Consider the following 144179-nt stretch of genomic DNA (forward strand, 5'->3'; position numbering starts at 1 on the left):
CAAGCCATTTTAAGTGGTACCTAGATAGTGGATGCTCCAGGCATATGACAGGCGACAAGGCTTTATTCACCGATCTCAAAGACATGACTGACAGTTCAGTCACATTTAGAGATGACAGCAACTGCAAGATTATGGGCTAAGGTACGGTTCAACTCTATAACCTTCCTTTGATTAAAAATGTGTTGTATGTTGAAGGACTGAAACATAATCTTCTAAGCATATCTCAAATTTGTGATAATAACCATAGTGTACGGTTTTCTAATCAAAGCTGTGAGATTCTAAACAACAAGGGTTCAGTAATACTAACTGGACGTAGAACGTCTGAAAACTGCTATATTGTTAGTGAATCCAGCTCATCTAATCAATCATGTTACATGGTCCAAACAGACGAGACTGATTTGTGGCACAAACGTCTTGGACATGTACACTACCGAAATTTACATAGATTGAGCAAATGGAAACTTATAAGAGGTCTACCCAAACTACAAAAATTAGATAAAATATGTGGTGAATGCCAGATTGGCAAACAAATAAGGAACTCACACAAAAAGGTGAATTCCAATACCACATCAAGACCACTCGAGCTTCTCCATATGGATCTAATAGGACCTACCAGGACGGAAAGTCGAGGTGGCAAAATATATATTTTGATAATAGTAAATGACTTTACCAGATATACATGGGTTGTCTTCTTAAGGGAGAAATCAGAAACCCTTGAAGAAGTAAAAAAAGTTCTCAAAAGGATTCAAACTGAAAAAGGTTCTCAAGTCAGTAAGATTCGTAGTAATCATGGATCTGAATTTGAGAATAGCGGTTTTGAGAAGTTCTGTAGCGACCAGAGAATATTACATGAATTCTCAGCGCCCAAAACTCCACAACAAAATGGTATAGTTGAAAGGAAAAATAGAGTGCTTCAAGAAATGACTAATATCATGTTGAATAGTATGAAGCTCTCTAAGAATCTTTGGGTTGAAGCAGTCAATACAGCTTGCTATATTATTAACCGGGTTTACACTAGTAAAGGTAATAATAAAACGGCTTACGAAATGTGGTTCTATAAAAAGCCTAATGTCAAATACTTTCGAGTTTTTGGCAGCAAGTGCTATATTTTACGAGATCGTGAACATCTGGGAAAGTTTGATACGAAGAGTGATGAAGGGATCTTTTTAGGATACTCTTTAAACAGTCGAGCTTATAGGGTTCTGAACAAAAGGACCAGTATGATTCAAGAATCCATCAATGTGGTCATTGATGATCACTTAAACACACCAGTCTCAAATTTAGATAATGATGAAGTACTAGTAATTGATAAATCTGATATTTCATCTAATCAGACTGATTTCTGAACTATGGATTGTTAAAGATCTTCCAACCACACAGATTCTTGGAAACCCTCTCACTGATGTTCGTACCCGTAGACAACTTGAGGATATATGCAATTACGTATGTTTTACATCCCAGATAGAACCATCTAATGTAAAAGAAGCTCTTGCTGATGAAAACTGGATTGTTGTGATGCAAGAAGAACTTAACCAATTTGTGAGAAATGATGTTTGGTATCTCGTACCTAGACCTAAAAATAAACACATCATTGGAACCAAATGGATTTTTAAAAATAAGTCTGACGAACTTGGCAATATATAGAAACAAGGCTAGACTAGTGGTACAAGGTTACACTCAAATTGAAGGTATTGACTATGATGAAACCTTTGCACCAGTAGCACGTCTTGAATCAATCAGACTCTTTATATCCATTGCGTGTTTTAAAAAGTTTAAGATTTACCAAATGGATGTGAAAAGTGCATTTTTAAATGGCGATCTGCATGAGGAAGTTTATGTTGAACAACCAATGGGTTTTGAAGACCCCAAAAATGCTGATCATGTGTATCGTCTTAAAAAAGCACTTTACGGTTTAAAACAAGCTTCTAGGGCATGGTATGAGAAACTAACAAAGTTTCTATTAAGCCATAAATTTCAAATGAGATGTGTTGATAAAACTCTATTTATTAAAAAATATAAGGATCACATCTTATTAGTACAAATCTATGTTGTTGATATCATTTATGGATCTACCTGTACTAACATGACTATTAAGTTTGCAGATTTGATGTAATCTCAGTTTGAAATGAGCTTGGTTGGGGAATTGAATTATTTCCTTGGGTTACAAGTAAAACAAAAACCTGATAGAATGTTCATTTCTCAATCTAAATATGCTATGAACTTGATTAAGATATTTGGATTTGAGAATGGTAAGAACTTTGATACTCCTATGGTACAACCTTGAAACTCTCAAAAGATTCTACAGGTAAAAATCTGGATCCGAAATTATATCGAAGTATGATTGGTAGTCTATTGTATTTAACTGCTAGTAGACCCAATATCACTCTAAGTGTTGGTATTTGCGTTAGATATCAGTCTGAACCTAAAGAGTTGCACTTGACTGCTGTCAAGCGGATTATTCGATATGTCACAAGTACTGTTAATCTCAGTCTCTGGTATCCTCATGAGACTAGTGTTCAATTAACTGGGTACTCGGATACTGACTGGGCTGGTAATCTTGATGATCGAAAATCAACTAGTGGTGATTGTTTTTATATCGGAAACTGTTTAATTTCTTGGTTTAGCAAGAAACAAAGTTCTATATCATTTTCAACAGCTGAAGTTGAATATATCGCAGCTGGTAATGCGTGTACACAGCTTGTTTGGATGAAACGTATGCTAAGTGATTATGAAATTAAACAGAATTCTATGTTATTATATTGTGATAATTTCGGTGCCATAAATATTTTGAAAAATCCAATTCAGCATTCTCGTACTAAGCACATTGATATTAAATTTCATTATATTTGGGAATTAGTTGAAGAAAAGGTTATATCTTTGGAATACATCCCTACCGAGAATCAACGTGCTGATATTTTCACTAAACTGCTCGACAAAAGCAGGTTTAACAAAATAAAATTTGATCTCGGCATGTGCACTTTAAAATGATTAATTATGCCTATTTGTATTATAGTGTATATATTTGCTAGTTTAGTTTTCAAATCTTGAAAAATATGCAAAAATCAAATTTTTTTGGCCCGTATCGACCAGTTGTGAATCGCGTGGATTTACTTAAATTTTGAGGGAAATCATCTTCTTCTTCATTTCAACTTCACTCTCCAACGAGCCGACACACGACTAGTCGAACCCATCTTCCAAAATCTTCAAGGTTAGTGCTCCATTTGCATTTTGCTTATAGATTTGTGTCTAGATTGCTTCTATTTCTCTCTTAGAGTTGTCCATTTTGAATTTAGTTGAGATTTGGGGTTTTTCTTTTGAAAAATCTGATTTGAGAAAACCCTTTTCTCAATCCTTTGCAACTCTTCATATTCTTTAAATCCTTGTTGCATATGGCTTCTAAAGGAAGAAAATCAACGTCCCATGGTCCGTCTTCTTCTTCCAGATCGGCCCCTATTACTAAGCGTCATCTTAAGGCTCCTAAGGACGATCCATCTTATGTTCGGGACATCAGATTACGTAATGTTATTGTTGAGCATCCAGTTAATATTAATCATGTTGCTCCTTTTGATATTTTTCTTATGCTCCAATCTGTAGGTTGGAATAATTTATTGCTTTGGGGTGGGCCAGCATACCGGTCCATTGCCCAATCCATATTTGCATGCATATGTGCTTTCTCACTGAAAAATTTAACTTTTATATCTCCACAAGAGAAGGGCCGTTTGAAGTTGATCGTCATTTGGTTTCAGTCCTTATGGATATTCCAGTAAATGATGAGGATATTCACATCCATACTTTATCTGATAAACCCTCTGTCGCTGAAAACGGTATGCTGACTAAGGACTTATGCAATTTGGATGTACAATGGACGCAGAAAGGGAATGTGTTTCCCTCAAGGTATTTGTTACCCAAATATAGAGTTCTTTACAAAATCTTTGTGTCTAATTTGTATTATTGGTCGGGTAATAAATCTGAATTGACGTCCTTCATGGTTCGTATTCTTCATTCTGTTGTCAGAGGTGTTAACATTTGTTTACCATCCTTGATTTGTCACTTCATCATTCAGTTTCGACTCCATCCTGGTCACAATGACATTCCTTTTGGATATTTGATGACTGTGTTGACTACACATATGTCAGTCGACATGCCGGTTAGAGATGCCCCTATCCATCATCTGATATTTAACAATTCCAATATCAATAAGATGAAGCTGGATTTCCTTCTTGACCAAGGTGATGGTGTTGGCAGTGCTGAAACTGAACATGAGGAAGAAGCTGGTGATCTTCCTCCTGATGATATTAACATGGATGATATTTTTGAAGAACTTGAGTCCGATTCTACAAATGATCCAGATTACGAGCCTTCTTCATTTGATGCACGTCTGAGTGCATTGGAAGATAAAGTTGAGAATCTAAATGTTAAGATGGAAAACATGTCTGTTGCCCATGATTTACAGTTCAAAAATATGCACAAATATCTTAGGCGCTTGAACAAAGGCATGCATCAACTTGTTCCTTCCATTCCTACTCCTTCATCTGGGTCAGATTAGTATTTTTAAGATTACTGGTTTGTAATAACTTTGGTACTCTTAACTAGCTTTGAGTTTGTCACTCTCTTTAACTTAGCTCAGTTTATGAATTATGTGTGTTGCTTATGCTATGTTCTCATATCTTGACTAGTTACCTCTCATATTTCTCATTAATTATTTCTCCTCAGCCATCGGCTCTGTGCTTCCTTTGTCCTATTGTGACAAAAAGGGGGAGTATGGATATGTTATGGATATTATGGATATGGATGTTGTCATGAAGAGGGAGTAGCATTGGATTGTATGGTGTTTTATGAGTATGTTACTCAGGGGGAGTATGTGCAGAGGTGTGAGCAAAGGTGTGCAGAGGTGGACTGTATGTTGAATAATATTGATTTATAAGTCTCCAGGATGCCGGTTGATAACAACTAGTGCATGATTCTTTAATCAGATATTCTGTGTTATGTAACATATCTTGAAAGTGTGTTTTGTCACTAATTTGACAAAGGGGGAGATTATAAGTGCCATAGTTTATAGCCCTTTGTGTTGTCAAATTTGTGGTGCCAAAAACACTGTTATGAAGCTTGCATCTGTGAAGAACAATACTCTACTCAAGATCAACTTACGTTGACAAGCACTGTTCACAAGTCAAGAATCTCAAGAAGCTTTCAAGTTCAACCTCAAGATCTCAAGAAGCTTTCAAGTTCAATCTCAAGATCTCAAAAAGCTCTTAAGTTTAAATGACATCAAGACTTCAAACTCCATTACTTTCAAAGGTCACTTGTTTCTAAAGTTTCAATGTCATTACTTCACTATTGAGGTATGACTGACCTTAGGTTGACCTTTAGAGTAGGCCATTTTGAATACATAATTCATATGTTTTATATAAGTGAGTTTGGTCTGTTCTAAGACTAGTCCTGGACTTTGTTCGACTAGTCCTAGCACTACTTCGACCTGTCTAAACATTTCCTGGATCAGTTGTAAGTTTGTTACAAAAATTGAAAATTTTCTGTTAGGCTTCGACTAGTCCTGGGGACTGTTCGACCAGTCGTGGGAACAGTGTCGACTGCATCTTCGACCAGTCGTAGACCTACGACTCAAAGAACAGCATTGAAATTCAGCTACCTATGACCAGTCGAAGGGATCCTACGACCAGTCGAAGGGATCCTACGACCAGTCGAAGGAGACCTACGACCAGTTGAAACTGTCAAATCTTATCGCGCCCGAATTTTCAAATATCTGTTGGTTCTATGACCAGTCGTAAAGGTCCTTAGACCAGTTAAAGGCGTGATTTGCTCACCTATAAATAGAGCACGAATCTCAGAATTATACATGAAAATTAAAAGAATTTCAAGCTAAATTAATTCAGCCTTTGAGAGATAAGTCGGTGCTCCATATAAGCTAAGTGTGCATATTTAATATTCTCTTTCTTTAGCTTTCTTAATTGATTTTTTTTTCTTGTATTCCAATCTAATCTGAAAAGAGGAATTGTTGTTTTCCTTTTTCTATAATCAAAATCAATTAGAGCTAGCCCTTTTGTTTTAATTTAAAATCTATTAAAATCTAGAACCGTTATAAAGTGAGTATTGGACATTGAACTTTGACATTCAAATCTCTACTCCGACTTGGTTCTTCTAGGCTGCTACAACGAAGGAGAAAATTAGGTATTTTACAATTTGGGTAATTTACATTGTTTGGTTTTATGAGGTTAAGCCAGAAAAATCTCAAAGCTGTTGGTTATCTGAGGAGAGACAGAAAACTCAGAAGTGAGGGTTTTTGAATTGTGTAAGCCCTTTGAAAAAGATACAATTGTGAAGGTTTTGGGTGAACCTGTGAAAACCTAATTGATAGTGAACGCTAATATCCCCTGTGTGAGGATATTATGAGTGGAGTAGCATTCTGTGTGGCTGTTGTTTAACAGTTGGTGAACACACAGGCGAACCACTATAATTCTTTATGTTGTGGATGTGTGATTTATATTTCCTATCTTTTATCATTTAGAATTGTGGAATGTATGTGTGGATGTGAATGTTGTAAATTTTACATTTCAAGCACAGTGGGGAATATTGTAATAATTTAGATTTACATTTCAACATTATATTTTGCTATCTCTTTATTACTTTGAGCTTCAGTTTCTCTATTTGTTCTAGTAAGGTTGCCCTGCCATTTTTATGGTGCATGGTTGTCCGTAAAATTATCAATATTTTGAGCTAGCATTCAGCAATGTGAATTGATTTATTTATTCAGTTCTATCTTTTTATATTTCCACTTTATTTATCTTAAAATTTGGCATAGTCCTATTCACCCCCCCCTCTAAGACATATATCTTAGCCATTTCAGATAGTAAATGAAATTACACTGAATATTAAACCAAGAACCCATCTGCCCACATTCTGAGAAACAGTAAAGCACAATAGATGAGAGTAACCATACCAGAGATGTATAACAAATCCTAGAGATGATACCAGTGAACTTTAAGTCAATGAGACCGTGCTGCGAGTAACCAACAGAATTCCACGAAAAGAATCTGACTTTAGGTTAAACAGAAAAAATATATTCCTTGCTTAAAGAAGGAATCCAACTGCATATATCTAGATTGAATCCAAAGGATACCATCGAAACCACATAAGACAACAATTTTCATATATGTTGACAAAAAAGAAAACAAATCTTCCTGTAAATCCATTTGAGATCACTGGTAACAGGAAGAACAGACTGAACTTGAAGTCCAACTTATTCGACACATGAGATTCAATCAAAGTAACTCTCTAAGGAAATTAACAGCAATACATGAAGAACAATTCATATCAATTTCAGAGAAATTAGTAGAGTATAAGACAAATTTCCATTTTATTCAATTCAAAGAAAACCTATATGACAAAATATTCAAAGATATATATTCAAATGAGTCGAACTGGATATTAAATGAAATTCCACACAATATCAAAGTAAGAATTCATATGCCCACATTTTGAGAAACAGTAAAGAGAAAAAAAAAAGAAAAAAAGGACAAGTGTGAAAAATAGGATACTTGATAACAGACGACAAAATATACAAAGATATTCTGAGAAAATCCACAGCCTAAACTGAATGTGAAAAACAGGAAAATTTATGGGCATACATTCCACGAAAAAAAGATTTCGTCTCATTTGAATTAAAAGAAAATACACATAAACAGGGATCAGCAAATGAAGATAGCATTGATCAAACAATGATTAATATACGTACTTTTAAAAAAAAATCATAACTCGATTCCAAGGAAAACCAACAACAGTAAGTCCATCTAAGATCTACCAATCTAACACTCTAATTAAGTAAATAGAGATTCTCAGAAGAACAATCTATAGCAAATAGTTCATAAATTAGTAGATTATATAACATATGAGATCTATGAAACTGAAGAAATCCCAAATAATCAAATTCCGCAAATATATTCAGAGAACCCAAAACCCCCTGGATCATGTTGTTGCAGAGACTTTTATAATTAAAATCCATAAGGCTTAAACCTAAGAATCGATATAGAAGAAAACCACACAGTCATACTCCCACGACATCACCACCATTCGAGTTAACAGAACTTGAAGACAATGGAACGATGCAGTGAAATACATCAGATTTTTGTACGAAAGGTAAGAGCAATAGGAATAAAAAACAGTATATGTAACCTATGGACAGTGCAGAAGGGCGTTTCATGCTTAGTGGGCGAGGAAGAAGACCTACCTCAGCTCGACCACACCGTCAGCTCGCGATGGTAGCGCCTGGTCAATGAAAACGGTCATCGCGACGTGATGGTGGTTCCTATTACCCGATTTTGCGCCAAAACAAAACCCTCCCTCTACCATCTCTCCCGCCAAATCACCACCCTGTGAAAACTCATCCCGCAGTTCGTACGATGGAGTGCGGACGGGCATGGGATAGGATTGAGAAGGGATACAAATCCAGCGATTTCACCTCTGCAGGATTTCGCAATCCAGTAGAAAGTCTCCCGAAGCTAGCAAAATTTGTCATCCGTCTTCAATCTGTTACTGCCCAAATAGACCTGCATACGGACGGGATGTGATTTGAGAACCCTATCCTACTTACTCCACACTACTCCAGCATTAGACGCCTGTCCAAACACGCCCTTATGACATCGGCCCATGACTAAAGCATACCCAAAGCTCAGGGGACGACATCACACGAAACGGTGGGAATAATGACGTCCACCACCGTTGATACCTTCCTAGGCCCACGGTGATATTTATCTGTCATCCAGCCTGATCATAAGGTCACAAGGACATGGATGAAAAAGCACAAATATCATCTTGGTACGAAACTTCCGTGGCCCCTACGAAATTTCCAACTGTAGGCATTCATGTCACACTGCTTCATGCGGTGTGGTCCACTTGAGATTTGAATATATTTCAATTTTGGGTTTGTAACCTAAAACGAGCTTTTAAAACGGATGGATGGCGTGGATGAGACATATACATCATGGTGGGGGCCATGGAGTTTACTCAGTACGCAATTCAGCTTCCGTAGCACGAAACTCGTGTACGAAAAATACCAACGTAAAGTACATCATGGTGGGGCCCATAGAGTTACTCTGTACGCAATTCAGCTCCCGTAGCACGAAACTCGTGTACGAAAAATACCAACGTAAATTAATGGAAATGCAGGTCGATGAGGAGAGGGAGCTGGTAGGGTTTCAATCCAATTCTCATCCCACGCAATCACAGGTAATAATCCTTGCAAATACAATCTCTCCATTTCGATTCGAATTTCAATCTGAATATCGAAATTTCGTCTCTAGATTCAATTTCTCCCTGTTTTCCCCATTCCAAGATGTTGTTTTTGTTGTCGGATTTGTATTTTTCAGACTGTTAGCTCAACATTCGTCCTCTCTTTCGTCGATTCAACTCGAGAATGGATCCAATCTTGCCTTTTTAGGGTTTCTCTAGCTTGATTTTGCGCCAGCAGTATCAGTCATCGCATTCGGGTTTAGGTTTCTCGGGTAATTAGGGTTTAGGGTTTTAGGAGTTGCTAGGGTCTCCATCCGATTCCTAGATAAGGCCTAACATCTCTCGCTCAGGTCAGAAGCTCCCCTTCCGTCTCTTCCTCTTTCATATGTTTTTCCGCTTTTCACCTTCATAGATAGAGAGAAATACAATGCTGTTTAAGAGCGGCGAATGGCCTTAAAGCTTCCACCTTTCCTTATTTCCAAGCAACTTCACAAATGGGTCTCTCTAAATTCATTCTTTTCTTCGATTTCATGTGCCGCCCACACACAAAATGTCCCAGAAGCCGATCAAAACCCCCCAGTTTCCGCCGAATTCGAAGCCACCATCCGTTTCCTGAAGAAAAATGTCCATCCGGATCGGCTTATCACCGTTTTGGATTCCACAAATGATTTGGACTCGGCTGTTAAGATCTTCAAATGGGCTTCTGTACAAAACAGGTTTTGTCAGACCGCCGATGCATACTCCCGCATGATTTTGAAGCTGGGTCTTGCTGGGAATCTCCAGGAAATGGAGCTTTTTGTGCACAAGATGATGAAGGCCGCTTGCCTGGGTACAGATGAATCTTGCGTCTTGTTGATCGAATCTTTTTGCCAGAATGGTAAAGTTCAAGAAGCTTTGCTGGTGTTTGAGATTATGAGTTTGGCAAAATACAGGCCTTCAATCTCGACTTGCAATGTTCTATTGAGTACACTTGTCAAAGAAAGGGGTGATTTTCAGTCTGTTGTGTTTGTTTACAAGGAGATGGTGAAAGCGGGTATTTTTCCTAGTGTAGATACCTTGAACTTTCTAATAGAAGCCTTGTGTGGGACTGGTCGGATTGATGCTGCATTGGAGCAGTTCCGTAGAATGAAGAAAAAGGGCTGTAGTCCTAACAGCAGGACCTTTGAGCTAGTCATCGGCGGTATTTGCATGCAGAATAGAGTAGATATATTGACTAAGATATTGGATGAGATGTTTGAGGCCGGATGTACACTGGATCATGATTTTTGTAATAATTTCATACCTTTGTTTTGTAGAGTTAATAGATTGGATGAGGGACTCAGATTGTTTAGAATGATGAGAGGTTCGGATCTTTTGCCTGACTTGTCTGTGTACAGTGCTTTGATTGGGTGTTTTTGCGAAAATCTATGGTTGGATGACGGAGTTAATCTTCTTTCCGAGATGATAGATACTGGTCTAATGCCATCGGCTAATATGTATGTGGATATCGTGAATGGGTTTTGTAAGTTGGGGAAATTCAGTGAAGCTATGATGTTTTTGGATGAGAAGTCTGTTTTCGAGACTGCCGCATACAATAGCTTGCTTGAAGGTTACTGTGCTGCAGGGAGATTTTTTGAGGCAAATGGATTTCTCTGGAAGATGGTTGAGATGGGTATGTGTGATAATCTTTCCTGGAATATCCTGATTAGAAGACTTGGTGAAGAGGGGCATATTGGTAAATGTTTTGAAGTTCTCAATAGGATGATTGTTTGTTCTTATATGCCTGATGATGCCACCCATTCTGCTCTTATCATTGGCCACTGTAAAATCTGCAAACATGCGAACGCTGTTGATCTCTTTCGTCTGGTTCGTCTCAAAGAATGGTGTTTGGATTCAGCAACTTATGCGGAACTGATTGATGGTCTTTGCCACACGGAGAAGATTCAAGAGGCTGCCGAGGTCTTTCAGTATATGTCTGGTAAAGGATGCAGTCTCAGTACTTTGTCATTCAATCTACTGATTGAGTGGATTTGTTTGATGGGAAAGGTGGATGAAGCTATCAAGCTACGATCTTTTGCATTTAGTAGCAGGACTTCCTCAAATCCAGTAACATACACTACGATTATGCTTGCTCTGTGCAAGTTGAACAGATCCAAGGACATATTAGTGCTGCTGTCCCAAATGTTGGTAGAGGGGTGTACTTTAGATGCAACAGTGTACTCCATCCTAATACATGGATTGTGTGCACAGAACAGGATAAAAGATGCTGCCCTCTTGTTTGATCAAATGGTCAGTGACGGTTTTGTTCTTGATTCGGAAACACTAAGCAAGCTACTGTCTTCTTTGGCAAACCATTCTCAAGTGCACATGGTGACGGATAGTTTAAACAAAATTCCATCTGAAGTTCTTAGTCCCTCAATCTACAACTTGGTTGTCAATGGCCTTTGGAAAGAGGGCCATAAAAGTGAGGCTTGTAAGTTCTTGGACTGTATGCTGGAAAAAGGGTGGGTCCCAGATACCATTACTCATGGTTTGCTGATTGGAAATGCTGACAGAGAAGGAATGGATGGGTTACCATTTGAGGATGCTGGTTTGCATGATAAAGTTAGCAACATATTGGCTGAGGGACTGGATGAACTGAGTTAATTTATGCTTGAAGAATAGCATAAAGCTATGCCAATTTATTGTTCCTGTATTTGCGCCATTCCTTCTGATGGCCTAGAGTCTGCTACTACGTTTCAATTTCAGAAGGGAATTTGGCTCTTCTTTTGATAACATATCTATTCTTAAATCAAGGCCGGATAGACAGCAGAGAGACGATTGCTTAAATGTAGTGGTGTTCAAGGCTTTCCAGTGGCATTGATCATCCCCTTATTCCACTCTGCCTAAACTGTGGTTGTAATTTCACGAATTTCCCTGTGACATTATTTTTGCCCAGATAATTGGCAGTTTGGAGGACTGTTGAACATGTACCATGAACCACTTATCTTTACCAAGCTTGACCGCATGGCAAATGTAATTACGTTCCAGGAGATTGAGATGCCCATATGTAAACAGGCTGTGTATTCTCGTGAAGCTGTATAAGCAGCAGTGGAACCTAATTAATTCGGCGACCTACCTTTCTGGAGCAAAAGCATTCTTTCGGATCCTGGAGCCTGTCAAGCAAACTTGATTCTTCTCATCGAAAATCCATATTCAGGTCTTCTTCTTTTTTTTTGCGCACACACTATAAATTCATAATCTATCGAGATTAGGAACTGCTTGTACTTCTATCCTATTATTCTTGTTTACATTTTGAACTTGATAAACTATACTGCATTTGTACTTCTTTTTGGAGGGTTTGTTGAATGACAGAGATAAAGAAATAACAATATACTGACTGCATTTGTACTTGTTTGTCATATATCTCACCATGATTTTTTCTTAAACCCATTTTGCTCCTGTTCTAAATCTGCAACACTAAGCACTGGGATTGTGTCTTTTTGAAAAAAAGAATGAATTATTTCATTCGCTCTTTGGGAATTGATATCTACACCACCTTGATTGATTTTCTTAGAACTACTTTCCATTTTGGGAATTGAAATTGTACATTGTACATCCAATTCACATAATGGAAAATAAGTATTAGCAAATCAATCAGGGTCATGGGTGTACGTTGTCTTACTCCTCTTTCTAATAATACTGTATGTGTACACATGCATGTCGCTGTTCTCTCTCTAGTACTAATGTACTACTACTAGTGTGTGCATGTGCTTGCATAAGCTAAGGACAATGGAAGAAATGAAAGAAACACTTGTTATTTCGGGAAGGTGACGACACAACAAGAGAAGAAATGGTTATGTACTGCTCATGGTTTCAATATAGAGAACTGGATGTCTGTAAATGTGATGACCTTGCACTTTGTGGGGGTTGTGAAGGGAAAATGGTAGATTGTGAAAGCACCGTGCCATTGCTCCATGCGTAGCAGTAATGGCTGGTAGCCCTTTGAAAAATTGGTAGTAAGGAGTTGCTCACTGAATTGATCTGATTGCCTGATCCACATTGGAGGAGCAAATAGAAATGCCTTGGCAAGGATGTTACTCGTGAAGAATGATATTGTATTTGACTGTCCTGTTCTAGAAAGAAGGAAGAGGAGAGTATTGCAACCTTAATTTCCTTTTGGGAGCAAAAAGATGATGAGAAGGATTGAAGTCCTTACTTTATTTATCAGTAATTAGTATTGATATTTCTTTTACCTTTGGTAAGTTGCTAGTATTAACATTGAAGTAAAAGATTATAGGATAAATCTCAACAATATCGATCACATTTCTTTCCATGCACTTCTCCGTACCAAATACATTGTTTCTGCCAAGCTATTCAAGAAGGTATCTGATTTTGGGAGGATACTTGGTGTGGTGAGTCTCCTTTCAGTGAAGTTTTCCCATCTCTTGTGGCTAATTTGTGATTTGGAAACATTTTACAACCCCCTCCCTCTGCATGTAGCCCGTAGCCTCTCTCCTCCACTCTCTTAGCCTGCTCCAACCCAGTGTTCGAAATATCGGTATTGCAGTACGTATCGCATTCTTGGGATGCGGATACGTATCGGTTATCGCATGAGATATATCAGTTGTATCGTGTAATGTATCGCTGTTGTTGGAAACATGGGGAAACATTAGGAAATTGGTTGAATTTTTCAACATAACTTTGGTGATTATTAAAAAAGACATCAATACACACTTATAAATCAAAATATTACAAAAAACAAGTACATATAATAGGTTTTCTTTGTATGGGATCCTAATCTATGCATTGTCTAACTGAATTGACGCAAGTATATTCAATGTCTATTCATATTATTTATAAATGTAAGAAGACGAGTGGAAACACAAGCAATACATTCAAAAGCAAAAGAAGAATCACTAGATTAGGTTACAAACATGTTTGATGTGATGTTTGAACACAAAGATTGCAAACGATTTGCGAGAAATTGGGAAATTTTGATTTTTTTTTTCAATTTTTCGCAACTCGGCCCATCTCCTCCAAATCTCGAAATCGAAGGTCCCGATCCATGATTTTTCATGCAGAACATGAAAAATCATGAATTTGTAACAATCTGACACTAATTTAACATGATTTATAGAAAATAAGAGCATCAAAATTCAAAAATGCTCACTAGATCGAACGTGTGGGATATATCGCACTGCTTGTGTGTTTCATATCACACTGGTGGGATACAAGATATATCATGGGGTATATCGGCCGATATCATCGATATTTAAAACAGTGCTCCAACCCTCTCACTTCTTGTGAGTAGCCCGCACTCTCTACATGTAACCCTCACCCTCTCTTCTCTCATCCCCCTCTCCCTCTCTCTCTCCTCGTGTGTCGCATGTGCCATACTCCCTTGCATTAATAATAGTATATATGTGTATGTATGTGTTTTAAATAGAGTTATGTTCACCTACAACCTAAAGCTACCATGCATACCACCTCGAGAAAGAGGGATACTTTGGTAAGTCCATGTTTCAGGAGTGAATATGGTATGGCAATGGTGATAGTTCTAGGACTGGTGTACTTGTAAATACCAAGTGATAGGGTATGGTTGGCTGTTGGCGTACGTTCCTCTATGTGCAACAAATCCTATGGGGTTTAATTACTATGTGACATCTACTTGGTACATTTATTGCATAGCCTCATGTTAGGATGTCAGCCCAAAAGTTAGTTGGATTGGGCAGGTTGAGTGGGCCACAACAAGGGAAACCGTGAGAATAAGTTGCCCACTGATATCTTCTTCATACATTGATTGCATAGCCTTAGGTTAGGATGTCAGCTCAAAAATTAAATGGATTGCGCAGTTAAGGGGCCACAACAAGAGAAACAGTGAGAATGAGTTGCCTGCTATCCATTCCCCTTCCCCCTCTCAATGCACTTGTGTAACCCCCATCTTTCCTTCTGCCTCTCATTTTCCTCCTCCCCTCCAGGCCCTTTTCTTTCTCTATCCCCTCCTTGCTCAATGTGCATCACAGGTGCGATACCTCTAGTGTAGATAGAGAGATCAACAGGTTGGGGACTTTCACGAATGCTACAAATCATGATAGTGCATTATTGTAACAGGACTGAATGACAAATCATCATGATAATGCATTATTGTAACAGGACAGAATGACATGGGAGGATCTTAATCACCACAAGCAACAGAAGCATGCTTGGAAAATCCATCTTTTGTTTGCTAAGTTGCAATTTGTGTAAGATAGAGATGTGAAACTAATCACCTCACCAAACCTGTGTAAGATCTCTTGCAATTTATCCTCTTTCTTGTGATTGGCAAGAGTGATTCACCAGTCATGCAAAAGAGCTCCGGCATCAACGCAAGTATGGACACGCCTCTTGCTACTTTCACATGCTTGTTGCTTATCTCTGCTATATATATAACGTCAGGAGCAAAAGGTTTTTTCCCATCCAAATTAGTTTTATGGAAGAGTCCCGTGGTAGCAAATTCTTCTCTCTGTTCGATTCCACCATTTTTCCTCCATTGCAAATTCTTCTTTTGTTATTTCTAGTTTATTATTTTGGATTTTCTACTCTCTCTCTATTTTAGAACCAACACAGCAAGCAATCAACCTGGATTTTACCCACTTCTCTCCATTCCTTTCCCACATTGGACATCCTTTCCCACCCTTTTTCTGTCCCTTCCTCTCTCCACCTGCGGTGCACACACTACAAGAAAATAGGCCTTTAGCCACAATTTTTTAGCCTCAGTTGAAAAAATGGAGGCTAAATGTGTTTTTTAGCTTCAGTTGCTAAGGAACTGAGGCTAAAAGTTCATTTTTCGCCTCAGTTGCTAAGGAACTGAGGCCAAAAGTCTACTTTTTAGCCTCAGTTGCATAGGAACCGAGGCGAAAAGTCTACTTTTTAGCCTCAGTTGCATAGGAACCGAGGCTAAAAGTCTACTTTTTAGCCTCAGTTGCATAGGAACCGAGGCAAAAAGTCTACCTTTTAGCCTCGGTTGCAAAGGAACTGAGGCTAAAAGTTTATTATTTTGCCTCAGTTGGTGAGAAATTGAGGCCAAAAGTCTGCCCTTTTGCCTCGGTTGGTGAGAAACTAAGTCCAAAAGTCTGCCCTTTTGCCTCGGTTGGTGAGAAACTAAGGCCAAAAGTCTGCCCTTTTGCCTCGGTTGGTGGGGAACTGAGGCCAAAAGTCTTCCCTTTTGCCTCATTTGGTGAGAAACTGAGGCCAAAAGTCTGCCCTTTTCCCTCAGTTGGTGAGAAACTGAGGCAAAAAGTCTGCCCTTTTACCTCAGTTGGTGGAGAACTGAGGCCAAAAGTTTGCCCTTTTGCCTCAGTTAGGGGGAACCGAGGATAGAAGTCTGCCCTTTTGCCTCAGTTGGTGAGAAACCGAGGCTAGAAGTCTGCCCTTTTGCTTCGGTTGGTGGGGAACCGAGGCCGAAAGTCTTCCCTTTTGCCTCGGTTGGTGGGGAACTGAGGCCAAAAGTCTTCCCTTTTGCCTCGGTTGGTGGGGAATTGAGGCCAAAAGTCTGCCCTTTTGCCTCAGTTGGTGGGGAAATGAGGCCAAAAGTTTGCCCTTTTGCCTCAGTTGGTGGGAACCGAGGCTAAAAGTCTGCCCTTTTGCCTTGGTTGGTGAGAAACTGAGGCCAAAAGTCTGCCTTTTTGCCTCAGTTGGTGAGAAACTGAGGCCAAAAGTCTGCGCTGTAGATGCCCCACTTCCCTAAAAATTCCTCAAAATGTAAAATACTGTCCAATTGTTTCTTCAGCCATTTTTATTAAAATCTAACCCGTTGGCTGTAGTAGCAATTTTCTTTTTTAACCATTCATATTGTTATATATAATTTCAATGAGAATAATTTTTATAATAAATTTTTTAGATTAAGTGATTAATCCATATCAGTTCACACAGCACCAATGCTGTGGATCATTCAAAATGGGCCCCTGTTGGATGAACTAAAGATCCCGAGCAAACTGTAAATATCCTCGGGCTGTGCATTGTGTAAAACCCCTCACAACATACTGTAGTCTAGCCCTCTATTGCACTATTGTAATGCTCCGATGTGAGAGAGAGAGAGAGGAGGGCAGTGAATTAAAAGAAAAACCCTAAAAAGCTCTTCCGATTCATCTGCTGTGGAGAGATTAGAGGAGAAGCTTGGAGAACTGTTGGATTTCCATCTCCAATCCTCAAAGTTCGAAGAAAAACCCTTTTTTGCAGTCCATCTGCTCCTTCGGATCGTCAAGAAAACGGTATGTTTCTGGAAAATCCAAGCCCCCTTTTTTTGGAGGGAAGATCCCCTCTGTTCATTCAATCTCAAAACCCCACCAAAATCCTATCTGAGAATGCCTTCCAAGTGTTCGAGCAAATGCCCCTACCAGATGTCGCCTCTTATATAGCTGGTGTGTGGTACACCAGCCAATCCGCTTCTGATCAGCTCTCCATCTTCTCTTCTTCGAGATTTGCATCTCCAAAGGAAATGCCTCTCCATCTCTTCCATGAGCTTTCGATCTCTAGAGGAAGCCTGCAAAATCCACGTCTGGCTCTACCATATCCTCCGAACCCTTGAAATCGCCAGATCATTAGATCCACGGTCTCTCTCTCTCTCTCTCTCTCTCTCTCTCTCTCTCTCTCTCTCTCTCTCTCTCTCTCTCCAATCATTAGATCCTTAAAAGACTGAGCTTTTTTCTAATTTTTTCCACTTAGGGTTTATTTTATTTTATTATTTTTCTCAATTTTTGGTGCTTGATCTATTTTAATTTGAATCCAGCTCATCTCTCGATTTTGATAGATTTCATTGGATTTTGATCCGATTCTTGTTGATGGATCTGTTTTGCTTTCGGATCCAATTGTCTGAAGCTTTGCTTTTTGATTTTTGTTTTGAGATGATGATACATGGCGCCTTCCTTTTTGATTTTTTCTCAATTTGGTTATTCGTTTGAAGCAGGTACTCTGATTTGCAGTTTGCATTATTTGAGGACAGAGGAAGGGTTTTAACTTTCAATCAGGTGAGCTTCCCCTCCTTTTCTCCAATTTTTATTTTATTTTTTGTGGTTACATTGTTCTTTGGTCATTTTTATTTCATGTTTCTGACCAATTGAGGACTGTAATTTGGAGAATGGTTCTTGCCCCTACTGGCTTTTTCTAATGCATACATATAGTGCTGTTTTATCAAGGTAAGCCTTTGAAAATATGATGCAAGTTTATGGAAGACAATACTCAAAAGAACATTAGTGTGACAAAAATGTTTTGTTGCAGAAAGATAGTGATGCCGTCAAAGAGACACTTAATCAGCTGAGCCAAGTTGGTTGGGCTAAAAAATGGAGTTCTCAACCATATGTATCACGCTGTATGGTCAGTCCTGCATTACAGTGTGAAGTTTTGGGCAAGTACTGCTCAAACAGTAACTACATTCACAAACTCGCATATACATAAACAAATCACATCTATCTGTTTAGTATTCAAAACTCATTTCTTCAGTTTAATATCTGGCTGGAATAAATATTTAATGTTATTTGGGATCATGGTTCTAGTATCACTATCAGATCACTTATCATCTGGCTTCCAAACCGTTACATATCGGCCAACAAGAGCTACATGTAACCTGTCTCAGTGTGAATTTTGATTGATTTAATTGTGGATTGGAGATCCATTTAAAAAAATGCATCATGAATTATGACTGATTTAATCATGGAATGGGTCTGTTATATATATATATATAATGCATCATGCCAGTTTTAAAATATGATGCGTCAGCTTATATTTTGAACCATGATTTGGATATCTTGTGCATTGTTTTAGAATATTTACTTCTTCCAGTTACATTTCTGCTCACAACATATATGCCTTGCTGTGATAATTGAAGTTGTAGCATCATAGCATCAGTTGTATGTCTAAGTCTTCATTAGATGAGGCACCTGGTCTGTGTGCTCCACTCCTCCACAGGGGTTGTTTTTAAACTACCATCCATAAATTTGATATCTTTCAGTGATGCAGGTAGCTTTTCTTTTCACAGTCGTGGGCACCACCAGTTTTCTTGGTGTGTTGGCTGGCCAGCTTCCTGGGGTAACCATCATGATATTCTTTCATTCATTATACAACTTTCATCTATTAGTACTTTGTAAGAAGTGTGTTGGACTGCAAATTTGTTCTGTATGTTAATAGAATATTGCGTTTTCTTTCCTATATAGAGCTGCTGATTTTCCATTACTCATGCAGTGTTCTTCTTTAGTTCATCTCACTTAATCATTGTATTGTGTTGTGGGTAATGCTGTAGGGTTTGCCCCATTTTGATTGCTTATGGCTGCGTAAAATGAAAGCTGTCCCATTTTGCTGACTCCATGAACTGGTGTTATTTTTTCTCGTCATTTCTCTTTTATAACGGCTTTGATGTGTGTTTGGATGCCATGTAGGATGCCCTATCACAATTGGGACAGTTCATTCAATAGTACCATTGGGAGCAAGTCATGATTCAAGAATCATGTTGATCAGTAGATCTTCACCCTTTGAATGGGACCAATTTGTTACCACCATCCACTGTTTACTAGCAATGGATCACATGGTTAGAACAACCAAACCAAAGTGCTACTTTGGAATTATAAGCAATACAAATTGGGATCTATCTAATAGATGTTTCAAAATGATGATTAGACCTTTTTTTGTTTCTCTGCTCAGTCTTGACTGTCCATTTTCCATGCTATTATTCAGATGCTTAGGATCATTTTCCTTGTTTTTCAGATCCTTTCCTCATTTGGACCCCATGTTGGGATTACATGTGACTAGGTAATCTCATTTGGACCTCATTTTCTAAGGGTGCATGACTTGGTCATCTGGAGTTGACTTGAGTTGGTTCAAGGTTGTTTGAAAGACAATAAAATAAAAAATAAAAAGAGGAGGAAAAATTACACTCAAGTTAATAGAGAATTTCCTTTGTGGCATCTTTTGCCTATGATCTAAGCATGTGTTGCTAGATCCCTCATTCATTAACTTTTCTTTTTCTCTTCCATTCAATCGTTTTTATATCTTCTTGCAACTCTGGAATTTTGAGAGTTTGTTATTCCAAAATAGTTTCAATGCTCCCAACTATGGAATCTATTCTCAGAAGTCCAAGTAGTAGAAATCTGGCATTCTGGTTGCACAACATGGGTTCACTCATGCAAAATTGAGGATCATATATGTGTATTTGGCATGGTCACTTTTATATGTTGTGTTTTTTTTTTTTTTTTTTCACATGTATTTACTGTATGGTTTATATATGTATATTTTGATGGTATCCTCATTGTTGCATGTTTGATGGGCACATAATCTGAAATTGCTTTGATAGGACTGACCATCATGGGCTGGTTGTGATCCTAAATTTGACAGTCTTACTCCACAAAATCCACCAAAGCCAGTCTGATTTTGGGATCATGTCCATCAACAACCAGATTTTGGGATCATTTCATGTGTTTGCCTTGAAATCTTTACTCTCTGAAGTAATTCTTAAGGTTTAGAATAGCCCAGTATAGATGCATTTATTGTTGGATGGGGACCCATGTTGTTGCATGTTCAATGATCTAGATGATGCATTACCTGAAGTCACATTGACAAGACATCTTTGGAAAAACCATCTAAAATTGAAAAAGATTCGGTAAAGATGGTTTTATTTCCAAAACCACTAGTTTATGGTTGGAATACATATACAATGATTGCATAAAGAATCATGCACTTGATCAATTGTTTGAATGCCTTTGTATATTTTAAAGTAAATTTATAATTTCTGTTGAAATTTGAAAGAAAACGTCAGTGAGATTTTTTTCAGTTGACCTTATATATATATATATATATATAAAGAAGTTTGCCTCATTTTTGGGCTAATGCGTTGAAATGGCCTATCAAAATGGATGGACGGTATGGATAAAGCACGTGCAGTCTAAGTGCATCCAAGTGCAGTCTAAGTACACTGAAACTCAAACACATTAAGATGCACTTTGTATAATATCTTAATATAGAAAGCTTTGATTGGTACTTTGTATGGAACTTCATTTCTCACAACCTCCCCCGGCCCCTTTTTTTTTCCTTCTTAATAATTTGCATAATTTGCTGGGGATGTTACGACTTGACCTTCATAGAAGATTTCCAGGCAGATACAGCCATTTAAAAGTCTCTTCCTTATATAATAAGAGTAGAAATTCTACTATTTTTTGAGGATTTTGAGAAATGATAGTTGTTGAAAATTCTTCAGATGCTTTTGTAGTTAGGGTTGTTTAATAGTTCGGCACTAAGTTCCCACAAATACATAAATAAACTGGTTAACAGATATTGTATTCATGCAAGTGCGTTGTGCTTCTCTGTTGGAATATAATTCACTAACTAAACCGATTCTTCTCTTGCCATGAATCTTTTGTCTGTCATTTTATTGTTACTGTGTTCAAGGGAAGCTACAAGAATTCAGCAGTGCATAAGATGGGTTTTTTGCCCCGCAGGATGAACCACAGGTTGCACGTGTTTGGTTGCCCAATAATGATTCTGGTTGGTTGCAAGAAAAAAGGTGTTATTTGTTGTTTGCGTTGGTGTTTGGATGGCATGTTGTTTGATGTTTGCTCTGGCAGTTGGAATGCTGAAGTTTAAAGAATCAGCAGAGGCTTCTATTGTGGTCGAAGAGCATCAAAGCATGCATGCCTTATCGCCGGCTGGTCTCATCTTCTGTTTTATGGCTGTGATTTGCTGAGGAGATGCTGCAGCTACTTTCAGTCCCAGCTGATGTACGGTTTTGCCTGTTTGGCAATATAAGGCTATGTGGCTGCGTGGAAGGTTGTATTGCTATAAACATTTGTAGCATGGAAAACGGCATTCATGTGCATTTGCAGTCTGTTTTGAAAACATTAAATAGACCATTAACTATTTCATTGGTATTGTGCTGATTATTTTGTCTTGATGAATGTTAAATGGGTGAAGCATGCACAGGTTTAATCATTGATTGATTATGATATCATTAGAGGCAAAAAACTAAATTTAGCCTCGGTTATTAAGAACTAAGGTTAAAAATTGGATTTAGCCTCAGTTGATGCCAATAGAGGCTAAATCCATATTTAGCTTCAGTTTTGCCTCAATTACTCAAATTGAGGCTGCAACCCCACGCCAAAGGCTTTAGCCTTACTTGTTTAGAGCCGAGGTTAAAAATATATTTAGCTTTGGTTGGAGGCAACTGAGGCTAAAAACATGATTTAGTCTCATTTCAAGGCAACCCTTTTAGCTTCACTTGAAGAACCGAGGCTATAGAAGTCTTTTTAGCCTCACTTGCTAAAATTGAGGCTAAAGCCTTTAGCCACGGCGTTTCCAACCTTAGTTTGAATAATTGAGGCAAAACTCAGGCTAAAGGCTTTAGCCTCAGTTTTTAACCATTTTAGCCATTGTTTTGAACTGAGGCAAAAGCCATTTTTTCTTGTAGTGCATGTCACTTTCCATGTCAGAAAAGATTGGAGGGGACCCTCATCGGTTATTATCCAGCCGTTTGCTGAAGGTGGGGTCTTTGGGGAGGATATTCCCAACGAGCCAAGGTTATCTAGATCATGGGTTGCTCCGGCATGTGGTACAGGAATGGGTTCAGACTATAGTATTTCCTCTACTACATGCTCTGCCTGGGGTGGGATCCAACAATGGTAGATAATTAACAGTCAAAACTAGCAATCATTTGGACCAGACGATCTTAGTGGTGGGGCACACCTATTTTGCTTCTATACATTGCAAACGAGACATGCTGGCACATATGGATTCACAGTGGGGTCTGATTTAAAGTATTCAAGATGGGCCCACATTCTGCATGGCTTGGATGTTTTACGAACAGGAGGAGCTCGTGCAGCTTGTGGGTGAGAATTTGACCATAGGGACCACCCTGATGTGTTTATTGTATATCCATGCCGTCCATGTATTTTTACAGCTTATTTTAGTATATGGTCCCAAAAATGAAGCAAATACAGTCTTTAAGCCATGTACCAGCACATATGAGCAAAGGTCCCAATCCAGACACAGCCCATCGGGTTTGGGACTCGTTTGAGTAGAGTCGAGTTAGACATACTTTCAATGCTGAATTGTGGGGCTAAATTGATGAACCCGATCAGAATCGACGGAGTTCGAGTTGACTCGGATGAGTTGTATTCAACTCGAGTTGTATTCAACTCGCTCAAGCTCGTGGGTAGAGCTGGTAATCGAGTTGAGTCAGACCGAGTTAGGCCTAACCCAACTCGATCCGGTCTTTGAAATAGGCCTGGCCCGAACTCGACCCAACTCGGTACTGAGTTCAGCATGCCTGGCCCAATCTGAGATTGGGTCTGGCCCGGACTAATCTAGACCGAGTTTGACCTGGTCAAAAGTACCAAGTTGGGTCGAGTTGGCACCGAATTGGATCGAGAGATGAGGGAGGGAGGGAGGAAGTGGAGAGGAGAGAGAGAGAGAGAGAGAGAGAGAGAGAGAGAGAGAGAGGAAGGTGGTGATGGTGGTGGGTGGCTGTCGGGCTTGGAAGAGGAGAGAGAGAGAGAGAGAGAGAGAGAGAGGGTGGTGATGGTGGTAGGTTGCTACCGAGCTTGGAAGAGGTAGGGAGAGAGGAAGAGAGTTTGAAATCAGGTCGGGGTCGGGTTTGAGATACTTAGAAATTATAATTTATTTTTTTTATTTATATACTCAGTATGAGTTGAGTTAGGTTTCGGATCAAGTCGAGTCTGACCGGAACAAGTTTGGGTTGAGTTACTGGGTAACTTGGACTCAACTCGGTTTGAGTTTGGATTGGGCGAAGTCTGCTTGGTTCGGACCGACTCACCCATTCGGCTCGAATTGAGTCAGGTCTAAACGAGTGAGTCCGAACGAGGCAGTCAAGCTAGTCGAGATGTCCCTTGCCCAGCTCTACTCGCGGGATCCCATACGCGACCAGTGTTCAACCCTATGAGCCTTAGTTTCAACCGAAAGGCAAGCCATTGGATGCACTTGGAATCCATTATATCAATGGTCCAGATGATTGGACCATGACCCTATCAGTAAAAAATTTCAATCCTCACCAAATCCACGATTTGCCACTGTTTGCTTCATTGTGGCCCACAAGAAGAGATGGTCCGATTATCTGAATCATCCATGTTCCATGGACAACCCCAGATGTGCCCTAACAAGAATCCTATTCTAAAAAAATATTCTGATAGTCCATATTTATAGCCGTTATATGGACCATTAAAAAGAAAAACGTTCAGTGGCTCACGTTCATCTCCACAAATCATTGGTCAGGATCATCCTTTTACCGTTCCTATTAGAGCACATTCCACTGAAAATAGCAACGGGAGGATGGACGGTTTGGATCAATGGACCAGTCAAAAATGCCACTATGCGATTTTACCTATTTAGACCTGCATATCTCCACAATTACACCATGTCATCCACCCAACTTCATGGAACTTTTTGTCCACGTTTTCCACGTGGACCCAATATTGTTGGGTGTAAAAGCATGACATTGTATTATATCACGTGCATATCTATTATTTACATTGGTTCCACATGGTGGGTCCCGCACATATGTAGGGGAGAGAAAGATCTTCCGGTATCATTCGGTCCGATGGTGAGGCCCAATATGATGTTTGTAAGAAACCCTCTCAACCGTTTTCCATATTATATTAAGGATATGGGCTGAAAAATGACGCAAATTCAAAACTCAAGTATGCTATATGACATAAGTATTGGACACCCACTTTTAAAACATTTGTGGGGCTGCATAAGTTTTGAATCAAACATTTACTATTAAAACATTTATTATTTTCAGCTTACGAATGATTTGGATGGCATATAAACACCGCGGTGGATCCAAAGTTTTCAACCTTAGTCATTTACTTACCAATATTTTCCTATTGCGTGGCTCACTTGAGTTTTGAATTTACGTCATTTTTTAATCTATGTCCTAACATGACATGGAAGAAAGAAAGTTCCTAATCCACGTCTGTCTTGACCTGTTGACAGCTTCAGGGAAATCAGGAAACACGACAATATGTTACTCCATTCATTAGATGTACATGTGGGACATATATGAAGATCCGAACCATTAATTTGCCTGTGACCAAAATATGCCTCGACAGGACCGGATTGCGTCCTACCCCCTCCGTCTGCAGGGCTCCGTGGGGTCCACCTTGATGTAAGTGTTTTATCCACGCCGTTCATTGTTTTTCTCGGAAAAAATGAGGCAGGTATAGGGCTTAAGTGAACCACAGAGTGCGGATTTAACGTCCACCATTAAAAACTTCTTGGGAGCAGGAGAAGTTTCGGATCAAGCTGATATTTGTTTTTTCATTCCATCCACGTCTACGTGACCTTATGAATAGGTTGGATGGTAAAAGAACATCACGGTGGCCCTTAGAAAGGTTTCAACGGCGGGTGTCATTATCACTGCAGCTTCCTTTGCTGTGGGCCACTGGAGCTGTGGACCTGCTTCATTTTTAGAATCATATATTAAAATGACCTGAGAAAAGCGATGAACAGCGTGGATAAAACACTTACATCACAGTGGGCCCCACAGATCCCTGCCCGGGTAGGATGCAATCTACCATGCAAACTGTGTGGGATACAGTCTGCATAGATCGTGTTTTAAATCATACTGATATAGCAATCCTAACCATCTTAGTAATAGCTTTCAAATGGATGGTTTATTTTTATTTTTTATTAATCTGGTGATGCGAGGCATAACCATAATAGCTTTCAAATGGATGGTTAAAAATACAACAGTGAGTGGTTAATTCAAGGGCAAAATCAAATGATTAATACAGTTAAATGCAACTTATGATTATGCCTCGCATCACCAGAGATTCAGCTTGATTTGGTTGGTCAAAATTTTCGTGCAACTATGCCACGTGTACGGTTGAAAAGTCACCGCCACATGGTAAACGTACGTAGCCAACCATCACATGAGTCTTGTCTCAAAATTTCCACTTCATCAAGCGAATCATTAATCCCATGTGGGCTATCTATTCCCCAGCTTAGTAGGTGACAACTGGGAAACCATTTCCTAGTCGATTGGGAGAGCGGATCGGCTACTCCCCCTGCCACTAGCCAATGGCTAGTGGTCGGTGCTATGTGGGCTCCACCATGATGTATGCGTTTCATCCATGCCGTCCATCTATTTTCCTAAATTATTTTGTGGTAATAGCCCAAAAACGAGATATATCCCAATCTCAAGTGGACCACATTACATGAAACAATGTTGATTGAATGTCGATCATTGAAAACTTTTTGGGGGCCATAAAAGTTTTGGATCAATCTGTTCTTTGTTTTTTCCCTTCATCTAGGCCTGTATGACCTAATTAACAGACTGAATGTCAAATAAATAGTACAGTGGGCTTTAGGAGGATTTTAATGGTGGATATTCAATCACTATTGTTTTCCTGTGACGTGGTCCACCTGAGATTTATATCCCTCTCGTTTTTGGGATGAAACTCTAAAATGATCTTTGAAAGTGGATGAACGACATGGATAAAAGTCACACCTTATAGTGGGGCCTGTAGAACGCAGACCACTAGCAGGGAGTAGCCGATCCATTTCCGCCTATCGGTCGGGCGTGGATTGGGTACAGGGGCCTAGCTGACCGTCCAATCAGAGGGTGTTTGGAGCATGGGATTAGATAGGTTTAAGTGGAATGAAATTATCAAAATATAATAATTACACTGTGTTAGTGATTGTCATCTAATCTCATGGTTTTGAGGCCATCCCACCTCATGCTTGGGAAAAAGATTGGCTACTCATCTTGCCATTACTGGTTGGTGCTCTGTGAGCCCTATCATAATGTATGTGTTTCATCCATGCCATTCACCCATTCTTCTATGTTATTTTATGGTATGAGCCCAAAAATGAGTTTGATCCAAATCTCTAGTGGACCACACGGTTGGCCCTAGGAGGTTTTTAATGGTGTAATTCAATCACTACTGCTTTCCCATGGTGTGGTCCACTTGAGATTTATATCTAGCTCAATTTTGGGATTAAGCCCTAAAATTATATTTCAAAATGGATGGACAACAAGGATAAAACACATACATCATAGTGGGGTCCACATGACACCGACTACTAGCCACACGAAACCCAAAGTAAGATAGAAGAAGCCCTTGCTCCGGCACTAATTCCAAGAAAGGGATTCACAACCCATACCTTACTTGAGTCTCAAACTAGACATCGCAATCATCCATGGGATCTTAAAAACCCACTCCCACCTAATTTCATTTAAACCCATGTGCCAAACACCCGCTCAGGGATCTATGGTGCCCACCTTAATCTATATGTATTATTCATACCGTCCATTGATTTTTATTGATCATTTTAAGGAGTTAATTAAAGGCTCTAGTGGACCAAACTATAGAAAGCAGTGGGGATTGAATTTCTATTATTGAAAACTTTTTCAAGCCCATGATGATGTTTGTTTTCCATATTGCTTCCTTTGGTGTAATTTACTTAGCCCTCAATCCACATTCTCTACAAGCCGTGGCTTAAAATGATTTGTCAAGATGAATGGACAGCGTGGATAATACATTTAGTATTTGTGGTCCTAAGAGTTTTATAACTTTATCAACAAGTTGGATAGCGTGTAAATATTCTAGTGGCCCCCCAAAAGCTTTAAATGCCAAGTATTCAATTACCATTGTTTCCTATGCTATGGTCCACTCTAAGATTTGGATCAAACAACATTGATGGATAACATGGATATAAAACACATATGATCGTCGTGGGGGCAAGGGAACCACTAAAGCCGTCTCATATTTGAAACCAGCCCAACCAAATCCAATCACATCAGGGCTTGATTGACCAGCCTCACCGAATCTGCTCCCTCACAGTGGGCCCATAAAATAAACAGTTGGTGGAGTCACACGTGGGCAATGACAAGCAAGGTTAGCATCAGCAACCTCTCACAAAAATGGGTGCGGATTCGATCCTCGTATACAGAGGCCGGTGAGTTGCTGATTGTGGGCCCAACCTTGATGCACGTCTTGTATATGCATGCCGTCCTTCTATTCTTAAAAAAATTATTTTAAAGTATGACTCAAAAAATAAAGCACATCTAAATCTCAAGTGGATCACATTATAAGAAACAGTGGTGATTAAATGTGCAACATTAAAAACTTCACAGGGTTCACCTTAATGTTATTTGCCATCCAACCAGTCACACATGATCCAATTAAGGAAAAATTAAAATATGAGCTTGATTGGAATCTTTTGCAGCCGTAAGAAATTTTTAATGATCAATCGCTACTATTTCCTTTAATGTAGTCTACTGAGATTTGATTGTACCTCATTTTTGGGGCTCATACCCTACAAAGCTGGTAAAATGGATGGACAGTGTTGATATACAATACACACATCAAAGTGGCCCCACTGAAAAAATGCACCAAAATTACTCTTAATCAGCACACGACATTGGTAAGCAGACTCCATGGGGCCCACCTTAACGTATTTAATGTATATCTACATGTTATTAGATCATTTATGCCTTAGCACAAAAATGAAATAGATTCAAATCTCAGGTCAACCATACCTTAAAAAACAATGCCGATTCAACACTCACCATTAAAAACTTTCTAAGGTGACCTTTAGGCCACTATAACGCTTATTTCCCATCCAACCTATTGGTAAGGTTAAATAGACTTGGATTAAGAGAATAAGTAAATTTCAGCTTAGATTCAAAATTGTCATGGCTATGATAAATTTTAATGTTCAATCACGACTGGTTCGCGTGGTATTGTCTACTTGATATCTAAATATGCTTCAAATTTGAGCACCGACCACTGTTTCGGGCTTATGGAGCACCGACCACCGACCAGGCTGGTGGCATGATGTTTCGTGCCATTCGCAATTCAGCTAAGGGTCCGTTTGGCCGGGTGGAATGGAAGGGATTGAATGGTATTAGGGTGGATGGCATGGATTAATGATGGTGTTGTTAGTGGATTATCTTAAGATCCATAGGATTGCTATATCCTGGATTGCTATATTGAGTCTGTTTGGCACGCCCAGCCAATCCCGGGATTAAACCTTCCCATCCCTTCCAATCCTTTGAACCAAACACGTCCAGGCAAATTTGAACGGAATAGGGTGGATTCAATGGGATTTAAAGGTAATGATGGTGTTGTCAGTGGATTGTCTTAAGATTTCTGGGATCGCTATATCTTGGGATCAGATCACCCAGTCTGTTTGGCACGCCCGGCCAATCCCAGGATTTAACTTCCAATCCCTTCCAATACCATCCAATCCCTTCCAATCCGGCAGGCCAAACGGGCCCTACGTAAGCTAGATGTATGTTACCGGTACACGAGCTAAATGCGTACTTGCCCAGTTGGCTGATGCCAAGATTTTCTGGCCCCACCATAATATATGTGTCTTATCCACACCGTTCATCAATTTTTTCAGCTTAATTTATTGAATGAAATAAAAAAGTTGAGAGAGATCAAAATCACACGTGCACCACACCACAGGAAAACAGTATTGATTGATAGTCAAGTATTAAAAACCTCTTAGGACCCACTGTAATGTTTATTTGCCATCCAAAGTATTAATAGGATTACACATACGTGGGTCATGGGAAAACACAAATATAAGCTTGATTCAAAACTTATGTAGTCTCTGAATGTTTTTAACGGCAAGCGTTCAATTCCTGCTATTTCCTATGATGTGTCCACCTGATATTTGTATCTACATCAATTATAAAATAAAACTCTTAAAATTAGTTGGAAAAATTAATGGACGGTGTGGATAAAACACATACATCGTGTTTGGGCCCACAGTGCTTTGACACCAGCTAGCTGGCTAGCTAGTGTTCGGGTCACTAGCCAAACCGCGTCGATATCCGACACGGTTCTGTACTGGCACGTGTGGGCTGGCGCGAGATCCCATAAGCGGGCCCTACATCCCTGGGGTCGTTTGTTTTTCCTTGACGCAGGAGACTCGGAACACTACCTCTTCCTCTCTCTCAACCGCAGAAGTTCTTTCATCCCATCGTTTAGACCGCCTCCCAACATCTCTCTCTCTCCCTCCCCCAATCGTCCATCCTCCTCGTTAGAGATGTCCTCCGGCCCACCACCAGCAGCCGTCCCCACCGGCCCCCAGCCCTACTTCTGCCATCACTGCAATCGCCCTGTCTCCATAACTCCATTACCTTCCTCCGATCTTGTCTGCCCTATTTGCAACGGTGGCTTCCTCGAAGAATACGAACCCCCCACAAACCCTAACCCTAATGTCTTCCTCTCCTCCTCCTCCTCAGACAATCTTCCCCCCTTCCCTTCTCCATTTCCTTTCCTGTTTTCCTCCTCCAACCCCGCCCTCGATCTTCAATCCCAGTCCGATCTATCCGTCCTCTTAGGTGGCCCCCACCACCAATCTCCGTCCTCTTCGGCCACTGCCATCGATCCCGAAGTCTTCAACCCTTTCCTCTTCCTCCAGAACTACCTCCAGAACCTCATGTCTGGCGGTGCCAACATCCAATTCGTTCTCGAGAATTCAAGTGGTGATTCCCCGTTCCGACTCCCTGCCAACCTCGGCGACTACTTCATCGGGCCTGGCTTAGAGCAGCTCATCCAGCATCTTGCTGAGAACGATCCCAACCGTTACGGCACCCCGCCTGCATCAAAGTCTTCCATCCAGTCGCTCCCTGATATCAAAGTCTCAGACGACCTGCTGGCGTCCGACTCATCGCAGTGTGCCGTCTGCAAGGACACGTTTGAGCTCGGTTCGGTGGCAAAGCAGATGCCGTGTAAGCACAACTACCATTCGGACTGCATCCTCCCGTGGCTTGCTCTGCACAATTCTTGCCCTGTATGCCGGTATGAGCTCCCGACGGATGATCTGGACTATGAGCAGCAGATTCAAGGGACGCAGGCCCCAGTGAATCCAGCAGCGGCAGATTCTGGTGGGGCTGGCGAGTCACAGGGGAATTCTCCGGCTGCTCAGACTGCGGAGCGGAGATTTAGGATCTCATTGCCATGGCCCTTCAGGGCTTTTGGATCGCCAGCAGAGACAAGCAACAGTGGGAATGGTAACAATAATGAAGGGGAGACGAATCCGAATTCAGGTGATCGAAGGAATCGGGATTTGGGGTCGGAGACAAGGCAAGAAGATTTGGATTGAGGATCAGAGGTACACTTCTTTGGCCCAGAGGGTTTCCTTTTTTCCTTTTTTAAGAACCTCTGTTTCTACCTCTGCATAATTTTGTTATCTTCTTCATTTTGAGTGTCTTTGGCCAATCAAACGCTTGTATAGGGAATCCAATGTGGAAATCTTTGGGAATTTAGTGAGAGTTTGAGGTTGCTTTTATTTCAATTGGTGTTTGCTTAGAAAGTAAATATTTGTTCATGTTAATGGAAAGACACAATAAGTGTGATTTAATCATTTGCTTGCATTACAATGATAGAGATTGAAGGAAACGGCAGCAGAGAATGGTTTTGTAGCTAAATGAAGTTGTTAACTGTGCCAAATGCCAATTTATACTAAAAGGTTGTTTGGATGGTGGTAAATGGGGCAAGTAGTAAATGATTTACTAGAAAATCATTTACTACTTGTGTTTGGATGCTCTAATTTGCTAGTAAATCATTTACTACTTGTAAATGATTTACTAGCAAAGCCCCCTTCTCATTTACCAGCAAAAAGGTGAGTTTTCATTTACTAGTAAATTAGGAGATGGCAACGGCTCTATTTTTTTGAATGAAAGCCTATAAAACAGATTTCATTTACCAGTTACAGGCTATCCAAACACTGTAAATGATTTACTAGTAAATCATTTACAACTTAAAGCCAAACAGACAGGCTGTAAATCATTTACAGCCTTTTAGTGATTTACTAGTAAATCATTTACAACGTAAACCATTTACCACCATCCAAATGACCCCTAAGATTTTAGTGAATTTTTTGCTAGCAAATCATTTTAAAAAAAAGAAAAAGAAAATCTAAGTAGACTAATTCACATATCACTATCAAATATAGAATCATAAATATGATGGTGTGGAACTATGATTAGTAGAAATTACATGTGCTTGAGTTCCATTGATTCTATGAAGTAAAGTTGAATAACAAGATGGACTGCATGCATAGTTAAATATGTGTCAAGTTTGTAGAGGGTGGATGATGGGACTACCCTTCTCGATCTCGAGGGTCTGCTTATGTCGTGCGGTGTGCATGGGGTTTGAGTCATCGATGACAATATTATGGCAAGATGGAGTAATATGTTGAAAAGCAAAAAAAAAAAAAAAACACTTTAATTCAGTTTGCAAACCACCCCCCCCCCCCCAAATGAAATCTATGGAGTTCAAATAGAACTTTTGCTAACTTAGAGTTGGAGTGCACATGAACGAAGATTTTAGTCTGACCTTCTTTCTTTCCTAGCTGCATTTGCCTTTCTCCCACATTACCTATCAATTTAGAGCAGCCAACCCTTAATGAAAGGGGTAGCGTATCCCCTAAGGGAAATGCCTACCCACACGCTAGACACCTCTACCATGTGGCATCTAACTATTTGCCTGCTATCTCAGTGTAGATACACATGCTTTGTCTCTTTCTCATTTCCGTTTCCCTCTTGCTTAGATCCCTGGTATAACTGATTTTACCATGTTCATTTTCTTTTCACAATCTTGTTGCTTTGTTTGGAATATATGCAAGAGCATGTAGTGGTTTCTTTGTCAACCATAAGAAAAAAGATCGCTAGTTTATTAGGGTTAGTGCCAACTCCTATTATTATTTTATGCCTTTATAGTTTCACTATCACCATGCATGCTGCAACTATATGTTTGTGAAGCATAGCTTTTGATAGAACAGCATCATCTTGCCGTGATCACATTATTGTAGCTTTGTCTCAACTATTTGGGGCTGGCTTTAACAATCATGTTAGGCCTATTACTATTATCAAAGCTCCTATCTTTGGTAAGTGAATGAGCCTTCATTGAAGGCATGTATGAGCCTATGAGGGTGCTATTATAATTGTGAGATCGGGCTTGTGGTGAGATTGATAAGTTTGCAATAACAGCGGGTCTTCATTAGGGGTTGGCATTAATGCCTTTACCTTCTTGAACTTGTTATAGATGAATTAGCGAGCATTGTGCCTTGGCATATGTGGTTTGCGGATGACTTGTAGCGAGGATATTGTTTGACCGAACAGTTTTAAGAAAATTATTTTAGCAATTATGTGGTTTTACAAACAATATAAACAATAGGATCCTGAATTGATGCATTTAACAAAAATCAAATGTTGCAGATTAGAGGGCGTGCCTTGCACCATTGAACTAGATGATGAAGCTTGATGGTGGTGAGCCATTGCTTTAATGATTATCGTCTAGATCTTCGCCATGCAACACCCCTAGCCTAATCAACAATTGAGATAAAACGTGTTTAATCTTCTCTCTTCTCAACTCACTATGATGCGTGAATGAAGACGGTTGTATTTCACTGCAATGTTAGTTTGAGAGAGGGACCGAGAGCCTTGGAATATATAGATGATTTAGTTCCAACCCATCAAAGGAACCTATTAATTACGTGTCTCTTTGTTTCCCCTAATTAATTAGAAAATTCAATGTAATTGCAAAATTCCAGGAGTTTTTCTACCAAAAAGGGTATACCCTTGGAATGAGAAAATTCATGAAATGGGAAAAGACATCCTTGGAATGTGAAAGGACATCCATGGAACATGAAGAGCCATCCTCATCCTTGAAACGTGAGGAGTCGTCCGTGGAATGTAAGGTGTCATTTTTAGAATAAAAAGAGTGTGGCAATGTGGGCCACTTATATAAATTCCAACAAATTCATTTCCAGTAGACATGCATGGGAAAATTCAAGGAGATGCTTGTTCTCTCTCAACTACACTGTTATGATAGGTTGTATGTGGATGTCTGGTTTGAGATATGATGCCATTTTCCAACAAGTATGAATGCAAAATGGTAGAACTATACGCCATACCATTGTATGAATGTAAAATTTTGATTTTTGCATCAAATTGATTGGATACCATCTTATGAAAGATTTGAAAGATGAACAAAAACTTTATCCTTAGATTTCATAAGTAGATCCAAGTTGTTTGAGTAAAATTATCAATAAAGGACCCAAAGTACTTGTAACCAAACAAATAGGTAATAGGACTCTATGCATCTGGATGGATCAAAATCAAAAGGAACATCATCACATTGTCCATTAAGGCTATAGTGATAAAAGGTCCTACAATGCTTCCGCTAACTGATATTTTGTACATAAAAAATACGCGCTTCACTAGACTGGAACAAAAGAAGGAAGTGACAGTCTCAGACTAGTAGCACGAATGCAACCAAGTTGATGAGGCTGATACATAATATGTAACGCCCCGTGTTTTCAAGACCCGAGTATTTGACTCGTATCCCAAAAACCCGAGTCTTAACCTTAAAGGATGGTCAAATTCAAGTATGCGTGTGTGTGTGTGTGTGTGTGTGTGTGTGTGTGTGTGTGTGTGTGTGTGTGTATTCTTTATCAGAGTAAGCAGATGAGCGTAGAATGGACAAATCAACTGAAAAAGAAATTTGCATTTATATTTAGAATGTTCAAGAGGTCGCCCATAATGATTTATACAAACTAATGTCTCAACGTTAACAATTACAAGATTTACATACATGAAAGATATAAAGAAAATATATATAAACGAAAGCCGCAAGGTCCCGCAGCTTCCTTGACGAGTACAACCACGTATCCTTGACCATCATAACGGCTCCTCATCAGTTTGAACCTGCATATTACTTGATCCACCTATACTACCTGTATGGTTGTATATTTGATAGATGAGTGGCCAACTCAGTGTGAATTCCCCTCAAGATTACACACCGCCGCATTAGGTAAGCATAGTTATAAAAAAACATACAGGGCATACAAAACAATACATGATGCAGTCTTATTAAATGCATGGATGTATGAGTGCACATCAATTGGGGATGCTCATCCAGTTGACTTTTGGGCAAAACCCATTTAATGTGGCCGATCACCATCGAAAGTACATAGTACATGCGTAGTGTCAAACTCACCAAAAGTGGGTCGATAGTCGATGGTCTGGGAGCTAGCGAAATGATACCCCAACTAAATCCTATTGGGCACCCGCTACAGTATCCAGAATTAGCCACCCGTTATTGCCTGAGTGCTATGTATGCATGATTAACCCAACTGTTATTAATCCATTTACAACTAGCAGGTTTAATAAGCTCAAAGTTCACTACGGGGAGCTTAGAGCCCAGCGTAGGTCGACAGCTCAGGCATAGTGTCCCATTCCACCATCCCTGGCTCATGAGGCTACCACCTTAGGATGTTTAATGGAACCCAATCGACTAATGCCCAATCATATTCAGTATATGAGACTTACCATCGCATGATTGCACAAAATGAAACATCAAATCCATATAGGGAAAATACCAAACAAAGCCATGTAGGGCCAATATCAAAACAAATCACATAAGGCAAATATCAAAATAAGCCACATAGGGTGAGTATCAAAACCGTGCGATAAAAGATCATCCTTGAAAACCACTTAGACACAACAACCGTGGATGGTAGGCCCACATCAAGGATCTATCTAGACCACCATATGGGCGACCTCTTGAATATTCTAAATATAAATGCAAATTTCTCTTTCAGTTGATTTGTCCATTCTACGCTCATCTGCTTATTCTGATAAAGAAAAAAAAATATATATATACTTGAATTTGACCATCCTTTAAGGTTAACACTCGGATTTTTGGGATACGAGTCATATACTCGGGTCTTGAAAACACAGGGCGTTACAGTCGGTATCAGAGCATAGTTTGGACAAACTTGTCCTTGGGAAATGATCTTATACAAGCCTTAAATGTCTCAAGTTAGAATGTTTGAAATTAGAAACTTAAACTTAGGGGAATTTTCCTTAAATTCAGGAAAATGGTTGAGAATGTAGAAGCCTAGACCTAGGTTCCCTCAGGAATTATTAAGATAATTATTTGAATTGATATGGAATCCCCTTAGAAGTAGGAGAGATTGAGAATATAGACCCAAAATTTTAGGTCCCTTAGAAATCTATTTGGATAATCGTAGGACTTAGAAATGAACTTAGGATCCTTTGAAATTTTTAGGTTCATCATTTGAACTTGGTGTAATTCCCTTGGAATGAGAAAAAGTTGGAAACATAGAAATTTAAGGCTCTAGATACCCTTGGAAGTTTTAAGTTAGGCCCTTGTACTTTAAACTTATGTAGAAATTCCTTAGAAAAGATTAGGATAGTCATTTGAAATTAAGTGCATTTCCCTTAAAATTTAGGAAAGTTGGAAATATAAGCATCCAACATTTTAAGTCCCTTGAAAAGTTTTTGGTTTGGTCATTGAAAATTAGAACAAAAACTTTAGTTCCCATGAAAACCACCAAACTATTGTTTGAACTTAGAAACTAAACTTAGGAATCGTGGAAGTACAAATGCCCACTATGATGTATAAAAAGGACTAAACCGGAACATTTTTATACTTGACTTCCAAACAAATTTTTTTTTTTTTTTTCTAGAAATTCAGAAAATGAAAAATTTCCAAGCTTTCATAGTTAAGAATAACGCTATCATCAAATAGATTGAACTTAGACATTCTAGGAAATTCTTTACCCATTATATCGTACACTAGATTAAATTTAAGTGTTCCCCTACACTTAAGAAAACTTATTAAAAGTTATAACTTGAATTCCTTGATACATATTGTTAATTGGAAAATGATGATTCTCATAAATTTCAACATTTAGGGTCAACTAAATGTGAAGTTATAGAATTTTGGGTAAAATTTTAATCTTAGACTAGGCATGCGAGAACTAGATTCGGGAAGTCAAATAAAACTTAGCAAATTTAAACTTAGGTTTCATACAGAATTCCTGGACCTAAAACTTCCAAGTAGTGCTTAGATAGACAAAGTGCGCAGTGAAAGCGTAAAGGGCCACATAGACTTGTCCTTTATGAAAATACAAGATTTCAGGACATTCAGGGGTCCAGAATAATCGGGATCACGAGTTGATGGAACCATATTTAAACGAAGTTTACATGGTTTGACTCGAATTCTAAGTCCTAGCAAATCTCAATGACTCCAATGCTCTGATCAAGTAAAGGATCGAGATTTAACAGGATTATGAATGGATACCAAAATCCTCTGTCCTGCGCAGACAGATGATCGATGTATCGGGCTCAAACCTACTACGACCATTTATTCGTGTTAGCCTGAACATTGAAAATTTGAAATCTTTAAGGGGGGTAGGTTGCAATGACTCTTGTTCTAGTGGTGAGTTATGAGCACTATACAAATAACCTTAATGCAGAAAACCAACGGATGCATACGGACACCGTAAGATAGATTGTGCTGAATCTCAAGGACGAGATTCTCTTTAAGGGGGGTAGATTGTAATACCCCGAACTTTTCAATACCCGAGTATTAAAAGTTCTCGAGCGTTACCAAGAATTTAACGTAATATGTACATGTGTGCGATACAAACCTAACTATCATAACCTTATCTCTATACCCTGATGCAAATCTAACCATTGAAAATGATTTCCATTCAGTAAATCAAGTCATTTAACCGTTAATTTGAAAACAAGATCATCCATCACGCGATTTGACGCAAGTACTTTCCATTGAATGACATGACGAATAACACCCTATCCAAAATGATCTAGATATATGTTCTTTTGTAAGAATTGTTTAGAAACGTGCCTATAACTATGTGGAGCCATTAGATTTCCTAAAACTCACAGATCAACAATAATTACGAAAATGCCATTAACATAGACCTCTGAACACTAGATCACATGGTTCCCACAATCCGTTTTATGTGAAATTTTATACTATGCCTAATTATTAAAAATTAACCGTACACGTCGAATTTCAGCCCTTAGATCATAGTAAAGTAGCTACTTTATTTCTACATCCGTTCGTACACTTAGCAGATCAAGATTCTAATCCGTTCATCTTGTTCACCCCCTATGAATATGCTTAATCCACCATTAGAACTGCAATCTGAGGAATTTACACATGTGAACAAGTCACTCAAATCTAACGGTGAACATGTTCTACCCCTAATTACTCCAGAAACCCACCTTATGCCCATCGATCTTTGAAACTGGCCGTATATCCACCTACATACATGGTTAAAGTGCTAACCGTCAAGTTATCTTATTTTTAGCAAGTCATTTGACCATCTATCACGTTTGGATCCGCCAAATGGGTCATCCAAACATTAGAATAAACTATTCAATTTGAAGATCTTAAGGCAAATGTCCAAACTACCGGACAATGTTTTAATTAGATATATATAAACATCGCATTAAACTTCAGATTAGTATAGTCCATTAAAATGGTATCTTGGCCATTTGTAAGTGATCAAGACTCAAACTTAGGCGTTAGAAAGAGCATGAAAAATAACAAATATTGATGAAATTTTGTCCTATTTGTGCGGTGCAGTTAGGAGATACGGATGGCAAAAGTTGTAACAAAGGAAAAGTGCGAGATTGTAACTATAAGATTAGAGCTTATATACACAGCAACATAGTTTCATCGGAGGTTTTTAACGGTGGGTTTCACCCGCAAGCTTTTGCAACATATGGCCCACCTAAAGCTCAAATCGCCTTCAAATTTGGTTTCGTGCATCAACACGACCTAACTCAACTAATGAACGGGATGTATTTTCACAATAACATTAGGGTGGGACCCACCTGATTTTTCCCCAGCCGTTCATGAAAATCAAGAATTTACTTGAAATCAATGCACGTAAATGACTTCCTTGGTTCAACGTGAATACAGTCCCACGTTGATTAAAGTGTGGCTCACCTAGGTCATGAATGTGTTCCATATTTTGGCCTCTAGCCTAACATCACCTTTCAAAACTGATGGAAGGAATGAATTTTCTGAAAACCATACTAGTGGACCCCACTGATTTCATACAACCGAACCAAATGTGTAACTTTCAAGAAATTCCGTTACTTAAGAAGTCGTTTACAGTAATTGTCACCATAGGTTGTTGCATCGTGTGGCCCACCTGGAAATCGAATCTGACTTAAAACTTGGGGGCATCATGGACGGAGTGGATTTCCCACGAGCATCATGATGGACCCCACATTAGTGCACACATATAGCATGGGCAGTGCACCTGTGGTGCACTAGACGACCCAGCCCATCAAACGGCATTTGACCTGTGCCTTCTCGCAAATGGGAAGAACTCCCTCTCTCTTTGTTTTCACCAACCGACAGACAGCGTCCGTTTGGGACGCACTATGGCCCATCATCTGAAATCTGATGGGTGATCTGATCCACCCATCGTGTGCACGACTAAAGGCTGACGAAAACCCCAGCTATTTCACATAGGGATATGCTTGTGTGTGGCCACAAATCCGATCGCATATGGACTGCGAAAAACCTTGTTTCTAAAAAAGGAAACTGTCTCTGCGGCTGCCAGCTTGACAATCTAATGCAGGGGCATTTTCACACTGGGCTCGAGTGGGGTCGCTTGTGGGATGCAGGGGCACACTAGGGGTGGGTGCGGCCCACGGAGGTGGTCTCGTGTTCGAGACTCCTCACCAGGAGTGATTAATGGGCATTTCACACCGGGCTCCAGTGGAGTAGCCCGTGGGATGCGGGGACACACTCGGGGTGGGCAGTCCATGTGATTTGGGGCCCACGAAGGAGGTTCGGCCGAGGTCCTAAAACCCATGAGATGTGGGGCCTGGGCTATGAGATAAAGGGATTAATTCACCATACTTTAACAGTTCGAGCTTTTAGAGCAAGTGGTTAATTGTCTTGCATCAGAAGGCCACCCTAGCTTCATTCTATTTCAAAAGTTGATTAATGCAGGGTCATTTTCACACTGGGCTCGAGTGGGGTCGCTTGTGGGATGCAGTGGCACACTCGGGGTGGGTGCGGCCCACGGAGGTGGTCTCGTGTTCGAGACTCCTCACCAGGGGTAATTAATGCGCATTTCACACCGGGCTCCAGTGGAGTAGCCCGTGGGATGCGGGGACACACTCGGGGTGGGCGGTCCATGTGATTTGGGGCCCACGAAGGAGGTTCGGCCGAGGTCCTAAAACCCATGAGATGTGGGGCCTGGGCTATGAGATAAAGGGATTAATTCACCATACTTTAACAGTTCGAGCTTTTAGAGCAAGTGGTTAATTGTCCTGCATCACAATCCGCATGAGAGGAGAGATCCTCCATTCCCAGCCTTCCATGTAGGTGAGATCTCGGCCGTCCGATTGTTTAGGGCATTCCAAACGAAACCAGGGTCGGTTTCGGTTCCTACCAACAGTTTTGAGAGCCGGTTTTCACTAGATTTAATCTGGGACGCTCGTTGAAGATTCAACGGCCTAGGGAAGTTAGGTTTTCTTACAAGAAGAGGAGAAAACATCTCTTCTCAGCAAACACACCTTATCTCCTCTTCCCACAGCTGCTCGAGAAGCAAAATGGCTGAAACTTTCAAACTCCGAACCCACTGCCTAAACCTCATTGGAGCTTCGTTCTCCAGCCTCCACAAGCTCTCGTGGACCAATACGAAGTGTCTAGTAGAAGCGAAATGGAGAGAAACTCGCTGAGTGGAGATCCGCCATTAGAGCCAACTTTCTCCTCCATCGTTCTTCCACACCAAGTGGGACCGAGTCGTGCTTTTAAAGTAGTGGCCTACCATCAAAGGGAATAATAAGATTAATCAAATAAATTGGTTATTAATTTACGAATGTTAACCATGGCTACTATCATATCAAATTACCTAACAACAGCCCACTACGAATAATAATACTAGTAATTCCAAAATAATTAATATTTGCTAATGTGACACTAATAATCATTTGATGAGAATTAAATAGTGTGCTCTACTATTAGTGATAATATGAGAAATAAAGCGCTTATATTTAATAATTGAGGTTTTGTCTGTAATAACTAAATTTAGTATATATGAAATTTACTAATGGTTAATTATATCTAACTTTAATAATCCAAAAAGTGGTAATAACAGTAACAATGATAATTGAAATAATTTAAATTTGGGAAGCAAATGTGGGCTCACCTAGCCGACTTGGTTCGAGTCGAGTTGACTCGGCTAAGCACCCATCTACTCTCTCTCTCTCTCTCTCTCTCTCTCTCTCTCCCTTCTTCTTCTCCTCCTTTCATCCTCTCATATTTCCTTTTCTTCTTTCTTTCTGCTGGAGTGTCCAGCCGTACCTAGACTGGACCTAAGCCCAGCTGGACCTAGACTAGGCCCATGGTTGACTCGACCCGGCTGACTCAGCGAGTCAGCCCATAACTCAAGTCAAAAACTCTCACTTCCTCTCTCTCTCTCTCTCTCTCTCTCTCTCTCTTTCACATTTCCTTCTTTCTCTCATTCTCACTCTTCTTCCTTTCATCTGCCAAGGCCAGCAATATCACCGGACGATCAGACTCGCCCTGGCCTGAGTCGAACTCGGCAGCGAGTCAGGTTGACTCGGTTCAAGCTAGTGCAATCGTGCACCCTTTCTTTCTCCTCCTCCTTCTTTTCTGCTTCTGGGAAGTCCAGAGGTGGTTGGATTCATCCCAGGGGCGTCCTAACTCAGCGGACTTGGCCTGAGTTTGTGTGGTAATGCGGTAGCGATCCGCTCTCTTCTTCTCTTTCTCTTCTTCTTCTCTCCTCCTTCGTATTCTCCTTCTCTTTCTTTTTTTTTTAAAAATTTTATTTTTAAGTTTCTCCTTTGATGCAATGTAGGAGTCTGGACTCAGCCTTGACCACTGCTTTGAAGCACGACTCGGTCCCACTTGGTGTGGAAGAACAATGGAGGAGAAGGTTAGCTCTAATGGTGGATCTCTACTCAGCGAGTTTCTCTCCATTTCGCTTCTACTAGACATTCCGTATTGGTCCACAGGAGCTTGTGGAGGCTGGAGAACGAAGCTCCAATGAGGTTTGGGCAGTGGGTTCGGAGTTTGAAAGTTTCAGCCGTTTTGCTTCTCGATCAGCTGTGGGAAGAGGAGATAAGCTGTGTTTGATGAGAAGAGATGTTTTCTCCTCTTCTTGTAGGAAAACCTAACTTCCCTAGGCCGTTGGATCTTCAACGAGCGTCCCAGATTAAATCTGGTGGAAACCGGCTCTCAAAACCGTTGGTAGGAACCGAAACCGGCCCTGGTTTCGTTTGGAATGCCCTAAACAATCGGACGGCCGAGATCTCACCTACATGGAAGGCTGGGATTGGAGGATCTCTCCTCTCACGCGGATTGTCAGGCTGGCAGCCGCGGAGACAGTTTTCCTTTTTAGAAACAAGGTTTTTCGCAGTCCATATGTGATCGGATTTGTGGCCACACACGAGCATATCCCTATGTGAAATAGCTGGGGTTTTCGTCAGCCTTTAGTCGTGCACATGATGGGCGAATCAGATCACCCATCAGATTTCGGATGGTGGGCCATAGTGCGTCCCAAATAGACGCTGTCTGTCGGTTGGTGAAAACGAAGAGAGGAGTTCTTCCCATTTGCGGGAAGGTGGGCTGGGTCGTCCAATGCACCGCAGGTGCACTGCCCATGCTGTATGCGTGCACTAATGTGGGGTCCATCATGATGCTCGTGGGAAATCCACTCCGTTCATGATGCCCCAAGTTTTGAGTCAGATTCGATTTCTAGGTGGGCCACACGATGCAACAACCTATGGTGACAATTACCGTAAGCGACTTCTTAAGTAACAGAATTTCTTGAAAGTTACCCCTTTGGTTCGGTTGTATGAAATTAGTGGGGTCCACTAGTATGGTTTCCAGAAAATCCATTCCTTCCATCAGTTTTGTAAGGTGATGTTAGGCTAGGGGCCAAAATATGGAACACATTCATGTCCTAGGTGGGCCACACTTTAATCAATGTGGGACTGTATTCACGTTGAACCAGGGAAGTCATTTACGTGCATTGATTTCACGTAAATTCTTGATTTTCATGAACGGCTGGGGAAAAATCAGGTGGGTCCCACCTCGATGTTATTGTGAAAATCCATCCCATTCATTAGTTGAGTTGGGTCGTGTTGACGCACGAGACCAAATTTGAAGGCGATCTGAGCTTTAGGTGGGCCATATGTTGCAAAAGCTTGCGGGTGAAACCCACCGTTAAAAACCTCCGATGAAACTATGTTGCTGTGTATATAAGCTATAATCTTATAGTTACAATCTCACATTTTTCCTTTGTTACAACTTCTGTTGTCCGTATCTCCTAACTGCACCGCACAAATGGGGCAAAATTTCACCAATATTTGTTAATTTTCATGCTCTTTCTGACACCTAAGTTTGAGTCTTGATCGCTTACAAATGGCCAAGATACCATTTTAATGGACTATACTAATATGAGGTTTAATGCGATGTTTATATACATCTAATCGAAACATTGTCCGGTAGTTTGGACACGTGCCTTAAGATCTTCGAATTGAATAGTTTATTCTGATGTTTGGATGACCCGTTTGGCGGATCCAAACATGATGGATGATCAAATGACTTGCTAAAAATAAGAGAACTTGATGGTTAGCACTTTGACCATGTATGTAGGTGGATGTACGGCCAGTTTCATAGATCGATGGGCATAAGGCGGGTTTCTGGAGTAATTAGGGATAGAACATGTACACTGTTAGATTTGAGTGACTTGTTCACTTGTGTAAATTCCTCAGATTGCAGTTCTAATGGTGGATTAAGCATATTCATATGGGCTAAACAAGATGAACGAATTAGAATCTTGATCTGATAAGCGTACGAACAGATGTAGAAATAAAGTAGCTACTTTACTATGATCTAAGGGTTGAAATTCGACGTGTACGGTTAATTTTTAATAATTAGGCATGGTATAAAATTTCACATAAAACGGATTGTGAGAACCATGTGATCTAGTGTTCAGAGGTCTAGGTTAATGACATTTTCGTAATTATTGCTGATCCGTGAGTTTTAGTAAATCTAATGGCTCCACATGGTTATAGGCACATTTCTAAACAATTCTTATAAAAGAACATATATCTAGATCATTTTGGATAGGGAGTTATTCGTCATGTCATTCAATGGAAAGTACTTGCGTCAAATCACGTGATGAATGATCTCGTCTTGAAATTAACGGTTAAATGACTTGATTTACTGAATGGAGATAATTTTCAATGGTTAGATTCGCATCAGGGTATAGAGGTAAGGTTATGATAGTTAGGTTTGTATCGCACACATGTACATATTACGTTAAATTCTTGGTAACGCTCGAGAACTTTCAATGCTCGGGTATTGAAAAGTTCGGGGTCTTACATAATATGCTCCCGATTGAACTAATCTCCACAAGAAATTTGGAAGGCAGATCTGACATTGCTTGAAGGATGAAACAGAAAAAGTCCATTATTCTCACAACCACCCCCAATCATTTGTCCAGTCACTGGATCCTGAGAAAAACAGTGAGATGAAAAGAATGTCACATTGCAATTAACAGATTTGGTGTTAACTGCTAGATAAGGTAAGACTACTCACATATAATAACTGCTTGATAAATTTTGTTATGTAACACAAAGGATAAAGACAAGAGGGAGAAATGCTAATAGTTCCTCTACCCTCAACGCTTCATTGATTTTTTTTTATTCGGTTTGATTTGATGAGTCTTTCTCCTCAAATCTATGGAAGTTGGGGAAAAAATTGTGTTTCAATTTATGACCCATAAGTTGTTTGTGGGGTTTCTTGAGTCAATGTGTGGTATCAATCTGAGGGTTATGACAGTTTCCAGCATGTCACAAGTTTTTTTTTTCTAATCAATCCATTGAGATTTGAGGAGCGTGTGTGATTTTTTTATGGAATAGACTTGTCACCCAGCCCTCTTTTGTGGTTTTTCTCTTGTGGTTTTGTTTTGATCCATTCTTCAAGTATTTGAGGCTACCTGATTATTTGGGAAGGTTTTGGGACATATATATATATATATATATATATATATATATATATATATATATATATATATATATATATATATATATATATATATATAATGGGTGGTTTTGGGATCTGATTTAATAATATATTTGAAGCCTTGGTGTTGTCTCTTTTGACAGCTCATAAGCGGTTGTCATTTCGAAGAGAAGTAGCATCCATTTGGCTAATCTTCCCGACAGCATCGGCCTCTTCATTAAGTATTTTATCGGATCCGCTTGTGAGATCAGAGTTATCTCATGGGAGAGACAATAATGTCACAACTTTTGTAATGCGAATACAAGGGCCAGGCATATTTTTTCAATGGGCGAGTATTTGCATTCTGCGCCTATCGGAGTCCTGCTTAGATAACAAAGGGTGCTCTCCTTTCCTTGTTTGTTGCATTGAGCCAGCAAGGCCCCTAAAGAATATTCATATGCGGTGATATATAAGATCTCATATTTGTGTTTGTAGTTGTGACCAATAATTGCAATGGAAGGGGAAAAAGGGAGGAGATTCCATTGAAGGTTTATCATCAATTTCGAGTGATTTCTCCATGAACATGTTGACTTCAGGGGGCGAGTCGAATAACTGAGGTTGGAGATCACCCAGGTTGGCAGGTTACTACTGTTAAATTTGATGGAGAAAATTACTTGGAGTGGTCCAAGTTGACCAAAATGTTTGGTAGAAGAAGGACGCTGGGTTATCTTGATGGTGAAGGTTGTCGAACCACCGTCTAATCATCCCTCACATGCTGATTCGCAGGCTGATCAGATGACGATTATGTCATTGTTATGCCACTCTATGAAGCCTGAGATAAGTAAAAGGTTCATGAACTGAGAGAAAGCCAAGTAGATCTGGAAATCTATTGCAACATTGTAACCTCAGAGGAAACATGTGGTCATGTTCCAGCTGATTTAGGAGTTGCCACTTTCAACAATGTGAAAAGTTGTTGGGGTATTGTTACACTGCTTCAAGGGATGTGGCTTGAGTCACCAAAGGCATACATAGTCATTATGTGATAATGAATACAAGGATGAGATTGAAGAACACTGTATATTCAACCTACTTGTTGATCCCAATCATTGTAGCCTAGACACGTGGCATGGGCGCCAAGTGCAAAAGTGCTTGGCACGGCAAACTTAAAAAATTTAGGCATGGGGCACTTCCATACAAATAAATAGTAAGTAAATAAAACAATGGAAACGTAAAATACAAAATTAGAAAGAATATTCATGTTGTTCCAATAGAAACAAATTACTAGTAGTTTAATCTAACACATAATTAATTAACAAAACATAAAAAGTCACAGATAATCATCTCAGGAAATATTAGTTCTTATGAACATCACTTGTTCTATTAAAATATTATAACCCAAACAAAAGAACAAAATGAACAACAAAATGTTTACCTGTTTGTTATATTGGTCATGGCAACTGTAATGGAAAATGAACTGGATTCTAGAGAGAGAGTCTGTACAGGTAATCTTCAAGAACTAGAGGATGGTGGCAAACTCAAGGGCTAAGAGAGATTTTTGGCTTGACGAAATAAATGTACATAAAAAATCAAGGTGAAACAAAACCGTTGTGCAGAAAAATGTGTGGTCACCTCATGTAAACTGTCCAAGACCTGGCACTTTTTGATGACATCACTAGGACACTTTTTGTCCATAGAAATTTTGAAGTGTCATGTTGTGACTAGGAGTGTCCAAGCGTTCCAAGTGTTGGCATGGCAAAGTCCTGGAAAGTAGAAGTGTCCAGGTAATACTGGTCCCATTCCTGAGTATGAGACAATTGCTACTTGGATTCTTAGCAGGGTACTACTTCCACCTCTAAAGATTTCTTATTATTGTATATAACAGCAAGAAGAAAGTTGCTGAAAGCCTATTTAAATGCTGTCTGTGAGTAATAGCACACCTAAGGATGGCTTTTGCTAGTTCATTTCATGGTGGGCGTGGAGTTCAAAGCAGATGTGATGGCGGTCGAATTCAGGGATGACCTAATCATGGTGGTAGACTATGTGGATACAGCCATGGTCGCAATGGTTTCGTGGCCAGTCAGGGCCATGGTAATGTCAAGTAATGAAAAGGACAAACTTTATTGTAGCGTGGGAGAACTCGCCACACGAGAGGGACATGTTGGAACTTAGTTGAATGGCCTTTAAAGAAAGCCAATTGTGTCACAGCTAAAGTTGATAAGGTTACTCATGGCATGCCTTGTGGTTTATCTCCGTTGGGTGGCAACAAATCCTGAGCTAAGGAAATTGTTGAACTTAATCATTGCGTGGATACTCTTAGAAAGACTCATTAAACTAGCCCAAATCAGTCAAGTACATTTGCTTCTGCTCTTTTTTTTTTTTTCCCCATCTTCTACAAGTCCATCCAAGATCACAGATAGTAGCATTTCAGATCACATGGTGGGTTTGTACTCTCTATTCTCTTCCTACTCATTGTCTAAGTCTCACGGTCAAGTTAAGATTGTTGATGGGTTTTATACTCGGTTGCCTAACATCATGCACCCAGCCATTTAACTTTTTTACTTCATGGGGGCCCTAGCTGTATGGTGCCAACCCAGGTTTTGAAAAATGGTCACGTCATGGCCACTATGTAACTGTGTCGGCCACCCCTATTACTTGTTACAAGAGTGACCCGTCGGGCTTTAAAAAATAACAGTTCCATTTCAGCTGATACGAGTGGTATGCTTATAGTGTTACGTCTATTAGACCCCATTCGTTTCATTTTCCCCCACTTCTCCACCTCTTTTTTTTTTTTTTTTTTTTTTTTTTAAAGGTGAGAGATGTGTGTTAGACAGTGTTCGAAATATCGATACTATCGGCCGATATATCGGCCGGTATTATCGGTATCGCACCACTGCGAGACGATACACCCCCGATAACCACCGGAAGATACCAAAAAATTCAAAATCCCAATATCGGCCGATATATCGTCGATATCGCACGATATATCGACAATATGGCGAGATTTCCTCTCCATTATCGTCGAAGACAAATGCACGGACAGAAAATCGGATCCGGCTTGTGGAGAATAAAAAAAAAAATTGAATTAGAAAAAAAAGAAAAAGAAATCGGAGCGTACCTGGCTGGAGGTGGGCCACTCGACAGGTAAGTAGGATTTTCTGTAAATTTTCTTCAACTTCCCCCTTTCTTGGAGATTCCGGCAAGGAATCAGGCCGTGGTCGACATTTCCGGGTCACAGGAGAGAAATCTATCGACGTCCGAAGAAATCCAAGGGAAATCCGGAGAAATCCTCTCCGAAATGTCGAGAAATCATCGTGAGATATGAAAATTCCTGGATTTGGGCGAGATTTTAGGGTTCCGGGTCGCTGCGTTGAAAAACAAGGGCGTCCGAGCCCTCTTTTAGTGATTTTGGGTCGGGTGGTGTACCGTACACCACCGAGTGTTGACGTCTTCAAGTGCTGTGGGTCCCATCATAAGGCATGCGTTATATCCAAACCGTTCTTCCATTTGGCGAGCTCGTCGTAAGGCTTGAGCCGAAAAATAAGACAGATCCAGAGAACCAGTGGACCACACCCCAAACAACAGACAATAGTGGGAGATTGAACGTCTACCATTGAAACCCTTTTGAGGTCAGAGAAGTTTTGGATAAATATGATATTTATTTTTCCTCTTCATCCAGCTCTGTGTGACCTCGTGAACAGATTGGATGGAAAATAAAAGTCACAGTGGGCCGTACGAATGTTTTAACAGTGAGAATCACTGTCCTACTGCTATTTGTGGTGTGGTCCACTTGAGCTTTGGATATTAATTATTTTTTGGCTCATGATCTAAAATAATCTCTCCAAATGGTTGAACGGTGTGGATATAATAAATATATTATTGTGGGGCCATATAATATTAAATCTAATCCAAAAGGAAGCGGATTGGCTGGTGTACCACACGAGGACGCGGATTGCGTACTACCCCCGCCCGTCCCTAGCTCCGAACGGGCAGGTCTGTGGTCGGGTCCACCGTGATGCATCTGTACATCCAAACCGTTAATCCCTTTTCTCATATTATTTTAAGGTATAAGTACGAAAATGAGGCATATCCAACGCTCAAGTGGACCACACCAAATAATAAGCTTGGTTGCATTAAAATGCACTAAGCATTAAATGTCAGTGGGATTAAATGCAAGAGTCATTTTGTAGGGCCCACCATAACGTTTATTTTCCATCCAATCTGTTCATGAAGTCACAAAGACATGAATTAAGAGGAAAAACAAATTTTATATTGATCCAAAAATTCCGTAAACCCCTAAAGGGTTTCAATGGCAGACGTTTAATCCCCCATTACTTTTTTCAGTGTGGTCCACTTGATCGTTAGATCTATCTTATTTTTCGTCTCAAGTGAACTATACTCAAGGAAACAATGGTGGTTGAACACAGTACCATTAAAAACTTTTTAGGGTGCACCTTGATTTTCCCTATATTTTATTAGGCACTTAATTTATTGATAACTTCACGTAAGTTTGAATGAAGAGAAAAAACAATTATCAGCTTGATCTAACCTTTTGTGGCCCACTAATGGTCAATCATCATTGTTTCCTATGGTACGGTCCACTTGATTATTGGATCTGCTTCATTTTTTTTTTTTGAATAATGTCCTAAAATGATATGAAAAAACAGACGGATGGGGTGGATACTGAATATAGTTGTCATAGTTCAATCGCACAGCGCATATCTTAGTACAATATACAAAGGAAACCTATTATGACCATTTCTTTTTTCAGATTTTATGATTTAAAAGTGTGTGTTAGGGTCTTTTAAAATAATCCCTGAAGTTTCATTGAAAAAATCAACAATTATCTTAATGTTTCCCCATGTTTCCCAAAAGTGCGATAAATTATGCGATACAAACGATATATCCCATGCGATAACCGATACGTATCTGTATCCCAAGGGTGCGATACATTGTGCGATACCGATATTTCGAACACTGGTGTTAGATTATCACATTTATGCCTAAATACAAGACGGAAGGAGATTTGAGTGTGAATTGAAGTCCCAAAGTTTATTTGGTCAGTTTTGCCAAAAAAACAGAAGAAGAAGGTAAGCCACCACTTCTTTTTTGTTGTTGTTGTTGTTGTTGTTGTTTTTGCTAAATCATATATTATAGGTACCAATCTTCCAAATCATGCTCGGTTGCAGCCTATTCCCTTGACTGTTTGATTAGGGTCTATTTTGTTGATTTTCATAAATCGAGGCTCTTAGGAAGATGAATAGTAGCTGTAAACTATTCATCCATTTAAAAAAATAAAAAATAAAAAATTTGTCCTTGGAATTTAGAGGGAAATGGTGTATATATAATGCAACCAAATGGCCACACAAGCTGGTTGATCTAAGACCAGATCAATCCAACTGTCTAGAATCATCTTGATTGATGATATAGACTAAATCAATGGTTTGATGATCAATTGGATGGGATCAACAATAAACTTAGATTGTGGGGTCCATGGAATCAATCATGTGGTAATCAATTTATAGGTTTCACTTATTTAGTTAGTCTTTGGGGTGAGATTGAGTCATGATTTAATTAATAAATTCTTTTGTATTGTCGTCATTTTCTTGGAGGGTCAGTTTTGGTGCACCAAGCGATGTACAAATGGCACAAAATTTGTCCTGTTTGATAGCCTATTGAGTAAGCTCTCAAATGAGCCCAATATCATGCAGTATTGAGGCCGTTTAGTTGAGTTGTGGCCCATTAACATGATGCTCCGTATGGTAGTGGTGGGAGTTAGGGATAGTTTCGTCATTTCTATCAGTAAGGCTTCTCTTTTTGGTTTTAAGCTTAGAAAAGGCTATGTTATGGAAGTGTAATACATTATTATTATGATTAAATAAAAATTCAGTTTTAGGTTTCTTTCTTTGGTTTTTATTCGGTAGAAGATTTCCAGAGGAGGTTTTTTGCGATTTCTAGCATTCGGTTAGAGAATTATTGGGTTCTTTTCCATAAACTCTTTCTTTTCTTTTGTCTATTACTAGTTCCTCCCATGTGGGGTTTTCATTAAGTAGTAGTAGAGCAAGTGTTGCTCTTAGGAAATTGAAAAACAAGGGTTTTTCCCCTCATACCTTTCCTATTAATCAAATCTTCTACAAAATAAAAAAAAAATTGAAAATTAAAATTTTGTTCTGTAATCATAGTGATATGGCCAGCCTTATATAGGCTTAAAATAAAAAAGAGTAGCCCTAATAATAGAAAATGACCAAACTACTTCTAAATCCAGTCACTTCTATATGAGCCTTATGTAAATGGGCCATAATTCACCCAAAATGGCTCCAAAATTGCACGATATTGGGCTCGTTTGAAAGCTTACTCAATAGGCTATCAAACAAGACAAATTTCGTGGCATTTGGATATTGTTTGCTTCCCTAAAAGTGGCTCGCCTAGAAAGTAATAAAAATACAAAAGAGAATTTATTAATTAATTCATGATTCACTCTCATCCTAAAGACATTAAAAAAATGAAATTGATGGCCATATGATTGATCCAATAGGCCCCACAATTTAAGTTGACTATTGATCCATCCCATTGGTCTCATCAAAACGTTGATTTGGTCTAAATCATCAATTAATAGAATATGAATAATTGGGTTGATTAGATCTTAGGTCAATTAGCTTATGTGGCCATTTGGTTGCATCAATTATTAATTCAAGCCCTAAAAGGGGATCCAAATATAAAAAATGAAGAGCTTGTGGGAAAGAACCCAATAACCCTCTAGCCGAATGCTAGAGACCACAAAAAACCCCCTCACCAATTGATGCAACAAAATGGCACACAAGCTGAATGATCTAAGATTTGATCAATCCAACCGTTCACAATTGTCTTGATTGATGATCTGGACCCAATCAATTGTATAGGATAAACATTCAACTAATTTGTGGGCCCCATGGGACAAGTCATATGGTCATCAATTTCATAGGTTTTATTTATTTAATTAGCATTTAGGATGAGATTGAATCATGATTAGTTAATAAATTCTCCTTTGTATTTTCATTACTTTCTTGGCGGGCCACATTTACGGCATCACCAAATGATTTATGTATGACATGAAATTGGTCCCTTTTGTTAGCTTATTGAGTAAACTTTCAAACAAACCCAAGATCATGCACTTCTGGGGCCATTTGCGTGAGTGGTGGCCCATTTACGTAAGGCCCATATGGTTGTGACAGGATTTAAGCGTAATTTGGTCATTTTCCATTATTAAAGCTTTTATTTTTGTTTTTAAGCCTATATGAGGCTATGTTATGGAGGTGTTATGCATTATTATGATTTAAGGGTAATTTGGTCATTTTCTATTATTAGACCTTTTCTTTTTGGTTTTAAGCCTATATAAGGCTATGTTATGGAGGTGTAATGCATTATTGTGATTTTGGAATAAAAATTCAGTTTTAGGTTTCTTTCTTTAGTTTTATTCGGTGGAAGATTGGTATAGTGGATTTTTCACGGTTTCTAGCTTTCAAGGGGATGATTGGTGGGGTTTTACCCACAATCTCTTTCTTCTTTCTTTGATCTATTTGCATCCCCCTTTTGGAGTTTGCATTGATATAGATGAATGATATGCATTAGTGGGATGGATCCCATAGATTGGACAAAATTGGAGTTTTTGGTCATTCAAATGTACCGAAAACGGGCCGACACCATTCATCCAACATTATTATTATTATTATTATTATTTACCTCAAATTTCTTGAGGGAAATAGTGTATATATTAGGGATATGCATTGGTGTGATGGAACCCCATGGATTGCACAAATTTTGGGCCCGTCTTCGGGCGTTCAAGGGTACCAAAATCAGATTAACATTATTTATCCTTTTCTTAAAAAAATTTGCTTAAATTTATAGAGATATGCATTAGTAGGATGAATTCCTTATCTTGTCAATCAAAACCATGTCGTCCGCAAACAACATTCACCATGGATCTCTTCCTGCAAATGCCCCATTAACTCATACATAATCAATGTGAAAAGGTACAGGCTTAATGACGACCTCTGGTGTAAGCTTACAGTAATTGGGAACGCACTTGTCTCTCCACTAGTGGTCCTTACATTTATTACTACGTAGTTGTACACATCCTTAATTATGTCAATTTATCCTCTTGAAACTCCTTTCTTTCCCAACATCCACTAGATTAACTCTTTGGGGATCATATCATATGCTTTCTCTTAGTCAAGAAAGACCATTAGGTGATTCTCCCTCACCCCCCTATATTTTTCAAACAATTGTGTAAGTAGGAAAATAACTTCAATGGTAGACCTCATAGGCATGAAACCAAATTGATTTTTTTGATACATTTGTCTCATGATTTAGTCTTTGCTCAATCACTCTCTCTCAAAATTTTGGAGTATGTCTTGTTTAATCCCACGATAGTTAGTGAAGCTTTGTATTTCTCCCTTATTCTTGTAAATGGGTACCACAATACTTTTCCTCCAATCGTTTGACACTTTCTTTGATCTTACAATCTTGTTGGACAACTATGTCAATCAAAACTCTATTAGTACACCATCTGGTTTGAGGGCCTTTCTTGTTTTCATCTTTCTCAAAGCTTCTTTCACTTTGGATATCCTAATCTTACGAGAGTATTTATGGTCTCTGGCGTCATTTATGTTTATGGTTCCCTCTACCCTATGCTCTCGGAGTGGCTGTCATTTATTAAGTTCTGAAAATAGCTACTCACCTTTTATTGATATCATTGTCCTTTACTAGTACTGTGGTTATCGCTCTTAATGCATCTAACATGATCTAGCCATTGTCCTTTACTAGTACTGTGGTTATCGCTCTTAATGCATCTAACATGATCTAGCCCCCACCCCCCCCTTCTCTCTCTCATTTTTTGCTAGTTCAGACATCTTTCCATAATCCCACCTTCTCCTGTGCCCAATCTATTGTAAAGATCATCATAAGGCTTAAGTTTAGCCTCACTACTTACTAAGCAATCTTTTTGACGTTTCTATATTGTTGAAAATTTTTGTTGTTTCTATTCCCTTGCTAGGCTTGAAAACAGTAATGTTTCTTGTGAATAGCTTTTTGTACATCATCATTCCACCCCAAGTATCCTTACGTGATTGATTTTTCCCTTAGATACTCTTAAAACATCTTTTGCCACTTGTTTGATGCACTTAACCATCTCATTTCACATGACACTTCTGCATCGACCTTCTACTTCTTTTATCAATTTATTTATCAATAACATTGTTTTCTCTTTTAAATTCCACCACTTGGTTTTGGACACCTTTTAGTTTCCATCAACATATGCTGCGCAATCAGACTCCTTGGTGTAAACTGCAATCATGATGCAGGACATGAAATTTAAATATGATATGCAAGATTTCAGGCTTAGATCATACTAATTCAGAAACAATAACATAAAAATTCCACATCCCGCACAAAAGTTCAAATATTCAAGTAAGGGGAATCTGTGCTGGTCTAGGCCTACACAAGCTAGGACTGGATCAGTAAAATTATGGACCAAATGATGCTCAACGGGAAATAGAAATCATCCACACATGCATAGTAACCAGTCCCTAATCTAAGGGATTCACCAATTTCAATTCAAGGAACCCTAGGGTGAGAAAAGAGGCAAATAAAGTAAGGATAATGCAATCTAGGGTTAGGGTTTATGAAAAACTGGTATGAGAGGGTAAAATAAGAAAAAAACCTAAACTGGAAGACAGTTCCTGTGCGTGGACAACAACAATGGCCTAGACGCACGTGCGCGTGATGGTGGCCGCATGTGTGTGGGGCCCACTATTTAGAAAAAGACCACCTTAGCCCCGGTCGGCCAGGGATGGACTCCAAAACCTCTAAATCTCAACTCGATCCGATGCGCGGTTTGTGCGTGGTGCTCCACCGAAGTTTTAGCCCTCCTGCAGGGCCAGATTCTGGAAATCTGCTGTAGAGAGAAAAACGGCTGCAACTATTGATGGATTTGTAGATGGAATGCTTGTAGGAGGAGAAATATGGATGGAAAAAGGTGGGAGCGAATTGGGATAGGTGTGGCTTCGCACCACGGTAGTTAGCCCTTCGAAAAGGGAGGGCTTCGCACCCACTTGAATTTTTCCACAACTCAAAACTCAGAGAGTAGAAAAAAAAAACACGTAGGAATTTTTATTTTTTCAATGAATTAAAAGAACTACAAGGGGTGCCTATTTATAAGAAAACCCTATACCCTAAAACTCGCGCCATGTGCGCAACCTATTACTTGGCGATGAAGTAAACTAAAATAAAAACCAATCAAAGAAATCTAAAGCGTTCATAATGTTCTAAATAATATAAATAAGCAAAACCTAAAGTATGAACTTAATCCAACGAGTGGGCCACGATCATGATATCCCATGATGAGCTTTTCTTAACTATCGGGCCAACTCTAATGAACCATAATTTCGTCTTCTAACTAGGAGGCCCTCCCTAGACGTCGTCATCGAGCCAGATCGACGGTGGGGCCCTTCCTCTCCTTCCGTACGTGTGTAGGGGGTGGTGTGCATGCTCATGTGCGCGTGATGTCCCTATCAAATCATTATCTATTGATCATTCTGTTTTCCCAAGTACAAAGAAATCTATCCGGCTTGTATGTGATCCACTTTATGAAGTTATTAAATGTTCATTTCTCCTTTTAAAGTATGTGTTTGCTAGTGCTAGATTGTAAGCCATAACGAAATTAAGGATAACATCTTTCATCTCATTTCTTCTCCCCAAATCATATCCTCCATGTACACTCTCATATCCTCTAATTTCTTTTCCCACATGACCATTTAAGTCTTTTCTTACAAATATCCTTTCCCTGTTTGGAATTCCTTGCATTAGTCCATCCATACCATCCTAGACTGTCCCTTGATTCTATTCCCTAACTCTACTTGCAATGTGTATGTACTAATAACATTGATCTCCTAACACCAAGGTGTCCTGTATCGGTATCGGTTGGCGTAACGGTGCCCTCCGAAACTGATACGGATACGGGGGCGTAACGGCGATACGGGGGCGTAACGGCCCGTAACGGCGCAATTTTTTTTTTTTTTTGCTAAAAAAATATGAAAAAATATGGATTAAATCCAGAATATTCTAAGCATTCCAAATATGCATTCATTTATAAATTGGAACATGTTTATGGTAGTGTAACGGTCCACTCTTTGGTAAGAAGTTGTATCGGCCTGTCTGATTAATTTTTTAACCAGGTAACTTGAATTTGACTAAAAAATTCATATATTTAATTTTTTAAATATGTAATTTATATACTTAACATCTTGATATCATTTCTCCCAATAGTTCTTTAAAAAAATGAAATTAAATTCAGGTAGATGGCGTTGGCAATTTGGGGCTGACTTGGAGGACTAATTTATTCTCCAAATCAGCCTCAAATTCATGCCATTTATTGTCATTATCCCACTTATAAATTGGTGGATGTTTATTGGATAGTGAATCATAAAAATAAAAAATAAAAATCAAAAGGCCCTATTTTTAAAAATAAAAGTTCACAAATTAACAATTAAAACTATTCAAATAATTTAATTTTGGCATTGTGAGTTAGCAATTGCAGTCCATAATTTAATTGTCAAATTTCAAGTTAATATATGTCTCGTGTACAATTTTTTAAGGCTTGAATTAGGAGGGACTCAGATGTAAAGTGCAACACATGTGTCAAAGTTTTTTGGGCCTCACCCGTGATGAATGTGTTATATCTACACCATCCATCCATTTTGCTAAATAATTTTAGAGCATGAGCCCAAAAATGAGGCACATCCAAAGCTCGGGTGGATTGCACTGTAAGAAACAATAATAATTAAATGTTCACCGTTAAAAATTTATTGGGGGCTAAAAAAGTTTTAGATCAAGCTAACATGTGTGTTTTCCCTTCATCCACGTCAATGTAACTCAATTAACAGTTTAGATTGAAAATAAACATTACAGTGGACTTTAGGAAAATTTTAATGGTAAGTATTCTATAACCACTATTTCCTATGGTGTGGTCCACCTGAGATTTGGATATTACTAATTTTTTGAATCCTGACTTAAAATGACGTGGCAAAATGGATGGACGATATGGATAAAATATATACATTACGGTGAGGCCCACTCGGGTCTGATCTGATTGGATGGAAAATAAACGTTACCGTGCGCCCTAAAAATCATTTAACCGTGAAAATCATTATGCCTGCTGCTATTTTGGTGTGGTCCAGATGATCTCTGGTTATAATTCATTTTTTCGCTGGTGCTCTAAAATGATCTCTGAAAATAGGTGAACGGTGTAGATGTAATAAATACATCATTGTCGAGCCCATATAACTTTGATCTCCTTTTGAACCGTCCGTACTCGGAGCTCGAGGAGTGTCAGCGGTCGTCTTTTGCGTGACACGTACCCACGGCAGTCAGCCGCTGCAAATAAATTAAAAAAAAAGGAGAGAGAGGGAAACGAAAAGAAAAAAAAAGGGAAAGAAAGAAAAGAAAAAGAGGGAAAGAAGAGATTGAGAGAGAGAGAGCGAGAGAGAGAGAGTGGGAGAGAGAGGAAGAAGAAGAAGAAGATCAGGAAGCAGCCGGGCGCAGCTGCCCGAAAAGAAGAAGAAGAAGAAGAAGAAGAAAGAGAAGAAGAAGAAGAAAAGAAAGGAAAAAAGGTAAGTTTTTTTCTTTCTTTTTTTTTCTATTTTTTTTTTTCAAGGCTCATAACAGCCATTACGGGTCCGTAACGGCCGTTATGGCCCGTAACGACCGTTACAGTCACAGAATTCCGTAACGGCCGTTTCGACCCCATATCGCGTAACGGGTCCCACCGTTACCGTTACGTATCGGCCGTTACGGCCGATACGTAACCGATTTGGGATACCCTGCCTAACACAAGTTTTATTAATAAAATCCTCTCCCGACACAAGATTTTCATTGTTTTCCTAAGTAGAAAGAAATCTTCTCTTTGTTCAGTGTAGGTGTACGAACCAATATTTCATTTTATGAGTTCCGGAATTTTGGCATCCAAATACAATCTTGAGTTCCATGTAACAACATTAACCCTGCCTCTAGGGATTCTTCCTCCTTGAAAATTACAATGCAGACATCATAAACCCCCGGATCCTGGGATCTATACATACAAACAACCCATTAGAGACCCCATCCATATTTAACTTGATTGTTGCAGGGAGTCTTCCTCCTTGAAGAAAATTTTGATGGGTGGAAACCCACCCACAGTTTTTTTTTTTTTTTTTTTTGGGTGAGAAGCTATAAGAATATGATTGCAGGATCCTTAAAGAGCAACATTAAGGCTAAAGTTATATTTTTAATTGTTTGGGTCAGATTTAACTTCAGATTGTGAAATTTGATGACATCCTCTCTCCAAGCTCACAGTATATGTCGATACAGGACGACAAGGCAATCATCTGACCATATTTATTGCCCTAAAAATCAGCTGCCCAGGTCTCCGTCGAAGTAAGAATGGAAGGGCTTGTTGTCCATGCAGCAGGAAAATGGCCAGAAAAATGGGACAAGATTTTCCTGGCTTTATCACAATATAGAGAAACGCATCTGATTCACATTAGCCACGCATAGGGACAAATGGAAGGTGAGGAGATCCCGCTGATTGGACAGAGATTTCAGTCAGAGTTTCATGGTGAAGTTGTTGCTATGCAATACAAGAGAGGCTTGGATGTACAAAAGGTTTCCATATCAACCAACCCTCATAATGGGATCAATGTTCTCATGGTATTCATTTCAAGCTATGTAAGAGTTAGCCATCCATAGAGCCTTCCCAACAAATTGTATCATCCCAGGGTCAGTAGGGAGCACGATTAAAGAATGCTAACTTTAGGACTAAAGTTGAAGGAAGTGTGATGTAATAAGGCAACAAATTCGGTGTGAGGGCAGGGAAGTGTCTGTTCCAGAGGGTTAGCAAAGTATAAATAGCCAGGAAATGGGAGCAGGACTGCCAGTCCAATGTGCAATTTGAAGTGGGAGCTGCCCCTAAAGCTAGGATGTTAGATTGGGAAGACTGAATGCAGATAGGACGGTTTAGGATGTACAATTAGTGTATAGGGTCTCCATATGAATTAAGGTTTGAAAATTGAGATGCATTGGGTTCTATGGTTGGATTCGAGTTGTGATTGGATTAAGATGCTTTTTTAAGGGCATGGAATCTGGGTTTATAAGGTGTCCCGTTGAAGGGTTCTATGTAATTAGGGTTGCTATTGAGGATTTGGGTGGATTGAGGGTTTCCAATAGGGTTTTGGGTGAAGGGGGTGAGCTGGATGAGGTTTAGGGTTAGAATTATGCTTCAGGATGTTCAGTTGTAAGATTGGGGAAGAATTGGGTTTAGGGTTTGAAAAATTAGGGTTCCAGGTTGCAGTTGGGGGATTGAAGGGAATTATGGGTTGGTTATCTAGTTTGGGAGAAATTTGTGGCATGATTGAGTGGATTTCTGGAAGAAAAGAAAATATAAAACAGAAACAAAGAAGATCCCTAGGAAAAGACTTGCTCTGATACTAAAAATTGGTAGAAGCTCAATTTTAAAATTAAATTTGAGATTCAGTTTCCTTGGGGGAAACAGTTCACGGGCTCACTCCTGTGCTGGGATATGATTTCTCGGTACTAGTAGCAGAAAATAGGAACTCCTGAGCACTTCAGATTGCCAATAAATCACACACAGGATATGAAGTGAATGGACAATAACAGAAAACAGTGAACATCTCGAATATGGATATATATATATATATATATATATATATATATATATATATATATATATATATATATTTATATATATATTTGTGTACTGATACATGCACCATACACACAAATGTCATTTGAAGTTTCCTGGTAAAGTAAAGAGCAGGTTTGCTTCCATCAAAATAAAGGAATCTGTATCTATTGCATCTTACTTGTGCTGTAAATGTAGTTGTCTTAAACAAATAGGGAGTTCTGGTCTGACGGGGACTGTAGCCAGATAAAGGAAACTGTCCAATGTACTTGAAACTATAGTTTCACGAACTGTAAAGTGAAGCAGAAACAGATTTGGATGCAGGTGTGGGGTAGCGTCTATTAATGTAAATAAGTATAAATAGGTAGGAAGCAGGAGCGGGAGTGACAGTCTTATGTGTGATTAGAAGCGGGAGCAACATCTAGTTAGAAGCTGTGTTGTCAAATCACATAAGCTATCAGCCTGGGCTGATCGCTTGTGCCATCGCATAAGCGTTCTCTCAGGCTGACGGCTTTTTCTTTCTTTCTTCTTCTTTTTGTGTGTGTGTGTGTGTGTGTGTGTGTGTGTGTGTAAAAAATGGAAAAAAATCGTAAAAATTCTCAAAAATTAAGAAACACAATGTCTAATTACTACAAGTGATTGGATTGGGTTTATTTACTTCATTGTAGTTTGGGTATTAGACCATCTATACGTTCAGTTGTATTATATTATATATGACAAAACAAATTTAAACAATCAACAAGTTACACTAAGAATTAAGTATTGAAAACTACAAACATAGAAATTGTATTGATGACTTGAATCTTGATGAGTTGATGTATACAATACAAGTTACAAGTTGCAACTTATTACAATCTACAAGAAATATGACCGATGGCCATTATGCCATTTGTATGCCGTGGTCATGCGATTATGGCATTGCATGACCATCGCATACTTTAGTATACCATGGCATACTTGCTGCATGACATGCGATTTGAGCCAATGTATGCGATTGTGTGATCGCATAATCACTTATGCGATTGCACATGACAGCGCTGGTTAGAAGGATCCTGCAACTAAACTTATAAAAGTTAAATTGTCAATCATGTGGTCCTAGGAAGCCTGCGCTTTATATCCCTTCTGGCACACGTATGAGACCACGTGTGGGTTCCTCATAAATCATTTTGACACTATTTTGGACCATTGGGTCATTATTTTGATGTCCAAAATTCATCCAGAATAGAGATCAGGCCTGATGGATATAGCTTTGGTGGCCAGATCTCTCTATGATATAAACTGTAGATCTTGTTTGTGTTATTTGATTGAAAGTATGGGTCCAAAAAATGATCAGATCCATTTATCAATCTTTTTGACAGACTTGAGGCATGTTCCTTTGGTAATGTAAGCTATGGGGTCCAGTTTGGCCATATTTTAGTGGTTGGTTCTGCTCCTGGATTAGTGCTAACCTAACCTAAGCTGGCTGCCTTTTGTCCTGTTGCTGCCATCACGGTTGCCATCTCACTGGATGATAAGATTCTTCTTCAATTTTGAGCCTTTAAAATCAGATCTTAAGATCGGGTTCTCTACCCAAGTAGTCTGAACAATTTTGCTACAGAATAATTACGTTTATTTTTCAAGTGTTTCATATAGTCAATTTGCCCATTCAAATTTTCATTCCAATCAAATGATCCACAACAGCCAATACATCTGGTGCAAGAGAAATCGAGGGACAAACCTAACGAAGCATCAACTGATAAATCTGCTAGAGGCTTGATGGATGGAATTGTAGATGGATCTATGGGTGGACTAGAATAAAGATTGACAAGGGATCTATGGAATCAGAGGAGAGGTTTCTTAGGAGAATGATGTCAAATACTTGGGGATGTGCATTAGCGGAAAGTGTGTTATAAATTGCATGAATTTTGGGCCAATTTTGGGGCATTTGAGTGGGGTCTCTCAAATTGGCAACGTTATTCATCCGAATTTAATTTAATTAATTTATTATTATTATTATTATTTTTAATTTCTTGCCGCGGAATGATATCAAATGCTTAGGAATGTGCATTAGTGGGATAAGTGTCATAGTTTGCATGAATTTCGGGCCAATTTGGGATTCTGTCAAGTTAATAAAATCATTAGATGGGTTGAGACAACACTCTTACTGAAGAATGATCTGTTACACCATCATAAATAATGCTCAAAATCACGAAAGAATCCATATTTGGAATTTTCTCAATAATTTGGATTTTTTTTTTGACATTTTTATGGATTTTTTTTTTTCTTTAAAGAAAATTGACTATCATGGGGGCTTAATGACCATGAAGGCTCCAGTTAGGGCCATTACGCATAACGGTAGCCATGGGGACTGTTGTGCCTACCGTTACCATTATGGCACACCTTGGTTGCAGTATTAGAAGTTTAAAGTTACTTGCCAAACCATATGAAGGCAAATGCATGAACATTGTACAAATCTAATTTAGATGGCACCACAAATGGATAAATAAAATCTACAGTTAGATTAAAATAAACTCAAGTATTCAATTATTTAACAATAATGCTCAATTCAAGAAAATGACAAGCATCTAATTAAAAGATGGAAACAACATTAAACAATCGCCATCTTCAATCTCTCAAATATTCAATAGAACTCGTGCCTTGTTTTTAGTGGTTCTCGAGTGAAGAGCTTCGCTAATTCTTTGTATGCTATGAGATGTTTTGAGTGTTTTCCATCTATTGGCTTTAGTGATGCTTGTCTTCGTGTAATCTTTCACAGATGAGGAAATGCCATCGAGCTTGTTTAGCACTTCCTACGAGACTGGGGCAGTCTTTTTCTTCTTCTGCATTCTGGAAGAAGATGGCCCAGCCTGTGCAGTCCCAGTGGAAATAGACCTGTTGATGATTCAAGTTGTGTTCCTGCATCAGAAAATCAAACTTGGTTCTCTTATAAGGGCTATGTTTATATGGGTTCGATTCAAATGTCTCTCATGTGAAATTCCCAAGGTTCTCAAGCGATTTGGTCTGTGCTCGTGATTTGTAGCTGTTGGCATGGTCCGTACTGAAATTTTTTTTCCAGGGTTGTTCCGAAAATCCTTCACCACGTTTCTGCAGGCATTAAAATATAAAAATATATCAAAGTATTTTGTAGTTGCAAGCTATAATAATAATTAGTGTGAAAATCAGTTTTTATAATTTAGCACTGATGTAGTCACTTCAATATATAGGCATCTCATTAAAAAAGAGAATATATATATATATATATATATATATATATAGGCATCTCATATTTTGGATTGTGCAATAATACAATTGCGGGTGTCATCCCATCTAGAACCACTCTGGTTGATTAGAGTCTTCATGTAGTAATTTTCAATGCTTGTCATTTTACTCAGTGCATGATTGCTCGTGAATTGAATTAATTATTGCAGTATATGTTGTGGGTTTGAATTGGAGTTGTCACAATGACAACTAAAGGAGACGTGCTCCAACACCACCTAGATCACACACTCATCCATCGGTGAATTCCATTTTATTTTATTTTATTTTACATTGGGTGATTGATGTAGAGCGGGTCGTGGACAGTTTCATGGCCAAGATGGATCAAAAAAGGCCTAGTCAACGACAGAAGTGATCCGGACCGTCGGACCTTAGATCGGGCGTATCTCGCAATCCGGAATGAGTTACCTGACGTAAAATATATGATTTTGGGGTAGAACGAGCTACTTTAGCCAACCAACCCAGCTACGCCGGGTTGCGTAGCTCGGAATTGCGAAAAACCCCTAGATTGATGGTTGTTTCCCTGTTTTAATTTCGTTTTTACTATAAATAGTAAGTTTTAGTATGATTATAACTCTTCATTCGTTGGGCTTTAGGAGTTGCGCCCAACGTGAAAAGAGCTTAGAATAATTAGGAGAACGGTTTGGTGAAGCCAAATAGGACACTATTTTTGGCCGAAAACCTCGCGCACTAGTAGACATCATGACCGTCTATAAATAGTAAGTTTACTATTTATAGTAAGTCGCGGATTCTAGGAGTTTGAGTTGTAGTTTGATTCTGATTTCTTTCCCATTGCTTGGTACCCCTATTTAAAGGGTTGTGAACTCGTTTTTATTCAGTAATTAATCAATTTCGAATTTATTAGAATTTATTTCTATTTTCTGCTTTCTTTCCTCGTGGATTCGAGAAGTCTCTGTGAGGAGTCCAAAGAAGCTCCGTGGATTCGTAGTAGTTATCCTCATCACGTTCATCCCTGCGTCAATTGGTATCAAAGCGAGGATTCCCCTCGGGCCGATGATAAACAATGAAGGTATGAATCAAAGTCCTGTGGATGGTGATCCAGAGATTCGTTATCTTTCGGAAAGAATGGAAGCTTTCCACCAGGTGAGTCACTTGACAATGCAAGGGCTGCAGACAACTCTCGACCGTCTTGCGGATGCGCTACTTCCGTCCCGAGCCCTAGGCGGTGCTCCACCACCTTTGGTTGCTCCCCCACCCATGGTGGCTCTCCCACCCATGGTTGCTGTACGACGCAACCCCAATTTTCGTAGTGCATTACCAGTGACAAACTGTAGGGTTACACCAGATGATTCAAGTTCTATCGACGAGGACCTTAATGAGGGTTTTGCCGGACGACCAATCCATGGAGGTGATCATCTAGATCGTGCTGAAAGAGACTATCGAGGTAAGGTTGAACTTCCTAGTCTTAACGGTTTATTACCCATAGAAGATTTTCTCGATTGGCTAGCCGAAGTAGAGATATTTTGATTACATGGACGTGCCAGATCATAAAAGGGTAAAATTGGTAGCGTTTAAATTACAATCTGGTGCTTTTGCATGGTGGGAACAATTATAACTCTCATGAGCTCGCCAGAACAAGGCGCCCATCTCATCATGGCCACGGATGAGATGTCTTCTTCGATCACGATTTCTCCCCAGTGATTATTAAGAGATATTATTCCAGCAATATCAAGATTGTAGACAAGGAAATCGAACTGTCACAGATTATACTGAAGAATTCCAACGGTTGGCTACACGAAACGATCAGTCAGAATCTGAGTAACAGAAAGTGGCACGATTTATAGGTGGGTTGTGACTGACAATTCAGGACCGAGTTCAGATGTACCCAGTCAGGATCGTGAATGAAGCAGTTCAATTGGCGGGTAGGTAGAAACATAACTTGCAAGAGCTCTTGCTCGTTCATATCCTTCAACTCGACCCCCTATAACGGGTCCCACGCAGGATCCAGTGTTGCCACGAGGAAAAGACCCAGTACCTCAACTTCTTACAACCGCAAACCGTGATACAGGGAGCGGCTCATCCAGACGTCAACGTGCAGCACCCACAATAGTGGGTCCGAGTAGGATTCCAAATCCTTGTGCTCGACCAAGGTCGAATAATTGTTACCGCTGTGGCCAACCAGGCCACTTATCAAACACTTGTCCTCGATGTCTCGTAGCACACTTGACTATAAACGAATGGGCCACTGAAAATGAGGCCGCAAAAGAAGACCATCGCTTTGATGAACATGAACAAACCACTGAAGAAATAACATGTGGCGATGAAGTGACGGACGAGGATCATGGCGAATTTCTAGTTGTGAGGCGATTACTGTATGCCCCACGAAAGGAATTACATATACAACGACACAATATATTTCGTACACTGGTGTACCGTCAAAGGAAAGGTCTGTGATGTGATTATAGACAGTGGTAGTAGCAAGAACATCGTCTTGAGAGTGATGGTCGACAAGTTGCAGCTACCAACGATGAAACATCCTTCATCGTACTCAATTGGCTGGATAAAAAAGGTGAATGAGACCAAGGTAACTGAACAATGCACTATCTCGTTTTCAATTGACAAAAATTATAAGGATCAAATACTTTGCGACGTGGTCGATATGGAAGCTTGTCATATGTTACTCAGTCGACCCTGACAGTCGGACCGTGATGCGCCATCGGGGACGAGATAATGTCTATGTATTCGTCAAGGATAGTTGAAAAATAATCCTTGCCCCTATGACACCAGAGAACCAGCCTGGAGCTTCTAAAGTGGAGGGGAGTTTCCTCTTGACCATTCGGGATTTCATGGAGGAATCCAAGGAAACCAGCGAGGTATACGCCGTAGTGGTGATGGGCGAGGAAGAGGAACCCTCAAACATCCTTCCACGTTTAAGACTGTTGCTAAACGAATTTAAAGAAGTCTGGCTTGAGGATTTACCTGATGGATTGCCCCCATGAGGGACATCCAACATCACATAGACCTCGTCCCTGGGGCTAGCCCGCCCAACCGCCATCATTATCAGATGAGTCCGAAGGAGTGTGAGATACTTCAGGGGCAAGTGGAGGAATTGATCCGTAAGGGTCTCTTGAGAGAGAGCATGAGCCCATGTGCCGTGCCAGCATTATTAACGTCAAAAAAAGATGGAAGCTGGCGCATGTGTGTCGACAGCCAGACAATCAACAAAATTACTATCAAATATCAGTTCCTAATACTACGGTTGGACGACATGCTCGATATGTTAGAAGGAGCCAAGGTGTTTTCTAAACTAGATCTAAGGAGCGGGTACCATCAGATTCGTATTCGACCCTGTGATGAGTGGAAAACGGCATTCAAGACCAAGGAAGGGTTGTATGAGTAGCTGGTCATGCCCTTCGGCCTATCGAACGCACCAAGTACTTTTATGCGTTTGATGAATTAAGTTCTAAAACTGTTCACTGGCCGATTTGTGGTTGTATATTTTGATGGTATATTGATATATAGCCAGGATGAGCCGGAGCACAAGAAACATCTCAGGCAGGTGTTCCAAGTCCTACAAATTAACAAGTTGTAGCTCAACTTGAAGAAATGTAGTTTTTTAACTGACAACCTGTTGTTTCTAGGATTTGTTGTAACGTCCACAGGCATTCGTGGAGACGATGAAAATGTGCGAGTTATTAGAGAATGACTGATCCCGACAAATATTCATGAGGTGAGGAGTTTTCACGGGTTGACGACTTTCTATCGTCGATTTGTGAGAGATTTTAGCACCATAGTCGTGCCTATAACAGATTGCATGAAAAAAGGGCCATTCTAGTGGACCGATAAAGCTGACAAGAGCTTTCATGAGATCAAGCATCGTTTGTCTACAACACCGGTCTTGGTGCTTCCTAATTTCGACAAATTGTTTGAGGTTGAGTGTGACGCTCCATACGTTGGAATTAGAGGAGTATTATCACAGGAAGGCAGGCCGGTTGCCTTCTACAGCGAGAAGCTCAGCGAAGCCCGAAAGAAGTGGTCAACTTATGAGCTTGAGTTGTACGCAGTTGTTCAGGCGCTGCGACATTGGCGACATTATCTGATTCAAAGAGAGTTTGTTTTGTACACTGACCATCAAGCATTAAAGTTTATTAATAGTCAGACTAACGTGAATCGTGTGCATGCTAGATGAGTTGCGTTTTTACAGGAATTCACGTTCATTTTGAAGCACAAGTCAGTGCAGCAGAACAAGGTTGCTGATGCACTTAGCCGTCATGCATCACTACTTGTTACGATGAGTAACGAGGTGGTCGGTTTCGACTGTCTCAAGGAGCTGTATGCCGAGGATGAGGACTTCAAAGATTCTTGGATGAAGTGCCAAGAAGGTCACCCCAGTGACCTTTATATACAGGACGATTTTCTCTTCAAAGGGAATCGATTGTGCATCCCCCAAAGTTCTCTGAGGGAGCAGATTATTCAGGAGCTACATGAAGGTGGCCTCGGTGGACACCTGGGTCGAGACAAGACGCGAGCTCTTGTGAAAGAGTGGTATTACTGGCCGCAATTAGTACGCGATGTGGGAAAAGACGTACAACGTTGTCATGTTTGTCAGATCTCCAAGGGGCAATCTCAAAATATGGGCCTCTACACCCCGTTACTTGTGCCTGACGGTCCTTGGGAGGATTTATCAATGAACTTCGTGCTTGGTCTCCCACGTACACAACGCGACATGGATTTGGTGTTCGTGGTGGTAGATCGTTTCTCCAAGATGGCGCACTTTATCTCATGCGAGAAGACCCTCGATGCAACACACGTGGCGAATCTATTTTTCAGGGAGGTCGTACGGCTACACGGGGTCTCCAAAACTATTACTTTCGATCGTGACACAGTTCATTAGCCACTTTTGGCGGACTTTATGGAATCGATTCGATACACGACTTCAATTCAGCAGTGCTTACCACCCACAGACTGATGGACAGACCGAAGTTGCGAATCGCACGTTGGGAAACCTCTTTCGCTGTATTTCAGGAGAAAAACCAAAGCAGTGGGACTTGGCCTTGTCTCAAGCAGAGTTTGCATTCAACAACATGGTGAACCGCTCGACAGGGAGATCACCGTTCTAGATTATCTATGGACGAGTGCCTCGCCACACACTTGACTTGGTCCCTCTACCCAAGCACCCAAGCACGAGTATTGCAGCATAATATATGACAGACAAGATCATGGGCATCCATGCAGAAGTGCAGACCAAGCTACATGCCTCGAACGAGAAATACAATGAACAAGTGGACAAGCATCGGCGACAAAAAGCGTTCGAGGTGGGCGACCGCGTTATGGTCTATCTGCGTAAAGAGAGATTTCCGACCGGGACATACAACAAGTTGAAAAATAAGAAGATTGGACCCGTCTCAATCATTCGAAAGATCAATGACAACGCTTATGTTGTTGATCTTCCAGATGACATGGCGATCTCACGGACTTTCAACGTTGCGGACCTGACCGAGTATCATGAACCAGAGCAGGATGAAAACTCGAGGATGAGTTCTTTTGAAGTTGAGGGGACTGATGTAGAGTGGGTCGCGGACAGTTTCATGGCTAAGATGGATTAGAAAAGGCCCGGTTGACGACATAAGTGATCCGGACCGTCGGACCTTAGATTGGGCGTATCTCGCAATCTGGAATGAGTTACCTGACGTAAAATATATGATTTTGGGGTAGAACGAGCTACTTTAGCCAACCAACCCAGCTACGCCGGGTTGCGTAGCCCGAAATTGCGAAAAACCTTCCCTGTTTTAATTTCGTTTTTACTATAAATAGTAATTTTTAGTTTGATTATAACTCTTCATCTGTCGGGCTTTAGGAGTTGCGCCCAACGTGAAAAGAACTTAGAATAATTAGGAGAACGGTTTGGTGAAGCCAAATAGGACACTTACTATTTTTGGCCGAAAACCTCGCGTGCGTACTAGTAGACATCACGACCGTCTATAAATAGTAAGTTTACTATTTATAGTAAGTCGCGGATTCTAGGAGTTTGAGTTGTAGTTTGATTCTGATTTCTTTTCCATTGCTTGGTACCCCTATTTAAAGGGTTGTGAACTCATTTTTATTCGGCAATTAATCAATTTCGAATTTATTAGAATTTATTTCTATTTTCTGCTTTCTTTCCTTGTGGATTCGAGAAGTCTCTGTGAGGAGTCCAGAGAAGCTCCGTGGATTCCGAGTAGTTATCCTCATCACGTTCATCCCTGCGTCAGTGATGTTGCTTCCTTCGATATTGATGTTCCTAATAAAGTAGAATTGAACGTGCAATATCAAGAATAAGAAACAACGAATACAATATCTGTAGGGAATAGTCTCGTCTTGCCATAAAAGGGGTGGGGATGCCCTGTCATCTTCCAAAAAACGAAGCATTAGATGATTTTAATTTTTGGAATGATTTGAAGCTTGGGAGGTTTTATAAAATGCCTTGGGAGTTTGGCAATTGAGTTCAAAACTCTGTTGAAGTACTGAGGAATGGTTACAGTGCAAAACAAGAATCAAGCTGATTTGAAGGAGTGAGTTGGTATAAGTTGAAGGCTCTAAAAGGGCAAGGGGAAGAATTAGAAGGACGTGAATAGAGGTACAAAGAAAAGACTTGATAACCTATGGTCTATCCGAAGGTTTGGCCCTTATAAAGTGGAATGGTGGAACAGATTCGCGGAGTGGAGTGGAATGATGATGATGATGATAAAATTGGTAGCATAGAATGTAAATTTTTATGATATGATATATAAAAACATTATTAACTATTTTTCTGGGTTAACTTAGGCTGTGCTGGGCAATTGACTACTGCCACGAACAATTTTCTGTAAATGAATGAAACATTCCTTATTCATTTGAACATGACCATTGAGAATAATTGCATTGGTAGATTGGATACCTTCCAGTTATAGTAATGTCAAAGCTCTTCTTTTTCTGACATGTAATGTGCGGTTATTTTAGCCTTATCATGATGGCTGCAGCTAGGATAACCACTGCAAATCGCAGATGTATGAATCCTGTGCACAGTTCTGCAGTTATAATATGAGCCCGAATTATCCAAAGTTGACATTTCAAGCCCTGCCTGGTAGATAACTATTTGATTTAAGTGGGTCTGACCTTACATATTTAATTTGTTGATTTTAATCCCACAGGGCTTCCTGCTTTACAGGAAGAATGAAACTTGATAGTTCAATTCAGACAATTCAATTCATAACTTGGAGACTCCAATTGAACAATCCGAATTGTCCATTAAATCCAAAACACATATAACGGGCCACCACACAAAAAGAAAAGAAAAGAAGAAGCCTTAATCCTTGATTTGGCCCTATTGCACCTGTTGGATGATTTGGTCTTTATTGTATTGATAGGATGATCTTATCCATAACTTGGATACTCTAATTGAACAATCTAAACTGTCCATTAAGTCCAGAACACATTTTTAACAGGCCACCATGCAAAAATTGCATTCATTGGACCTTTCAAAAAAAAAAAAGAAGATCCAATCCATCCTTATTTTTAAGGATGGGATGGTTGGGATTGCCTAACAAAAGCAATCTATTAGGGTCCTTTTAACAAAGATGGATAAAATCCAATTTTGTTGATCTTATCGTATCCATAGTGGAGCTTGCTTGATGTGTGGCTTGGGAATCTTACACGTTTGGAAGTGTAATTCAGTTTAGCAATAGTTACTTAATTGCCCTGCTAATCTACAAGTGTGTATATAGTCCAAACACATTAAACATGGCACACATACGAGATCCCACCACTTCATTAGGTAGGCAACTAAACTGAATGTGAATGGTCAAAATATCATTTATACAAAAAAAGAAAAAGAAAAAGAGGTCCATTCAAGGATATATATTGGATTGTCTGATGATCAGTTCTCTATTTTTGCATCTTTTCCCATGAAATATTTTCTGGACTTAAATGGACAGTTCAGATCCAATGATTGGATTGATGCAACATGGAGAGCATAGAGTTGGGTTTGGGTGAGGTACTGGCGTACCCATACCCAGACCTGACCAGGAGAGCATGGTTCAGGTCCAGCTTCCATATTTGATGTACTAGACCTAAACTCGATTGCATGGACAAGTGAAGCACATGTAGCGTTTTTCCATGGCCTGGTTAACTTAAACCTTTGAAAAGTGAAATTAATCATAATGATGTAATACAGATGGTATTTCTTTTGAGTCTCACCCAAACAGGATACTGGACACTTGAAACCAGGTACTTGTTGTTAGGCTCGAATATCGTTGGGAATGTCTTGAAAATCTCTGCTGTTGGAAGATTGAAATCGTTCAATCAAATGACCTACATGCATATGGTTGATGAGAAAGTTCAGCAATAGTGACCATTCAACATGGTAATGATCAAAAGGGGATTTCCCCATCCATGTTTGGGACCATAAAATTAATGGTTTGGATCACTGAACCATGAGCCCACCTTCACTGGGCTCATGCAGCTGTGCATAGCTTCTCAACGGAGATGTTATACGATGTGAAACGGTTTGCGTCCTGCCCCCGCTTGGACCATAATCCGTCCAGGTAGGGCGCTGTGGGGCCCACAATGATGTATGGGTTATATCCACACTGTCCATCCATTTTTTCATATCATTCTAAGGTATTATCCCAAAGAACGAGGTGGATCCAAAGCTCAGGTGGACCATACAGTGGGGATTGAACTTCCACCATTAAAAACTTCTTGAGAGCTGCAGAAGTTATGGATCAAGTTGATATTTGTGTTTTCCCTTCATCCAGGTCTACATGACCTTATGAACTGGTTGGATGGCAAATAAACATCACGATGGCCCTTAGGAAGGTTTCAACGGTGGGTGCCATTATCACAGCTGCTTCCTATAGTGTAGTTCACTTGAACTTTGTATCTGCCTCATTTTTTGTGCTCATTCCGTAAAATGATCTAGGAAAATGGATGAGCAGTTTGGATAAATCCTATGTATTACGGTGGGCCGCCACAAGCCCTTTGCCGGGATGGATCAGACACGGGCAGGACACAATCCACTTCCCATACGATGTGACTGTCCGCACCCTAGGGTGGCCATGGCCCGGTTAGGTTGGGCTTGGATTATAATGAGGAGAGTTCAATCCAAACATAATCCATTTAATTATTAAATGGGTCGAAATTCTCAACCCTAGCTTAACTCGTGATCTTTAACTCAAAGCCGGTCTGTTTATTTAACTAAAAATATAAATTATAAAAATATCATTCACATAGGTCGGCCAGCTTGGGATGGCTCCACGGAGATGTATTTATGAAATCCAAATCGACCATCGGGTTCGTAGCCCAATTTTAGACAAATGTTTAAAAAAACAGCTTAATGTACTATTTAAAAATACAATGCGCATGGTATCTGAGGCACTAGGTGGTTCTTTATACTTCTTAGTGGGTATCAACCAAAAGTAATAATTGATTTTACTTTTCTCTAAGTTTTCAATTTTCTCCGAAATCATAAGTGGAACATGTGACGATCGGACTGAACTTTCAGTGTCACTCCGATCATCTTGGAATGCGAATTATATATATCCGAGTTAGCGTAACTGCACTTCAAGCAATGGGAAAAGGCTATTATAACCACAGTGTCAGACTTGAAGAATCAAATGGCGAAGAAATAACTCGAGGTGATTCCAATCTGGGATGCTTGTCAGCCTAATGCATTGTAATGTAGGAGATTCGTGAAGCCGCAAAAACCACAGGCAATTGCCCATTACAAAGACTAATCTTATAGGCGGTCCTATGGGATTGTGCAACATCGAGAACTACTCTTCAAAATCAAATATGTTAGGCGGATCCTTGTAAGGCCGCAAAAAGCGCGGGGGCACTAACCACCCTCGATGCAAACTGTCAATTACGATGTGAAAAGGTTGTGATTTGATGCCCTGTAAAGCCGCAAAATGCGTAGTTCACAATGTTTTCCTCAACCCTCGAGAGATATCAGAATTACTCCTTAACTAAACGAGTGTTTCAATAATGACACTCCGATAGGAATAAACTATACCACGTTTACATCTAATATGGAAGGCGGGGTGTCCACTTACTTTGACATTTGACTTCCCGCAACCTTTGTCAAAGAGGGGGATTCGTAGACACCCCACCTAAAACGAGGGCAAGCCACTTTTAGAGCTTCAGCTTAACTTCAATAAATTCTCCTGCTAGCTTAAAAAATCATTAAAAATCCAAACGGATCAAACTGGGACCATACTTGGCATGTGCCGAAGACAACTAACAGACATGATCAGCTAACACCAAATCTAGTAGCGATTTCTTCACGACTATGCATCTGAACTTTAAAACCCCAGAAACTCTCTATATATAGCAACCGATGTGCAAAAAAGGATAAAACAAACTCTTTCTACCCATGAATCATTCTCTGTACCACTTAGTCTTCCCGAATAGTGTTGTGTTGAGGCGTAAGAGGTCATATTTTCAAAATTGAGAGAAGTGCAGTCGTCCTTGTATACAAGGTGACCATGGTATTATTGAGGGAAAATTCTAACTAAGTAAGATGATTTATGATTCATTGGAAATGTGGTCAAATGATCTTCCTAACAAACTTAAGTTTCCTCTGATCTGGGTTATGATGAGGAAGATCCGGTCCGTTTATCAAAACCACGCATTGCTGAGTGACTAAAGACGGAAAAACTCTAGCTGCACTTTAAACTAGAAAAAGGGGATCCGATTGAAGTGATTTCAGTTGCATTGAAAATCTTATCAAGCGACGTTTCCAATGATCCTAAGATCATTAAAAATAGACCATCGGTCAAATTGTAGATAACCGATTTCATATACTGTACAAACATAATTTCTGTAGGTCAAACACAATCCGATTGAAGAGATTCTAGTCTTGTTAGGAAGCTTATTTGGTTATCTTTCCAACGAGATTAAGATTACCGAAAATGAACAAACAACGAGAAGATACAATTATTTAAACAATTGGCCGAAAAAAACAAAAAACTAATAATTATATATATATATATATATTATTGATTTAAATTAGGGGCGCCCACAACACTACCTGAGGTATTATGGCCGTTGGCAGCAGAATTCGGCTACCAATACTTATATAAAGGATCCGAGGGTTTGAGGAAGAGATACATAGAGACATATAAAGAAACAGAGAGACAGAAGAACCGAAGGAAAAAGAAACAAAAAGTGAGAAAAAAAAACAGAGAGTAGAAAGAGAGATAGAAAAATACAGAGAGGGTCCATGGGTTGGAGTGAACCCGGAGGTGCTGCTTGAAGTGTTTTAAAGATTTTTAATATGTCGACATGCTGCCTGACATAAGAAATAAAAATTGCCATTAAAGAAGTAATTGAAGTTAAGAGTTTGTCTATCTCTATTTAATTCGCATTCCACTCTACACATTCTAAGTACATCAACTATATTAACATTTCCCTATATCTCATTCTGCATTATTCTCTCTCTCTCTCTCTCTCTCTCTCTCTCTCTCTCTTTCCATTTTCTCTTACTTTATTTGCCTGCCTAGGATCTTAAATCTTACGAAGTAAGGCTAGTTAGTATTTTATTTTAATCACTGCATTTTTACTTTATTTGCTTACCTAGGGTCACTTGGCTCTATGATGTAAGGTTAGATAGTTTTTTCTTATTTTCGTTTGCCTGGCCCTTATAGGTTATGCGAAGCACAACTAAATATAAAAATCCCAAAACTCCGTTAAATCCTTAAAAGTTGTAAAATCATGTGAAGTAAATATCGCACATTGTGCGTGGGAAAAATGGTGCTTAATCCATTCCTTTTCCGTTACCGATGCCCTTAATCAGAATCTACGGTCATAGACTAACCACGAGAGTCACTTGAGTTAGAGAATCGTGAGATTCCCCGATCCCTAAGCGATTCTATGGTTTGTAGCCAGCCGTAGATTTTAAGCTTTATTTGGCTAGTGGCAACTCCAAATAAGATGCATTTTATACCTAAGTCAATAACATACTTTGACTACACTAAAAAATCAAAACCAAAGCCAAGGAAGTGAGAGCACCACCGCACTTGCGCGCGTGGAGGGTAAGTGTTCATAGCTATAAACAAAATAAGAATTACCACACAAATAATTTGGAAAGGACTAGAGTTTCTCTCTTTGTTTGAGGAAGAATTATCTCATTTTTTCGTATTTAAAATAATGAGAAAATGTTTCTATTTATAGCTAAAGGTTTTGGTCTTTCGGTCAGTCTAAGAATTGCTTCGGCTGGCCGTATTTTCATGATACAGTTCTAACGGCTATCAGTTTTCGTGGGATTTGAATTTATCAAAAATAGGCTAGTCCTAGTAAAAATTTGGCTGGATGAATATAAGGTTTAACTGGCCTAAGTTCCTTGAAATTCAAAAATATATATTGATGTAAACTTGACCCAAGTCACCCTCGGGCTGACCCGAGTTAAGTTTGATTAGCCGAACCCAGGTTTGGGCTGACCGAACTTGTAACTGATTTTACAATAGAAGTTGCTGGAAACTTGACCTAGGTTGATGTCGGGTTGACTTGAGCTAAGTTGAGTTGGTCGAACATTCTCAAAATTTCATGTAAAAATTTCACGATTGAAAGTTTGAAAAACCATAATAATGTACTATAACCTATGGTCTTTTCTAAGGTCATTTTTACCTATAGGTTGGCATACATTTGATCTTTCACTTGAAATCATTCCGAACATTCTATTCTTGAGATGTTGAGTCGTGCTCTTGAGATGTCGTAGAGCACTGAAGTGTGCTGAAGATCCATACCATATTTTGTCTACGAAATTTGACAACTACATGTACGCTTAGAACATTAGCACTCACAGCCCTCCAACATCCACACAAACACAACCCAAACTCAACTTATATGGAAAATGGGTCAACCTAAAACCTTGACTTTCTATGTTGGCTCCAGGTGGAGTTTGTGGGTCTGATCAAGTTTTGCCACCCTAATGCTAGTTTTTAGTTTGTACTTTGGAGTGCTATCCATTGTTCCAAAAATCTCTCAAGTGGAGAAGTTTTAAAGTTTCAGTAGACTTCCATGGTCCTCCAAGCCAAGGGGCATACCATCAACATTTTGACCATTGAAGCAAGGGGCGCCTCCCTACAAACCTACAACTTGTAGTTGTGAACACTTCCTCAAGCACATAATAATACACCTTCTACTCTTCTCATAAAAATACTGTAGGGTGGGCCTTGTGTGGGTTGAATCTATAGAACTATTATCTAAGTGGGATGCGGCTTCGGTGGACCCCTAACATTGGGCCCCATCTTGGTGTATGTGTATTATATCCATGTCATCCATCCATCCATTTTCCCAGCTCATTTATGGCATGAGCCCAAAAATGAAGCAGTTCCAAATCTCAGGTGTACCATGTTGGGTCTAAACCCAGCTCCTTCCTACTGACGTGTGGCTCCAGCCACCACAAAAAACAAAAACCTTTGAAGAGAGGAAGAGAGAACTTGCTGCTGTACCTTTTTATTGAATGAAAAGGAATGAATGAAAACGTATTACAGTGTTGCATTTTATAGGCATTCTTATTCTATGAAATGACTAATTTATCCCCGTCTAAATTCATCCTAAGGGCAGTTAAAGAAAGAAAAAATCCAAAGAAAAAATCTACTGTTTATCTTCACCCAGCTAGCAAACTAAACTTAGAAAAAAAAATCTTATCTTCACAGCTAGCTCACACGGTATGCACATGGTTTTGGATTTGCACAATCATCGTATCCAACACTCCCCTTCAAACTAAAACCAGCTTCATTTCGAGTATCGTTCTTAGTCGTTTGAATGCATCTGTCGGCAATGCCTTTGTAAAAATATCCGCCACCTGTTCCGTATTATGACAATACTCTAATTTCATCGTTTTCTGCTTCACATGATCTCTCAAAAAATGATATCGGGTATCAATGTGTTTGCTTCTTCCATGCTGTACCAGATTTTTGGCTAGCTCGATTGCCGACTTGTTATCCACATATATGACTGTAGATTCCTCCAGCTCCTTCAGTAGATTCCTTAACCAAATTCTCTCACAGACGGTGGATGATGCTGTCATGTACTCTGCTTCACATGTGGACAGGGCTACCACACTTTGCTTCTTCGAATTCCATGTGAAAGCAGTCGTTCCGAGATAAAATACATAGCTAGTGGTGCTCTTTCTCTCATCTTGGTCACCTCCCCAGTCACTGTCTGAGTATCCATATATCATTGCTTTATCATTGTATGGATAAAAGAGACCGAATTCAATAGTCCCTTTGATATACCTCAGTACTCGTTTTGCAGCTAGCCAGTGTGACTCTTTTAGGTCTTCCATATAACGGCTTAGAAGCCCAACACTGTAGACTATATCTAGCCTAGTGATTGTGAGGTACCTTAAGCTTTCGATTAGGCTCTTGAATAGGGTTGAGTCGATGTTTCTTCCTTCTCTATCTTTTGTGAGCTTCAGGCCTGTTGTAACAGGTGTACTTATAGCTTTATAGTTGACTATCTGAAACTTCTCAAGAAGTTCCTTTGTGTACTTCTTTTGGGATATGTAAATGCCGTCGACTTGTTACTTCACTTCAATGCCCAAGAAAAATGACATCAATCCACCATCAGTCATCTCGAATTCTTTAAACATCGCCTGGCTGTTCCCAGTGAACAACAGATCATCAACATATAAACAAGCGATAAGCATATCACCACGGACATTCTTTTTTGTGTAGACGGCATGCTCATATGGACATTTGACGAAACCATTCTCTTGAAGATAACCGTCAATCTGTGCATTCCAAGCACGAGGAGCTTGCTTCAATCCATACAGGGCTTTCTTCAGCCGATACACCTTATGTTCCTCCCCTTGCATGACAAAGCCTTCAGGCTGGTCAACGTATACTTCTTCTTCGAGTATCCCATTTAGGAATGCAGATTTCACATCCAGTTGGTAAATCATCCAATTGTTATGAGCTGTAAGGGAGATAATCATTCTTATAGTGTCAAGGCGAGCAACTGGGGTGAAAACTTCTTCATAGTCTACCCCATATTTCTGTTTGTAACCTTTTGCTACGAGCCTTACTTTACTCTGTCAAATATAAGGGTTTTGATTTTAAGACCACTTTCTTTTTCAACAAGGGCCTTAAAGTTTTTAAAAATAGTAAAAGCAGTAGACTTCTCTTTGATTACATACACTCACAATTTTCTACTGAAATCGTCAATGAAGGTAATAAAGTATTTATTACCTCCAAGAGAGATTGGCTCCAATGGTCCACAGATGTTAGTGTGAACCAACTGCAACGGTTCTCTTGCTCTTCGGGATACTCCACTCGGAAAGGAGTTCCTTTGTTGTTTTCCAAGTGTGCACGCCTCACACATATGATCTAGAGCTTTAATAGCAGGCAAGCCATGCACCATGCTTGATGAGGACAGAAGTTTCAGGCCACTGAAATTTAGATGGCCAAAGCGAAGATGCCACATCTAGGAATCATACTTTGCTTTTCCATAAAAATACTTCTCAAGCATTGTGTTTGTATGGAGAGGAAACATATGATTCTTCGCCATCTGAACTTTTACAATCAAACGTCCATGTATATCTCTTATGGAAAGAGAAGAGTTCTCCATGTGTATGATATACCCTTTTTCGAGGAGTTGTCCGAGACTCAGTATATTACTTTTCATGTTGGGCACGTAGTACACATTGGAGATATAGTTTGGAACACCATTCTTCTGAAAGATTTTAATTTTACCTTTACCTTTCACCGGCATTTTTGATGAGTCTCCAAACGTTACATCGCCATGAACTCCTTCTGTGAGTTCCACAAAGAATTTCTTGTTGCTGCACATGTGATTGCTTGCACCCGTGTCGAGATACCATACATCCTGTTGATCACTACCTTTCTCTTGTGTAAGGAGAAGTGTGGAGCTTTCTTGTTCATGGTCTGATGCTTCGGCATAGTTGGATAGCTCGTCTTGAGTCACCGGCTTGCTCCAGCAATCAGATGCATAGTGGCTAAGCTTGTTGCAATTATAGCATTGGATGTTCTTTGTACTTCCTCGTTCACGCATAAATCTACCTCTACCATTTCCTCTTCCACGGAAAGTGGTATTTTTCTGCTAGTTTTGGCCATGGCTTTGTTGGTATCCGCGCCCTCTGCCTCTTGCGTGATTGTTAGCAAAACGTCCACCACGTTGTGAACTTCCACGTCCACCATTGTTATCATTCAGAGTCAATCTTGACTCTAAAGCTTGTTTCATTGACATGGAACTGGCATTCTTCTACATTCGTTGCTCATGAACTTTCAACGATCCCATCAACTCTTCAATGGAGAGTTTCTCAATATCTTTTGATTCTTCGATCGCCACAACCACATGCTCAAACTTGGTTGTGAGGGATCGAAGTATCTTTTCAATAAATCGGACATCTTCAATCTTCTCACAATTTCTTTTCAAATTATTGACAATTACAAGCAAACGCGAAAAATAATCAGTAATATTTTCACCTTCCTTCATGTGAGTCACTTCGATCTTGGCTCTTAATGTTTGAAGGCAAACCCGTTTCACTCGATCTACACCCTTGAAGATGGTCCCAAGGGTATCCCATACTTGCTTGCTTGATGTTGCTTTGTCAATCTTTTCAAAGGTTGATTCATCTAACCCTTGATAGAGAAGGAACAAAGCCTTGTTGTCTCTCTTCCTTTGATTTTTTAGAGCGATCTTTTTTTCACTGGTGAAGGCGGCTTCTTCTTCCATAATGGGTTCTTCATACCCATCGGTGACAATCTCCCATAGTTCTTGCGACCCGAACAATGCTTTCATTTAGATGCACCATTTTTCATAGTTGTCCTTTGACAACTTAGGAACTTGTGGCTGGATTGTATTACTTTTTCTATTTTTTTAAAAAAAGAGAGATGGACTAGAAGAACAGATTTTGTTTTTCTTTTTTGAAAAAAAATCTTCAGAAATTTGATTTTTTTTGCTTAAAATCTTTTTTTTTTTTTTTTGCTGAAAACAAACCGTTGGCTTTACAAGCTGATTTTTAAAAACAGATTTTTATTTTTTTTTGTTTTGCTGCAATTTGATTTTTTTGAAAAAACAGATATGTTTTTGCTGCAATCTGATTTTTTCAAAATAGATTTTTTTGGAAAAAAAGAATTCTCTTGTGGCCGGAAATTGCTGGAAACTTTTTCCGAAAAAAATTCAACCTCCTCACGGTTGATTTGGTTTCGGTTGTTGGGTATTTGCAGACCCAAAAAAGGGAGTGCAGGACCTTGTCACGGCTGATGAGGCCCAAGGATCAGCGCTCTGATACCAATTTGTTGGGTCTAAACCCAACTCCTTCCTGCTGACGTGTGGCTGCAGCCACAAAAAAAAAACAGAAACCTTTGAAGAGAGGAAGAGAGAACTTGCTGCTGTAGCTTTTTATTGAATGAAAACGTATTACAGTGTTGCATTTTATAGGCATTCTTATTCTATGAAATGACTAATTTATCCCTGTCTAGATTCATCCTAGGGGCAGCTAAAGAAAGAAAAAATCCAAAGAAAAAAATCTACTGTTTATCTTCACCCAGCTAGCAAACTAAACTTAGAAAAAAAATCTTATCTTCACAGCTAGCTCACACGGTATGCACACGGTTTTGGATTTGCACAATCACTGTATCCAACATACCACACCACAGGAAACATTGGTGATTGAATTCCCACCATTAAAAACATCTTAGGGTCGACTGTAATGTTTATTTGCCATCCAACCTATTGAGTAGTTCACACAGACCTAGGTGAAGGGAAAATGCAAATATCAACTTTGATCCAAAACTTTTTTAACCCCAAAGAAGTTTTGAATGGTCGATCACCACTATTTCCCTTGAGATTTGAATATGCTTCATATTTGGCTTCATGCCATAAAGCGAGCTGGAGAAATGGATGTAATACACTTACATCACGGTGTGCCCCATGGTCACGCATCCACCCAATTCGTGTTGGAAAATGGTGGTTTCTCATGCAACTTGACACGTCTACACATGTATATCAATCTAGACCATCCAAATTGTAGGACTTCTTTGTGGAGAATGGCTGAAGTCACAATACTGAAACAATCTGCTTTTTAATTAGTGTAACAATGTCACGCTAGCCCAAGACCCACAACCAAGAAGAACGAAAAAGAACAATCTAATATGAAGATGTAAAAAGGAAAATGCTATTTTTCATTCAAATGATGATCATAAAGTTAATACAAAGAAGATAATAAAAATATACTAGTATGAGTTTCAAATTACACAACAATGGAGCTTGGGAGTTGCTGGAATAGTCCCGGTTTCTCTCCTTCCTGTTTCTACTCATTGTTGGGTTTTAGGTGCAGGAAAAGGAGAATGAGAAAAATGGCTTGGAGAGACTTCTTTGTAGCCTCTCTTGCACAAAAGAGTTTTTGCATTTAATGAGAAGGATACTCGTTAATGCTAATGGGAACTAGTGTTTGAAAAAAGTGGAGAGAGAGAGAGCATGTGCCAACCACACATGTGCATGTAGGTCCCATAGAGAAAAAAATAAAAATAAAAAAAATTCCCCTAAACATAAATTAAATCTTAACCTCACTACGACATTCAAACCAAAGGAGATTAAGAAAATCAAAAGCACTAAAAATTACACTTTAAATGATACCAAGCTTACTCCTAAGAGATTCAATTGGATTTTTGGGGAGCGACTTGGTGAAGATGTTGGCAATGATGTCGTTGCTATGCACTTTCAAAATATCAATTGATTCATTAAGCACTTTTTCACAGATGAAATGATGCTTGATTTTAATTTGCTTGGTTCTTCTTGCATGAAAAAGTCAATTTGTTGTAAGCTTGAGAGCACTTTGATTGTCACCATAAATGTAGCGTCCTAGATTTTCAATATTTTGAATTTATAAAAATCTATGAAATTTTTTGATATAATTATCCCACATTGTCACTTATTGGCCCTTGACTCTCGAAGTGAGCCTATACATGGGTGGTACCGGTATATAACTGCACAAATTCAATAAATCAACCGTAGAAAGCCGATGAACCTGCCCAATCACTTAAGTATTGATTTTAGCCTCGTGATTTGTTCACATAGAGCCCAAATCTAGCCGACCCATCACTAACTAATCAAGACTACCACAGCTAGATTAAAGATCTACCCAAAGACAAGAAAACTAGGGGTCAGATTGTAATTAACAAACCAAAGTGACCCAATTATCTATTTAGCCTACGAAGCAACGGTTTAAAGTGATTTTATCTGAATCACTATTTTCACTAATTACGAATAGGCTACACTATGAACATAGTTAATCCAAACCTTAATCATTGCCCACGAGAAATCTCGCTGCCTAATTTACTTCGAAAATGCCTTGATTATCCAAACGAGTTCTAGATCGCTTGTTAGTGGGCCACTAGTTCTAAAACTATAGAATAATGTACGTCTCACTGGGCTTGACGCCCATCGCGGGTGGCGAACCAAGAAAGTGCCTAAAACAACTCAACTTGGGTTGGAAGTTAAGTGCTTGCAACGCGCGAATCCCCTAGGCCGAAATCTGGAACTTAAGTGAAATAGACCTTCTGCTCTTTCGTGAAGTTATGGCTTTCCGACCATTAGATCACAACCAAACTCGAGGCATGAGTTAATGATATTTTTCTACTCATATCCGCATAGCCGCGGTCCTGATCGACCATCGGTGACCGTTAAATAGACTTTTAATTATATCCGTTGATTGACGCATCCAAATGGTGGGCCAATCATATCTATACGTAGATCATCATTAGGGCTAACTATCCTACGGTATATATCGACATGTACACCCCATAATGGGCCCTAGAGGTTAGAAACATTCTCCTATAGGGATAGTATAATGAAAACTTAGCCCTTGGGGCCATTTGTGTAACATCTGACACTATATAAAGCCCTAATTTAGGCAACTCCTCTCCCTATACGAATTTACATTTTTCAAAGGAGAGAAAGAGTGAAAGAGGAAGAGAAAGAGGAAGAGAAAGAAGAAGAGAAGAAGAGTGAAAGTAGAAGTGGGGAGGCTTTAGTGTTTCTCTTCATCAGTTTCCTCCAATCAAAGCCCTAGCATCGATCATTTTCCTTCGCCGAATTCACCCCATTCGCGATTGGGAGGTAAGAAGTAAACCTACTTTCCAACTAACCTACTTTCCAATTAGATTTTCTATGATGAATTGCATGGATCTCATATAGTTCTTGGTATGTGTATAAGAATTTGTGATTTTTTCCAAATCCATAATCCTAGGAGCTCAAAATCAAAGATTCATTCTTAAAGGTGCAAACCATTATCTCTAGGTTATCATTTATCGACCCTTGAGGGTCTCAGTTAATGATTAGATGCTTGTATATGAATTTGTATATGCTAATATGTAAATGTTTTGAGTTGTGTATAATATATGCTATTTGTTGGATATGGATGCTCACATGTTTGATGAAATGCTGGAATGGTGGAATGTATTACTTTTTTGATGCTCATGTGATTGATTTAATACTTAAGTGATTATATTACTTTATGCATGCTCACATATTTGATTTAATGCCTTAGTGAACGTACTATCCTATGTATGCTTACATGTTCGATAAAATACCTAAGTGGTTGTGTAGTAGAACCTATGCTATAATTGTATAATATAGTGTTTAGTCCATAACGATACTTAGGATTGCTACGATGTTGGGTCAGTTGGCTAACCGCCTGAACTAAAAGGGTGGCCCAAGTTAGGGTGGCCACCCCAGGCTTGTTTGATCAACCCAGGTTGAACATAGACAACTGACAGTAGTTGGACTACATGGGTTACTTCCACCCAATGTCGGTTGCGTCGGGGTCTCCCAGGTCAATCAAATTAATCCACTAGCCGACTGATTATGTATGTTCACAATGTATGAGAAGACCAAATTGAATCTAGGATACCCCGTTCCCAATGGATGGTTCACTTATAACCGTTAGTGCGATATGATCCCCTGAGACTCATGTGTCGGGCATGGTGGTATGGGATACCATGTCCGAGCTGTTGGCCTACGCTGGGGTGACAAGTCTTCCCGTAGTGAGCACTAATGGAGGTGATAGACCATTGTTCGAACGACCCCCATCAAATTATCCGGCCGATGGTTCCGTGCCAGAGTATCATTCGAATGACCCGGGCGTGAATGGAATTAGGTGATGAGCCCTTTCCTTTATGTGTTTTTTTTTCATTTTATATGACAAGCCCCTACCTCAGAACTGAGTTATCATACTCGGTTTGGGTGACGACCCATACAGGGTTGATCCTCATTCATTTAGGTATCATACCGTACCTTTGAAATTATTGATTTGTGAGATAAACGGGTAACACCTAAATTTGAATCAAGGGACACTGGTAAGGAGTCGCTATGTGCGACAACGAGAAATGTGATTCGGATAAGGACTCGTGATATAACATCGCTATCCTAGTTTCGTCAATATGCTGGATGAATGAACTTAATAATTACTTGACTAATACGATCATTCATCACATCGCATTAGACTAGAATGTGGCGAAACAGGCGTTGAAGTCGCATGTTGAGGAAGTGTTGTCATTTGCGAACCAGGTGGTCGGAGTCGCATATGAGGGAGTGTTGTTTGGAAAGGGCATGCATCATATCATATCTTCATATGCACATTTAACAAGAGTATTTAGAAATTGTTTGATTTCTTGTTTATCATTAACTGCGCTGATTGTGTCAATAACATGTGTAACTTAGAACTAATAGAACCACTGAGTTAGCTATTCACTCCCACTTGGGACGGTATTTTAAAACACCAACCAGGCATATCATTGATGCAGGTACATGTGAGACCTCAGACATGTGAGCTTATATCGGGTTATGCCAACACCATTATGTTTTGGAGAATTGGGCGTAACTGAAAGCTTTACACTTTAACTATCTTGGGTATGTATATTATGGATTGTGGTTTATGTAATCCCCATTTTGGGCAATCACCACTATTAGGATTGTATTTTTGCGTTAATTTGAATTGCACTACTCTAATTATCTATGTGTGAAATGAATTCGAACCTGAATGAGGACACATGTGCGTTTTCATTTGGTTAACACTTGAGAACTCGGGATTGGAGTCTATGTACTCGAGTGCCGATTTTTGGGGCATTACAATAAATAATAGTAGGTTTGTGAATTTATGAAGAAACATCCTCAATCAATTGCCACAACCACACACATTCTTGTGCAACAAGAGAAGCAACCTTGTATTCCGCCCCTATTGTAGAAAGAGACATCGAATCTTGCTTTTTGCTACACTTTGAAATACACATTGAGTTGCATGAGAAGACAATCTGATGTAGACTTATGATAATCTAAGTCACCAATGAAATCGCATCTGAAAAACCAATCAAATCAAGCCCAACTCCTTTCTTGAACAAGAGGCCCATGTCAAGGGTAGATTTCACATATTTTAAGATCTGCTTAGCTATATCTAAATGCGGTTTACGAGGAGCTTGCATGTAGCGACTAACAGTCCAAGTAAAAAATGCAATATCATGTCTTGTAATAGTCAAGTATATGAGACTACCCACTAGAGCTCGATAAGGACGAGGATCCAGAAGAAGCTTGCCTTCTTCACACCTTAACTTTACATTTGCATAGAGAGGAATGGAATACCGCTTGCTTTAATTTAAGCCAAACTTGCATACAACATTTTTTTGTATATTCCTTTTGAGAAATAAATATCCCATCCTTCATGGACTCCATTTCCAGCCAAGGAAGTGACCAAGCTTGCCCAAGTTTTTAATCTCAAACCGAATGAAAAGTTGTGCCCAAAGCTTTGCAATTTTTTCATCGTCATTACTGGTAACTATTAGTCGTTGATATATAATAGAACAATAACATGCAATCTTTCATGATTCTTAACAAACAAACCAAAGTTGGAATTTAAGGTGAAGTAACCATAAATTGTAAGTACTTAAGAATCTTACCATACCAAGCTCTAGGGGCTTGCTTTAGCCCATAAAGCACCTTCTCGAGCTTGTAAACATACTCCAGGGTGCATGAGATATGTATCCAACCGGTTGCTCCATGTATATGTCTTTATCAATTTCACCATTTAAGAAAGCATTCTTAACATCTAGTTGCCATATATAACTTTCACTTGTGACAAGCTACCAACGAAATCACAACCCAAACTGAAGTCATCTTCACTATAGGACTAAAAATCTCCTTATAATTGATGTTAGGATGAACGTGATGAGGTCGATCACCGTCTTCCTCAAGGATAACTACTTTGAATCCACGGAGCTTCTCTGGACTCCTCACAGGGACTTCTTGAATCCATGAGGAAAAGAAATAGAAATAATTTTAAGATATATAAAAGAAACTTCTTGAATGATTGACTAATAGCTGAAATAAACGAGTCTACTGTTGTTAAAAAGATGTCTTAAATATGGATATCTTCGACTAGCCCTGAAAAAGTTCGGCTCGAAGTCCAACAACTATGTATTTGAAATTCTTGAGATCTTCGACAAGTTAAAGGATGGGCTTAACGAGTCGAAGGTCCTTCGACTGGTCGAAGCTCTGGCTCGACTAGTCGAGGGTTACGTAGATTGTGTGCTGATTGTGCGCGGACTGCGTAAATTTGAGGCAGTTTTCAAAGAGGTGCGTAAATGGGGTTTCCTAAACTATAAATAGGAGTCCCTAGGGCCATTCTAAGGTATTCTAAGGTTTTCTAAAGAGATTCCAAATGATTTCTAGAAGGAGTTCTAGGGTTTAAAAGGGTGCAGTAAGGCTGAGATTCGAGGTTGTTCGAATCGGATAAGTCCTTCTCTTTGTAATTTATGCTTTCATAGTGTATTTCTGTCGCTTTGTGCCGTGGTTTTTTCTCGAAAGAGTTTTCCACATTAAATGTTGGTGCTCTCTTGTGTTTGCTTGGTGCTCTTGGATTGCTATCCTAGATCCATCTCTGTATGATTCTGTAGCCCAATTCCCAATAAGTGGTATTAGAGATATCGTTGGGGCACAGATATGGATTTGTAAGATTAACATCAATGGGAAACGCCAAGTTTGATATTGAGAAGTACTTAGGAAAAATAATTTTAATTTATGGAAGATTAAGATGATTAGTCTATTAATCAAGCAAGGCGAAGTTAATGCTCTTAAGGAGCGAAAATCGACTATGAAAGATGAAGAATGTGATACTCTTGATAGTAATGCTTTAGACTCCATCCTTTTGTCTCACGGATGAGGTTCTTTATAATGTTTTGAGGGAAAAAACTGCGGCTAGTTTATGGGCGAAGTTAGAGGATATCTATGCAAAATAACCCTATGGAAATTACCTACACTTGAAGCTACAATGATATAACTTCAAGATGGCAGAGGGTGGAGATCTGGAGGCTCACATCAACAACTTTAATAAATTGGTTTGCAAATTGCTGGATATGGAGAAAGTGATTAAAGATGAGGAACAAGCATGTATGTTGTTGAATTCTCTTCCGGCATCATATAAGTTATTGAAGGACACAATGTGCACTACAAATAAAACTCTGAGTGTTGACACCATTATCTTAACTCTTCAAGGGAAGGTCATGAGAAAGCTAAACGGCGATATGGTGACATCTTCCGATGCACTGATTACAAGGGGCAAGAATACTGATCGAGGTACAGGCTCTTCAAGGTCAAGATCTAAGTCCATGGGCAAAGACAAAGGCAAGTTAAAGTGTTAGAATTGTGGGATGGAATGACATATGAAAAAGGATTGTACAAATTGTAAATATAAGAGAAAATAATTTAAGGCTTGGTACAGGAGGCCAAAGCTGCCATGTGTGATGAAAGAACGAGTGGATGTGAAGGTGATATCTTGTCTGTGTCTACGATCAGACACTTATATGATGATCGTAGGGACAAGTGGATTCTAGACACAGGGGCATCTTTTCACATGACTCCTCATCGGAGTTGGTTCGCCAAGTACAGAGATTGTAATGGTGGATGGGTGTTTATGTGTAATGACATTGCCTGTAATGTTATGACTGTTGGTATGGTGCGCATCAAGATGTTTGATGGGACAGAGCGTACCCTGACTGAGGTAAGGCACATTCCCGACATGAAGAAGAGTCTGATTTCTCTCGGTGTACTCGAGGCTATATGGTGCAAGTTCACGGGTATTGATGCTACCCTTAAAGTATCTAAGGGGGCACATGTAATCATGAAAATGCAACTACTCGGTAACATTTACAGGTTGATCGGGAGCACTTTAACAGGTGGAGTTGCTGTGGCTGCAACGGATTTCACCTCTGTACATGTGTGGCATGCTGGGCATGGCTACATGAGCGCGTAAGGCATGAAGGCTAAGACGTGCAAACAGAGATACAGAGCAGGTAGAGCAGCCACTTATGAGAAGAATCATACAACATAATCGCAGGATATCGGCGAGGTACATGGACGAATCCGATATCCCATATGCTCTTATTATGGATGAGGGAGATTCGTCTACTATTCAGATGGCTCTAAGTGAACCTAATGCTGAGAAGTGGAAGGTGACTATGGACGATGTGATGGACTCGTTGTACCAGATCAACACATGGGAGCCGGTGGATCTTCCAGTAGGCCGGAAAGCGATTGGATGCAAGTGGATCTTCAAAAGTATACAACATAGATACGGAATGAGGCTGGTAATGAAGGGTCATGCTCAGAGAGAAGGGATCAACTTCTCAGAGATATTCGCGCTGGCGGTATAGTAGGTGTTTATTAGATTCGTATTGGCACTGGTTGCCCAATGCAATCTCGAACTGTAACAGATAGATATGGAGACTGCACTTCTGCATAAAAAATTGGAAGAGCTGTTCTTCATGAAGCAATCAGACTGGTTCGAAGTTTAAAGGGGCAGAGAACAAGGTTTGCAGGAGGTCATTGCATGACTTGTTACCTAGGCAGTGGTATAAAATTTTAATTCCTTTATGGTGAGTCAAAATTTTTCTAGGAGTAAATATGATCATTGTGTCTATTGCAAGATACTGAGTGATGACACGTTTATCATCCTAGAATTTTATGTTGATGACATGTAGATCGCCAATCATGACATATCTGAAATCAATGTACTAAAGACTTAATTAAGTGGGACATTCGAGATGAAGGATCTGAGGGCTGCAACCAAATTTCTTGGCATTGATATTCATAGAGACTGGAAGAGGAGTAGACTTTGGTTATCTCAGACAGAATACTTTGAGTAGCTATTGATCAAGTATCGATGGACCAGGCAAAGCCGGTGAGCGTTCCCTACGCGGCTCACTTCAAGTTTTCCTCAGGACATGTCCCAAAATAGATGGAAAAAAGAAGGATGTCTCATGAGCCTTATTTGAATGTGGTTGGCAGTGCATGCCATGGTCTGTATTAGACCGGTTATTTCACAGGCAATCGGTGTTGTGAGTAAATACCCCGACAAGCAACATTAGGAGGCGGTGAGATGGTTACTTCGATACATTTGAGGTACGAAAAACTACGTCTTAACTTTTGAGAAGACAGAAAAAGTTGGTAGGGTATGTGGATTCAGACTACGTAGGCAGTGTGGATTCCAGAAAGTTGATTTCAGGTTACACGTTTGTACTAGCGGGTGGAGCAATTAGTTGGATGTCGAAGCTTTAATCTGTGGTGGATCTTTTCACAACCGAAGTAGAATTATCCAAAAGGTGCTTGAGGAACGAGGCATAACACTGGAGAAGATTCACACCAGTGTGAATCCAACAGACATGCTCACCAACGTTGTTCATATAGAGAAGTTCAAGTTCTGTGCAAATTCTCTGGGCTTGGCGATGACATAAAAAGAAGATAGAGTATGCACAAAAAGCATTGATTAAAGCTATGATGTGATGCATAGATAACAAAAGAGGTCAAGAAACTACATGTTTGAAGATTGAAGATATGGTGGAAATTGTTGTTAAAAAGATGTCTTAAATTTGGATATCTTTGACTAGCTCTGAGAAAGTTCGGCTCGAAGTCTAGCAACTATGTATTTGGAATTCCCGAGATCTTCAACGACTCGAAGGATAGGCTCGACGAGTTGAAGGTCCTTCGACTGGTCGAAGCTTTGGCTCAACTAGTTGAGGGTTACGATGATTGTGCACAGACTGTGTAAATTTGGGGCGATTTTCAGGGAAGTGTGTAAGTGGGGTTTCCTAAACTATAATAGGAGTCCCTAGGGCCATTCGAAGGTATTCTAAGGCTTTTTAAAGAGATTCCAAATGGTTTCTAGAAGGGGTTCTAGGATTTTAAAGGGTTTATCAAGGGTGAGATTCGAGGTTGTTCGAATCAGATTAGTCATTTCTCTTTATAATTTATGCTTTCATAGTGAATTTCTGTCACTTTGTATCGTGGTTTTTTCTCGAAAGAGTTTTTCACGTTAAATCTTTGTGCTCTCTTGTGTTTGCTTGGTGCTCTTGGATTGCTATCCTAGATCCATCTCTGTGTGATTCCATAGCCTAATCCCCAACATCTACACCCTTTAAATAGGGATACCAAGACTAGGAAGAATTTTAAGAATTAAACTATAACTAAAACTCCCTAAAATTCATAACTTACTATAAATAGTAAATTTTCTATTTATAGTAAGTGTCTTATGTGGCTTAACTAGGTTATTCTCCTAATTTTCCTAAACACTTTTCATGTTCGGCGTAACTCCTAAAGCCCAACGGATGAAGAGTTATAATCAAACTAAAACTTACTGCTTATAGTAAAAATGGAATTAAACATAGAATTCAGCCATCGATAGAGCTGTATACGAGTCGAGTCGAGCTGAGCCGAGTATTGCCCAGCTCGTGCTTGGCTCGCACTGCCCAGTCCCAGCTTGTACTCGGCTCGGCTTGGGCATCGAGCATGGATGCCCTGCTTGTGCTCTACTCGTCCGAGTATGAGCCAAGTTCAAGCAGATATCGAGCCGAGTCCGAGTTTTCGAGTCGATTATAGGACCTGGACAAAAAAATCACCCATATGTACAACTCAAGTGAGCCACACCATTTGGAACAAAGGAGATGGGATGTCAACCATAGATTTGTGTGCGTGACCACTATTGTATTCATATTTCATCATACCCATTAATCAGATGAAAATCACTAGGATGAAATGAAAATACAAAAATCAGTTGATAATTTTTTTATGGTATTTTTGGTTTTGAACGGGCGCTGGGAGGGAAGGAAGGGTATTTTCGTTTTGGGCGGGTGGGCTGAAAGCGACCGGAGTTAGGCCGTTATGGTATTTTTGTTTTGGGTATATATATACCCCTGGTCGAGTACGAGTCGAGTACCGAGTTGAGTATCGAGTCGAGTATTGCCCAGCTCGCACTCTGCTTGAAATCCATTTGAGTATAAAAAATCAGCTCGTGCTCAGCTCAAACTCATTTCTAGCCGAGTCGAGTCGAGTTGAGCGAGTAATCGAGCTTACTCTGCTCATATACAGCTCTAGCCATCGATATGATGGAATCTCACAAATTTGGCATGTGCAAGTTATGCCAGGTTGGTTGGATAAAGTAGCTCGTCCTACCCCAAAATCATATATGGTATGTCGAGTAACTCATTCCGGTTAACGAGATATGCCTGTTTTAAGGTTTTGACGGTCTTGATGACTTCTGCTTTTGATCAGGCGTTCTTTGATCCATCTTGGACATGAAAGTGTCCGTGATCCGCTCTACATCAATAATCCTCCCAATAGCTTTGAGAGAATTCGTGACCATCAAGTCTTTCTTTGTATCTACCAACTCTTTTACCATCCTTGCATTTTATTTCATAAACCAACTTACACGTGATGGGCTTCACATCCTTGGACTTTGGGACAAGATCCCAAGTTTGATTTTGCATGAGAGCATGGACTCTTCATCTACCACGCAATCCCATTCTTTAATACCCGTTGCTTCATGAAAACAAGAAGGCTCACTATCATCAATCGAGCTAGCAAGAAAATGTGAATATATGCTTACAAAATTTTCATCCCTATAATGAGTAGGAAAGAAAATCTTTCTCTTAGACCTTCTAAGAGACGGTGCACTCTCCACTTCTTCAGCCACTTCATCTTACTTGTGCAACTCATGACTGCTAGCTTCAATTCTCTGATCACATTGCTCCCCCATAGGTGAGGAAGAGACGCCACTTAACACCATAGGGGCATTTATTTGGAGTCACGGACAAGCTTGCTTCTTTTTGTGGTTTCAATTGAATATGAGTGTTACCACGAACACTTCCCATGGCAGCACCTTCAACTCCATAGTACGAAAAAACTTCATCAAAACACAACATCTCATAAAACAACAAAATTATGAATCTTGGGATCCACACACTTTCACCATTTCTTCCTTTCATCATAGCCAATGAAGATGCATTTCCTTGCCTCGGCATCCAACTTGGCTCTCTCTCTCTCTCTCTCTCTCTCTCTCTAATAATCTGGAACATGAAAATAACAAACTGAACCAAAGACTTTAAAATGTTTGACATTCGAATTTTTCCAAATAATAACTCATAAGGAAATCCCATGTTAACCGGGCTAAGAGGAACTCGATTAATTACATTGGCAGTATATGACATACCCTCCGCCCACAAAGCCTTGGATAAATTATTTGCATGTAACCAACTTCTATAAGTCTTTGCAATGTGTCTAATCTTCTTTTCGGCCACACCATTTTGCTTTGGTGTACAGGCACAAGAGAATTCTCTCTTAATACCATTTACTCGACAAAATGAGGAAAAGTCATTAGAGGTAAACTCTCCCATATTTTCAGTTATCAATTGCTTGATTTTCTTGTCAACGGGTCATCTTGAATTCCTTCAATTTTGAAAACATATCCGATTTTTCTTTTACAAAGTAAATCCAAGTATATTTTGTAAAACCATCGACAAACAACACCATGCACCAAAAGCCTGAATATGAAGGTGTAACACAGGGTCCCATTAAGTCGTTATGAATAAGCTCCAATGGCCTTGCACTGTGAAGAGGACCTAACAAATGGAAGGCGATGTGCGTTACCATATTGACATCCTTCACACACTTCACCAGTACCAAATGCAGTAAGTTTAGGCAACCCATTCATCAAATTCTTCAACACCATAACCTTTGTCCATGTTAAGATGCTTGAATCTAGTGTGCCAAATTGATGCCCTATCATTTACACTTATTTTTATCAATATACGACATAGTAGATGATAAAATAAATAAATCTTGAACTCTCTTACCGATATGTATGATGTCTTCCTTCAAGCTTGAAATATTTCGAAGGAACTTCATGTCTCTCAGCCCAAATAAGACATATTGTCCTGAATCAACAACATTGGCAATCGAGAACATGTTCTTATTCATACCGGGTACTTGGAACACACTCTTAAGTGTAACTCGATCATCTCTATTGCCATTGATAGTTAAAAATCCTTCTTTCTTCATGAGATGAATGGAGTTGTTCGCCGTGATAATAACATTATTGCCCTTGTAATTTCGTAAGCTTGAAAATTCGGAGTCATCACCGGTAAGATGATGTCCACAATCAGAGTCAATAATTCAATCATCTTCAAAGTTGATTGACGTTGACGCATCAACCATAGTGGTTCCTGCCATAAAGCATTTTCCCCACTCATCATCACCTTTAAGATCACCTTTCTTCTCAACTACATTTCCACTTTTTAATTTTGCATGATAATGATCTCTTTTTTATGTGCCCAAGTTTACCACACCAGTAGCACTTCACACCTCTCCAATTACCATCTACCTTACAAGACGATTCTCCATCACCGTGCTTAACGGAAGCATCACTAGAGTTTTCATGATTTTTGAAGCCTTTAAATTTGCCTTTCTCCTTGATAAAGCCTTTCTTATGCTTGAAAATAGTGCATCTCCATCACTTCTAGAAATTGAACATCCGACCATCTGTCGTGCAAATGATTCTTGTGAAGCGAGAAGATTCTCAAACTCCACCAAAGAGGGTTGAACAATCCACCCTTGAATAAATGTAACACTGGGAATGTACTCTCTCTTTAACCCACGAATGATGTGTCGCTTCATTCTTACATGTGAAATAAGCTCTTCTAGATCTAAACGGGAAATTTCCAAACACAAGTTCTTGATATTCAAAATGAACTGTGAAATGGAGAGATCGCCTTGAGTTGAGTTCGCCAACTCATTCTCCAACAATTGTAACTGAGCCACATCCTTCTTATTGAACAACCCATCAAGAGTATTCCAAATCTCATGAGCAGATTTGTAGCCCATGATGTGATCAAACAAACTAGGAGAGATAGACCTCTTTAAAATCGATTCTGCCTTTGCATTCGTCATGCATGTGCCATTTTTTCAAAGCATTAACATTCTTTGGAGTATTTGGAAGACCCTCCAAATAATTTCCACCAGCAACCTCCCATAACTCTTCACCAACAAGGTAAGACTCTATACAAGACCTCCATATTTTGTAATTTGATTGGTAAAGCAACTCAATACCAAAACTATGAACCCTTCCACCCAAATCTAATTTCAAGAATCGATTAGTCTTCTTCACCAAGGGGCTGAGATAAAATCACCACCCTTGTGGCTCTCCATATATAAGAAAGCGAAGTAAGTCAAAATACTGGAACAATCTACTTTTCAATTAGTATAACAATGTTACACTAGCCCAAGACTCACAACTATGAAAAAAGAAGAATAATCTAATATAAAAATGTAGAAAGGAGATTAATAATATTTCTCATTCAAATGATAATCATCAAGTTAATACAAGGAAGAGAATAAAAATAGGTTGGCAAGAGTTCTACACAACAATAGAGTTTGGGGTTGCTAGAATAGTCTCGGTTTCTCTCTCCTCTATTGATCTATTCTATGTTGGGTTTTAAGTGCCAGAAATAAGAGAATGAGAAAGATGGCTTGGTAGCTTATTTTGCACAAAAAGATTTTTGCATTCGATGAGAAGGATGCTCATTGATGCTCATGTGCCAACCACATATGTGCAGGTGGGCTCAATAGAATAAACTGACAAAAACACCTGCACAAATTACATCTTAACCTCACTACAACACTCGAAGAGAGATTAAGAAAATCAGAAGCACCGAAAAATACACTTTGAAGACTAACACCCTCCATATCATAAAACTAAGCTAATGATAGAAATTCTAACACTCATAACAGTGTTCATCTAATGGACCCTTTCAAAATAAAGTTACCAGTGTCCAAAATTCAACTGGTAAAATCAGATGGCTAAGATTGTCTAATGAGCGTGGCTTTTTTAGGCTATCACCATCTGCAGTTGGTCCTACGTTTTGGACGGGCTGGATTGTATTACATATATGTCACGTGTGGATTGGATGAGGCACGGACATTCTTAGCGTACAGTAATCTGATACTTGAATTAATGTAAAGGGCGATCACCTACGGAAAGGTAGCACAACTTGTGTTGCCGTACCATCTTTTCTGCCAAAATGCCACTTCGTAGAACATCAATACCATTAAAGAGTTTAGTCCCACAGCGTAGATCACTTGGTACAAAAGTCAGACCATGGGGCTCATCAGGTCGGCCACACTATAGGGATAAACGATGATGTGACTTAACATACATGCTTGGCCCACGTAGTGAACGGATCAGCCTGATTTTTCGGGAAAGCTGGGCCTTTCGTTTTCGTGGCTCGGATTTTCTAAAAGCAGGTTGAACGTTGGCGGGAAATATGGCCCGGTACCGCAATTGTTACGGGAGTGCTAGGTACATACGAGTTACTCCCAGATCCATAGCTCAAAGTGGTAGACTGAGGGAAAGATATCTCGTTTTAACACTGGCCTGTGTGATGTGAACTGACAGCGGGTGTACTAACAAGCTAACAAAACAAAAAAGGAAGTTAAATACGAGTTTGCTTTTACTAACTGAGAACCATATGGGTGGAACTTTCGTGAGATCCACCCCGTCCATCAGATACCCTGCATCATTTTAGCCGTTAAATCCAAAAATCATGATCATCCAAAAGTGAGGTTAGGCCACACACATAAAACAATTGGGATGGAATAGGCGTTACGTAGGTTAAAAGCTATAGTCGACCACACCAAAGGAAGCTGCAGTGATAATAACACTCACCATTGAAAAATTTCTAAGGGCCACCGTGATTTTTTTGTTTTTTTACCATCAACCTATTAATAAGGTCATGTAGTCGTGGATGAAGCGAAAAACTAAATATCAGATTGATCCTAAACTTCTCCAGCTCCCAAGAAATTTTTAATGGTGGACGTTCAATTCCCAATTTGTGGTCCACTTTAGCCTTTTCCTGCCTCTTTCTTTATTTTGTACCTTAAAATGATCTTAGAAAAATGATGAATGGCATGGATAAAACACTTACATCACGGTGGGCCCCACAGCCCTCCGGGCGAGGGTAGGACGCAATCCGCGTCCCCGGCTTAATGGTGGATGCGGAATGCGCTCCATCAAGTTTTTATCTTACTTCCAAAATTATTCCCCTTTTAAGTTACTATGGCTTTTTTTTTCTCTTTAAAATATTTGCCCAGTACAAAATCAGCTTTTAACGTGAGCCTAAAACTGAATTAGATATAAAACTCAAGTGGCCACACCATAAAAAACAATAGACATTGAATATAACTTAAATTGACCGTTAAAAACCTTCTAGGGCCATAAAAGTTTTGGATCAAAATGATCTTTGTTTTTTCCCTTCATCTGGCTTGTATGACCTAATCAACAGATTGAACGACAAATAATCAGTAGAGTGGGCGTTAGGAGAATTTTAACAGTGGATATCCAATCGCTATTGTTTTCCTATGGTGTAGTCCACATGAGATTTATATCCCTCTCATTTTTTGTGTGAAGCCTTAAAATGATCAGTAAAAATGGATGAACAGAATGTATGAAACACATACATCATGATGGGCTCATAGAGCACCGACCCTAGGTGGCAGGGGGAGTAGATACGTGTCATGGGAAGATGAGCGCCTACGCGTTCAAGATCAAAGTTCCATAGGCCCACAATGATGTATTTATTATATCCACACTGTTCATTCATTTTTCGAAATTATTTTTAGAGCATTAGCTAAAAAATGAATTATATCCAAAGCTCAAATGGATTGCACCGATGATGATTTTCACCGTTAAAAAATTCATAGGGCTCACCGCAATATTTATTTTCCATCCAATTTTTTCATAAGCTAAAAAATACCTAAATGAAGATGAAAAGCAAATTTCATATTGATCCAAAACTTACAGGACTCCAAAAGGATTTCAATGGTAGGCGTTCAATTCTCCGCTGCTTTTTGCAGTGTGGCACACTTGATCTTTAGATCTGCTCTATTTTTCTGCAGCCTTAAGAAGAGCGCGAAAAATGGATGGATAGTCTCCTTCCGTGTGTCTCGTCAGGCGGAAAGAATTAACAAACAATTGATGTAGTCTAAAACTAAAACTCAGGTGTACCATACCACGTGAATTCAGGTATAAATTTTGGGCGGGAATCGGGGACTACCTCCATGAGGGACGGTCCTATCAAGGGATTGGTGGGCTCGCCGTGATGTATGTGTTTTAGCCACGCAGTCCATCCATTTTGAAAAATCATTTTAAGTGATTATATTAAAAATGAGACAGATCGAATGCTCAAGTGGACCACACTACAGGAATAAATGAGCATTGAATGCCTGCCGCTGAAACCTCCTGGTGGCCATTGAAGTTTTGGACCAAGGTATTATTTATGTTTTCCCTTGATTTATCTCCATGTAACCTTATGAACAGGGTGGGTGGCAAATAAACATCACGGTGGGACTTAGGAAGGTTTCAACGGTGGGTGGTCATTGTCAGCACTGCTTCCAGTGGTGTGGTCCACTTGACCCTTCGATCTGCCTCATTCTTTTGGGATCATGCCCTAAAATGATATTTAAAAATGGATGGATGATTTAGATAAAACACATATATCACGGTGGCCCCACGGAGCCCCGACTGTCCCTCTGTAGCTGTGGGGATTGAACTCTTACCGTTTGAAAGCTTACTAGGCCCATCGGTGATGTTTATTTCCCATCCAAACTGATCATTAGGTCACACAGGCCTGTATGAAGGGAAAACATGAACATCAGCTTGATCCAAACTTCTGTGGCCCTAAGAATATTTCAACGGTAGGCTTTAGATACCCACTAATTCATGTGGTGTGGTCTACATGGGCCTTCAATATTCCTACTTTATAAGTTCATGACATAAAATGATATCTAAAAATAAATGGACGGAATGGATAAAACAGATAGATCAATGTGGGTCCCACAGGACCCCAGACATGACCGTCCGTCTCTAGCTTGTATCCAATCCGCGCCCGAAGCACGTTGGGTCTCGTTGACGCGGATTTTCTGCGAAAGGTTTTTCGCAGGAAGTTCCTGCGCTGGAAACGAGGTGGAGCCCACCTTGATGTTTGTGAGGAATCCACTCCGTTCATCCGTTTTGTGAGCTCATTTTCGGATGTGAAACCAAAAGTGAAAAGGATCCAAAACTCAAGTGGGTCGTACTAAAGGAAAAAATTGTTTAGGAAAATTCCTACCGTTGAAACCTCCCTGGAGCAGTGATGTTTACATGCCATCTATACTGTTCATTACCTCATTCCTACTGGGATTAACTGAAAACATAAATATTAGCATGATTCAAAACTTCCGTGGCCTTACGAATATTTCAACGGTGGACGTTCAATTCTCACGTCTTCCGCCCACTTAAGCATGGGATCCGGGTTTTTTTTTTTTTTTTTTTTTTTTGTCTCTTATCGTAAAATGAACTCACAAAACGAATGAACGGGGTGGATTTCACATAAACATCTTAGTGGGCCCCACCTGGGTTCCCAGCGCAGGAACTTTCCGGGAAAGGCTTTGGCAGGAAATCCACGTCCGGTCTCGTTGTTTCGAGGTTCGCTGGAATACATCCAGACGTACTGCAGTAGTATACGTCGGTACTTTAGCCTTGGGCCATCTTTCAATGATCTAAACCGTCTATACGAGGGCCCTTAACTTAGATGTAATATATTTATAAAAAAATTCTAATATGGTAATATTTCAACCATTAGACATATTGACTCTTTTTATTTGAATCTAGACGGTCTTCATAAACTTTGAGTAATCGAAGTTTTAAAATATTTAAATCTTAGAGATTTGTCGGTCATCTCCCCTCTGATGTGGCCATCACATCAACGTTTGATTCACTACTGAAAAGAATCCGATGCGACCGCTAAAGTCCCGACGTATCATGATGTAATACATCGCAATGTATTCTAGCAAACTTCCAGACTTGAGAATAAATAAAAGCAGACGCGCGCGAGTGAGAAAGAGGACGAATCTTACCTAATAACTTCGATCTTGACATATATGTCTAGATCCAGGCCATTCATCAGGTGGGGACCATAGTTATAATTTCCTGACCCAAAAATATAGCTGGTCTACTTATCGCGTTAGGCGAAACTTCTATCGGAAAAAGTGGATGGTTAGTTAAGAATGATCAACGGTCCGTATTCAACGGATATGTGTGGCATACCTGTTGAGTGAACCGGCCTGATTTTCGGATCTGTAATCCAGACCATTGCTGTGCTGACTCTTCGCATTTCATGGAACATGTTCCGAAAATAACGTAGATACGTATACCCGAGCGACAAATATATTCCGTACCGAAGCGTATTGCGTGCCTCTACCTGTAATCCGTCCAGGCAGGGGCTCTTTGCGGCCACTGCGATGTATTGGTTTTGTCACCGTCCATCCATTTTTTTTTCATATCATTTTAAGGTATGAGACCAAAAATAAGCAGATCCAAAGCCTCAAGTGGATCTCACCGTAGGAACAGTGGTAATAGAGACCCGGACGGTTGAAACCTTCCTAGAGCCCACCGTGAAATTTATCTGTCATCCAATCTGTTCATAACGTAATATATAGACCTGGATGAAGGTAAAATACAAATATTAGATTGATTCAAAACATATGCGTCTCCAAGAAGTTTTTAATGGTGAGCGTTCAATCTCTACTGTGTTGTCCACTTGAGCCTTGAATCTGTCTCAATTTTGGGTTCTTGTTTTAAAATTATCTTCCAAAATGGATGGACGGCGTGGATAAACCTATACATCTCGGCGGCCCCAAAGAGTCCTGCCCCAACGGGTTATTGGCGGGACGCAATCCGCTTCCAATCTCAACCGTCTTCGCATTCACTGAATGCTTGAGCCCACGGTTTTGGGTCAGGCTGATATTTGTGTTTTCTCTTGATTATGGTGGGAATCAGCTTATGAACGGATCGGATGGCATCTAAACATCATGGTCGGCCCCAAATAACGTTTCAAAACGGTGGCATTCAATCCCTTCTATTTCTTGGGGCGTGGTCCACCTGAATATTGTATCAGCCTCTTTTTTGGGTTCACACACTAACATGATATGAAGAAACTGATGGACGGAGTGGATGTCACAAAAACATTTCTGTGGGCCCCAAAGAGTTTTCTGCTACAATGGCCACGCTAGTGAGCCTACCGATGGATGGACGCGGATTGCGTCCTACCCCCGCCCGGACGGTAATCCATCCGGGCAGGGCTCTGTGGAGCCCACCGTGATGTAATAATTTTATTCACACCGTTCATTGCTTTTCTCATATCATTTTAATGTACATATGTAAAATTAAAGTAGGTCCACAGCTCCAGTGGTCCACACCGGAGGAAGCTGCAGTGACAATGACACGCACCTTTGAAAACTTTCTAAGGGCCACCGTGATGTTTTATTTATTTATTTATCATCCATCCTGTTAATAAGGTCATGTAGACGTGGATGAAGTGAAAAAACAAATATTAGCTTGATCCGAAACTTCTCCAGCTCCCAAGAAGTTTTTAATGGTGGACATTAAATCCCCACTATGTGGTCCACTTAAGCCCTGTATCTTGCTCAAGGTTTGGTTCATATGTTAAAATAATCTGAGAAAAGTGATTAACGGCTTGGATAAAATACTTAAATCACGGTGGGCCCCACAGAGACCTGCCCGGACGGATTACTGTCCGGGCGGAGGTAGGACGCAATCCGCGTCCCTGATGGTTTGGCAAGAGTTTTTGTTTTCTAATACAACTGAGTTGAAATTGGAGTACAATGCAAACAAGGAAAATAAGAAAGTCCCTATAAAAAGACTGGCAGTTCAAAAGAGTTTCAGATTATTCGTCTTCCCTCATCTCATTCTCACAACTAATTCGTTTCTAATGGCTGGAGGTGGAGGGTTCATTGCAGGCAATGGGCCACGGACGGACTACCCTGGAAGGATGACGATGCTTGTGCTAGTCACTTGCATCATCGCTGCTTCCAGCGGTCTTATCTTTGGCTATGATATTGGAATTTCAGGTATTTTATTAATACTCCCTTTGATTTTTTATTTTATTTTATTTTTTTTGAAATTGTTTTTAGAAGTTAAGTGCCATGATATGAAAGTTTGTGAAAGTGGGGCCAGGGATAAGTGATACAGGTGCTAATATGTAAAAGTTAGTGGATGTTGGGTCAGGTATAAGTGATCCAAACCGTTGGTTTAATTTGTGCCTTGGTTGATGAAGGATGTGTGAAAAATCTCTTGGCTTTGAGAAATTGCAATGGTAAAAAGAGAAATTTGTGATGATTTTAAAATCTTTTCTACTAAGTAATCTATTATCCTAATACACTAAGATAAAAAAATTCCTTCATTGTAGTGAGACTATTACGAATTTCTGACCACATTCTCCAACCCATCATCTCAACAGTTATGATTCCTTTACAAGGGATTCCACTGCAGCATTCTACTACTGCTACTGTTGTTGTTGTTATATGTTGGTTATGATTTTTTAATTATTTTTTCAGGTGGGGTGACTTCTATGGACGTGTTTTTGAAGAGATTCTTTCCATCCGTCTACAGAAAGATGCAAGAAAATTCTCATAATGAGAACAACTACTGCAAATTCGACAGCCAACTTTTGACGACGTTTACTTCATCGCTGTACATTGCTGGGTTGGTGGCATCTTTCGCCGCTTCGTGGGTCACGCGAGCTTTTGGAAGGAAGCCGTCGATTGTCTTGGGTGGACTGATTTTCCTCATTGGAGCTGCCATCAATGGAGCTGCCATGAACGTCGCTATGCTTATTAGCGGACGGATATTACTCGGAATTGGCATTGGTTTTGCCATTCAAGTAAGCATATGATCCTAAAAAATCCTTATTATTGCAAAGGATCGATTTCTATATTCAAGCTAGTTATTCCCAATCAAGTGGGCCACACCAAGTGAATGAAAATTTTGGGTTTGATACAGTTTGATATTGGTTTTAATTTTTAATCATCGAGATCAATCGAATTAAACACAAACATTTACCTAACTATGTTACCAACTCATGTGATGTAGAGTGGGTCGCAGATAGTTTCATGGCCAAGATGGATCAGAAAAGGCCCAGTCAACAACAGAAGTGATCCGGACCGTTGGACCTTAGATCGGGCATATCTCGCAATCCAGAATGAGTTACCTAACATAAAATATATGATTTTGGGGTAGAACGAGCTACTTTAGCCAACCAACCCCGCTATGCTGGGTTGCGCAGCTCGGAATTACGAAAAACCCCTGGATTGACGGTCGTTTCCCTGCTTTAATTTCGTTTTTACTATAAATAGTAAGTTTTAGTTTGATTATAACTTTTCATCCGTCGGGCATTAGGAGTTGCGTCCAACGTGAAAAGAGCTTAGAATAATTAGGGGAACAATTTAGTGAAGCCAAATAGGACACTTACTATTTTTGGCCAAAAACCATCTATAAATAGTAAGTTTGCTATTTTTAGTAAGTCGCGGATTCTAGGAGTTTTAGTTGTAGTTTGATTCTGATTTCTTTCCCATTGCTTGGTACCCCTATTTAAAGGGTTGTGAACTCGTTTTTAGTCTTCAATTAATCAATTTCGAACTTCTTAGAATTTATTTCTATTTTTCTACTTTCTTTACTCGTGGATTCGAGAAGTCTCTCTGAGGAGTCCAGAGAAGCTCTGTGGATTCGAAGTAGTTATCCTCATCACGTTCATCCCTGCGTCATCATGTTTATGGGAACGTGAGCATGTCATAACTTTCGATTTCATCGAAGCTTAGTTTTGTTCGATGCCATAGATAATTTCTACGCAATTTTATGCAGAACTGTGATTATGTGGGATTTGTTTCGATTTTGCTTGAGATTCTTCTATAGGCTACATATATGAGTGTAAGCAGGATTGAGAATTAATTATAAAGAGTTTAGTAATTTCTTCTTTCATAGTGATCATCTGTAGCTTTGTGTTGTGATTTTTTTTCCAAAAGAGTTTTTCCACATTAAATCGATGTGTTCTCTATGTTTGCTTGTACAATTAGATTTCTATCTTAGATTCATCTCCATGTGCTTCCGTGGTCCCCCAACAATAACCATCCATTTTCTAACATGGCTCTCTTTCATGTATATAGGCTGCACCAATGTACGTCTCAGAGATGGCCCATCCAAAGATAAGAGGAGCCCTTAACATATGTTTCCAATTAGCGATAACGATCGGGATTTTGGCAGCCAATCTTGTGAATTATGGGACAAACAAGATCAATGGCGGCTATGGATGGCGCGTATCGCTTGGCCTAGCAGCAGTTCCTGCCTTGATCATGACACTTGGGGCTTGTTTCCTACCCGACACTCCGAATTCTCTCATCGAGCGGGGCCACAAGGAGGAGGCTATGGCCATGCTGAAAAAGATCCGTGGCACGAATGATGTGGGCCGTGAGTTTGAGGATCTCGTTGAAGCCAGTGAGGCGTCCAAGCAAGTGAAGAACCCATGGAGGAACATCCTCAAGCGGAAGTATCGTCCGCACCTATGCATGTCCATCTTAATACCATTCTTCCAGCAGTTAACGGGCATCAACGTAATCATGTTCTATGCGCCGGTGCTCTTCAAGACATTGGGGTTTGGGAATGATGCTTCGCTCATGTCGTCGGTGATCACTGGATCAGTTAATGTGGTGGCAACATTCGTGTCGATCGCAGCGGTCGATCGGTGTGGACGGAGGTTTTTGTTCTTGGAGGGTGGAATTCAGATGTTAGTTTCACAGGTGAGCGATAGTCCAAATCTCAATTCCGTTTGGTTGCAACAAATATCATGAAATTTCAAGATTAATCATACACTAATTTGGTGCGAAAATATTATGAAATCATGATTTTGCTGCCTAAACAATTTCACTAATATATATTGCATTGCTTTTCTATTCAATTCATTACATTCTATTCATGCTATCTTGGTCTTGATCAAGATTCAACATACAAGTTTGCTATAATGGCATATAGGTGCAAGATCCAAGCCATCCATCAGGTGGGTCTTACTTAGAATATGCCTTGGCCCAAAAATCATGCGAGTTCACTTCTCGGGTCGGCCACATTTAGAAAACAAATGGATGGCTGAAGAAAAAAAACGTGGCAATGTTTTTCTAGGCCATCAGCCGGTATCTAACGTTGTGGTCCACCAAGAATGGCCCGACCTGATTTTGGACCAGATCATCTACATTGTCACACCCATCTGATGGATGGTTTGGATCTTGCTCGCCACATATGCTTTTACTTTCATGTGGCTAGCAAACCTCACCATATATTTTTGATTGGGTTGGGCTTTACTAGATTTTGGTTAGGGTTTTGCTAAACTTCACCGCATTAGTGAAAGCATTAGTTAAGTGTGTTAGAATTCACCATCCTTCCCCTACAGTCATCGGCACATGTGATCGTTGATCAACACCATCCATTAGAACGGCCACCTCTTGGATGGGCCATTGGGACCATTGTAGGGTCCCAAGAGGTGGTCATTCCAATATATGTTTTCATCGATGGCCTATCTGAGAGGTGGCCATTCCGATGTACGGCCCGGATCAATGGCCACATTCACCAATCAAGGTAGGTGAAGGCTAGCAAATTCCATGTGATAGGGACCACAGTCGATTGACCCGGACAGTCAATCTCATTATGGACCCGCTGCTGCGTTTTGTTTCAACCGCCTGTTTATATTGATCCTGATCAAGGCTAGCAATATATAAAATAATTAGAACGTTTGGGTTATGTTCTTCAGAACAAATTTCCATTAACGAACATGTGCCCATGGGTGCAGATACCGTGTATCATGTTCCCAGCCGAGTATCATATAATGTTGTTCTTATTTTGTACGTCCACGAACACAGTGGCCGAATACCATATAATGTTTCTCTCATTGCGGACATCCACAAACACACCGAGCCATCAAATTTCAGGTGGGCCACACTGTCATCCGCCGTTAACAATGCTCCTTTTCTGTATGCAGGTGATGATCGGCGTTCTCCTCGGAATCAAGTTCGGTTTCACTGGCATCGCATCCCTCTCCAATGCCTACGCCATTGGGGTTGTCCTGCTCATCTGTATCTATGTGGCAGCCTATGCGTGGTCGTGGGGCCCACTCGGGTGGCTAGTCCCCAGTGAAATCTACCCATTAGAAATACGATCAGCAGGCCTGAGCATCAACGCAGCCATCAATCTCCTCATGACGTTCGTCATCGCGCAAGCCTTTCTCAGCATGCTATGCCACATGAAATTCTTCCTATTCTTCTTCTTTGCTGCCTTCGTCCTTGTCATGACGCTGTTCGTCACTTTTTTCATCCCCGAGACGAAGAACATCCCCATTGAAGAAATGCAGAAGGTGTGGAAGGAGCACTGGTTCTGGGGACGGTTCATCCCCAACGAGGGCATCAATTTTAACATTAATCGATTGCCCGTCCACAATCTGAACAGATCTAAAGATATTGTTCAGACATAAGTATCTTCTTGAACAAGTAATTATTAGCGACGGTCCGCAATCTGAACAGGCGTAAAGATATTGTTTAGACATAAGTATGTTCTTGAATGAGTAATTATTAGATTGTAATTATGTAAATTGATTTAATTAGATTTTGGAATTTATTATTAGCCTTGCGCAACTAATCATAGACAAGAGATTACTAATCTTAGGTTGTATCTTTTCTATAAGAGGAATTCTCTTTCAATGATGGTTTACATTTTTTTTTTTTCTATTTAAACCTTCATAATTTAAATAGGAGAAGATACAACCTAAGACTAATAATCTCCTAATCTAAGATTAGCTGTACAAGGCTAATTATAAAATTAATTACAATCTAATAGTAATGATTTGGTAGTTTCATGTTTACATAATTAAGTTCTTTTTATCATTTCGTGGTGGGTAATCGACTGAATAACAAAGTTGTTATTGATTTATTTATTTTATTTTAAAGTTGGTGGTTTCATGACCATTTTTTTTTTCCTATATGAAAAGTAGAGGGTAATACTGAAAATGGAGGGGTTATATATGTATATGTGTATATATATATAAAACAAAAAGGAGGGGGCTATATGTCAAGATTTTTATTTTTTTATTTTTTATTGGGTTATATATGTTAGCTATGGAGCAATAATCATGCTTAAAAACTGACACAGACATGTGACGCATTTTCAATGGAATTTTCATGTTCTGTATTCAGCTTAATCTTTGTACTCTCATCCGTGGAGAGTAACACCTACAACGGAAAGATCCAGCAGTTCAGGACGAGCCTGAACAAGGCTAGTGCTGGAACCAAACGGGTGGGCTCAGCCAGCTCTATATATATATCCCTCTTGTTACTTGTCAGGGCCAGTGATGGGTCAGGTCGAACCGCCTGTGTAGGACCAACAATGGGCAGCGGTGAACAGCGTGAGGTGTTTAATTAATGGATGGTGGGTATAGTGGAGAGAAGAAAGAGCAGTTAAGAGAAGTTTGGAGGCGTGAGAGATAGCCACGACTCTAGGGTTTTATTAATGTAAAAAATGAGCAAAATGATAGATGATAGGCCAGGACATGGCCAAGCCTACACGAAAGATTCCACACACATGTGTACACACTATTTTCTATACTCTCCCACAAACTGGACATATATATTATGTATATATATATATATATATATATATATATATATATATATATATATATATATATATATATATATAAAACAAACGTGGACTCCTGCCACCGATATTCCTTTAACATATAAAATTATAGGAATTCGGGAGGGCTGCAAACAAAACGACAGTAGACCCCTGAAGCACGTGTTATATATATATATATGATAGGAGGGCTAGCACGTGCTAGCAACCTAACACCAAAAGAGAGACCCCTATGAGCTGAAGAGCCTCAAGATCTTGATAAAACCCTGTCAGGAGGGTTGCGGATTGATCCGAGGCCGACCTTATCAAGAAAAATTAAACCCTTGACTTGCTTGGGCAGAGAATCGAAGTGGTCATAAAGGGACGTTTGCTGGGTCTCGCTTCCAATCTTCGCTAAACCATCAGCCGGGCTGTTTCCTTCACGGAAAATATGGTTGAATTGGAAGATTCCCGACCTTTTCAGAAAGATGATCCGATTGACCCACGACATCCATCTCCATGAACAAGTAGTAGCACCCAGCAAGGTGTCCACTAACAACTTTGAATCCGACTCAACTATAATCTGATGCATCCTTTTTTTAAAACTTAGCTGCATTTCGTCATGAATTGCTCGTAATTCAGCTAGGTTATTAGTGTCCATCCCATACTCGATAGAGAACGCAAAGATAAAAGATCCATCTTCCTTTCTGCAAATGCCACCTCCTTCGGAAAGGCCCAGGTTACCCCTGGCTGACCTGTCAACGTTTAATTTAACCCAACCCAAGGAAGGGATTCTCCATTTGATCACCATAGACTCAGAGCTGTAACGTCTAGGAGCTGAAAGATTTCGAACAATCCTAATTCGGATAGGAGCCTGGGAACCAGTCTGGAAATTGGGGATCGCTTGAGATGCCCACCATTTGATTCTATACATGGCGTTCATCGCCACATCGCCAAAATTTGCTTCATTTCTAGCCCTCCAAATTTCCCAGAGAATAAGGAGGGGGAGGGAGGTTCTGACCCGACGCGTAGCAGCACTAGGGGCATCTACGTTTCTCCATTGGAGTAGACTACCAAGGACGGATGTGTGAACAGCACGGGAGACGCCGCATAACCCCTGAAAATGATTCCATATGTGGGCTGCCATTTGACCATGTAGGAAAAGATGAGATAATGTCTCCCTCTGAGGCTAAGCGTTCCCATCCAGACTGCAGCAACGACATTTGGAAGCTAGAGCAATTCCTTTAGACTAGACTCTACTATCAACAGGGACGGCCTTTTGCAACAGTCTCCAAGCGAAAAGAGAAATTTTCAGGGGTAAATGGTTGGACTAGATCCATTCCCCCCATGGGGCGTTGTTGTAATGTCTTCTGATGAGCATCTAAGCAGATTTAAGATTGAACTCCCCTGATCGATCAAAGGGCCATATGCATTCAGCTGGGTCATCAGCAATGGAGAATCCCCTTCTAAAGATTTCGTCTATTATATCCTGAGGAAGGTATTCGAACAACCTGGATGGAGGAAGCGGACCTGAACAACCAAGGAGATCCTTCACTTTCAGGTTTCTCAATGCAGGAGGGATCGGCGTTACAGCGTGATGTCGTAATTGACCGAGATCGGTCCAATTGGTATTCCAGACGTTTGCTTCACCTCTACCTACCGTCCACCGTGCGTGATGCTGAATTGAGGGGAGAAAATACCTGATTTTTTTCCAAAAAGGGGGGTAGTTGGATTGTACATTCGTGAAAGAGTCGTCTTGAAGATCTGCACCGTGCTTTGCTTTCATCAGCTTCACCCAAGGACCCTGACTTTTTTCATATCGAACCAACCAAGCAAGCTTCATATGCAGAGCATTTAGAACTTCTTTTAGGTTCCTGATTCCTAGACCTCCCTCTTCCTTTGTCTTGGTCACTTTCTTCCACATGAGCCAATGGAATTTTTTCTTTCTGTCAGCCCAGCCCCAAAAGAATTCTACAAACTTCCTTTTTAGTTGTTGAATCACCTATGTTGGAACACACATGGCCGATATAATGTGGATGGGATAACTGCCTAAAACATGGCAGATGAGAATAATCCTTCCTGCCTGTGAGAGGATCCTAGCGGCCCAGCCAGAAATTCGACTGCTGATTTTATCCAATAAAAACTAAAAATTTGACAACTTGATTTTCCCCCTGATTAGAGAGGCCCCCAAATAGCTCATACTTTCTTTAGCTCTTCGTAGTCCCAACAGATTAGACATACTTCTGTGTTTTGCTGTAGACCATTTTGACAGCCCCAGATAGTTACTCTTGTTGAAGTTAATTTTTTGATCGGTTGCAGTTTGGAATTTTTGTAAGAGATCTTTCAAAGTTCTAAGTGAAGATCGACTTGCATTGGTGAAGAGCAACATGTCATCCGCATACAACAGATGAGATATGAGAGGGCAACCTTGAGGGAATTTGAAAGGAAGACAATGCCTTTCCTCTATCATCCTTTGACAGTTGATTGAGAAAGCTTCCATAGCTTTGATGAAAAGAGCCGGGGAAAGCGGGTCACCCTGACGGAGACCTCTTGATGCTTTAAAGAAACCAGTTGCTTCTCCGTTAATGATAATTGAAAACCAATTGTTAGCCCAACATGATTCGAGGAGTTGCACACTTTTGCCGTTGAAGCCGAACTTGAGAAGGACTTGTTTGAGGTATGCCTAGTTTACCCTGTCATAAGCCTTTTCAAGATCAAGTTTAATGATTATGTTTCCTCCCTTGACTTTCCTATTTAGTTCCCTCACCGCTTCCTGAGCTAAAGCGATGTTTTCTGCAATATATCTCCCTTGGACGAAAGCGCCTTGTTCCTGCGAGATCAGCTTAGGCAAAACAGAACTTAACCTGTCAGAAAGAACTTTCGCTAAGATTTTGTAATGGCATTACATAAACTAATAGGCCAAAATTCAGAGAATTTGGCAACCGCAGTAGACTTTGGAATTAGGCAAATAAGTGTTGATTTGAATGCCCGAGGAAGAGGAGCCCTTGCAAACATTGCCACCGCTGCTTTATGCACATCATCACCCACAATATTCCAGCAAGAAATGTAAAAGGACGCAGAGAATCCATTAGGGCCTGCCGCACTATCCTTTGGGATAGATTTGAGGGCAGAGAAAACTTCTTCCTTGGAAGGGGGACTTTGTAAGGAGTTATTTTCTTAAGGCAAAACACGGCGGGGAATATGGTGGACGAACTCTGACATACCAGCAATATCTTCCTCTTGGAAAAGACTTTGGAAATAGGATACGGCCGCTGATTTGATGTTTTTTGTATTTGTGATGACCGAACCATCCTCCATTGTGATAGATAGAATGGTGGCTCTTCTGATTCTTTCATTTGCCGACGTGTGGAAGAAAGAAGTGTTGCGGTCGCCTTCTTCTAGCCATGAGTTTCTGGACTTTTGTTTTCAAAACACCTCTTCCTGGAGCTCTAACATTTCTAGCCTTTGTTTGATGTTTAAACTTTCTTGTAAGAAGGCGTCAGAAGGGTCTGCCTGAATTCTGTTTTCAGTAATTTCCAGCTCTTCTTGTGTCTTTATGTATATATTATGTATACCAACTTGTTACAAATTTATATGCCCATGTTTCGAAATAATGCTTTTCTAAAAACATTTGTAATGTGGATAGCTGCCTTATTATCCTAATGAAGGACCATAGGAGACGTATATAAAAGAATAAATTCTTGGATAAGAGATCTCACCCAAATCACCTCACAAACATTATGGCCCCTGGACGCGGATTAGTGACAGGTTGAGCTGCGATACTCGCTACTCAAGTGACGTCACCAGACCGGTCCACCTGTTAATGTGAAAACATATCCCGTAGTGGACTTCTTGTTATCCGGATCACTTGATATTAATTGTGCCCCCAATATACCTGAGAATCCACTTAACAACATTCCAATGCCCTTTTTATGGATTCACCATATACCTGGTAACCACACTGGTTTCTTGTGAGATATCCGACCGCGTGCAAACCATCTCATACATGAGACTCCCCACTCACTCACATACGACATCGGTAATATTTTTAAAATATCCTCTTTTGTACTTAGACACGACACCTTTTGCACATAACTCTTTTGAGAAAGCTACAACTTCCCTGATTATATATCCCTATACATAGGATATTCTTTACAGCGCCCAAATCCTTCATGTCAAAAATTTGCTTAATAGAGACTTAAGCAAGAGTATCTCTTTCCTGTCCTTTGCACCAATCAACATATCATTGACATAAAGCATTACTATAGTGTAGAACCCATCCTCAAGTACCTTGTAATAAATACAGTAATCATACTTAGATATGATATACCCAATCTCCACAATGTAAAAATCGAACTGCTTGTACCATTACCTCAGATACTACTTTAGCCCATATAGTGGCTTCTTCAACCTACACATGTGGCCTTCATATCGAGTTACTCTAATTCTAAATTGGATTCCTCTACCATCACCAGTAACACCTTGATTGAGGTATGTTTCACGACCGAAGAGAAAATCTCATTGTAATATACTCATTCTTTCTATGAGAACCCCTTTGCTATAAGTTTTGCTTTGTACTTTTCGCTCTCTTTCTTTGTTAATGCTTCATTCTTCCTACAAATCCATTTACACCTTATAGCCTGCCCACTTTTTAAAAGTTCAACCAACTCCCATGTCTAATTCATGTGCAGAGATTCCATCTCTTCCTCCATGGCCAACATGCACTTATTGTCATCCTTTTCAGATATCACCTCTTGAAAGGAGAAAGGATCTCCGCTCCTTATGAACAATGCAAAAGAGACTATGTCCTTGAACCCACATATTGAATTAGAGCTCTAATGGTTCTTTTATCCATGTTCTTAGCTATACATTCGTGTGTATCCTGCTGATTATTTTGCTTAGTTTCTTGCACGTGTTGAATTTTTCCTGCCGTAAATAGCTCAACCGGCTTCACATGCACTGAAAATTTCTCAATCTCACCATATTTTTCTAACCTCTCAGCAACCTCCATGTTGTCCTTCAACATTGATGTCTTGTCGAAGATAACATCTCTGCTAATGACCACCTTTTGTGACACCTTTTTCATACTCGACAGAGATACACTTCCTAGACTTTGGATCCAAATTCGACCTTTGTCCACTCTTTACGAGGACATATGTTAGACACTTGAAAATCCCCAATCTTAAGTACTCGATGTCCTTACCTGTCCATACTTCCTTTGCAACCTTGGAGTCCAACATTGTAGATGGTGACTGATTTATAATATTATAAGCCATGTTCGTCGCTTCTGCCCAAAAGCTTTTAGACAACCCCGTAATGTGGTAGCCGTAAGGGCGTTTTCCTCATCGTAAAGACAAGGATCATCGTTGAAGATCAGTCTGCCCCTCTCCGCATCTCTGAACTCTAGAGAAAGTTGCAGCCTCTAAGCTTTCTCACGCTCGGGAAACAGCTACCAAACTCCCTGTTCAAGAGGGTTTCTCTTTTTTTGTGAGTAACATCACTTACGATACTTCCTCCCTAGATCTATGGAATATATTTGGCAAGTTTGGTAAGATCATGGAGGTTTACATCCCTCATGCTCTGAATGCAATCCGCCACAGGGGTTTTGGCTTTGTTCAATTTCGGTATGAACAGGAGGCGTATAATGCGAAGGGAACCCTTGACGATCAGCGAGTAGACGGCCGGATCATCATAGTTCAATTGGCTAATTCGATGTACAAATCCATAGATAGACCAACATCTGCAGCACCTCCCTTACCCTTACCCTTACCCCCTCCAGCTCCAAAACCTATTCCCAATCCCGATGCCCCTCGTCTTTCCTTTACGACTGTGGCAGCATCCCCAGTTCCCTACAGTCGTCCACCCCAGTCGTTCCTCTCCACAATCAAGGTGGACCCTCTCAAGGTGAATCGGAGGCTCTATCAGCTGCAGTTGGCTATAATCACTGAAGTAGCCAACCTAAGCACATCTATCCTCCGTCTAACGGATGCCATCAGAAAATCTCCCCTCCCTAATTTGTCAGTAAATGTGGTGAGAATCTCCCCTGTTTCTTTTCTCATCTCTTTCCAATCTAAGCTGGCCATGACGTCCTTCATGGAAGACAGACATCTCCAGGTACAAATGGAGATTTCAACGGTGTGTCTTTGGTCCCTGGACTAGGATCCCGCTGGATTCGAATCATGGATTAGAATTTTCAGCATCCCGATTCATGAGTGGATAGATTCAGTTCTTTTAGATATTGGCAGTGAACTAAGAGAGGCGATTGATATTGACCCCCTTTCTAAGGACGGTAGTTTCATGATGTTTGTTAGGATCAAGCTTATCCTCAAAGATGGTATTGATCTCACCCAGGTTATTTACCTGAAAGCTTTGGATAGGACCTTCCCCATTCATGTTGAGCTGGAGAAGCCCGTGACTTCGCATCAGATCATGCTTAAACCTCTCAAGCCTCCTCTTAGAAGGCCCCAGCAGAATGCCCAGTCCACAAAAGCCTGGGTTCTGTCTTCCTTCCCAACCCGCCTGGTCCATCTAAGGAGTGCCCAGCATCTGCTCGCTCAAAGTCCCATGAGACAGACCTAAACACTCATGTTTTTACTAAAACCCCAGTCGTTTCCCCCCTCCCTCAGATCCCTCTACTATTGCCTTCCCCCCCCCCCCAATCCCTTAACCTGCCTGCCTCCAACAGCCCAACCTTGCAGCCAGACCTCGTCAGCCCCCAACCCCTCCTTAACCCACTTTCCTCTAATGTGCCTTCAACTTCTTCTGTAGGCCCTTCTTTTGGAGCTATTGCGTTGCCTTTGCCCTGCATCCCTCAGCATAGACCTAAATTAGCAGGTAGCTCGCCACCCAACCCTGACCGCTCCTTTATAACCTGCTCGCCTCCCCCTCCACCCCGGCACCCGCCAGCATTTGCAGCTATCTTTAACTCCATGCTTTCCACAGCTACAACTCCTCCACCTATACAGCCCCACTCCTCACCCAGAATCACCTTGTCCTACCCCAGAGACCATAGTAACAACTTTCAGGTAGACCTTTCACCGTATTTCAATCGGGCTAGATATGCTTCTGAGGATGAATCAGACGCCGTGCAATATCCTCTTTTAGAGAGAGGAGGCTCTTCCTCAAGTTTCTCCCATCTTGAAGACCACCTCAATCCCTCTCAGATCAAACCAAATATTCATGCTACCTCTGGCTATCAGTGAAGCTCCAAGGGTAAAGAAAATGAAGTTTCAGCTAATCGTATCGCCCTTCTCGCCCAACCTTCCCCAGGCTCCCATGGTGACAATGCCAGGAAGCACAAAATCAGGAACAGGGTCGAGATCGAAGCGGGTTTAAATGATAGATAAAATCCTCATTTGGAATGTTCGTGGCATTGATAATGCGAGGACTATTAGGACAACCAAACATTTATTGGCCTCCCATGATCCTTGCATTCTAGCTATTATGGAACCCATGCTCTGTGAGGCAAAATGCATCCACACAGGTCTGAAGCTAGGTTTCCACGCCTCCGTCTCCAACGCCATCGAAGGTGGGAAGATTTGGATTTTCTTTAAACAAACTATTTCCCTTTCTATTCACTCTAGCAGCTCCAGTTCATCACTGTCTTATTTCAGTTTTGCAATATGTCTACTCTAATTTATTTAACTGTTGTATACACTAGCTGTGATAGTCGAATCAGAAGAATTCTGTGGCAGGATATGGTTAACCTTGCTTCCTCGTTACAAGGCTTATGGGCGATCGGTGACAACTTTAACGCTGTCGTTTCTGTTGATGAAAGAAGTGGTAGAAGGCAGCCACCCACTCGTAGTTCTGAGGAGTTTGAGGAGGCTATTGATAAGGCTAACCTCTTCGACGCGAGTTTCTTTGGCACCAGATTCACGTGGTGCAATAACCAAGCGGGCGTGGCTAGATCTTGGGCAAGACTAGATCGGGTTCTCATCAATGCCTCTCTTCTAGTAGCCCTTCCTTCCTTCTCAATTCATCACTTACAGCGGGTGAACTCCGATCAGGCCCCTCTTCTTCTCTCAGCCCCTTCGCAGTAAATTTTGGCTCCAAGGCTGTTTAGATTTCAGCGAATGTAGGTGCTCCATGATGGTTTACATCAGGCTATTTCGAAAGTGTGGTAGGAATGTGGTGCTGCCCACCCCATGTTCAATTTTCTGCTCAAGTTGAAGGCCGTGAAAAGATCCCTCAAGTGCTGGAATAGAGACAGCTTTGGCAACATTTTCCAACAAATCAAAGCGGCCGAATCCATGCTTTGCGCGCTCGAATCCCAACTGCAATTTGACTCTCATCAATCCTCCTCTCCTGCTGACTACCGGGCCTCCTTTGAGTGGACTATGACAAAGCTTAAGGAGCTTGAATTGAAAGAGGAAATTTATTGGAAACAAAAGGTTAGGATTAATTGGATGGATGAAGGAGACCACAACACAAAGATGTTCCACGCCTCCGTAATTGAACATTAGCGAAGAGCATCTGTTTCTTCTATTCGGCTGGATGATGGTTGTGTTCTAGAAAATATGTCTGATATCAAGGTTGCAGCAGTCGACTTTTTCTCTTCATCTTTCACGGTTGAGGAATCCTTTCCTCACTCGCAGTTGCCGGATTCGATCCCACACAAGATCTGACCTAATCAAAATGAGATGTTAATGACCACACCTTCTATCCATGAAGTTCTAACTGCTGTCAAAGGCATCCCTAAAGACGTCGCCCCAGGCCCCGATGGTTTCGCTTCCAGCTTCTACTCTGCGTGTTGGGATATTATTAAGGATGATTTGCTCAAGGCGGCAGTGTACATCTTTCAGGGTGGAGAGTTTCCGCGGGTAGTCTCGTCTACCCTGTTATGCCTCATCCTGAAATCTCTGAATCCCAGGACTTTCTCAGACTTCCATCTTATCAGTTTGTGTAACCGTCTCTACAAGATCATCTCTAACATCATTTCTTCTAGACTGAAAACTGTCCTCCCGGATCTCATTTCTCAAGAATAGGGTGCCTTTGTTAAGGGCCGGTCTATGGTGGAGAGCATCGCCCTTGCTCAGGAGTTGGCTAGGGACATCAATAGGAAAGTTTGGGGAGGGAACTTGATTCTCAAATTGGATATGACTAAGGCTTACGATCATTTAGACTGGTCCTTTCTCAGACAAGTCCTTATGTAGTTTAGTTTTGCTTTGCCTTGGGTTCTTATGGCGGAAAATTGCTGGAGCAGTGCACGTTTCTCAGTGATTATCAACGGTGAAGCGTCGGACTTTTTCAAATCTTCAAGAGGCATTCGTCAGGGGGACCCCCTGTCTCTAAGCCTCTTCATCCTTGCTGCGAAGGTGCTTACTAGAGGGATTAGCCATTTGGTTCTTTCGGGTGAATGTATCCCCTACAAGCTCAAGAGAGGTTACATCACAGTATCCCATCTTTTATACGCGGACGATACTCTCCTTTTCACTAATGGGGGTCGAAAATATCTCCGCGCGCTATCTGCGTTCCTGGATATATATCAACAAGCGTCAGGTCAAAAGATCAATTGAACTAAGAGTGCTTAATTATATGTTCCAACAAGATTCTCCCTGGCAGTATTAGAATTATTGAGAGATCATTGGGCATTCCTTCCACTCATTCCTCTCTGGTGTATTTGGGTGTCCCTATCTCCTTCGGCAGGATTCTTTCGTCCTCCTTCCAACCTCTCATTAGCAAGATTGCAGTTATAATTAACGGATGGTGGGCCCGTTTCTTGTCGCAGGCGGGCAGACTTGTCCTCCTGAAGCATGTTCTTGGTAGCATTCCTGTGCACTCTTTGGCTGCCACCCATATCCCTATCAAAGTCATTTCAGCTATCGAGCTTCATTGTGCAGATTTCCTTTGGGGTTGGTCAAAAGGGAAAAGAAAGCTTCATTGGGTGAAGTGGATGTCTGTCGGAAGGTGGCTTGGGCATCAGATTCTTGCAAGACTTCATGTCTGCCCTTCGGATGAAGCTTAGTTGGGTGCTCTCATCTGACTCTGAGACTAGTCTCTAGAAGAATTTCATGTCTTCAAAGTATTCACCAGCCCATCATCAGCACAATGTCGTCAGCCTGGCAATCGCCGCATCCCTAATGTGGAAGAAGGTTAATGATCTCATCCCCTCCGTGAATAGGCAAGCTTAATGGATGATTGGGCGGGGTAACTACAATTTTTAGACCGCGAATTGGTCAGCTATGGGCAGCTTGTTACAATATGCATCCTCCTCCGTTCTGACCAATCTCCTCTCCATCTAAGTTAATCAGGTTCTGGGTCAGTCGGGCCCTCTCCCTCCCTCTTCCGTGTTTAGTTTCCTTCCACAACACATTATTGATTTTATATTGCAGACCGGGTTTTATCTCTCCGATGCGCTAGACTGTAGGCTCTGGCTGCTAACCTCATATGGTTTGTTATCTGTTAGCTCTGCTTGGGATCTGTGTAGGAGGAGAAATCCTCATAAAGCTTGGACCATCTACATTTGGCACACCAGCCTACCTCCCTGAATATCTCTCTTCGTCTGGCATCTGATAAATAGAGCCATCCTGGTTGACATGCAGATTCAAAAATGGGGCATCTCATTGGCTTCGAGCTGTGAGTGCTATTCCTATTTTCAAGACTCAAGTCATTCAGTGAAATCGCTGAACCACTTCTTTATCGTTAGCCCTCTCGCCAGGTGCATTTGGAATTTCTTTGGAGGCATGTTTGGTTTGATTTTTAGTTCTATTTCATCCATCAATAGTATGTTATTGGCCTAGTGGGATGGCCCAAATCGACTCTGTCACGCCCCAAACCCAGAAATCGGATTCACAGGAATCCCGATCACCGAATCCGGTGCCGACAGCCTCCGTAGTACCCCATTCTCGGGTCCTAGCGTCCATACGCCAGATTCCGATCCTGGGATCCTACAAGGAGGATTTTTTTTTTTGTACATTTAACTTATATTAAGCATAACCACAAGATTACCCAATTGACAAAGGCAACAACATCATCACATATCCACTAATATAATCATTTGAGTACAATGCTGAAAGGGAAAATACATATATCGAAATCAAAGCTCCAGAATACAACTGCACGCTCCAAGCTCAACGCTGCTGCAACCTAATAACACCTGCACGCATCTATCGTGCATAAGCTTATAGAAAGCTTAGGGGGTTGTGTAAGTGTGTGCACAAGGTAAGTGCCAAGTATTCAATACAATGCCATTATCATACAAACTGGAAGTATTGGTAATCCATAAATCGTACAATATCGGAATAAGCAAAGATACTAACAAGATCATAGATTATCTGAGTAAGCAGAAATACTGACAAGAGCAGAAATTATCAGAGTAAACAGAAATACTCACAAGATCATAGATCATACGATAACAGAGTAAGCGGAAATACGAGCAAGTCCATGAGCCAAATCAATATATACACAATATATAACAGCTACGCAAACGAGGAGTCATAAAGAGTCAAATGTCAAATGTAGAGGATGCAATACAATATACATTTCTGATGAGTAACACAAATAGCATCAGTCGTACCTAGACCATATAACCATATAAATGCAATTGGGTATATAATTCCTTATGTGTTCACAAATACGTCAGCCATATCTAGATCATATAAATGCAGAAGCACAGTAACCCAAGATGTCGTATGCCGCGGATGTAATGCAATATGCGGTGCGAATGGAATGACCATGCTGGAGTATGAAGTCGGGATGATAGTACGTAGTATCGCAGGCTATGGGGTCCATCACAAGGGACTTCTATCCAAACCAGTCCCATACCTAAATTTGGATAGTCAGACTCAATGTGGTAAACTCCTGATCTCAGGTTAGTCGCGCGCCCCAACCGAAATCCTGGCCATTGCGAAGGCACACGTAACAATTAGTTGCATACCACCAACCCGAGTAGATAGTGAATGAATGAATGCATGAATGAGTATGCAATTCCTGCTCACTAAATCCACATGTCAGTACGGTTCATCTCTGGGATCATCACCGGGGTTTAGTACACTCCAAATGGCACTGCCGCTCTCCCAGCCGCACAGTCCAAGTGAGCATAAGAAACCTCACTATCCGCCTTGCCAATAGTCTGCCAATACCTATCCGGCACGTCGATAGCGGACCCATTCACGAGCTGGTCAAACTCAGCCTAGTATTGCCCCCTACCCTCGGGCGGGTAAGGCCACACCCCCTCCCAACCGACCACGACACAGTGGGAGACGCGGCCTCCTGGTATTCGGCACTCGGGCGCTCATGTATCCACTCGGTCTCGACGTTGGGGCGTCTCCGGCCACGGAGGTTTAGGGATTTTCACCCGGGGACATCTATGGCGCCGTATGCTAGAACCAAATATTTCGGTGTCCTATTTGGCCATTCACGATATGCGTGGAGGCTATGGCCCGATGTCGCTAGGGCATACGGTAATCATAATGCGAGATGCATGAGTCATACAATCCATCATGCATCAGTCCTGCACATACCGCGTGCTCATGTGAGATAACCTCCACCTATCAGGGAGTCTCATGACAACATGCTCAATGACATATGCAATGATCAACCACCTCTCATAACAAACATGCAGATGATGCGTATGGGCATGTATCATGATGCTATGCTGTCACCTACTCATAACCGGTATCCACAACCAGCATCGATAATCGACCTCGACCATGTGGACATTTAACCAACATTGCCCCCAAGGAATGGCCTACATAGGGTCAAACATATAATGGGCTCACGGCCTCACACAAGGGCCTAATATACAACACAATGGGTCTTACTCAAGGCCACATATACACGACAGGTGGACCCTGCTCATGGGCCTAATACATATCACAATGGGCTTCAACTACGGGTCACATATACATCATATAGGTCTCGACAATCGGCCATGGCAATCGAATTCGATACTCAGAATCGGCGACAAATAGACACCGATAATCTACATCGATAATTGGCACCGACAATCAGCATCGATAATCAATACCGACGACCGGTCACATAGACACGACTGGGTTCACAGATGAACATCTGATCAACCATAATATAAAGATCAGCCCTCGGCCGTGATTATATCAAATCTGGTAGCATTGAGCCATCCGTCCATGGTAAATGGGGCCCACTTATTTGGGTTAACCCACTAAGAGAATGATGAGAATGGGCCTAATAAGGCCTAAGGAAGGGTCACAATGTGGACATCTAACCATCACTGCCCAGCAATGTGGACATTTAACCAACATTGCTCCCAAGGAGTGGTCCATATAGATTCAACCATAAGGTGGGCCCAAATACCCAACAAGTGGGCCTCAAACAGTCGTCACAGGTGGGCCTTACACATACAGCATGTGGGCCTACACATCACGGTGGGTCGCATCATTGGGCCGCACCAATGGGCCTCATGCAATTCAAGTCGGGCCTCAATAAATGGGTCGAAAACATATCACAATAGGCCACGACATACGGGCCAGAAATACATCGCAATGGGCCGCACTAATACATCAAGGTGGGCCTCTTTATATGGGCCGCACCAAAAATCATTTCTATAGTTGTAGGTATAACATGTGTATCACTACACCCATGACCCACGTATGATGATCAGCACTGGTACAAACATATCCATGTAAATTGGCACCAACCAAACATTGTCCAGCACTATCCCAACATTATGGACGGGGTGGATACCAAATACGAACATCTAGGCGGGCCGCACAAGTGGACGGTGTGGGTGAAGTACACATAGCATGGTGGACCTGTACAGTGAAGGCAAGCCTAGCACATGCAGCAAGCCGCCCTGCGCCATTAAGACGGGTAGATGGTGCAGATATACAATGCATTTATCATGGCGGAATCACACATTGAAAAGGGCCTTATATACATCATATTGGGCCTCGACCCATGAGCCCCAAATACATCTAATGGGCCGCATCACGGGGACCTCATATATAACAAGGTGGGCCTTAAATATGGTAAGTGGGCCACACCACATGGCCACGTGTATATCAAATGAGCCACACTCAAATATAGATGGTGATAATGATTTCCACTACTAAAATTTTCAAGGCCCGCCATAACATTTATTTCTCATCCAATCTAATCATAAGATCTCAAAGATTTCAAAGATAGCCGTTCAATCCTCACCGTGCACTATGGTCTACTTGATAAATACATCTGTCTTATTTTCGTCCCAAACCAAAAAATCATTTTCCAAAAATGGTTGGACGATTGGATGAAACACGTGCATTATGGTGGGTCCCATAGGGATGGAAGGTATAGATAGGTCACATATTCTGTGATGGAGGTCCATAATTGTGGACACAACACATACATAAATGGGTCTTAGGTAAGACCCACCAAAATGTTTACTTTCCACCAACCTAGGGCCCAAAATACTCGTCCATCCAAACTAGGGCCAACATGATGTTTATTTTTATTTTATCCAAACGGTCATAGGGTCACATGGGCCTAGGGCCCACCGCAATATTTATTTGCATCCAACTTTGTTGATAAGGTCATATATACATGAGGCCCACCATAATGTTTATTTCCATTCAAACTGTTGATAAGGTCATACGGACATGGGGCCCACTACAACATGTATTTTTCTCCCAACTGATGATAGGGTCACACGATCATGGGACCCACTTGAAATGGTTACTTGCATCCCATCTCGTGATAGAGTCGTATGGGCCAGGGGCCCACTGCAATGTTTACTTACCATATAACCAGTTTATAAGGTCACGTGGGCCTTTGGCCCACTGTAATATTTATTTGTCCACCAAACTTTTGGTATGGTCATGTGGTCCTGGGGTCCACCGTGATGTAGTTTACAAATCCAACCCATTCATTGTGTGTGTCCCACCAATTTAAGGGTCCAAACCGAGTTTCAGGTGGATCCAAGCTGCATGTGGACCCCAGCAGTTGATTCCATGTGGATTGGCACACCACTGCATGAAAGGTGATGGTGTGGGCCATCCTAAAACTTTTTATTACTGATTTTTGGAATCAACGCATCGAAAAAGGGGACCTATTAAATGAACGGCATAGATGTAGATTATACATCATAGTATTGTCCACAATTGAGGCCAAGGGGGGCCCTCCCAATTTCACGTTGGACGTCCAGACTCCTCTGGACGTCAATGCATATACATGCATACTTATTGTCATTAAATTTTTTTTTTTCTTTTATCCTAAGTGGGACCCTCATTAATAAGATCTACTCCGTCCATTATATGTGTCCCATAAAATTAGGGGTCCAAACCAAGTTTTAATCACATCCAACTCTCAGGTAGACCCCACCAAATGATTTTATATGTTTAGGCATGTTTCCATACGATTTTAGATGGTGTGGCCCGCATGAGTCCCATATGTGGCTGATTTTTGGGGTGGACAGCTATTCCATGGGGACCCATCAAATGCATGGGGTAGATTTTTGAAACACATCACGGTGGGGCCCACAGTTGGGGCCGTGAGTCCCAGCCCGCCCGTCCGTCCGTCGTTGGGTGCAGACAGCGCCTGTGGCGCTCTGACAGGGATTTGTTTTGTTGTTTTTTTTTTTTTTTGAAAACCAAATTCCCGTGGTTTTTCACAGGTGGGGCCCACATTAGGTGGATCCACTCCACCCATTAGATTTCATAGCTCAACACAAGTCAAAAGAGTCCAATATCCAATATATTTATGCATGTAGAAAAATTTAAAGTGAATTTAAACGGTAAAAATTACTGTTTCCACTGGTATGGCCCGTCTGATAAGCATATTATCTTCATTTTTCGGCTCAACGCCTAAAATGAGATAGGGAAAGGAATGGATGGCTTGGATTAAAATCATACACCAAGGTGGGGCCTGTAAGAGTGGCACATCCCAAACCTTAATATATATATATATATATTTAAAAAAAATAAAAAATAAAAAATACCACTAGCACGCCACTGTCTTCACGGTGAAACAACGTCCAGCGTCCCTGGACGCTGGACGGACGGCCTGGGTATATGTATCATCAAGGTGGGTCCCACGAGTGGGGACCATGGCTGGTGGGTCCCATGCGGACGTGGTCCACTTGATTTGAATCAATCTGATAAATACGTTTTCCCATCATCCAGGGGGTAGGGCCCACATGGCTTGGATGGTTTGAATAAAACATTCATCAAGATGGGGTTCATTCGAGTGGGCCACACAGCCACATCATCACACCAAAATATTGAAAGAGAAAGGGGGAGAGAGAAGGAAGCACCCACTATGATCCAAAGGTCAAGATCTACACAAAAGAAAATCACCCACCTCGAGATTTCTTCTTCCTTCTTCCATCAACGCGTTCTATAGCTCCAAAGAACGTTATCCATCGGTTGAGATGAGGCTTTGATGGTAGAGATGAGAGGTAGGAAGGTGGGCCACACATGGCATTCTCTCATGGAGGTGGACGTGAGTTGCTTGGGAGGAAAATGAGAGAGAGAGAGAATGGAAGAGAGAGAGAGAGAGTGATGGGATGAGTGATGGGGGTGTGTAAGAGATGAGATGGAAAAGTTGACTTTGGGGATGGTGTTGTGTACTTGGGGATGGGATAGGGTACTTGATTTGATGAGTTGTGTACTTTGATTGATTGATGGGATTGATTTGACATTTGGTAGAGATTCTCTCGAAGTTCGCAACGCGCGGTGTTTTCTCGAATTGAACGCAAGCCGACATCTTCTAGCCTGGGTATCGGGTCAGTGCATGAGTCGCGACGTCGGAACCGTGGCGACGGCGCAGTCGCACTAGTACAAGTCTCGGGTCGAGCCGACCTTGAAATACAAAATACGAATCGGGGTCGAGCGCAACTGCCGATAAAAGATCGCGGGTCGCCGTTATTCTACCGGAAAGACCGCGGAAGCCTACGGAACGGTACGAGCTAGGACACGGGTCTTACAGACTCTCCCCTCTGCTTCAAATAACTCCATATATTATTTTTTGGAAAATTTGGAAAGGTTGGAATGCTGCCAGATTTGAGAACATCAGCCTCTCTCCTTCCGCCCTTCGCCAAAATATGTCTAGGTGATTCATTTCTCTAACCTCCTGCTATCCAACTCTTATACACCCCCCGCCTGGTCGGTTCTTCGTGGAAGAGTTGGGTCTTCAGCTGTTGGTTCTTCGGTGCAAGCCTTCTTAAGTGGTTAGGTGGCAGAGGTCGAGTCCTGGTTGGATCAAGCTGAATGTCAACGGCTCTGCTTAAGGGAATCTGGGTCCATCGGGTGGCGGCAGTATTTATAGAGATGATATGGGTAAGTTTGTCTTTGCGTTCTCCTCGGCTTTTGGTATCGCCACCAATATCAACACTGAGCTTAGGGCTATTCATGACGGCCTGGAACTATGCGTTCAGCATGGCTTCCATCAGATTATGGTGGAATCGGATTCTAGTTAGGTCATTGATTTTTTGAACGGGTCGTCTACCCCTAGTTGGAAATGGAAATACTGGATTGCCAGGATTTCTAGATTCAAAACTTTGGCCCGGGTTATTTTCTCGCATATCTACAAGGAAGGTAATGAGCTGGTGGATGGCATGGCTCGCTTGGCTAACTCCTCTTAGACCAACTCACTGATCACGAACGTTTCGCTCCTCCCTGTCAAGGTCAGGGGCAGTCTTTTCCTCGACAAGGTTGGACTCGGGGCGGTCCGCTTAAGCTCTTCATGATTGGGCCAGCAGTGCTCATCTTGATTTCGCCTTTTGTTTTGTTTATTTCTATGATGTATCTAGTCCTGTCCATGTCTCATGATAGGTGGGGCCCGCCCTTTTTGTTGGGCCCACCCGAAGGTCTGTAATATTTTGTGAGTAATAAAATCATGGCATCAGTCCATTTCTCCAAAAAAAAAAACCCCGCATGTAACCAAATACTTATCGTTCTCTCTAATAGAGCTCTATTCATCCTCTCTGCCACCCCATTTTTTTGTGTGGTCCCTAAAGTTGAGAAGTACATTATGATGCCTTGTTCCTTACAAAATCCCATGAATCACATCTCTCTATACTACTCCATACCTTTATCAGACTTGAGACACTTAACCTCTCTCTCAGTTTACTCCTCTATTTCTGTCTTCCATTACTTAAACCTAACGAACACCTTAGACTTGTGTTTCAAGAAGTAGACTCAAACCTTCCTTAAGTAATTAACTATGAAGTTCATGAAGTATTGTGCCTGTCCCTTAGAAGAGACTCTCACTGGTCCCTCAGACATCACAAAATGAATATAATTGATTACCTCATTGCTAGTGTGTGTGTGTAGCAGTCTTGAACCTTACTCTACATTGCTTTCCATAGACGCAATGTTAATAGAAATCTACCTTGCACGTACGCCTTAACTCCCTTTAACAGTTTCCGTTTGTGAAGTTCCATCATGCCCATTTCACTCATATGCCCTAGCCACATATGCCACTAATTAGTATCATATGTGCCAGATTCTACGTGTGAGGTGGTAGCAACCTCACCCATAATCATGCTTCCATCCAACTTGTATAGATTTTCAATTTTATGTCCCTTCATCAACACCATTACACCTCTGGTGACCTTGATTACATCACCCACTGTGGTGAATGTGCAACCATTTGCACCTAAAACCCTCAAGGATATTAAGTTTTTCTTTAGATTTGGGACATGCTTGACGTCACCTAGAGCCTGTATGACTTCATCAAACATTCTTACCTTGATGGTCCCTATTCCAATGGACTTACATGCTGCGTCATTCCCCATCAGAACACTTCTACTATCATAAGACTTACATGAATCGAACCAAGTACTATCTGATCACATATGATACAATCATTCTGAATTGAGTATTCATGTATCTGAAAGATGACGACTCGTACCTGAAGAGACCAAGAGTATGTCTCCTTTTGAGTTCTCTTCTGCTAAACTTGTTGATTCACTTATGTTCTCTTTTCCTTTGCTTTTCAGGTCATCCTTCAATTTTTGATAGTCTCTCTTGAAGCACCCCTTAATGTCACAGTAGAAGCATTCATCCTTGGCATTCAATTTCGATCTAGAATTTTTCTTCTTGTTTAACCGTCAGTTCATGCCTTAGCGACGTGCTACATAGTTTTGTAAACAAGTTCATGTTCTCCAAGAGATTCGATCCTTCTTCATCTGCAGCCAGAAAAGTTATTTTTTTTACAAAAAACTTATTTGTAAGAGACTTCGACTATAAGCCTTCTAATTTCTTCCACATCTCCTGGGAAGATTCCTCATCCGGCAGAGATAAATGGATGATGCTCATAACTTTCTCCCTGAGATCGCTCTAGTCATCATCTAACATCTTTTTTGGTTTAGTCTCCAACAATGCCTCACTCAACCCCTATGAGACTAGAATATCCTTACGTTCTACTACCACAAACTAAAATTGTTTTTCCTATCAAATTTCTGTATATTAAAATTTGATCCTAACGTCTTCGCTGAATTTTTAAACGTCCTCAAACCTTACACTTTGATACCACTTTGTTAGGATTTAGACCCGCTAAAAATCCCAGATCAACCCTAAGTATTAGAAATTCAGATATAATTCCACCATCAATCTGCATGCTCTATATATGAAAGCATGTACAACGAAGATAGAACAATCACAATAAAGCAGAATAATCAATAATGAATCACACACATAACACAACAATATTTATGTGGAAAACCCTTGTGAGAAAAATCATGACACAAAGTGATATAAATTCAGTATAATAAAAGTTTTAGAGTTTACACTAACTCACCTTATTTGATTATAGATGTACCTAGTCTCCCATTGTGATGTGCAACCCTTAGAAAACCCTTCCCAAGCCCTTACAAATGTTGGAAGCCCTCTCACCTTGCAAACCCTTGCCGTTAAAGAGAAAAAGTTCATAATGGAATAATCCTAAGCCCTAATCGCACGTAGGACTTAAATAGCCTGATTTGCGTAACTTTGCGTAATAGATTCGGTTAGACCGAATCAACCTGAAGAAGTTTTTAGTTGAACCAAAAACATCTAAAACTTCATAGTGAGCAACATGTCTTTCCACCAATTTTTAATCAAACCGAAATTGGACTCGGTTGAATCAAGATAAGACGAATTTACATAACACATTGAAAGAATCAAGGCATCCTGCACAACAATCTGTGATAAGAAACTTCAGGCACATATGCTCACCAGGGTGAGCCTTACTTGCCTAACATTTTGTCCTTCCCTTGGAGGATCTTGTTCCATGCGCATGGGCCTCCTAAGGTGGTTATAATGCCATGCACTTGGCCACTAAAGAGAGAGAGTTTGGTGCTATGATGCATATCCATTATAGTGACATAGTGTGAAACTCGTCTGGGGACAAAATCTAGAGACCAACCTCTCTCACAACCTAGTGTTCTGCATCAGGGCACAAACCTACTAACAACATTTGTGTCCAGCACAAAGGGTCCTGACTTCATCCTATAGGTGCTAGAGAGTGGCTAATCCTTTATTTCTAGTGATAAGTGTATGGTACTATCAGGCTAACCACTTGTGTACTCTTAAGGCCATTAATGAACCTCCCTGATCAAGGATCTATACATTTCAAAGATGAAGGCTAATAGATTAGGACTAATAATGTACATTTAAAGATGAATGCTAATAGATTAGGACTAATAACGCCATCCTATAGGAAGGATATAACTCTGATTTTACCTTTTAACCTATAGATGTAATTAATGGTATGTGTTATACCACAAATTGGAATGTAATTTTTTCCTAAAAATTAATAAAAGCCACTTAGTATGATATATTTCTTGTTGAGAAAATTATACAGAAATAATATTTTCTATAAAACATGAAAACTGAAATATTCTGAAATCAGGACAGGCTGAAGCACATATCAGAACACTGTCTTTAAAGTGTTATTTGCTCCTACTCAAGTAAATTGAGTATGCTGAAAGGTTACAGGCAAATTGCTCCTACGATACGACGAGCCTGGTGTGGATCTGCGTTTAGCAAACATGAAGACTCACCAATGGAACTCTGTTACACAATTTTTGGAAGATAAAAGAAAAAATTCCAGAAAGAAAATGAGAGGAAGAAATGTGAATTAGACCACTGCACTGGTCAGTCCTTCAGCTAATGGTTTAGATGAACCGTTCTAGACCACACCGCTGGTCTGATATTCAGGCAATGGATCAGATGAACTTTGCTGTCTTGCTGAAACTTTTAGTTTATAGGAGTGAATATGGTTCATATGAGTCTGCTGGAGTGTGTTGTGATGGTTTGGAAACTCATCCAGGCCCAGTATATATAGGCTATGGTGGCTGGGAGTTATGGTCCAGGGAATTTAATCCAAATGACCATTCTAGCTGTTGGGAGAAACTAGCCGTTATTGGCAGTTTCTAGCTGTTGTGCATGTGGTATAATGGCTACTGCATGCAGCTATTTTTGACTGTTGTGAGACACCGGCTAGCCGTTTCTAGCTGTTGGGCTAGCCATACGCAGCGGTCATGCAGTAGTTACTGCATGGTCAGCAATCAATTGCATGAGGAGTTATACCTCCTTCCAACAACTCTTTTTTAGCCTCTATATAATACAATGGACCTCATTCAGTCCTTTAGATTTTCAGCCAGTCATCCGTCTTAGCTCTTTGTCGCACTTGTCTCGTGCTGGTTCGCATAAGATCGCGAAGGAGTGACCTTCTGTGACATGATGCGAACGAGTGAAGTGCAAAGTGCGCCACTAGCGCCTCTACAACCACACTGCCTCACATGCCTATGCCCTCGCACCACGCCCATGCCCGAGACCGTGCCCGTGCTCGAGCCCTAGTCTCCTCGGACTAGGTGGGTAAATATTATAATACTCCACTCACCACATATATACTCAAAATCTCTTTTTCCAATGTGGGACTATTCCTAAAACACAAGAAAAAAGGTATTTTGCAAACCTTTTATATATAATATAATATTTTTTATTTAAAATATATTAAAAATCAATATATATATATATATATATATATATATATATATATATATATATATATATATATATATATTACACGCGCACACACTCCCACACACTCACACGTTAGTGGAATTTCACCACCTATGGATGCTCGAACCCTTGACCGGGTGTTGAAACTCTTGAGAGTCTACCATTCGAGCAAGAGTAAGGATCCAACTTGAATTTTAAAATATATTTTTTAAAAAAATATTTCTATCAGAAAAGAACAACTTATATGCATAAAGAAAGGTATCTTTTGATTTGAATCTTCTCTTAGTATAAGTATCTCAAAGCTCTATCGAAATGATTGGTAGTCGTAGCGTTGAATCAGTTATTCTTAGATAACAGAGCTGGAGAAACTACACACATATTCACTATGTGTATTTAGATTTCCCACAGTCTTGTTTAGCACAATTAATGACCATGTGCTTATCCTATTTCATGTACGATCTCGAGAAAAACTCCAACTCTCATGAGAGATGGCACCATCTCTACGTCCACATAGGTGAAATCTTATAGTGTCTTCGTTACTTTAAGACACTTGTCCTTTAGACTGGATTTCATTAAGAGTTCTAAGACTCAACCCTCTTTCATGTTGGTCAACACTTATCTATTATGGATGAGGTCGTATATAATTTTAATACTGAAAACTTTTCACATATCAGTAACTTGTTTTTCCCATTAAATCCCAAATTAGAGATTTTCTGATTTTAGGTTGGGTTACCATCAGTGGTGGAACTTTGGTTAAAGAGTTTCAACCCCATCCCTCTAGATGTTACCTTTACTACCTCTCTCGGTAGAGGTTTAGTGAAAGGATTTGCTAGGTTATTGTTTGATTTCACATAGGAAACAATAATGATTTTATATCGAATAATTGTCTAACATAATCATGTCGTAGACTTGTATATGTCTAGACTTACCATTATAGGTACCGCTATAGGCTCTAGCTAATGTGGCTTCACTACCACAATGTAGTGACACAACTGATATAGGCTTTACACAAAAAAGAATTTCTAGTAAAAGATCCCTTAGCCACTCAGCCTCTTTGCCTGTTGCAGCTAGGGCTATAAATTTAGACTCCATAGTCGATTGCGTTATGCAGATCTATTTCTTGGATCCCCAAGATACAACTGCACCTCTTAGGGTGAATACACATCTTATAGTAGACTTGTTGTCCCCCGGTACTCGATATCCAGCTCTCATCGATATAATCCTTCCAATACAGCAGGAAACTCTGAATAAAATAATCCTAAGTCTTTGGTTGCTTTTAAGTAGCCAAAGACTCTACCGATTGCATTTCAATGTTCAGTACTGGGATTACTAGTAAACCTACTAAGTTTACTCACAGCATATGTGATATTAGTTCTAGTGCATTGCATAACATACATAAGACTCTCTATAACACTCAGATAGTCTAATTGTGTATCTGATCTTCTGCTATTCTCTTTTAACTTGATATTTGGATTAAATGAGGTTTTTGCTTCTTTTATATTTAAATGGTTAAACTTATTTAGTATCTTCTCAATATAATGAGATTGACACAAAGCATAACCCCTACATTGTTTTTAAACTTTGATACCTATGATGGTATCTACTTGTCTAAGATCCTTCATTTTGAATACGGAAGATAAAAACCTCTTTGTTTCAGTCACACCCTCCATTTTATTACTAATTATTAACATGTCATCAACATACAGACAAAGAATAATTATATAACTACCATCAGTTTTAGAATATATGCATTTATCAACTAAATTATGCATGAAACCATGAGACAGTATTTTGGAATTAAACTTCTCATGCCATTATTTTGGTGCTTGTTTTAATCCATAAAACGATTTAATTAATCTATACACTTTATTTTAATTTTCTGGTAGAACAAATCCTTTAGGTTGTTCCATGTATACCTCCTCATTGAGGTTACCATTCAGAAATTCGGTCTTTACATCCATTTAGTGGATGTGAAGATGATGTATGGAAGTTAGCACAAATAATATACTAATGAATGTTATCCTAGCTACAGGAGAATATGTATCAAAATAATCTATTTATTCTTTTTGTCTAAAATCCTTAGCTATTAGTCAAACTTTAAAATTTTGGATAATCCCATCAGTGTGATATTTCTTCCTAAATACCCACTTGCAACCTATGGGTCTAAAATCTAGAGGTAAGTTTACTAGTTCCTATGTTTGATTTGGCATTATAAATTTCATTTAATTATTAATAGCCTCTTTTCAGAAAGCTGAATCTTTTGAGGATATAGCCTCTTTATATGTATTAGGTTAATCTTCTATAGTCATTACTATAGGTATTTTTCTTATAACATTTTCTCTATCTCCTTCTATAAGATGGAAAAAGATGCCTTGAGAGTCTATATAATCATCGTCTAAACTCTTCTTTATTCTAGTCCTTTGACTCCTATGAGGTTCAATAGTAGCTTTCACTACTTGTGGATTTGTACTATTTAGTTCTCTATTAAGAGTTTGGACTTCATTATCCTTTGATTCCAAGAATAGTTAATTCTCAAAGAACTCAATGTCTCTTAATTCTATTATAGTATTAAACTGTAGATTTAGGAGTCTATAAGCCTTACTATTTTTGTACATACCCTACGAAGGTGCACTTAATAGCTTTGAGTCCTAACTTAGTTCTTTTTGTATTAGGAGTTCTGCAATATGCAAGACACCCCCACACTTTAAGATATACTAGGTTAGGGCTTTTACCTTTCCATGTTTTATATGGAGATGTTTTATATTTCTTAGATGAAATTCTATTTAATATATGACATGCTGCAAGCAGTGCCACACCCCATAAACTGAGTGATAACTTTGCTCGTATTAGCATTGAGTTGACCATCTCTACTAATGTTCTATTCTTCCTTTCTGCTATTCCATTTTGTTGAGGTGTATATAACACAATACATTGATGTATTAGTCTATGTTCTTCACAGAAGTTATCGAATACATTAGAAAAGTATTCTCTTCTTCTATTGCAACAGAGAATCTTTATCTTCTTGCTTAGTTGGTTTTCTACTTTTGCTTTATATACCTTAAGCATGTTTAATGCTTCATCTTTGCTCTTTAACAAGTACACATACACATATCTAGAGCAATCGTCAATAAAGATTATAAAGTACCTTTTACCTCAATGAGTAAGAATGCCATTTAACTTACAGATATCACCGTGCGCAAGATCCAATACTTGAGATGATCTCTTAACATTTAAAAAAGATTTTTTTATCATTTTGAATCGTATGCACACTTTACATTTATCGGTTTCATTTTATGTATAAGATTAAACCATTCTTAGCCATGAACTTTAAGGTACTATACCCTATATGGACTAGTCTATCATGCTATAGTCTAACGGATTCAACTATATATGTAGAAATGCTACTTTCATTTAGAGAAAACTTAACCATACTATTACAAGCATATTCCTTTCTTACAAAATTTTCATTCTTATATAGAATCAATTTTCCTGACTTGTACACCACCCTTATTCCTGGTTTGCCTGGAAGATTTGTTGAGACTCAAATATTGCATAATTTCTCCCATTTATATCTTGATTTTATGAACATTAATCAGCTTAATGTTCTATTTTACTCATGTTTGTGTTGTAAGGTAAATTTAAGAGTTTGGATTGAAAGAGTGCTAAAAGTATGGATTTGATGTTTAAGAATCACCAAGGCAATGGATGGATCTTAAGAGACCAAGATTGAAGAATTCACATACCATAGATCCCAGAAAACCAAGTGAGGAATGAAGAGAATCAAAGATTTAAAGTGAAGAATACTAAAATCGTCCTCAAAAAGCGTATTCTAAAACTCTAAAGTCTCTTTTAGGAAACTACGCAGAGTGAAGTCTATTTTAGCAAATTACGTAAATTTGAGGTGGTTTCTTGAGTTTTTCAACTTAGTGCGAAAGTTGGAGTTCCCCACTTATAAATAGAGCTTCTCAGGACATTCCTAAGCATCATTTAAGGCATCCCAAAGCAAGATTTAAAGTTTTTAGAGAGTTTTATAGTTTTAATTTATTTTTCTTTATAAGCTTTTAAATATTTATTCTTTCTTGTTGCTTTCTTTCTCTATTCTAGTTATGTTTTTCTAGTTTCATCTAACCCAAGCTAGAAGGGAAGCACATGGGTTTAATAATTTTTTAAGTTTTGATGATTGATTGTTTTTAATGATGAGATGAATGATGTATACATATTATCAATTGTTTAAGTTTAGTTTTTAATCTTCATGTGAGATCCATATGTTTCCATCATATTATATCTACATTGATGGATAGGCTTACCCTGAATCAATTAGATTTCCTAAATATGAGAGGTTTTCAAACCGTTACATTGCTTTGATATTCATTATCACATGGATATTAAATTCTTAAAATCAATGGCGCTTGTGAATATATATCAATGGTGCAAATCCATGATTTTCTAATCTTTTATATCATTTATTTAAAATGTTTTATTTTCTAATTAGCCCGACCATAGTGCTTGGATCCTAGTTGTGTTATCCAAGTCATCATGATTTTGGAACATTAACCTATGTGTGGAACTTTGAAGCTTGGGTGTTGTTTTAATTCAGTTGAATTACATCCATTCAAAACTCCCAAAATCAAATTATCAGTTTAGTTTTATTACTTAGTTTGTTTTGCATTTTGATTTTCTCTTTTTCGTAATTCATCTCCCCGTGGATCGACCCTATATTCACGGGATATTACTTACGAACCTCTACACTTGGAGGCAAGTAATCAAGATCTCCAGAAGCTAGGTTTCGCCTCATGTCTGAGACGTGCGGTATGTTTGTCAGAATCACTTTCTTCTCAGAGGTGAATATCAGTTCAACCGTTCCTTTGTCGACAACCTTCGATCAGACTTTATTACCCATTTGGATTTCTTGACCATCGGTCAATTCCTCATAGGTTTTGAAGGCTGATCTGTTGTAGCAGACATGTACGGTAGTGGCAGAATCATACTACCAACCGATACCTTTTATTAGATTCTGCTCATCTCAATGATCATTACCACAATATCACCTTCTACTGCACTTGCTTCTTTTTTTAGATTTACAATATCGGCAGACTCGAGCATAGTGCCCGATTTTCTCGCAGACATGACATGGGCTTTTGAACTTTTCATTCTTCTTCTTGGTGTTTTTCTTAAATTTCCCTTTATTGGATTTCAGGGAATCGTTCTTCGTAGGATTCTTGTTATTACTATTTTCTATTGCATGTGCTTCGGATGAGAAATTTCTATTGTCATTTTTTTTAAACGCGGTTGCGGGATTCTTCCTCAATTCTGAGATGTTTCTGAATTTGTTCTAGTATGTTATCCTCAATCTTATGCAGCAACTTCTTTCTATAGTCTTTCCACATCGGGGGCGATTTAGCGATAATCGCCCTGACTTGGAATGATTCAGGAAGATTAATCTTAATGGCTTTTATCTTGTTTACTATTAGCTTTAATTCTTGGATTTGAGCTAGCAGCGGTTTGTTATCTACCATGTTATAGTTAAAGTACCTGACAATTAGGAACTTGTTGGTACCTTCTTCTTCAGCCTTGTATTTGAACTCCAGGGCAGTTCAGATTTCTTTTACTGATGATGTTTGTGTGTACAGATCGTACAAACGGTCGGAGAGCGCATTTATGATGTGTCCACAACACAGGAGTTCGTCTTCAGCTCGTTTGGTATGAGCAATGATCTGTTTAGGTGTGTCTTGTCAGATGCTTCAGGCAGCGGTTGCAGAGTTGGATCTAAAATGTAATAGATCTTCAGCGTCATCAGAAGAAACTTGAGTTTGTCTTGTCATCTGGTAAAATTGGTTCCATCGAACCGATCAAGATGAATCAAGTCCTGATTCATCAACTTGATGGATGATACACTATCGGCTTCCATTATAAATAATGCTTTAAGATTGTTGAGAAAATTATACAGAAATAATATTTTCTGTAAAATATGAAAATCGAAATATTCTGAAATCAGGACAGGCTGAAACACATATTAGAACGTTGTCCTTAAAGCATTATTTGCCCCTATTCAAGTAAATTGAGTATGTTGAAAGGTTACAAGTAAATTGTTCCTAGGATACGACGAGCTTGGTGTGGATCTGCGTTCAACAAACATGAAGACCTACGAATGAAACTCTGTTACACAATTTCTGGAAGAAAATAAAAGGGAAAATCCTAGAAAGAAAATGAGAAGAAGAAATGTGAATTAGACCACTGCACTGGTCAGTCCTTCAGCTAATGGTTCAGATGAACTGTTATAGACCACACCGCTGGTCTGATCTTCAGGCAATGGATCAGATGAACTTTGCTGTCTTGCTAGAACTTTTGGTTTATAGGAGTGAATGTGGTTCATATGAGTCTGCTGGAGTGTGTTGTGATGGTTTGGAAACCCATCCAGGCCCAGTATATATAGGCTATGGTGGCTAGGAGTTATGGTCCAGGGAATTTAATCCAAATGACCGTTTCTAGCTGTTGGGAGAAACTAGCCGTTATTGGCAGTTTCTAGCTGTTGTGCATGTGGTGTAATGGCTACTGCATGCAGCTGTTTCTGACTATTGTGAGATACTAGCTAGCCATTTCTAGTAGTTGGGCTAGCCACATGCAGCTGTTTTTGACCGTTATGAGACACTGGCTAGCCGTTTCTAGCTGTTGGGTTAGCCACATGCAGCAGTTTCTGCATGGTCAACAATCAATTGCATGAGGAGTTACACCTTCCTTGCAATAACTCTTTTTCAGCCTCTATATAATACAAGAAGTGTAAAGTGTGCCACTAGCGCCTCTACAGCCATACTGCCTCACATGCCCACGCCCTCTTACCGAGCCCGTGCCCGGGCGCTCGGGCAAACCCGATTCTCTTCGAACTAGGTAAGTAAATATTATAATACTCCACTCATCACATATATACTCAAAATCCTTCTTCTCTTTTTCCAATGTGTGATTATTCCCAAAACACAAGAAAAAAAATGTATTTTGCAAACCTCTTATATATAATATAATATTTTTTATTTAAAATATATTTAAAATCAATATATATATATATATATATATATATATATATATATATATATATATATATATATATATATATATATATATATTTAAAAATCAACATTGTCACAGCATGAATATACTATTTGCCTTTGTGAACAGAATTACAAATACTTCAGCTCCACATCTTAAGAGCTCAAAGGCTCTGTAGAATGTTGACTATTTGACGCCTCACTAGCTATACAAACTCATGAGGCCAATCTGGACTACATGAGATGCTTGACACCCACTTACAATAAGGGCCTTTTTGATTTTCTAATTACAGAGGTAATTCAAGGTAACACACACTATTATAATTGATAGCCACCACTAATTGAACAATTTTAACCATTGTGTGAAATTTCAATTATAATTTGTATGCCCAACTTAGATCTGCCCATTAAATTAATGGGCTAGCTATTTTTACTTGGACACAACCTAGACTAATTTTAAAAGGTTGGTTGTGGGTCCAAAATATTATGACACTATTCTTAGATAAGTTAGGTCTAGCCCATCTTGGCCCAACCCCACCCAACCCATTTGCACCCTTAATCAGGTTCAGGTCACGTCGGGATCAATTAGCGCCCAACTCGTCTGCTAAATAGGCCAAAAACCTCAACCCTTTGCCCTGTGGTCTGACCTATTTAATTGTAACTGGGTCGGGCTTGACCAACCCAACCCACACTGCAATCTTGGTTTTAAGAATGGAATGTGGAGCCATAGGTACGCCGACCCTGCCGATTTAGTGCATATATACTTATACTAATTGTCTATTAATTTATTTGAACTTTGAGCTGGGTCGGGTCAGATCATTTGGTCCAACCATCAATGAACCATATAGTGTGGGTCGGGATGGGCAGGGTTCTAACCCGTTAATTCAGAAGGTCCAATGAGAGTGAGCCATCCCAAAAAAAAATTTGATGGTTAGTACACTCGGGTCGAGCAGTGCATGGATCAGATCACATCAAGTGCCAACACATAAGGTATGTGCAGGCACCAAACTTTCAAAGCACTGCATTTGTTTCTTCCTTTGTCACATCGAAGCCGTCCAAAAGTTCTAGCCAACGATGAAGAACAGCAGCAGATCTTCATCGATGGGCTAAGCTTTCGATCGGTTTGATGTGATATACAAATGATAAACAGAGTTGGAATGACAAACGAAGGCGAAACAACCGGATTGCAATTTCTCTCTTCCAAATTTCTCCTTCCCTCCTTCCACTCTCTTCTTTCCCTCCTTTTACATTATTGATTAGCAAAATTGGAAGACAAAGACTCCGGCATGGTCGTCGTCGGATCTCCGCCAGCGGATACTCTCCAAGTCGCCATCAGACATCGATCAAACTACGGCCTTCTTCTCGTGCATCTGGACCCCACCGAAGTGGTCGTCGGGGATGTACCTGCCCCAGAACCAGTGCTTCTTCCATACCAAGTTCATCTCCTCAATCGGGACGTTCTTGGTCTCCGGCAAGAAGAAGTAGATGAAGATTGTCATGATGGCGACGAAGCCCGCGAAGAAGAAGAAGAGGCCGAACTTGAGGTGGCAAAGCGCCGCGAGGAAGACCTGGCCGATGATGAAGGTGAAGAAGAGGTTGACGCTGACAGTGATAGCCTGGCCAGCGGACCGAATCTCAAGCGAGAAGATCTCACTCGGCACCAGCCAACCCAATGGTCCCCACGACCAGGCAAAGGCAGCCACATAGATGCAGATCATGGCGAGGACCCAATTGGAGTCTGCTTTCGTCAAGGTTCCTGTTCCAGATACCCCGAATTTCATTCCCAGAATAGCTCCGATGGCCACCTGCACCAAAAAAGATGATTGCATTAGGAACTTTTGGATCATTTTATTATCATCTTCTTTCTAGTCTCATTTATCATTATGGTCTGTGAATGGACCAGATCAGGTCCACAGAGCCTGGGCCATCCTAACAATGATCACGGACCTTTTATAAAACAGAAAATCCATCGGATTAATCAGCCAGGGTATGTATCTTTATTTGTGTGTCCTACACCGTGGAACCTGAGTGAAGAACGGCTGGGATATCTCACCTGGCAGATAAGCATCTGAGTGCCTCCCTCAAGGAACAAGAACCTCCTCCCGTACTTGTCCACCGTTGCCACGGACACGAACGTGGCTACCATGTTAACGACACCGGTGATGACGGCAGACATGAGCGATGCATCATCACCAAATCCCAACGTCTTGAACAGCACAGGTGCGTAGAACATGATCACGTTGATGCCAGTGAGCTGCTGGAAGAAGGGGATGAGGATGGCCATGGAAAGCTGCGGCCTGTATTTCTTCTGAACAATGTTGGCCCATGGATTCTCGACTTGCCGGGCCGCCTCGCTCGCCTCCACAAGGTCCTGGAACTCTTCCTCAACCTCAGTTGTGCCACGGATCCTCTCGAGCATGGCCTTGGCCTTATCCCTGTGGCCTCTCTCGATGAGTGAGTTGGGTGTGTCCGGGAGGCACATTGCTCCGATCGTCATCATAATTGCAGGGACTCCAGCCAAGGCCAATGACACCCTCCACCCATATCCTCCCTTGATCTTGTTGGTCCCGTAGTTTATGAGATTCGCGATCAGGATGCCGATTGTTATGGCGAGCTGGAAGGCAATGTTGAGAGCCCCTCGGAGATTTGCCGGAGCCATTTCTGATAGATAGACGGGTACTGACTGCACTCAACAAGAAAACAACGATCAAACACTCCAAACGTTGTGGCCTGTTTTCGGGCAATCCAAACCGTTTATGTGGCTCAGTGGCGCATTTCATGAAGTGTCAAGTGCCAACAGTACAAACAGCTTAGATCACCACAACTTGGGCCCCACCACTAACATTGCCTGTAGGCCAGTTGCACCTACAGTACTTCAGGCAGTCGGATAAGAACAGCCATTGGATCAGAAAGATGGAGGGCCACGTTTTAAAATGTCTTGATTTGGGATGATGCGATCAGTTACCTGGTTAGCAAATCCTACACCGACACCGAGCAAGAGCCGACCGATGATAAGCATAGCCACATTCATGGCAGCGCCATTGATGATGGACCCCGCTAGAAATGTGATCCCACCAACCAGCATGGATATTTTCCTACCGAAGGCTCGGGTGGTGGCGGAGGCGACGAAGGACGCGACCAGCCCTGCAAGGTATAGAGATGAGGTGAAGAGGGTCAGCAGCTGGCTGTCGAATTTGCAGTACTGGTTTTCACCGGCACCGGTATCTGACATCATCTTGTGGTACACGTTCGGGAAGAACTTCTTGAGGAACACATTCATGGAAGTCACACCACCTGAAAACCAAAATCCACGTTTTAGCAACGTCTCCAAAGCTGTTAAATAATATGCCAGACATCGATCATCATCAACTGGACCGTCCATTCATACAATGAACTCAGCTCATACATGCCCAAGAGCTGGGATCCACCCCCAAGATCACATGGCACAAAAATCAGTTTGATCCACTCATCAGGTGGGCCACATCGTGTATATTCTATCTGGTGCAACCTCCAGCTATTGGCGATTTATGCATTTGGGCCCATTACCATCACGGCCAACAGATCAATGATCAACAACAACCAAAAAGAAGAAATGGGTCATCACCTGAAATTCCGAGATCGTATCCGAAGATGAGACCGCCCAAAGCAGCCACCATACAGGAGAAGATGACGAATGACGTCACCTTCCCTGTATAGTGCTTCACCTCACCGTGGGAAACCATTCCCCCTCCAGCCATGGTGAACTGAAATTCTGTTAGATATCGGCTCTAATTATGGAAATGAAACAATAGGATTAAGCTCCACTGAAGAAGAATCCTATTTTAAATTAATCAATATCTAATCCTTCTTTTCACTCTCTGTTTCTTCTCTTGGTTACTTGAATATCTCTCTCTTTCCTTTCTGTCAGTCTCGTAGATGGGGTTGAGCTTATAAGGCACTCTTTTCTAAAATAAGTGTCGTCGGCCGCGTTTGGCTCAAAAGTGAAAATTCGTGTCCACGTTCTCTTCTACAACCTTTTTGCGCTTTTGACGGGGTTTTATCGCGCCTTTTCTTTTCTATAGTTAATTTCGGTTGTGCATGGATCCCAGCAGATTTGCTAGTTCCACACGCGCTTCTCGTAGTCCTGCCCATCCACATGTGCTAATTTCCAATGTGTGTGCAAGATCTGATCTTTTCATGTGATGGAGTATATTGTTAAGGTCTAGGCAGTTCTAATTATCAGGTGGGATAATGGAGGCAAAACGATGGATGGTTGTAAAAAGATTTTTAAACCGTTGGTTTCACTCTGAATTTTTGGCCCACCTGAGAATTGAAACTTGCTGATTTTGATGAGGAAGATGTAGGATTTGTTTTTGAACAGTTGGAAAAGGTCAGATCTTGCATAATTGTTCTCTACTGGCAATTTTGCACGCGTGAAATTAGCAAACTTCAGTGGTGGGTTATCGCGTTTTTACCTCCCAAAAGTGCATTTACTATACATGTGGCGTTAAAAGGGTAGGATGGATAATTATGTTTGTTCCAGTATAATTGGACCACATCATCCCACACTTTTTTCTTAATACAGCAGTGTTGATGGTGTCAGTAACTAAATAAACCAATCACAATGCAGGAGAGCATAATTTTACTGCTCGTGGTAAGTAGAGCACCGAGATTATTCCTTTTCATAATGATAATGATTTATCCTTATAAAGCACTGTTGAATAATTACATTTACCAATCACAATGCAAGAAAGCAAGTAATAATTTGTCTTTATACATGTGGCTTGAATTGGGGGTCAAGGGCGGGTTAATGCCGAGCTAGCATTATTTATTATAGGCCTACACCCAGTCTAAGCCCATAACATACTTGAATGGTTCAACCCAAGTCTGAAATGAAATGTTTGTGCTGTGCCGAGCCCAAGTCCAATACAAGTTGTTTGTGCTGTAGGGCTGAAAGTTGGGCGGGTTCAACCCAACTGACCTGTGACCAACCTGACATTGGGTTAGGCTTGGGCAGGATGTATCGAGTCCAATCTCGGGCTTTAGCTATACAAACACCAACCCAGTAAAACTTGAGTTGGGCTCGGGTTGCCCAACCCAACTCAAACCCAATCAATATATAAGTTAATAATAAATTATAGTGTGGATGGTCTGTGTTGACAATACAACATGACTTTTAAAGGAGCAGTAGTCTTATATTTTAGCCTGTTTGTTTAGAAAAAAATGAAGTTCTTTATGATAAATTATTACATATATAACAAATAAAATCATAGAAACAAAAAATAAGACGTGTATTTAAACACAATATACTAATGTAATAATGAAAATATCCACCCAACCAACCCGACTGAGCCCGCTTGGGTTGGGCTTGGGTTGGGTTAGGGTCGAGGTATAGGAACCTTGGGTTGGGCTAGGGTTGGGCACCAACCCCACCCAACCTGCCCCACTTTCAGCCCTATTGTGCTGAGCTTGAGCCCGAGTTCAGCCCAAGCCCAAACTCAAGTGTGCCTTATGCGACAGTCCACTATTTCTGAAAATGGCTAGCCTACCTAAGTGTGATGCACAATGCGTATACACCCCATGGTCAAAATATGACACATGGCTTTGCAAAGGCCCACTTTCGAGCAGGGGCACAGTATAAAAGACTACTAAATAGGTTAGTTTGAGACAATGAAAAGCCCAACACAAGCCTTGCACAAGCTCAACACAAATCCACAAACAAACCAGCACTAGGAGGCCAACTAGACTAAAAAAACGACTGAAGCTGAGCTATTTTTATGCCAAAACGATTGAAACTCAGCCATATTGACACAAAACCGGCTCCCCTTCAGCCATATGCGGGTTTTGGCTCGGTTATGTGCTAAACCAATCCCTGATTTACACTACATTTTCACCAGCTTTGAATTGCCTGAGCCTAGATTAATTCCAGAGAGCTTATCGTAAACCCTTATATATCTCTCAAAAGCTGAGCCTCGGGAGGATAAAACTGCTCAAGACTTATCTATCTAACCTTACGCATCCCTCTCCAGTTTTCTTATAAAAATGAACCCGCTACAAGAAAGAAGGGAGGAGAAACCTGAGTGCTCAGAAAACATTAGAAGGGGAGAGATTTTGTCCCTTAGTCCGAAACATGCTTTTTTTTTTTGGAATCAAGATTTCATTTGATGTGAAAAGGATTACAAAAGGCCTGAATTTGGGGTTCCTCATAAGAAAAGGACCTGGGGAAGCCAATCATATCACAAAAAAAAAAAAAAAAAAAAAAAAAAAAAAAAAACGACAAACCCCAACCACTATTTAACCTCTCTAATCGCCCCCAGCCTCAATTTATCTTTAAAAGAAGACCTCAGATTTGGGGAGGGAGGTCAGTAAACGACACAAAAAAGGTAGAAAGCTGAGTTTCACTCCCATGACGGGCCAAGGCGTCGGCAGGGGCATTTCCATCCTTGCAGATGTGAGCGAACTCGATTCTTCCTCTATCCTTCAAGTAAAAAATTCGTCTAAGCCAATAACTCCATCTCCAACCTGGATGACTTAGCCTGTTCAAGGCTTTCACGACTTGCAATGAGTTCGATTCTATAATAACTTGCTTGAAGCCCATAGAGAAGCACATGGCTAAGCCCTCATACACCGCACGAAGCTCCGCATAGGAACTGGATCCTAAACCGTAGCCCGCTGAGAAGGCGAATAAGAAATGGCCCTTGTCTCCTCTGCAAACGCCGCCTCCTCCAGCCGCACCCGAATTGTTCCTAGAAGAACCATCGACATTTATTTTGACCCAATTACAGCATGGCCTTATCCATTTTACCACTTCAATGAACCTGGATTTTTTCACCCAGCGAGAAAAGGGCCGAGGGCTGAGCAGGGGTGCATCGCAGATGACGTGCACCTGTAGCCCACAGAGCAATCCTCTGGTCACCGTCCATAACTTCATGGAGATTGGACTCCCACCAGCCTATGCGACCCATCAGCGCCTTCAAGGAGGTGGACTTCCTTCAAAACGAGCCGTGTTCCGGGCTTTCCAAAGTTCCCACAAAAGGCACCTTGGAAGGAGTTTAGAAACCAAAGAGGAAGCACTCCCACTTGACATAACACCCCACCATTGAGACAGCCTTGCTTCCACCGACACGGAAGAGTGGACACTGATGCCAAATTTGTTGCCTAATCGCTGCCAGGCTACTTTAGCCATATCACCTTCGAGAAGTAGGTGATTTATGGTCTCAATCGCCGAACCACCAGAGGAGTCAGAACCGTAGCATTCACATTTGGATGCGAGATGGACACCCCTATTCTGGGCAGCCGCATCCACCCGGATGGCTCTATTAAGAACCTTCCAAAGGAAAATTGATATCCTCGGGGGCATCTTAGCGTGCCACACCCAGTTCGCCCAACCTTTTCTCTCCCCAGAAATTTTGCTACTAGTCCATGCCGAGGAAACCGTGAAGTTCCCTGATGGGTAAAAGACCAGATAGGAATCTCTGGCCCCTCAACAATGCAAAAGCCTTGGTGGAAAATATGATTAATGACATCCTGTGGCAGCAGGAGAAGAACCGCAGAGGGAGTAAGGGGCCCCAGCATGCCCAGGAAGTTCTTGACTTGAAGATCACGTAGAAGGGTAGGAAAGGCCTCAAAAACCAAGTCGCTAAAGGGGCCAAGGCCCGACCAGTTCACGTTCCAAAGATTGTAGATGCCAGCGTCAAGCTTCCACTGCACGATGGAGTCCAGGAAGGAAAACAAAGCGCGGATTTTCTTCCACATCGGGGATGGAGTAGGAGAAAGCCGCGGTGATGGAGTAACCGACAAGTCCTGTCTGTATTTTGAAGCCATGAAAACACCCCATAGGTTATGCCTATTGTTGAACCGAATGGACCATGCCATCTTTATACGAAAAGCCTCCACTGATTCCGACAACTTGCGAACCCCTAGTCTGCCTTCCTGCTTGGTAGAAGCCACAAGTTTCCAATTCCGCCAATGCAATCTCTTTTTTCCATCTGCCCAACCCCATAAAAAGTCCGCAAATCACTGTTCCAGAGAGTTTAGAATTTGGGCAGGATGTGAGTGGCTGCTATTGTCATCTCTACGTGCTCTACTTCCAATTCTGAGAAGAGGCAGATACCTGATCAAATCCTTTGTCATCTCAATCTCTCTTGGTCTTTCGTCTCACATCCATTCTTTTCTATTTTTAAACCTAGTGTATTCTCAATCTATCATTTTCCCAGCCCGTACATGTATTCCAACCAAACTGCTTCGAGTATACTATGCTTTGACAGTCATGTAAAGTATGCTCTACAGTTGTCTCTCCTGAGAATCTTCCATATCAGAAAACACGATCTAAAGGAGTAACTGAAAACTCCAAGTTCTTTTCCTTTCCATGTTTCTATTGGAAAATCTTTTCAGTTATTTTCGTTACAATTTCTCTTTATTTGTTTATAATTAGTGTTTAAA

The 144179-nt window shown here is 40.3% G+C and overlaps 5 protein-coding genes across 28 annotated transcripts; 4 read left to right on the top strand and 1 right to left on the bottom strand.

Moving 5' to 3' along the window:
• The first annotated feature begins 9144 nt into the window (after window positions 1-9144).
• On the top strand, window positions 9145-22094 carry LOC131242903 (pentatricopeptide repeat-containing protein At1g63330-like). Of its 23 annotated transcripts, XM_058241881.1 has the most exons (7): window positions 9148-12421; window positions 18149-18209; window positions 19190-19266; window positions 19478-19762; window positions 19939-19983; window positions 21666-21711; window positions 21792-22094. In XM_058241881.1, the coding sequence occupies exon 1, from the start codon at window positions 9691-9693 to the stop codon at window positions 11866-11868; it is 2178 nt and encodes a 725-aa protein (XP_058097864.1). In that variant the 5' UTR covers window positions 9148-9690; the 3' UTR covers window positions 11869-12421; window positions 18149-18209; window positions 19190-19266; window positions 19478-19762; window positions 19939-19983; window positions 21666-21711; window positions 21792-22094. The 23 variants fall into 23 exon arrangements, with proteins under 23 accessions (XP_058097850.1, XP_058097864.1, XP_058097863.1 ...); XM_058241880.1 differs by having other exon boundaries at window positions 19478-19983; XM_058241873.1 differs by having other exon boundaries at window positions 21666-22094.
• An 8023-nt stretch (window positions 22095-30117) lies between these two features.
• Window positions 30118-62929, top strand: LOC131242905 (E3 ubiquitin-protein ligase RING1-like). Of its 2 annotated transcripts, none has more exons than XM_058241889.1 (2): window positions 30118-31314; window positions 61435-61975. In XM_058241889.1, the coding sequence occupies exon 1, from the start codon at window positions 30244-30246 to the stop codon at window positions 31303-31305; it is 1062 nt and encodes a 353-aa protein (XP_058097872.1). In that variant the 5' UTR covers window positions 30118-30243; the 3' UTR covers window positions 31306-31314; window positions 61435-61975. The 2 variants fall into 2 exon arrangements, with proteins under 2 accessions (XP_058097872.1, XP_058097871.1); XM_058241888.1 differs by lacking the exon at window positions 61435-61975 and adding an exon at window positions 62510-62929 and having other exon boundaries at window positions 30119-31314.
• Window positions 62930-101099: 38170 nt separating this feature from the next.
• LOC131244429 (sugar transport protein MST6-like) lies at window positions 101100-105684 on the top strand. Its single transcript, XM_058244031.1, has 4 exons — window positions 101100-101238; window positions 101725-102050; window positions 103330-103959; window positions 105189-105684. Exons 1-4 carry the CDS (start codon window positions 101100-101102, stop codon window positions 105675-105677), a joined length of 1584 nt encoding a protein of 527 aa, XP_058100014.1. The 3' UTR covers window positions 105678-105684.
• Window positions 105685-114510: 8826 nt separating this feature from the next.
• LOC131244098 (uncharacterized) lies at window positions 114511-115278 on the top strand. Its single transcript, XM_058243756.1, has 2 exons — window positions 114511-114807; window positions 114940-115278. Exons 1-2 carry the CDS (start codon window positions 114511-114513, stop codon window positions 115276-115278), a joined length of 636 nt encoding a protein of 211 aa, XP_058099739.1.
• A 21662-nt stretch (window positions 115279-136940) lies between these two features.
• LOC131244430 (sugar transport protein MST6-like) lies at window positions 136941-139537 on the bottom strand. Its single transcript, XM_058244032.1, has 4 exons — window positions 139363-139537; window positions 138724-139052; window positions 137812-138441; window positions 136941-137563 (listed from the first exon to the last, which is right to left on the bottom strand). Exons 1-4 carry the CDS (start codon window positions 139493-139495, stop codon window positions 137102-137104), a joined length of 1554 nt encoding a protein of 517 aa, XP_058100015.1. The 5' UTR covers window positions 139496-139537; the 3' UTR covers window positions 136941-137101.
• Window positions 139538-144179: the final 4642 nt, after the last annotated feature.

The sequence above is a fragment of the Magnolia sinica genome, chromosome 4, assembly GCF_029962835.1.
Source record: "Magnolia sinica isolate HGM2019 chromosome 4, MsV1, whole genome shotgun sequence".
NCBI classification, from domain to species: Eukaryota; Viridiplantae; Streptophyta; class Magnoliopsida; order Magnoliales; family Magnoliaceae; genus Magnolia; species Magnolia sinica.

What these genes read in the sequence shown, in the direction of transcription:
- LOC131242903 (XM_058241867.1), top strand. Translation starts at nt 9,691, where the DNA reads ATGGCCTTAAAGCTTCCACCTTTCCTTATTTCCAAGCAACTTCACAAA.
- LOC131242905 (XM_058241889.1), top strand. Translation starts at nt 30,244, where the DNA reads ATGTCCTCCGGCCCACCACCAGCAGCCGTCCCCACCGGCCCCCAGCCC.
- LOC131244429 (XM_058244031.1), top strand. Translation starts at nt 101,100, where the DNA reads ATGGCTGGAGGTGGAGGGTTCATTGCAGGCAATGGGCCACGGACGGAC. An exon ending in GCATTGGTTTTGCCATTCAA is followed by an intron (nt 102,051 to 103,329) that starts GTAAGCATATGA and finishes TCATGTATATAG; the next exon opens with GCTGCACCAATGTACGTCTC. An exon ending in TTCAGATGTTAGTTTCACAG is followed by an intron (nt 103,960 to 105,188) that starts GTGAGCGATAGT and finishes TTCTGTATGCAG; the next exon opens with GTGATGATCGGCGTTCTCCT.
- LOC131244098 (XM_058243756.1), top strand. Translation starts at nt 114,511, where the DNA reads ATGGTTAACCTTGCTTCCTCGTTACAAGGCTTATGGGCGATCGGTGAC. An exon ending in CAATTCATCACTTACAGCGG is followed by an intron (nt 114,808 to 114,939) that starts GTGAACTCCGAT and finishes AAAGTGTGGTAG; the next exon opens with GAATGTGGTGCTGCCCACCC.
- LOC131244430 (XM_058244032.1), bottom strand. Translation starts at nt 139,495, where the DNA reads ATGGCTGGAGGGGGAATGGTTTCCCACGGTGAGGTGAAGCACTATACA. An exon ending in GTGTAGGATTTGCTAACCAG is followed by an intron (nt 138,442 to 138,723) that starts GTAACTGATCGC and finishes TGTTGAGTGCAG; the next exon opens with TCAGTACCCGTCTATCTATC. An exon ending in CTCAGATGCTTATCTGCCAG is followed by an intron (nt 137,564 to 137,811) that starts GTGAGATATCCC and finishes TTTTTGGTGCAG; the next exon opens with GTGGCCATCGGAGCTATTCT.